Genomic DNA, 102,884 nt, shown 5'->3' with positions numbered 1-102,884 from the left:
AAAGTGCCTTCTCTTGTCAACATCTCAAATGCTTGATGCAGTGAATTACTTCTCAAGTACAATGACTTGTGATGGCAAGGAAACCTTGTACAAGGTTCTAGCTCTCTGCAAATTGCCTTTGACAATGATCTAGAACTCTTTTTTCCCTTATTCGCTTTTATCTTGGAGTTTTGATGTCACCACGTGTAAGAATGTTGTTCTTTTGTCACTGGGACTCCGGTTTGAGTCGAGAGTAAAAGACTTTTCCTTTCAGGGTTCTGTATCCAGTGACTTTCCAATGAATATCAGGATCTGTAATTTGGCAGTAAGTATAAGTGGACGGAGAATGTTTGCTTGGGAAAGGGAAGTGGCTTATGTATTGAGGGTGCCATCCTGGAGCCTCACAGTGCCAGGGATACGGGGGGGTGGGGGTGGGGGGGGGGAATGAAGTTAGATACTAAACCCAAATAATAAAGTATGATAAAGATGACAATGGTACAGTACTATGGGTGGCACAGTGGTTAGCACTCCTGCCTCAGCATCAGGGACCCAGGTTCGATTCCCAGCTTAGGTCACTATCTGGAGTCTGCATGTTCTCCCCGAGTCTGCATGTTCTCCCCACGTCTGCGTGGGTTTCCCCCGGGTGCTCCAGTTTCCTCCCACAGTCCGAAAGACGTGCTGGTTAGGTGCATTGGCCGTGCTAAATTCTTTCTCAGTGTACCCGAATAGGTGCCGGAGTGTGGCGACTAAGTGATTTTCACAGTAACTTCAATGCAGTGTTAATGTAAGCCTACTTGCGACGCTAATCAATAAACTTAAACCATACCAAGGTTGATAGATGCTGAATCTAGCTCATATTTTACTGTCCTGAGAATATCTAATGCAGATGGAAAGTGTGAAGAGCAAAGCTCACACAAAACTTGCAATGCAGTTAATGAGACAAAGATCAACTTCAATAAGGATCAGACTGCAGAATCCGGTTTAGCCACACTGCAAGGGATTCAACATTAGGGCAAAATACATTAGCAATTATTTTGCTGGTATATACTTGATGGGCCATTATGGCCTCCTGTGCCGTAATGGCTCTGAAACTCTATTCACCAGTAGCGCATGGACCTTTGAACTCCATGATGTGGAGATGCCGGCGTTGGACTGGGGTAAACACAGTAAGAAGTTTAACAACACCAGGTTAAAGTCCAATAGGTTTATTTGGTAGCAAAAGCCACACAAGCTTTCGGAGCTCCAAGCCCCTTCTTCAGGTGAGTGGGAATTCTGTTCACAAACAGAGCATATAAAGACACAGACTCAATTTACATGAATAATGATTGGAATGCAAATACTTACAACTAATCATTACATAATAATAATTAAATAATTAGTTGTAAGTATTCGCATTCCAACCATTATTCATGTAAATTGAGTCTGTGCCTTTATATGCCCTGTTTGTGAACAGAATTCCCACTCACCTGAAGAAGGGGCTTGGAGCTCCGAAAGCTTGTGTGGCTTTTACTACCAAATAAACCTGTTGGACTTTAACCTGGTGTTGTTAAACTTCTTACTTTGAACTCCAGCCAGTGGGAAAATCCTTTTTATTTCCTTTCCTACTTGCTGATCTATTGGAGGTTTCTACTGAGGTCAGGTACTCTCCCTGTCACCTTTTCAAGATACCCACATTGACATCCAAAGCTTGATGCACTTTTTGTTATTCATTCATGGGACATGGGCATCGCTGGCTGGCCAGCATTTATTGCCCATCCCTAGTTGCCCTTGAAACCGAGTGTCAAGCTAGGCCATTTCAGAGGGCAGTTGAGAGTCAACCACATTGCTGTGGCTCTGGGGTCACATGCACGCGAGACCAGGTAAGGACTGCAGATTTCCTTCCCTAAAGGACATTAGTGAAGCAGATGGGTTTTTCCGACAATCGACAATGGTTTCATGGTCATCAGTAGATTCTTAATTCCAGATTTTTTTTATTGAATTCAAATTTCACCATCAGCCGTGGTGGGATTCAAACCCGGGTCCCCAGAGCATTAGTTGAGTTTTTGGATTAAGAGTCAAGTGATAATACCACTAGGCCATTGCTGACACCAATTGTAGTGTGACCGTTACCACTTTGGATGAAATTGGGCCTTTCGCCACAAGCTGGGATTGTCCTGGGATCTTCCTGCTCTGCAAGGCTTGGCCATTCGTTTAAATCAGCTGAACTTATTGGTGACATTCGAGAAAAATTGAAACTCACATCTCTGAAATACTCCATGCGAGTGGTAAGAAAGGTGTCTTTTTTTAATATAAACTTAAGAACAAAAGGTCAAACTGAATGGAACAAAATAACATTTGAAGTAATAGCACAGGGAGAGAATAGGAGTATAGGAATATTTTTAATTTTAATGTAAGATTGTCTTTTGGATAAGATTTTGATGGGTATAGATAGAGTGAATGCAAGCAGACTTTTTCCGCTGAGGCTAGGGGAGAAAAAAACCAGAGGGCATGGGTTAAGGGTGAAAGGAGAAAAGTTTAAAGGGAATATTAGGGGGGGCTTCTTCACGCAGAGAGCGGTGGGAATGTGGAATGAGCTGCCGGATAAAGTGGTAAATGCGGGGTCACTTTTAACATTTAAGAAAAACTTGGACAGGTTCATGGATGAGAGGGGTGTGGAGGGATATGGTCCAAGTGCAGGTCAGTGGGACTAGGCATAAAATGGTTCGGCACAGACAAGAAGGGCCAAAAGGCCTGTTTCTGAGCTGTAATTTTCTATGGTTCTATGGAGGTCTTTGGGGATAATATGTGCAGTTAAAAAGCCATCTCTGATGTCTGAGCTTCACTGCTGTTGAAGTATTTCCGTATTTTCAGTGATTTACAGAACCAAAGTATCTGGCAAGTCTTAAGAGTTGGAAAACACGAGCGGAATATAATAGAAACAAGAGGACTGGGGTGGGCAAAGATTGATAGGGGGGTGGGGAGAAAAGTGAACTTAGATACTTATCCCAAATAATAAAGTATGATAAAGATGACAATTGTACAGTACTACAGTGGTTAGTACTGCTGCCTCAAGGCGCCAGGGACCCGGATTCAATTCCTGCCTCAGGTGACTCTGTGGAGTTTGCACATTCTCCCCGTGTCTGTGTGGGTTTCCTCCGGGTGCTCCAGTTTCCTCCAAAGATGTGCAGGTTAGGCGGATTGGTCATGATAAATTGACCCTTAGTGCCAGGGGGATTAGCCAGGGTAAATATGTGGGGTTACGGGGATTATGGTCGGTGCAGACTCGATGGGCCAAATGGCCTCCTTCTGCACTGCTGTAGGGATTATATGGTTAGCACTGCTGCCTCACAGCGCCAGGGATCTGGGTTCGATTCCCGGCTTGGGTCTGTGCGGAGTTTGCATGTTCTCCCCATGTCTTCGTAGGTTTCCTCCGAGTGCTCCGGTTTCGTCCCACAGTCCGAAAGATATGCTGGTTAGGCACATTGGCTAAATTCTCCCTCAGTGTTACCCGAACAGGCGTCAGAGTGTGGCGACTAGGGGATTTTCACAGTAACTTCATTGCAGTGTTAATGTAAGCCTACTTGTGATACTAGCAGATAAAGCTCTTAAACTTTTTAAAAACTTTTAACGATCACTGCCTCAATTAATCAATCGATCCTCAAGTTCAAATGTAGTTATTACTTTCTCTGCTTGAGCATTTAGTTAAGTCTCACACATGGAGTGGTTCCTTAATTTTTTTTAAATCAGTTTTTGAAGTTCTCGAGATTAACATATGTTGCGGGAGATGAACTGTTTTAAGTTTAAAGTTTATTTATTAGTGTCACAAGTAAGGCTCACATTAACTGCAATGAAGTTACTGTGAAATTCCCCTAGTCGCCACACTCCGGCGCCTGTTCGGCGGTTAATGCACCCTAACCAGCACGTCTTTCAGAATGTGGGAGGAAACCGGAGCACCCGGAGGAAACCCACGCAGGCACGGGGAGAACACGCAAACTCTGCACAGACAGCGACCCAAGCCAGGAATTGAACCCGGGTCCCTGGAGCTGTGAGGCAGCAGTGCTAACCACTGACTGTGCCACCGTGCCATAACTAAGAGTTAATTTCCGAAGTTTATAAATGATGATGGAGCGAATGTACGAGTGTAACAGAATATTGTTCATGTCTTTTAATGACGACTTTAATCTGTGCTGCTAAAGTGTGCTAAAGGGATGATTAGGCGATGCAAAGGAATGGTCACAATGTTGTAAATGTGTCTAAATAAATCCAATTAAAGAAACAAGAGTCCCTGTGGCAAGTGAGACGATGTGCTGCGGACAAGCTCTTTCCAGTAGGGGTCAGCAGGCACATAACCAGTCGGAGCTTTGGCTGCTTTCCTCCTTCCTTGGCTGGGGTGTGCTGCATCTGATGGTGCTGCGGTTATTATCTCCCAGCCCAGAGCAACTAATTCAGCACGAGCTAGGATTCAAACCTGGAACATTCTGGAATGGCTCAGCACGACGCCAAACAATTCCATCATGAACTATCACTGGGGGGGGGGGGGGGGGGGGGGCGGATTCCACCTTTATTTGTACTGCTCTCTGTTCTCGATTGTGTCATCAGTTTTCAGAGTGCGGATGCCATTTGTGAAGCATAAAGGGCATGGTTTAGACAGTGAGTTGGCCATTGTCTGCTGCATACTGTTGTGGAGCTCTGAAATTGGGCAGACAGTCACTCTCTCTGGGACACTCTGAGTTTTGAACAGCTGTCTCACAGAGGGTGCAAGGCGTAGACCCGGGAAAAGACGGCCCGGAGGAAGAGGGGAACTGCCCGCCCGCCCGCCTGTTTCTGGAACGGTACATAGGAACAAGTAGGGAGGGTTCAGAGAATTTGGAAACTGCACCGGGGCTGCAGCGAAGAAATTGCGTGGAGGACTAACCGTATCACTGTTAATGAAAAGGAAGGCTTGCATTTCGATAGCAGCCAGTTCGCAACTTCAGAGGCGGCACGCGGTGGTTCGCACTGCTGCCTCACAGCGTCAGGGACCCGGGTTCGATTGCTGGCTTGGGTCACTGATCTGCACGTTCTCCCCCGTGTCTGCATGGGTTTCCTCCGGGTGCTCCGGTTTCCTCCCACAGTAGAATCATAGATCATAGAAACCCTACAGTGCAGAAGGAGGCCATTCGGCCCATCGAGTCTGCACCGACCACAATCCCACCCAGGCCCTACCCCCACATATTTTACCCGCTAAGCCCTCTAACCTACGCATCTCAGGATTCTAAGGGGCAATTTTTAACCTGGCCAATCAACCTAACCCGCACATCTTTGGACTGTGGGAGGAAACCGGAGCACCCGGAGGAAACCCACGCAGACAATGTGCAAACTCCACACAGACAGTGACCCGAGCCGGGAATCGAACCCGGGACGCTGGAGCTGTGAAGCAGCAGTGCTAACCACTGCGCTACCGTGTCGCCCTGAAAGACGTCTGGTTGTGTGCATCAACCGTGCTAAATTCTCCCTCAGTGTACCCGAACAGGCGCCGGAGTGTGGCGACTAGGGGATTTTCACAGTAACTTCATTGCAGTGTTAATGTAAGCTGACTTGTGACACCAATAAATAAACTTAAGCTTAAAACTCAAGGATGTCCCCAAAACACTTGACAGCTATAATGAAGGTGCTACTAATGTCAAAAATGCTGCAGTCAATTTGTGCACAGCAAGATCCCACAAACAGCAACGTGATAATGATCCGATAATCTGTTTTAGAAGCTGGCTGAAGGAAAGACATAGGCCACCAGCTCTGTTTAAATAAAGATTTTACACCCACTTGGACGGGCAGATGCCTCGGTTTGGCATTCTGAAAGGCAACATCCCCGAGGTACAGGTGTTAGTCTAGCTGACATGCCGAAATTCCTGCAACAACCCACAACCTTCTGAATCCAAGGTGAGACCACCTGAGCCCAGCTGGAAGTAAATTGGAAGTAAATCTCTTAGAAAGCAATATAAGGGGACAGTAATCAGCAGTTCCATACAATCGTTGCTGGCACTCGGGTCTCACACTCTTATCGATTAACAAGTGTTCTTTTGGCAATGCCTGCAGAATCCCTGCGGCAAGGGTCAAGAGAAAAGGAATGAAAAACAACTATTTCAAACACCAATGCAAGTCAAAGAATCCCTCCAGTGCAGAGGGAGACCATTTGACCCATCGAGTGCACCGACTCCTACGGAACATCCCTCCCAGACCCTATCCCCATAACCCCATGCATTCACCCAGCTAATTCCCCCTAACCTACACATCTTGGGACACTAAGGGGCAATTGAATCTGCACAGACTCTCAGACAGAGAGTATCTTATCCAGTTCCTCTCCGCCACCCTATCCCTATAACCCCACACATTTACCATGGCTAATCTTCCTAACCTACACATCTTGGGACACTAAGGGGCAATTGAATCTGCACAGACTCCCAGACACAGAGTATCTTATCCAGTTCCTCTCCACCACCCTGGAAACTGCACCGGGGCTGCAGTAACCCCACACATTTACCATGGCTAATCTTCCTAACCTGCACATCTTGGGACACTAAGGGGCAATTTAGCATGGCCAATCCACCTAACCCGCACATCGTTGGACTGTGGGAGGAAACCAGAGCACTCGGAGGAAACCCACGCAGACACCGGGAGAACGTGCAAACTCCAAAATGTAGAAATATTTGAACTATTTAGTTTTTAAGCATTGATCGGTTGGGTTGATTTTATTTTAAGCATCCATTCAATTTTTTATCCCTTCAGTGATATCTGTGCTTCTCCAGTTCTGGTCTCTAAGGTGACCCCGATTTTATTTGCTCTGCCATCGATTGAAGCTCTATTAGCTGACTGGGCCCTAAGCTCTCAAATTTCTCCATAGCCCCTCTTAATGTCTTTCACGTGCATCTTAAAACCTCTGGCTTTTGGTCACCTGCCCTAATATCTCCTTTTGTGGGCCAATGTCAAATTGTTTGATTTACTTTGATTTACTGTTGTCACATGTATTAGTATACAGTGAAAAGTAATGTTTCTTGCACGCTGTAGAGACAGAGCATACCGTTCATAAAGAAGGAAAGGAGAGGGTGCAGAATGTAGTGTTGCAGTCATAGCTAGGGTGTAGAGAGAGATCAACTTAGTGCGAGGTAGGTCCATTCAAAAGTCTGACAGCAGCAGGGAAGAAGCTGTTCTTGAGTCGGTTGGTACGTGTCCTCAGACTTTTGTATCTTTTTCCCGACGGAAGAAGGTGGAAGAGAGAATGTTCGGGGTGCGTGGGGTCCTTGATTATGCCGGCTGCTTTTCCCGAGGCAGCGGGAAGTTTAGACAGAGTCAATGGATGGGAGGCTGGTTTGCGTGATGGACCGGGCTACGTTTACACAAACTACTATCTTTGTAGTTTCTTGCGGCCTTGGTCGGAGCAGGAGCCATACCAAGCTGTGATACAACTAGAAAGGATGCTTTCTATGGTGCATCTGTAAAAGTTGGTGAGAGTCATAGCGGACATGCCAAATTTCCCTTTTGTGTTTTGATACTTCTGAAATTGTGTTTGGTACTTGCTCATGTGCAATGTTTTGGGATGTTTTAGGTTTAAGATATTGTATGAATACAAGTTGCTGAGATGAACATCGTCCAATAAAATGGTTAGAAATAAGCAGATAAGCAGCAATCACAGACAACTTAGTTTTATTCACATAGATTAACAAACTTTAAAACCTGTGGCACCGACGTATCATCACAACTTAATGGTGGATAATAATTCAGCTGCAGTTCTTCAGATTGGCTATTCAAGATCTCAGTGACTCTCCTCCTGTCCTGTCACGCTTAATGATTTTAAAATTCCTGCTCTGACTCAGACTGAAGCTCCTGTAAATCTTTCTTTTTACACAAGACGGAATGAGTGTTTTTTTTAAAAAGTTCATTTTTGGGATGTGAGCGTCCTGGCCGGGACCAGCATTTATCACCACCCCTTCTTGAACAGCTGTAGTCCATGTGGCGCAGGTACATCCATGGTGCCTTTCTCTGTAGTGGTTTGATACAACTGAATGACTTGCTAAGCCATTTCTAGGATGAGATTTTATTCATTTGTGGGACATGGGTGTTGCTGGCTGGCCAGCATTTATTATGATGTGGAGATGCCGGCGTTGGACTGGGGTAAACACAGTAAGAAGTTTAACAACACCAGGTTAAAGTCCAACAGGTTTATTTGGTAGCAAAAGCCACACAAGCTTTCGAAGCTCTAAGCCCCTTCTTCAGGTGAGTCACCTGAAGAAGGGGCTTGCAGCTCCGAAAGCTTGTGTGGCTTTTGCTACCAAATAAACCTGTTGGACTTTAACCTGGTGTTGTTAAACTTCTTACAGCATTTATTGTCCATCCCTAGTTGCCTGAAGGCAGTTAGGAGTCAACCACGTTGCTGGCAGTGTGGCATGGTGGTTGGGACGGCTGCCGGCTAGGGTGGCACGGTGGGACAGTGGTTAGCACTGCTGCCTCACAGCGCCAGGGACCCGGGTTCAATTCTGGCCTCGGGTCACTGTCTGTGTGGAGTTTGCACATTCTCCCTGTGTCTGCGTGGGTTTCCTCCGGGTGCTCTGGTTTCCTCCCACAATCCAAAGATAAGTCTTTTTTAAGTTTAAGTCAGTTTATTTATTAGAGTCACAAGTAGGCTTACATTAAAACTGCAGTGAAGTTACTGTGAAAATCCCCTAGTCGCCACACTCTGGCGCCTGTTCAGGTACACAGAGGGTCAACTTAGCATGGCCAATGCACCTAACCAGCACGTCTTTCGGACTGTGGGAGGAAACCGGAGCACCCGGAGGAAACCCACACAGACACGGGGAGAACTGCAAACTCCGCACAGATACTGACCCAAGCCGGGAATCGTACCTGGGTCCCTGACGCTGTGAGGCTGCAGTGCTAACCACCGTGCCACCATGCCGGTTATGTCCGAGTTAGGTGGATTGGCCATGATAAATTGCCTTTAGTGTCAGGGTGCCGAGCAGGGTAAATACATGGGATTACGGGAATAGGGGCTGGATGGGATTGTTGTCAGTGCAGGCTCGATGGGTTGAATGGCCTCCTTCTGCACTGTAGGATTCTAATCTCTGATTACTCCGAATTCTATTTCTTATATTTTTAAGAGAAGTATATCAATCAGTCAGACAGACATCTCTCCACATTTAGTTTAGGCTTAAACTACTCAAATTGATACAACGCACCTGTTCATGTCACTAGGTCGAGGCAAATTGTACTGGCTTCAGGTTCCCCTCCCTGTCAGTGTGCTGATGTGACGTCGCGAATCAAGTCGCGTTTCCCAGTGGCAGACAGGTCGAGAGCAGGAAAATACTGATTTAAGGTGAATGTTGAAAGAACCAAAGATGAAATAGGGAAAGTATTTTTACACACAGTTCGGATAGGATCTGGAATGCCTGGGCGTGTGGGGGAGGCAGATTCAATCATGGCTTTCAAAAGGGCACTGGATAATTACCTGAAATATGTGCAGGACTACCCAGAGAAGCCAGAGGAGTGGGATTGGTTGAGCTGCTCTTGCAGAGAGCTGGAACAGACTTGCCAGGCCGAATGGCCTCCTCCATTTTACGATTCTATAAGCCCCAATTAACAGGTTTGTGTTGGGTCAGTTGATCTCAGCTAGTGCAGTGGGAGGACTCCACAATTAACTTAAATTACACGGTTGAAAACGTTGTGAGTGTTCTCTCAGTCTTGACTGCTGCACAGTGATTCCTAATACATGAGCAAGCATTGGGTCAGGAGGATTGAGCTCTCTGTGACGGACTCCACTGTCAAACAGCCGCCTGACACTCACTTTCTATGTTCAGAAATGAAGAACAGCGACTTGGGGGGTCACAGAGAGTGCAGTAAGGATCACACTGCAACACTTCCCGAAACACATGGTTACCAAAGGTTACCTTAAAGGTGGAATTATCACACACCCTGTCTCACTAGCACACGAAGTGGAAGTTATTAGGACAAATAGAATCATAGAATCCCTACAGTGCAGGAGGAGGCCATTTGGCCCATTGACCCTGCACTGACCACAATCCCACCCACGCCCTATCCCCACAACCCCGTGTATTTATCCCGTGAATCCCCTGGACACTAAAAGGGCCAATTTTAGCATGGCCAATCAACCTAACCCGCACATCTTTGGACTGTGGGAGGAAACTGGAGCACCCGGAGGAAACCCACGCAGACACGGGGAGAATGTGCAAACTCCAGACAGTCACCTAAAGCTGGAGTTGAACCCGGGTCCCTGGCGCTGTGAGGCAGCAGTGCTAATCATTGTGCCGCCACGCCATGGTGTGAGGTTATTTTTTTCTCCTAGGGTGTGGTGGCCTATTATTTATAGTTGCAGAATAACCCCGACTCTTACCCTGGCTGGGATTCTGCCTCTCCACTCCCACTGAATAAACTCTTGTATCACTGGAGTTAAATTAAACATTTCTCATCTCTGATTCATTCCTGGGTCATTGCTCCCGCTCCCCCGGGTGTATTGCTGACTAAACAGCATGACCAGGTGGAATGTGCAGCGAGGGAGGGAGTGGGCAGTGCATCACACTGTCTACGATCACTAACCATGCAAAGGACACTATGATGGGTGGGGATTACTCATGCGGGAGGCCAGTCCCACGGCAAAGCTTTGCCTGTGCTTCATCACCAAGCTGAAACCTCAAATATCTCCCACTCACTGAGGGCCTAGGGTTGTGTCCGCTCTCCTCCCTCTCCCACAGCACACCCCCCCCCCCCCCCCCCCCGCCCCCCCCACCCCCCACACACACATCCAATCACACCCACACTATATATGTCAGTTCTATCTGGGCTTATTCCCCTCCCCCACAAAGCACTGGCACAGATCCAAGTGTTGCTGACTGCTAGGAGTCACAGTCATTAGCCTGGTGCCTGTCTCTCCCTTTGTGTCCCAACAAGGATCGAATAAGCCAGTTTCTTCAACCCGTGACAATCCAAGACTGCAAACTGGGCACGTTATAGATTCCGCCTCAAGACACCGTCCACTGGGCACGATAACTACATTTTTTAAAAAAAACTTTCTCTCCCGTCCTTTTGCTGAGGTGGCACCTCCACTGAGGGGGGGGGCTTCCAGATCCCCCTCCCACAGGAGCACTCACCACAGTCTGAATCATAGAATTTTGGGGAAGTGAAGAATGCCCATTGTGCCTCTGCTCGCTCTTTGAAAGAGCTGTTCAGTTAATCCCACCCTCCCGCTTCTTCTCAATAGTCATGCTTTTCTTTCCCTCTTCAAATATTTATCTTATCCAATATTTATCTTATCCCCTTTTTAATGTTACTCCACATCTGTTGCCTCCACCCTTTCAGGCACAGCGTCCCAGATTATAACTCATTGCCTAAAATGTTTCTTTCTCATATAGATTTGACTTATTATTGTCATATGTATTAACATACAGTGAAAAGTATTGTTTCTTGCGCGCTCCACAGACAAAGCATACCGTTCATAGAGTACATAGGGGAGAAGAAAAGGAGAGGGTGCAGAATGTAGTGTTACAGTCATAGCTAGGGTGTAGAGAAAGATCAACTTAATATATGATACGTCCATTCAACAGTCTGATGGCAGCGGGGAAGAAGCTGGTTTTGAGTCGGTTGGTACGTGATCTTAGACTTTTTCCCGACGGAAGAAGGTGGAAGACAGAATATCTGGGGTGCATGGGGTCCTTGATTATGCTGGCTGCTGTTCCAAGGCTATGGGAAGTGTGGAGGGAGTCAATGGACGAGAGGCTGATTTGCGTAATGGACTGGACTACGTTCACTGGACTAGTTTCTTGCGGTCTTGGTCAGAGCAGGAGCCATACCCAAGCTGTGATACATCCAGAAAGGATGCTTTCTATGGTGCATCTGTAAAAATTGGTGAGGGTCGTAGTGGACATGCCAAATGTCCTTAGCTTCCTGAGAAAGTAGAGGCGTTGGTGGGCTTTCTTAACTATCGCGTCAGTGTGGAGGCACCAGGTTGTTGATGATCTGGACACCTAGAAACTTGAAAATCTTGACCATTTTCACTCCATCCCCGTTGAGGTAGACAGGGGATGTCCTCCACTACGCTTCCTGAAGTCAATGACATAACTTCTGGTTTTTGCCAATTAAGTTAAATAACCTACTCTTAGGTCACTAGAATCCAATCAAAACTCCTCGGGGTTTTCAATAGAGACACGGTGGCACAGTGGTTAGCACTGCTGCCTCACAGCACGAGGACCTGGGTTCGATTCCAGCCTCGGGGTGACTGTCTGTGTGAAAGTTTACACATTCTCCCCATGTCTGCATGGGGTTCCCTCCGGGTGCTCCGGTTTCCTCCCACGGTCCCAAGATGTGCGGGTTAGGTTGTTTGGCCATGCTAAATTGGCCCTAGTTTCGGAGGGATTAGCAGGGTAATTATGTGGGGTTATGGAGAGAGGGTGGGATTGTTGCCGGTGCAGGTTCGATGGGCCGAATGGCCTCCTTCTGTACTGTAGGGATTCTATGATTCTAATCGCCCAATCTAACCCTGTCTGAGCTAAGGAGAATAACCCGTTTCCTCGAGCATCTCCATGTAATGGAGTCTTTTGTCCTTGCTACCATTCTAGTAAATCACTTCTGCATCCTCTATGAGGCATTATCAGTGCGATATAACAGTTTAATCAGCATTATTTTCTACATGTTCACGGGATGTGGGCATCGCTGGCTGGGCCAGCATTTATTATCCATCCCTAATTTCCCTTGAGCTAAATGGCTTGCTAGGACATTTCAGAGGGCAGTTAAGAGTCAACCACATTGCTGTGGATCCGGAGTTAGATGTAGGCCAGACCAGGTAAAGAGGGCAGATTTCATTCCCTAAAAGATATTAGTGAACCAGATCAGTCTTTCCCACAATGGTTTCATGGTCATCATTAGACTTTTGATTCCAGATTTTTTTTATTGAATTCAAATTTCAACATTTGAATTCTGATTCGAACCCAGTTCCCCAGAGCGTCACCCTGGGTCTCTGGATTACTAGTCCTGTGACAACACCACTATGCCATCACCTCCCCCTAACTGGAGGCCGGTTAGCTCAGTATCACAGAATCCCTACAGTGCAGATGGAGGCCATTTGGCCCATCAGGGTCTGCACCGACTCCCTGAAGGAGCATCCTACCTAGAACCTATCCCGGTAACCCCACGTATTTACCCCACTAATCCCCGTAACCTACACATCTTGAGAAACTAAGGGGCAACTTACATGGCCAATCCTCCTCACCTGCAATCCTTTGGAGTGTGGGAGGAAACCAGAACACCCGGAGAAAACCCACGCAGACACGGGGAGAACGTGCAAACTCCACCCAAGGCTGGAATCGAACCCAGGTCCCTGGCGCTGTGAGGCAGCAGTGCTAACCACTGTGCCACCGAATAATGGTGACAGCAGAGGGTTTGATTCCCTGCTCTGGCTGTGGTAAATCTATGGCCTGCCTCCTTGATGGACTATCAATTATGATACGAAGACTCCAGTGAGTGAGTGAAATTAACAGGCTTTTATTCACAAAGAACAGGAGCACACCCTTGTAGCTGACCTGGCCTAGACTGAGGCGAGGAGGAGGAACCATCACCTTTATACCTCACTCTGGTGGAAAGGGAGGAGTCTCAGGTGGAAAGGGAGGAGTCTCGGGCCAGGTGCAGCATGGGTGTGTCCAGGCATACACATGTAGTTACAGTGGTTCACCACACTCCTCACCTTGGCCTATTAATAAAATCTACATAAACTGTGACTTGACCAAAAGAGCAAGAACCAACATTTAACAAAGGTTCAGCATGCAGCCTTAGGTTTTGTACTGTTTGGGATTGGGGAATGGTCGCTGGCTATTTTTGCATGTGACCAACATTGCAGTCAAACTCTGAACCTATTCTTGCTTAACAACTACAGACACACAGCCCCCAGTAAGGGGTTGAGAGTTTTATGTAATTCCCTTTTACACTCCCTCGTGTAGGGATGCTGACAGGAGCAGTGGTTACCTTTCGAGGGAACAGGCTGGTCGCCCATGCGAAGGTTCAGTTTGGAGCCCTTATATCTTAAAGACAATGACTCTGCAAACAACCAACTTAATCTCATGTCAATTCTGCACAGGCCATACCAAAAAGGAAAAGATTACTGGTGTCACGTTCGTGTGATGTGAATTTATTTGAAATGACCTCTTTAACATAAAATGGAGGATGGATACTCCGTTTTTGAAACAAAATGGAGTTGAGAGGTCAGGTGACCCTATTTTTCTGTCAATATACATGGAACTGCACAGGGCCCTTAAGAGGGCATTAAAATGCAACCAACCTTTCCTTTAGATCAATGGCTGCCATTATCCAAATAGCTACAGAAACATATTCTCAATAGACATGCAGATGTCTTGGCTTTGAAATGGAATTCCAAAAGAATGGGTGTGAAATGAATGCTATTCTATGATGAAAATTAAGTTTATTTGTTAGTGTTGCAAGTAGGCTTGGTTAGTAAGTTTGCAGATGACACCAAGATTGGTGGCATAGTGGACAATAAAGAAGGTTATCTAGAATTGCAACGGGATCTTGATCAATTGGGTCAGTAGGCCGATGAATGGCAGATGGAGTTTAATTTAGATAAATGTGAGGTGATGCATTTTGGTAGATTGAACCAGGGCAGGACTTATTCAGTTAATGGTAGGGCGTTGGGGAGAGTTATAGAACAAAGAGATCTAGGAGTACAGGTTCATAGCTCCTTAAAAGTGGAGTCACAGGTGGACAGGGTGGTGAAGAAGGCATTCGGCATGCTTGGTTTCACTGGTCAGAACAGTGAATATAAGAGTTGGGACGTCTTGTTGAAGTCATTGATAAGGCCACACTTGGAGTACTGTGTACAGTTCTGGTCACCCTATTATAGAAAGGATATTATTGAACTAGAGAGAATGCAGAAAAGATTTACTAGGATACTACCGGGACTTGATGGTTTGAGTTATAAGGAGAGGCTGGGTAGACTGAGATTTTTTTCACTGGAGCGTAGGAGGCTTAGGGTCTATAAAATAATGAGGGGCATAGATAAGGTAGAGAGTCAACATCTTTTCCCAAAGGTAGGGGAGTCTAAAATTAGCCGGCATAGGTTTAAGGTGAGAGCGGAGAGATACAAAAGGGTCCAGAGGGGCAGTTCTTTCATTTAGACGGTGGTGAATGTCTGGAACGAGCTGCCAGAGGTAGTAGTAGAAGCGGGTACAAATTTTTCTTTTAAAAAGCATTTAGACAGTTATATGGGTGAGATGGGTATAGAGGGATATGGGCCAGATGCGGGCAATTGGGTCCAGTTTAGTGGTAAAAACTGGGCGACATGGACAAGTTAGGCCGAAGAGCCTGTTTCCATGCTGTAAACCTCTATGACTTAACATTAACTTTGCAATGAAGTTACTGTGAAAATCCCCTAGTCGCCACACTCCGGTGCCTGTTCGGGTTACACTGAGGAAGAATTTAGCCTGGCCAATGCACCTAACCAGCACGTCTTTCGGACTGTGGGAGGAAACCGGAGCACCCGGAGGAAACCCACGCAGACACGGGGAGAACGTGCAAACTCCACACAGACAGAGGTTTCAAGACCTCATCTCAACAATTCAAGTGCCACAGTGATTGTTTGGAATTCTAAGTCCTAAGTGCATGCTACCTCGTTTGCAATCATTTTGTTTTGTGTGTCTGTGTGAGTGGATGATGTTTTGAATACGTTTCGGTCATTGAACAAAGGACATTTATCCTTCTTTTTGAAAAAACTCTATGAGAATACGGTCGGAATCCATGGGAATTGGAGTAGGCGAGGGGCGGACCATGGAAAGGTCCCTCAGGCGGGATTTTACGGTTTTGGGATGAGCAAGGCTGTAAAATCCCACCCTACAATGTCATTTGTCTGTTCTTGAGAGTTACAGCACTCAGGGGGTTAAAATACTTTTATTTTAAAGCTTTGGACAGTCGAGAGGTAGAAAGAAGGGAGAAACATCACACTATCTGTCTCCTGTCCATAATACTGGGCGATGGGGAAACTGTAGGGGAATGGAGTTCATTGGTAAACTCTTTCAAAGAGCTGACATGTACAAGATGGACACTGAGAGTGTGCCAGATGGGCACTGCCAGATGGGCACTGCCAGATGGGTGCTGCCAGATGGGTGCTGCCAGATGGGCGCTGCCAGATGGGTGCTGCCAGATGGGTGCTGCCAGATGTGCACTGCCCAGCCATGTCCCCAACCACACCAGAAGCCTCTGGTGTGGCTATCGCGCCCGACCTCCGCTTGTGTGGAGACCAGTAGTGATTCTCGCCAGTCTCATGCCCAAAGGTTGGGAGAATCCGGCGTCAAACGGGCTGTGCATATTTAAATATCACTTTAAATATGTTAATCAGCCTTGTGCCCTTACTGGGCGTGATCTGGTTTGCACTATTAGAAAGTGACCGCGATGATTGCAAACCGTTTGGCACCGGGCGTGAAACTGATTTTTAGGCCCACACATTATTTACCGGGATCAGCGCGGCGAGGTCGGAAAATTGCCCCCATCACCTGAATGAAGTGTCCACATCCAGCACACATTCCTAATGTGTATTATAACAGGTAACTGTTGGGTGCGGCTCATATAATACAGATGGCAATCGAATTTCAGAATTGATGTAACCAGAATAAGGAAAACTTTACATAGCACCTTACACAACCTTATGGTCAATAAAGCGCTTTTTGAAGTGTCGTCTCTTTTCATAGCATTTCTACAGTACAGAAGGAGGCCATTCGGCCCATTGAGTCTACACCGACCACAATTCCACCCAGGCCCCATTCCCGCAACCACACACACTTACCCTGCCAATCCCCCCTGACACTATGGTCAATTTAGCATGACCAATCAACCTAACACGCACATCTTTGGACTGGGGGGAGGAAACCGGAGCACCCGGAGGAAACCCACGCAGACATTGGGAGAAAGTGCAAACTCCACACAGTCACCCAAGGCTGGAATTGAACCTGGGTCCCTGGCGCTGTGAGGCAGCAGCGCTAACCACCGTGCCACCGTGTCTCAAACACAGCAGCCAATTTGTACACAGCAAGCTCCGACATACAGCAACGTGACAATAACTAGATATCCATTTCAGTAATCTTAACGCCCCTTGCTCTTTTTCTAATTGGCGCCAAGGGATCTTTTACGTCTGACTTGAGAGAGCCAGCGGGGCTTTGGTTTTCACATTTCATCTGAAATTACAGCACCCCTGACAGTGCAGCACTTCCTCAATAGGGCACAGGGTGTTGGGGTGGCATCTGAGCTCAGCCCCTGCAGTGGGATTCCAAGCCAACAACATTTTGACTCAAAAGAGGTGAGTGTTCCCATTGAACCACCAGTATCAGGGTGCTCTGCTCTTGAGGAGTAAATACCCTTCACAATCAAAGTGCCGGTGATGAGGGGATGGTGGAGAGTGATCCCATGCAGCACCATGAACAAAAACTACAAAAAACACTTGAAAGGTAAGAGAGAGACAACATTGTGGGATTCCAAGTCTCCTGCACAGCAGCCAGTCAAGATGTGCTCTCTCAGCTCCTAGACTTGACTTCCATTCTTGGTTCACACTCGAGAGTGCTTCCTTGGAATGATCAAGCGTCAGATCAAGACCAGGATGCAATGCCTCACATTGTCAGCTTGGATCTTGTTTCTCGCCCTTGAATTGGATTCAATTGGAATTTGAATTTGGTTTTCGGAGCAAGCAAGGAATGGATTGTCCAGTTCACTCTGAGCATTGGCTTTAAGAATGGAGTGTACAGCTCTGCGACACAGAGGGAGACCGACCACACAGCAGTGGTGGACAACCTGCAGCCTGGAGGGGGGGAACCCACATGTGACCCATCTGGGTTCTGAGTGTGGCTCACTAGACATTTTGTTGACTGTTGCCCACTCACAGGGTTGACACATTCTGCCGATTTCTGTCCGTGTCTTTTCTTTCCTCCCCGGTCTGACTGAAGCGATACGCGCGTAAAGCAAGGGCAAATGAAGTGAGGTGTGTGCTGATTGCTCACAACATTGACTGTGAGAGTCGCGCCGCGCTCTCTCTGTGTCCAAAGTGCAAATATTTATTTTGTTTTTATTGTTTGAAGTTGATAGTGTTGTTAATATATAAATGATTAAGCATTTTCTACAACTCGTTATTAAGTGTTCGGTGTGTATTAAATATATTTAATCTTATTCATGGGGGTCATGGTTAGTGAACAAGCCTGATCAGGCGGCACGGTGGCACAGTGGTTAGAACCCAGGGACCCTGGGTTCGATTCCCGGCTCGGGTCACTGTCTGTGTGGAGTTTGCACATTCTCCTCGTGTCTGCGTGGGTTTCCTCCGGGTGCTCTGGTTTCCACTCACAGTCCAAAGATGTGCGGGTTAGGTTGATTGGCCATGCCCCTTAGTGTCAGGTCACGGAGGGGGGGGTTGGCGGGGGGGGGTTTTGCTAGCTAGGATAAATGCACGGGGTTATGGGGATAGGGCCTGGGTGGGATTGTGGTCGGTGCAGACTCGGTGGGCCAAATGGCCTCCTTCTGCACTGTGGGGATTCTATGATTTCAATCTTGTGACCCACTGAGATGAAGGAGGGCCACTCACTAGCCTAGGCTCCCCATCACTGCCAGTAGAGTGACACCATCTCAGTTCCTAATAGATTAATCGTGACCCGGTATTGACAAAGAGTCCGGGGGATGGACTGTTCCTTCCTGTTGATCGAAAAGTTGGGGGGGGAGAGAAATTTTGGGAGAGACAAAAAAAAAATACATGAAGTAGAACAACCAACGAATCAAAAATTACAAACTGGGTGTGTTTGATAAAATCATCGTGTTGGGAAATATCTGTTTCCAATTAGTTCAAAACGAAAGCTGCAACTTGCGTACTTTATTTTCTGATACAGGCGCTGTCAATTCTCCCTTACTTCCAAATGACTGCCACTGTTTGTCTCACTTTGTTTCAGACGGTGCATTCATCTGAACAGGATTTGATACCGATTTAAAAAATATATAAGTCCTTATAAATCTTGCTTCCTTGTGCTTTTTCTCCCCCTACTTTCCTCCTTTGCACTATTGCTTGCTCTATGATTCTCTGCGCTGCTCACCTCCCCCTCCCCCCTCCCTGCAGTGAATTCAAACACTGCTATTGATTCATGATGTCTACCAAGCACACTGACACACACAGACACACACACACATAGACACACATTCATTGCTGCTCTTGTCTCCGAGGCTGTAATGGAAACTTACAGATCTGTCTGTGTATGACCTGGCTGTGTGTGTTTGTGTGTGTTTTTCTCTCTCCCTCCTTCACTCTCAGCCTCCCTGGCTCAGACATGCTCACATTGTCTGTGGCCTGATTGTCTCTCTTTCTCTCCCTCCCTCTCTCTCTCTGGGTCTGTACTCATTCTGTTCCTCCCCCACCCAGCCTGAGGGAAACGCGTCACTATCTCTCAGACTCTATGCAAAACCATTCAGGGGGTGGGGAAAAAGCCTCTTAAGGAGGTCCATGAAACTTGAAGGCACCGTATTCAACGCAATCCAATCCCTTTATAAACTTGAGATTGCCACAACATTTTTCAAGACCATTATAAAATATCTGAAACGTTTCCTTTACTGTGCTGAATTATCTCAAGAGTGTTACTTAATGCACGTAAAAAAAACCTAAATATTATTATTGCTTTTTGTGTGATGTCTAATTTGGAATATTTGTAATGTTCTTGCAGATATTTTATGAATAAAGTATAATTTTGGGGAAAAAAATAGATTGCCACAACATTTTAGAGCAACCCAAGTTACTCCAGACATAATAAATCAATTGCGTGCATATTTATTCACAGATTTCCACAAGGATTTTAAAAGCAAGATCCCCAGGATTGTACTGAGACAAGTTGAAGGCCATTTCTTCACAGTCACATCCCAGTTTGTTTTTTTTAAAAACAGCAAACATGCTGGTCATACAACTGCACGCCACTTAACGTCTAAAATAAAGTTTCTGCAATAGTATTGCAAAAGCAAAATACTGCAGATAAAGTTTATTTATTAGTCACAAGTAAGGCTTACATTAACACCGCAATGAAGTTACTGTGAAATTCCCCTAGTCGCCACAATCCGGCGCCTGTTCGGGTCAGTGCACCAAACCAGCACGTCTTTCCTACTGTGGGAGGAAAACGGAATACCTGGAGGAAACCCACGCAGACATGGGGGAGAACGTGCAGACTCCGCATAGAGAGTGACCCAAGCTGGGAATCGAACCCAGGTCCCTGGGTGCTGTGAGGCAGCAGTGCTAACCACCGTATGCTGGATGCTGGAAATCTGGAAAGAAAGGGGAAAAAAGTGCTGAAAATACTCAAGATCACAGGCCTGAAACGTTAACTCTCGTTTCTCTCTCCACAGACGCTGCCCAACCTACTAAGTACCTCCAGCATTTTGTGTTTTTATTAAAGTTTACATTTGTTGCATGCAAACCATTAAAACTGCTGCAACCCTACAAAGATAAATGCAGTAAGAGAACAAATGATCCCTGTCCGTGGGTCTTGATCGTATTTTTAAATCTCACACACTCCCAAGCACAGGTTACTGCTCAGACTAGGGTCGCCAACCCTCCAGGATTAGCCTGGAGCCTCCAGGAATTAAAGACCAATCCCCGGGGCACTGCTGTGTGTGTGACCCTGGAGACAAATCACTGGGACATTGTAAAATATTGTTATTTCCTTTGAATTAAAGGGCTGCACGGTGGTTAGCACTGCTGCCTCACAGTGCCAGCGACCCCCGGGTTCGATTCCGGCCTTGGGTGACTGTCTGTGCAGAGTCTGCACATTTTCTCTGTGCGTTTCCCTCCGGTTTCCACCCACAGTCCAAAGATGTGCGGGTTAGGTGGATTGGCTCTGGTAAATATGTGGGGTGACGGGGATAGAGCAGGGGAGAGGGCCTGGGTAAGATGTTCTGACAGAGAGTCGGAGCAGGCTCGATGGGCCGAATGGCTTCCTTCCGCACTGTAGGGAATTCTACGTTATTAATCTTCACCAGATTTAAAGTATTGACAATTGAAAAAAATAAGTTGTTTGGTTGACAATCAAGCATCATCCAATTGAGTGATGAATCTTTTTGCTTTGCAATTGGCGTAGGGAGGCCGTACATCACAAGGGTGGCTGTGTTAGCCGACTAATGGCTGGAGTGTGCGGGCAAGTCACGTGATGAAACCTCCAGGAATATATTTAATCACAGTTAGCAACCCTTGAGGACTTGTTCAGTTTATTTTACATCTAGGGACAGAACCCACATGCAGATGCCACTGTCTGGTTTATCACTGGGAGCAACAGAAGTGGTCACCGGTTAACACACTAACTCGCATCAAATCCCATTCACCCATCACCCCTTTGCTTGCTGCCCTAAACTGGCTCCTGATTAAGAAACACCTCAATTTTAAAATTATCCCAGCTTCCAAATGGCCTGGTGTCTCTCTATCTCTGCAATCTCCTCCTGCCCCTCAACCTCCAAGATAACCGCGTCCCTCAAATTCCAGCCTCTTGAGCATCTACGATTTTAATCGCTCCGCTGTTGGTTGATGTGACTGGACCATAAGTTCTGGAATACGCTCTGAAAACCTTCTGCCTCTCTACCTCATTTTCCTCCTTTAAGATGCTCCTTAAAACCCATCTGTCCAAATATCTCCTCATGTGTCTCAGTCAAATTTTGATTTTTAATGCTTTGTGGATGTTTTACTGCATTAAAGGTGCTACATAAATGCAAGGTGATTTTGTTGCCTGTTGTCATTTTAAACGAGTGCCACCCACTCTTAAAGAAAAAAGCATTGGAAATTTGCACTAAGAATATCAGGTGGTGAGAATTCCAAAACAAAATAAAATGTGCAACTCAAGCTGGATCGATGAACTCTTGACCCGAGCATCAACACAACCAAAATTTATTTTATTATTCATTCGTGGGACATGAGCATCACTCGCTGGCCAACATTTACTGCCCATCCCTAATTGCCTGTGGAGGGCAGTTGAGAGTCAACCACATTGCTGTGGGTCTGGAGTCACATGTAGGCCAGACCAGGTAAGGACAGTAGATTTCCTTCCCTAAAGGGACATTAGTGAACCAGATGGGTTTTTCCTTAATTCCAGATATTTTTTATTAATTTCAAATTCCACCTTCTGCCGTGGTGGGATACGAACCCGGGTCCCCAGAACATTGGCGGAGTTTCCAGATTAATAGTCTGGTGATAATACCATTCAGCCATCACCTCCCCATAAATCAGTACCAGGTGGAGACTGAAAACTGCTTGGTGAATGCCACAAAGGGTAAAATCTTCAATTCCCCCCCCAAGGCTAAAATCTCTAATTCCCCCTTGGGGTAAAATCTCTAATTCCCCCTTGGGGTAAAATCTCCAATTCCCCCAAGGGTAAAATCTTCAATTCCCCCCAAGGGTAAAATCTCCAATTCCCCCCAAAGGGTAAAATCTCTAATTCCCCCTTGGGGTAAAATCTCCAATTCCCTCCCCCTTGGGGTAAAATCTCCAATTACCCCCAAAGGGTAAAACCTCCAATTATCCCCAAAGGGTAAAATCTCCAATTCCCTCCCCCTTGGGGTAAAATCTCCAATCCCCCAAAGAGTAAAATCTCCAATTCCCCCCAAGGGTAAAATCTCCAATTCCCCCCAAAGGGTAAAATCTCCAATTCCCCCCAAAGGGCAAAATCTCCACTTCCCCAAAAGGGTAAAATCTTCGATCCTCCAAAGGGTAAAATCTCCAATCCCCCCAAGGGTAAAATCTCCAATTCCCCCAAAGGGTAAAATCTCCAATCCTCCCAAGGGTAAAATCTCCAATTCCCCCCAAAGGGTAAAATCTCCAATTCCCCCAAAGGGTAAAATCTCCAATTCCCCAAAAGGGTAAAATCTTCGATCCCCCAAAGGGTAAAATCTCCAATTCCCCAAAAGGGTAAAATTTCCAATCCCCCCAAAGGGCAAAAATCTCCGATCCCCCAAAGGGTAAAATCTCCAATTCCCCAAAAGGGTAAAATCTTCGATCCCCCAAAGGGTAAAATCTCCAATTCCCCAAAAGGGTAAAATTTCCAATCCCCCCAAAGGGCAAAAATCTCCGATCCCCCAAAGGGTAAAATCTCCAATTCCCCAAAAGGGTAAAATCTCCAATTCCCCAAAAGGGTAAAATCTCCAATTCCCCCAAAGGGGTAAAATCTCCAATCCCCCCCCAAAGGGGTAAAATCTCCAATTCCCCCCCAGGGGGTAAAATCAATCCCCCCCAAGGGGCAAAATCAATTCCCCCCAAGGGGTAAAATCTCCAATCCCCCCCTAAAGGGGTAAAATTTCCAATCCCCCCCAAGGGGTAAAATCTCCAATCCCACCCCCAACAAAAGTCTCCCCAGCTCTTGGGGCCTGCAGGGTGTGTGAAAGTGTTGCCATTTCAGACAGCTGGGTGAAATTGTAACAAATAAAAAGTAACCAGGGGGGAAAAGGAAAGAGATACTTTGTAGCAGCAGCAACACCTCTCTCTGCTCCTTCAGTTCTGGGGAGGTGGGTGTTTAGGGATGGTTCATGGTTATTGTTTGGGGGGGGTGGGAGGTTTTTCTGGATTGTTTTTTTCCCCGGGGTGGGGTGATTTTTTTTCTGGTTGTTGCATGGACCACCTTAAACAGCTGCAGTGTGAGCCAGCTCCCCACCCTCAGAGGGAGCCAGCACCAGGGTGGGGAAAGCGCTTTGCAGACATTCACTCTGCACTGTCGCCATTGCTGGCAGCCGCTGCTCTGTGTGTGTGTGTGTGACAGAGAGAGGGGGTGGGGGCATTTTTCTGTGAGGGGGGTGGGGATTTTTTTCTGTGGGGGGGTGGGGGATTTTTTTTGTGAGGGGTGGTGGGGGGGGGAGACACTTGCATCAAGAGTTTTTTTTTGAAAAAGGGGGGTTGATTTGTTCTTTCTTCAAATCAACGCCCCCACCCCCCCCAAACTCTCCCCCACCCCCACACCCCAGACTCTCCCTCCCACCCTCTTTCCTCTCACTCTTGAAGCTAACAGTCGGAACAAGCTCCCCGTCCGTCCATCCACCGCCTCTAACCCAGGTAAGCAGCTCTCTCTCTCTCTCACTTGATCTTTCCTTTCCCTCTCCTTTAATCTCCACTAACACATTCCCTAGGCCAGAAACAAAAATGTAGGGGGAGGAGGGGGGATCTGATCCCAGATCCTTCCACCCATTTCTCCCTCTCCCTCTCTCTCTGTGTCTGTCTGTCTCTCTCTTTCTTCTCTTCCCTAGCAAGAGGGCAAGGCGTGCTCACAATTTAAAGCAGCAACGTCTCCTCTCCCACTCCCATTCAATGTAGTGGGGCCCACCTGAAGTTGCTGCCCTCCATCATTTGTTTCTCTGTGTGTTTCTTGGCACTGATTTGACAACAACTTGTGGGGGTGGGAGGTCTGCCCCAAAGGACTGGTATTATTATTTCCCCGTTGTTACTGGTGTTCCATTTTAACGTATACAAGTCAAATTCAGATCAGTGTTCTTATTTCCCCGTTTTACCGGTGTTTCGTTTTAGTATACAAGTCCAGTCCGGACCAGTATTCTTATTTCCCCGTTTACTGGTTTTTATTTCAGTACACAAGTCCCGTTCGGATCAGTATTCTTATTTTCCCATTCCCCGTTTTACTGTTTTTTTTTCCTTTTGGCAAAGGGAGACGGGACTGATTTTACCCCCTCCTCCCTCCACCACTGTTATCTCCAGTGCAGTGCAGAGGGACTGCCCGCACTGTTGGAGGTGCTGTCTCTTGGAGGAAATGTTTAACCGAGGCCTCACCTGTCTGCCTGCTAGGGTGGATGTAAAAGATCCCATGGAACGATTCTGAAGAATGGCAGTCGTCCATATTGCCCCTTTTTTCAGATAAAGCTCGGCACAACATCATGGGCCGAAGGGCCTGTTCTGTGCTGTACTGTTCTATGTTCGTCCCTCGATGCCCAGGCTAATATTTATCCCTCAACCAATATCACAAAAATAGATCATCTGGTCACTATTGCACTGTTGCTCGTGGGAGCTTGCTGTGAGCAAATTGGCTGTTGCATTTCCTACATTAGGATGATGACTACATTTCAAATGTGCTTCAATGGCTGTTAAATGTTTATTGATTTGATTTGATGTATTATTGTCACATGTATTAACATACATTGAAAAGTACTGTTTCTTGCGCGCTCTACAGACAAAGCATACCATTCATAGAGAAGGAAAGGAGAGAGTGCAGAATGTAGCGTTACAGTCATAGCTAGGATGTAGAGAATGATCAACTTAGTGCGAGGTAGGTCCATTCAAAAGTCTGATGGCAGCAGGGAAGAAGCTGTTCTTGAGTCGGTTGGTACGCGACCTCAGACCTTTATCTTTTTCCCGACGGAAGAAGGTGGAAGAGAGAATGTCCGGGGTGCGTGGGGTCCTTAATTATGCTGGCTGCTTTTCTGAGGCAGCGGGAAGTGTAGACAGAGTCAATGGATGGGAGGCTGGTTTGCCTGATGAACTGGGCTTCATTCATGATCCTCTGTAGTTTCTTGAGGTCTTGGGCAGAGCAGGAGCCATACCAAGTGTGATACAACCAGAAAGAATGCTTTCTCTGACGCATTTGTAAAAGTTGGTGAGAGTCGTAGCTGACATGCCAAATTCCCTTTTGCGATGTCCAGTGATAGTGAAGGGTGCTATATAAATGCAAATCTGCCCTTTCTGGCACAAGTAATCCTGGCTAGTGGGAGATAATGTGTATTAAAGTTTAAAAGTAAAGTTTATTTATTAGTCACAAGTAGGCTTTCATTAACATTGCAATGAAGTTACTGTGAAAATCCCCTATTCACCACGCTCCGGCGCCTGTTCGGATAGAGTCAGTCCCCCTGACACTAAGGGGCAATTTAGCATGGCCAATCCACCCTAACCAGCACGTCTTTCGGACTGTGGGAGGAAACCGGAGCACCCGGAGGAAACCCACGCAGGGAAGGGGAGAACGTGCAGACTCCGCACAGCCGGGAATCGAACCTGGATCCCTGGCGCTGCGAGGCTGCACTGTGCTGCCCGTGTAAAACGAGTGGGTTCCAGTTTCCTCATTTTGGGAAATGCGAGCGCTTTCGTTGTGCACGTGACAGATATTGGGAAAGAGTGATTTAGCAAAACAACGTTGCTGATGCCATCATGCTTTCTTTTCTTTCAACTCATTGGATGGGGATCACATCTGCAAAGCCGCATCACTAGTTGATCGAAATGGTGATGCTGGGGCCCTCTTGAAATGATTTACAATTGAGGAGCTAATTCAGAGGATGTGAAGAGTTAACTGTGTCGCGTGGAGTATTGTGCGACATTTATCTGTCATGATAGGATAGATATATGGATACAGAGACCATTTGACCAATGGTCAAAACATTCAAGCACATCATTCCCTTCGCCTGCTTCTGTCTTGTTGTCACTATTAATGGGCGGCACGGTGGCACAGTGGTTAGCACTGCTGCCACACAACGCCAGGGACCCGGGTTCGATTCCTGGCTTGGGTCACCTGTCTGTGCGGAGTCTGCACATTCTCCCCATGTCTGCGTGGGTTTCCTCCGGGTGCTCCAGTTTCCTCCCACAGTCCGAAAGATGTGTGGGTTAGGTTGATTGGCCATGCTAAATTGCCCCTTAGTCTCAGGAGGTTAGTAGGGTAAATAAGTAGGGCTATAGGGATAGGGCCTGGGTGGGATTGTGTTTGATGCAGACTCGATGGGCTGAATAGCCTCCTCCTGCACTGTAGGGATTCGATGATTCTAAGCGGCTTTGTCCTGGATGGTGTTGAGCATCTTGAGTGTTATTGGAGCTGTGCTCATCCAGGCGACTGGTGAGTATTCCTGATTTAGACCTTGGAGATGGTGGACAGGCTTTGAAGAGACACGTTACGTACTGCAGAATATCCAGCCTTTGACCTGCTCTTGGGGCTGCGGTATTTATATAGCTGGTCTAGTTAAGTGTCTGGTCAGTGGTAACCCTGGTATGCTGATGATGGGTTTCAGTGATGGTTGGACGTCAAGGGGAATTGGTTAGATTCTCTCTTGTTGGGCATGGTCATTGCCTGGCTCTTGGTGTGACCTAGGCATTACTTGCTGCTGCAGTAGTAGAGGTGCCACAACTGGCCTTAGTGGCATTGGCTTAGGGAGTGGAGGAACGAGCCACTCCTGGCCACTACCCGATGAGCCATGTTCGGGTAGGCTTCAGGAAAGGCTGGCTAGATGGTGAGGTGTTGCTGAGGTCCAGTTGCCCTGCTCATGGTCATTGTCAAGGCCTGCATTTGAAAAATTGTCACTGGGAGAGAAGCCAGACCCAGTAGAGCCGCACCCCAGCTTAACTTGTACTGTGTATTCCTCCCAATTACAATGAAATGAACCCACCTTGGCGCACACTAACCCGGGTATCACCAAAATAATGTTACTATCGGAGTCACGGAATTGAATCTTGATTGGAATACCTGTCATCGTGTCTCCCTCTTTTTAAAAGAAAAAGCAGCTCCACGTCTTTCGAAATGTTTGCAATTCAGCTCACCGTTCGATTCCAATTCTCCCAGCTTGTCAATTTTCTTCCCTCTCATTCAAGCAGCCATTGTTGATCTGTCAGTCTCGAGGGTGAATCGTTGGTGGGGAGGTTTAACCAGGGCAGGAATCGCAGTTAGGCCCAGCCTGACCTTGTGGGGTGGGAGATTACATCTTTGGCCCTATGTCTCATCTAGGCAGTGGGCTACAGTCCAAACCCTTCTACCAAACTGCACTGAGGGGCTGGAAGTTGTGTAAAATCCCTTGAGTTGGACGCATCAGAAAATGTTTGACATGTAATGTAAACGTACGTTGCAAAAATAACCTGTAATTGTAAGTGTAATGAGGCACCTTGTGTATTGAAAGAAACTGAACCGTATTACACCTTATGTAATGTCAAATTTGAACTGTTTTGTAATGTACCAAATATGATGTATAAAGTACATTTTCTTTGGGGGGGGGGACGGGGAGGGGAGGGGGAGGTTACTTGGGTATTGGAGAGCTCTTACAATGGTAGAATCCCACTGTACAGAAAGAGACCATTCAGCCCATCGAGTCCGCACCGACCATAATCCCAACCAGGTCCCATCCCCATAACCCCATGCATTTACCCCAGCTGGTCCCCCTGACACTAAAGGGGCAATTTAGCACGGCCAATCCACCTAACCCGCACATCTTTGGAGTGTGGGAGGAAACTGGAGCACCCGGAGGAAACCCACGCAGATATTGGGAGAATGCACAGACGGTGACCCAAGCCGGGAATCGAACCCGGGTCACTGGCGCTGTGGGGCAACGCATCATCCAAACGGCTCTTAAATCTAACTTGAATTTTCCTCCATGTCGGAACCCCTGCTCGCACCGTGTACTAGAATCACTGTTTTTGAAATAGTTTGCATATTAAGTGATGCATGACTTGTAAATTTGTGGTTAATGTGCAGGCTCCCAATTAGTTGGTCCACGTGATTTCCTGGGCAGTTCTTGATCACCTCAGGAGGTTAGAGAGAAATCTTCTAGATAATTTTTTTCTGCCGGTTTTGTTTTGCCCCCCCCCCCCCCCCCCCCCCCAAGAGATTTCATGGCTGTGGGAGGGGGAAGCGTTGTGGGGTGACGTGGAAGTTGAAAAATTAAAGTATTCGTCATAATGCCAGGGGTGTCAGGCAGGCCTCGTAGACCAGCCCACCCATTTCGAATGCACGTACTGTATTTCTAACAATCCGAGACTAAAGTTTACAGCTGATGTAAGCTCGTGAAGTCACTGTGTTGTGTGGGAACAGAGCCAAGGATTTATTTGATTGTGGTGGGAGTGAGAACTCAAAGCTTAAAGAGGCAGAGAGGCCTGTCGGAAAAGGCTTCGACGTGGATTGCCACAGCTGCCTTCTCCACTTTACTTTTGAGCCTTTCCTTTTCTTGCTGCGCTCATGTCGGAACCGATGCAATCAAATAATTTCCACCAGTTTAAAATAAATCTAAATTTCAGTAAAACGTCAGTCAGTCAGATCTGAGGGAAGGAAAAATGAGCGTGAAATAGAACTCAGTGGCACCAGTACCCAATCCCTCGCTATAAAGAAAAGGGAGATTGCGTTGTAGCACATTTTTCTTTTGAGTAGAGGTCCTGCAGGGAACATTGGCCCAAACAAATGCAACCACCTCTTTTCACAGCACCGTGTTTTATGACAGGCTTATATCACTTTCTAGAAGGCTGGTGCCTAATTGTGGTTTCCACCCGATAACGAGGTCTTGCAAACCTGTTGCTGCGTTCCTGATTGATCTTTCTGATATAACTCCCCTGAACTGAGAGAAGGGGCAATGTAAATGCTCTCTCCCACTCTGTCCACGCAGCTCAGCAGCAACAGTAACCTTGCGCGACATCTGTACTTTAGACAAAAAGGAACATTTAATCAAAAACATTTCCATTGCCGATTTGAGCAGGGGGGTTGAGGGAGAAGGGAGGTTCGAGTTGGACACTTTCAGTCTCAAGAGGAGAAAGGGATTTTGTTAGCCCAGTGGGCTGGATAGCTGGTTTGTGATGCGGAGTGACACCAACAGCACGGGTTCAGTCCCCGTACCGGTTAAGGGACGGCATGGTGGCACAGTGGTTAGCACTGCTGCCTCACAGCGCCAGGGACCCGGGTTTGATTCCCAACTCGGGTCACTGTGTGTGTGAAGTTTACACGTTCTCCCTGTGTCTGCGTGGATTTCGTCCGGGTGCTCCGGTTCCCTCCCATAGTCCAGAGATGTGCGGGTTAGGTTGATTGGCCAGGATAAATTGGCCCTTGTGTCAGGGGATTAGCAGGGTAAATATGCGGAGTTATGGGAATAGGGCCTGGGTGGGATTGTGGTCGGCGCAGACTCGATGGGCCAAATGGCCTCCTTCTGCATGTAGGGATTCTTTGATTCTTAACTTGCATCAAAGTCTGTTCTGCTATCACCCTTGCACTCATTAACTGACATTGGCTCCTGGTAATGCGGCATCTTAATTTAAAAATTCCCCTCTGTGTTTTCTAACCCCTCCAGGGCCTCACCTCTCCCTATCTCTGTAACCTCCCCCTACCCTACAATCCTCCAAGATATCAGAACACCTCTGTTCTTTATGGACAGCACCATACAATACAGTGGTTAGACTCACAGTGCCAGGGACCCGTGTTCAATTCCGACCTCAGGTGACTATCTGCGTGGAGTCTGCACGTTCTCTTCGTGTCTGCGTGGGTTTTGTCCGGGTGCTCCGGTTTCCTCCCACAGTCCAAAGATGTGCAGGTTAGATGGATTGTCCATGCTAAATTGACCCTTAGTGTCCCAAGATGCGTAGGTTAGGGAAATTAGTGAGATAAATATGTGGAGTTACAGGGATAGGGCCTGGATAAGATGCTCTGTGGGAGAGTCAGTGCAGACTTGCTGGGCTGAATGGCCTCCTTCTGCACTGTAGGGATTCTATTCTATGACCTCTCATGTGCATCTCCAATTTTAATTGCTCTACTATTAGTGGCTGTGCTTTTAGTTGATTTAGACTCTTATGCTCTGGAATTTCCTCCGTAAACCTTTATGCCTCTCTGCTTCACTTTCCTCTTTTATTCACACCTTAAAACTCTTTGACCAGATTTTTGGTCACCTGATCTTTATGGGCAGCATTTTCCAACTCGGAAGCGGGAGTCGGGAAAATTCCTGGCTCGGCCTGCCTACCTCAGGAGAAAGAGTTGGCAAGGGCAGGATTTTCATCCTGGGTCTGGGCAGGGCGAAGCAAGCTGGAGTGGGCCCAGCCAATCTGGGAGAAAGTTTGGAGGAAGCCACATCGGATGCCGGGTGCGGAGGCGGACTGTTCAAAAGGCTCGGCTTGGTGCTGTGGGACTTCATCCGAATTATAATAAAAACAGAAAGGCCTTCGCCCCTCATACCCACATAATTCCCAAAACCCATCCTGCCACCTCATGCCCTTTATCCAACTCCTATGTCAACTCAATGTGTTTCAACAGGCCAATGGATTAATGGACTCTCAATCAAGCCTCATTATGTATTCTTGGCTGAGATTCCTGGGCTGGCATTTTATGGCCCCGTTCGCCCTGAAACCGGAAAATCCCACCCGAGGTCAACGGACCTTTCCATGGTCCGACCCTTGCCCGCTCCGATTCCTGTGGCAGATGGAACTGTAAAACCCCCCCCCCCCCGCCCAAAGATATCAATTAGTTTACTTAAACACCTGAGCCCCAGGGAAAACATTGGCCTGGATTTTATGGCTCCTCCCACCTGGTCCCACCAAAGCAAATAACAATTTAAATGGCCTACCATATCTGTTGGGTGGACACATGCCATGGTGGGACTGTAAAATCCTGGCCATTGCTTAATTAACAGCTCTGGCGCTCTGATCTGTGACTTCAAATTCACAATGTTTATTTACATATGGAGTGGCATCAGGTGCTTGCAGTATCCGTCATGAAAACTTTAAAGGATCTGGATGATTGTCACTTTAATTGGCCTGTAGCAAAATGAGTTTTTTGTTAAGAAAATGGAAAGTTATTAATGAATGGTGTTTTTATAAACCTTATTTACACATTCTACTGTCATTATAGGGTTCATTGGTTCAATACAGTAGATGCATTGCTTGGCATGGGAGGCACGGGGGCCGTAGGGGTTGTTTTGGCCATATCTTGACATGAGGGGAATGAGATGGGGATTGTTCGGAGGGAATAGCGAGACATGGGGTGGGGGGGGCATGAGGAGGACTTTTGAACTTATCTTTCAAAAGATTATGGTTCACCACTCTTTAAAAAGCTGGATAAACAGTGCGGAGGGCGAGAAAATGCCTATCCCCATAATGCAGCACCCAGGTCAGGAGTGTGAGGTGGGGGGCGCTCGACCCAAACCAGCCTGCACCCTTGAAAGGCACTCATGAAAATGGGAAATCTTGGGAATGGGTTGGAGAATCCCAAAATCGGAACCCGTCCGCGATTTTTAAAAGAACTCACAAGTCATCTCAACTCAGCAAAAATCTAGCTTAACATCTCATGTGGCTAATGTGGGGAGTTGGTGGCGTTGTTGCTGGACTAGTAATCTAGAGACCCAGGGTAATTAATGCTCTGAGAACCCGGGTACGAATCCCACCGTGGCAGATGGTGAAATTTGAATTCAATAAAAATCTGGAATTGAAAGTCTAATGATCATAGAAATCATAGAAACCCTACAGTACAGAAAGAGGCCATTCGGCCCGCTGAGTCTGCACCGACCACAATCCCACGCAGGCCCTACCCCCATATCCCTACATGATTGTGAAACCATTGTCAATTGTCGTAAAAACCCATCTGTTTCACTAATGCTCTTTACGGGAAAGGAAATCTGCCATCCCTATCTGGTCTGACCTACATGTGACTCCAGATCCACAGCAATGTTGTTGACTTTTAAAATGTCCTCTGAAATTGCCTAGCAAGCCACTCAGTTGAAGGACAAATAGGGAGGGGCAGTAAATGCTGACCCAGCCAGTGATGCCCACTCACATCACATGAATGAATAAAACTTCCCTTTTAGGGAAAGAAGTCTGCCATCCTTGCCTGGTCTGACCTACATGTGACTCCAGACTCACAGCAATGTGGTTGACTCTTAAATGCCCTAAGGGATGGGCAATAAATGCCGGCCCAGCCGTCGACACCCACATCCCATGAATGAATAAATTTTTTAAAGTGTCCTATTTTTGTTGATAATGTTCCTGTGACCACCTTGGGGTATATAGAAATTTAAGTTATTGTGTGTTGTTGACATGTATTACTCTATGGAGACTTGAGAGTACCTGGTGCCATGGGGCGGCACAGTGGTTAGCACTGCTGCCTTACAGTGTCAGTGACCTGGGTTCAATTCCAGCCTCGGGTCATTGTCTGTGTGTGGAGTTTGCACATTCTCCCCGTGTCTGCGTGGGTTTCCTCCGGGTGCTCCGGTTTCCTCCCACACTCCAAAGATGTGTGCGGGTTAGGTTGATTGGCCATGCTAGATGACCCTAGTGTCAAGGGGATTAGCAGGGTAAATACGTGGGGTTATGGGAATAGGGGCTGGGTGGGATTGTAGTTGGTGTAGGCTTGATAGGCTGAATGGCCTCCTTCTGCACTGTAGGATTCTATTCTATGAAATGTCCCCTAGCTCGAGCAGAGGTGAGAAAGATGAAGATGAATCCATCCTTTCTCTTCCTCAGTGGGCGAGTGGTCGCAGGCCCAGGAACGAATCGAATTAGCCTACTTTAAAACATCAACGGACATGCAATGTTCACGTCCTCCTATTAGCACCAAACAAAACGTTCCCTCGTACTCGCAGTCACTGCTGCAGGACCACTTACATCAGTCAATTCTTGTGAGCTATGTGAGGAATTTAAATTGCGGGCCAGTTTACATCGGAGTGTCCCTCTCACAGCACGGCATAGTGGGAGATTACTGTTGCTGCTTTTAGTGAGCTGAATACTTAACGTTCCCCTGAAGCTCTGCCTCTGATTTTCATTGTGAGAGTGGGCTTGCCTTTGTCTGTGGCACTGCCCATAATGGATGGCACTGTGCGGACTCCTGCTTGAATAATGGTTACTGCAGAGAGACCCTTGAGGGTGACTGGTACTACTGGCCACAGAGGCTTATTATATTTGAGAACATATATGACCGTACAATTTTCCCCCTGAACAGCCAGCTTATTTTCCATCTCCATCTACCTCACCCCCTCCCAATCAATTTTATTCCCTCTTCATTCCCCTCCCCTCCTCTGAGCTTGTGTCCAACAGAATCTGAGTTTAAAAAAAAATTCATTCATGTGATGTGGGTGGGCATCACTGGCTGGGTCAGCATTTACTGCCCCTCCCTATTTGTCCTTCAACTGAGTGGCTTGCGAGGCAATTTCAGAGGACATTTTAAAAGTCAACCACATTGCTGTGGCTCTGGAGTCACATGTAGGCCAGACCAGGTAAGGGCGGCAGATTTCCTTCCCTAAAGCGACATTAGTGAACCAGATGGGTTTTTCCGACAATCGACAATGGTTTCATGGTTATCAGTAGATTCTTAATTCCAGGTAATTTTTATTGAACTCAAATTCCACCATCTGCCGCGGCGGGATTCGAACCCAGGTCCCCAGAACACTAGCTGAGTTTCTGGATTAATAGTCCAGCCATAATACCACTAGGCCATCACCTTAACTCTTCTGTAAAGGTCGCTGGGACATTTCATTGCGTTAAAGGTGCTGTGTAGAAATAAGTCATTTCTGAGGGAGCTACTGTGAAAATCCCCTAGTCGCCACCCTCGGTGCCTGTGTTCGGGTACACCGAGGGAGAATTTAGCATGGCCAATACACCTAACCAGCGCGTCTTTCGGACTGTGGGAGGGAACCGGAGCACCCGGAGGAAACCCACGCAGACACGGGGAGAACGTGCAGACTCCGCACAGACCAGTGAACCAAGCCGGGAATTGCACCCGGGTTCCCTGGCGCTGTGAGGCAGCAGCGCTAACCAGTGTGCCACCGTGCCGGTTATGTGCGGGTTAGGTGGATTGGCCATGGTAAATTGCCCCTTCGTGTTAGGGGGATTAGCAAGGTAAATGTGTGGGGTTGCGGGAATAAGGGCTTGGGTGGGATTGTTGTCAGTGCGGGCGCGATGGGCTGAATGGCCTCCTTCTGCACTGTAGGGATCCTACGATTTCGGAGAAACCACCGACCGTCCCGCTACCAACAGCTAACAGAAACATGTAAATTTGTTTTCAGTCCACAGGGGAAATAAGCCTTTCAGTTTATCACCAGTATATTTGTGCATTGGCACCTCGGGGGAATAGGCCAAGGCTTTGTGGCTGTGATGTTTCTGTACAGAAGTTTCCGGTCTCAGTCAGGTTATCAGTATGAGGTGTTAAAGGGAGGAACTGACCTAAAAAAAAAACAACGGTTCAAAAACGCTTCAGAAGTAACTCATTTGCTGCGATTGGTGCATTGGGACAATCTAAGGGAATGCGAGATGCCGTATCTCGAGCAAATCCCGCTTTTTCACTCCCCCTTAAATGACTTTCTCCTTTCTCTAAGACCACAATCTGGGCTATAATTAGAACATATGGTTGACAGTGTGCATTTTGAAAGGAAAAAAATGGTTGCCTGGGCTTATTTTTGGCAAGTTCTGAACTAATTTGGTCATCGCAGTAGAGTTCGAAACTGCGCGGAGCTGCTGACCAACACATTCCTCCGCTTGAAAGCAAAATACCGGGGATGCTGGAATCCTGAAATAAAACAGCAAACGCTGGATAAACTCAGCAGGTCTGGCAGCATCTGTGGGGAGAGAACCGCAGTTAAATGTTTTGAGTCCTTCTTCAGAACTGAAGAAGGGTTCTCGGGACTCGAAATGTTGGCTGTGTTTCTCTCTCCATGGTTTCCTTCGTGTATTAGTTCTGTAGCTGGGACAGTCGGGAAATGTGGCACAAAGGCACAATTCCTAATAGGATAGAATCATAGGGTGGGATTTTACAGCCTTGCTCGACCCCGAGACCGGAAAATCCCGCCTGAGGTCAATGGGCCTTCTTCCCATTGTCCGCCCCTCGCCCGCTCCGATTCGCGTGGTGGGCGGGGCGGTTGGAATTCCGGCGATAAGAGTCCCTGCAGTGCGGAAGGAGGCCATTCGGCTCGTCGAGTCTGCACTGACTCCCCGACAGAGCATCCCACCCATTCCCTATCCCCGTACCCCACGTATTTACCCTGCTAATCCTCCTAAGCTACACATCTTGGGACACCTAAGGGACAATTTAGCATGGCCAATCCCCCTAACCCACACATCTTGGGACACCTAAGGGACAATTTACCATGGCCAATCCACCTAATCTGCACATCTTTAGACATCTTTGGACCAAGATTAAGAAGAGATTTGTATCTGTCACTTTTTAAATACCTGGTCAACACTTTCTTCTTGTTCATGACTTACTCTAATGAAGTGTGACCATATCAAGTGTCAGTTGTGACTCAGTTGGTATCACTGTTGGCTCAGAGTCACAAGATTCCAGATCCAAGGCCCACTCCAGGACTTGAGCACCAAAAATCAAGCCTGATGCTCCTGTACAGTACCACGGGAGTGCTGCACTCCAGGAGGTGCTTTCTTTCTGATGTGATATCCAATTAAAGGCTGCTTGGGTGGATGTAAAAGATCCCATGGCACTGTTACAAAGCAGAACAGTGAAGTTACCCCTAGTGTCCTGGCCAATGTTTATCCCTCGATCAGCGTCCCAAACAAACCAGATTACATGTCATTAAATGGGGATTGTGGGTTTTAAAGTTAATTTATTTGTGTCGCAAGTAGGCTTACATTAACACCGCAATGAAGTTACTGTGAAAATCCCCTAGTCGCCACACTCTGACGCCTGTTCGGGTTCACTGAGGGAGAATTTGGCACGGCCAATGCACCTAACCAGCACATCTTTCGGACTGTGGGAGGAAACCGGAGCACCCGGGGGCGGTGGGTGGGGGGGGACCCACGCAGACACGGGGAGAACGTGCAGACGCCTCACAGACAGTGACCCGAGCCGGGAATCGAACCCGGGTCCCTGGCGCCGTGAGGCATCAGTGCTAACCACTGTGCCACCGTGTAAAAGACATTGGAAGTGTCCAATCAGCTAGGATCATATTGAATGACAGAGCAGGCGCAATTAACTGAATGGCCTATTCCTGTCCCAATGTTCCTGTTATTATCATGTGGCCGTTTGTGTGAGTTTGTTGGGTGTAAATAGCTGCTGAGTTTCCAACATAAAGGGCAGTGGCTGTATTTTAGAATTGGGTGTAAAGTGCTTTGTGAAGTCCAGTGGCTGTGAGAAACACAATATAAATATATTATTTTTATTTTCCGTTGAAAATCTCTTAAAGGAGTGTGGGAGCTGTCATTTTAAAATGCAGTTTCTTATAGTCTGTGGGAAAATGCTTACATGACAAAGAAAATCCTGACAACTTTTATTTTATCAGTTTCCCCCACTCTGCAGTACAGTTTGTAAACCCTGTCACAAGCTTAAACGGGGAAGTCGTAATGGACAAGTTTTGATTTAACTACTTTGCACAGAAAGTGGAGACGAGACACAGTAGATCCACCCGGAGGCAATGGGATCAGATAGTGCCAGTAAACGGCACGGGAGACCGGGGTAACTATGTGCTTGAACGGGTGACTGAGAATGGGGCCACTGTCTGTGCCGAGTCTGCACTTTCTCCCCATGTCTGCGTGGGTTTCCTCCGGGTGCTCCAGTCTCCTCCCACAGTCTGAAAGACAGTGCTGGTTAGGGTGCATTGGGATGTTGGGGATAGGAGTGGATGTGACGTTTTTCCCGCGTTGGTTCTGGTTAAATTAGACTGCGATGGTCTCTTCCTCTCTTGTACATTGCGTTGCTGCTTGCTGTTCGAAACAAAGGAAGGTGTCACCCTGGTTCGTTCAGAAGGCCAGGACACCCCAAAAAGTTTAGCACTACTTGTAAAAGCGTATTCACCATTGTAGTATCGGCAGATTGAGCAGCCAGTTTGTGCACAGCAAGATCCCACAATCAGCAGTGGGACGACTGGATATTATGTTCGAATTAAGTTTATTTATTATTGTCACAAGTAGGCTTACATTAACACTCTAATGAAGTTACTGTGAAAATCCCCTAGTCGCCACACTCCAGCACCTGTTCGGGTACACTGAGGGAGAACTTAGCATAGCCAATGTACCTAAACCAGCATGTCTTTCAGACTGTGGGAGGAAACCGGAGCACCCGGAGGAAACCCATGCAGACACGGGGAGAACGTGCAGAATTCGCACAGACAGTGACCCAAGCTGGGAATCGAACCCAGATCCCTGGCGCCGTGAGACTGCAGTGCTACCCACTGCGCCACTGTGACAACCCAGATTCCATTAGTTGAGGGTTGGGCTTTGCCTAGGACATCTGGAAAAGCCCATGGAGTCTTGTACACCCTCCGGAGAGAGCAGGCGAGGCTTTGGTTCAACATCTCTTTGGCAAAATGGTACCTCCTACAGTGCAGCACTCTTCGGAGGGATGACTAAGTTTATGTGCTGCAGTCTCCTGAGTGGGATCTGAATGCATGATCTTCTGCCTCAGAGGCGAGAGAGCTACCAGTGATCGGAAGGTTGGGCAGAAGGCTAAATCATTTTCTCCCTGTGACTCTCACCACCTTCCGTCGGGAAAAAGATACAAAAGTCTGAGATCACATACCAACCGACTCAAGAAAAGCTTCTTCCCTGCTGCCATCAGACTTTTGAATGGACCTACCTTATATTAATTTGATCTTTCTCTACACCCTAGCCATGACTAGCTAACACTAGATTCTGCACCCTCCTCTTTCCTTCTCCCCTACGTACTCTATGAATGGTATGCTTTCTCTGTACAGCGCGCAAGAAATAATACTTTTCATTGTATCCCAATACATGTGACAAAAATAAATCAAATCAAATCAGATATCTGCGCTCTTCCATTTCTGGCCACTTGAGCCTCCCTGATTTTAATCGCTCCTCTATTGGTGACCCTGCCTTAAGCTGCCTGGGCCCTAAGCTCTGGATTTCCCCTCCTATACATCTGTGCCTTTCCAACCCTCTCTCCTCTCTTACCACACTTCTGAAAAGCTATCTCTTTGAACAGCTTTCAGTCATCTGCTCTCATATCCCCTTTGCTTTTATTCCTTTATGAGATGTGGGAGTTGTTGGTTAGGCTAGAGTTTATTGCCCAGCCCTTATGTGCCTCAGTGTATAGTTTTGTTTTATAAGGCGGCATATTGGTTAGCATTGCTGCCTCACAGCGCCAGGGACCCGGGTTCGATTCCTGGTTTGGGTCACTGTCTGTGTGGAGTTTGCACATTCTCCCCGTGTCTGCGTGGGTTTCCTCCAGGTGCTCTGGCTTCCTCCCACAGTCCAAAGATGTGCAGGTTAGGTTGATTGGCCCCATGTGAAATTGCCCCTTAGTGTCAGAGAGATTAGCAGGGTGGGGTTAGCCGGGGATGGCGGGACTGATGTATGAGGAGAGATTGACGAGGTTAGGATAGTTTTCGCTGGAGTTCAGACGAATGAGGGGGGATCTCATAGAGATTTATAAAATTCTAACAGGACTAGACAGGGTAGATGCTGAGAGGATATTCCCGATGGTGGGGGAGTCCAGAACCAGGGGTCACAGTCTGAGGATTCGGGGTAGACCATTTAGGACGGAGGTGAGGAGACATTAGGCTATTGAGTTGGACAATCAGCCATGATCGTGATGAATGACGGAGCAGGCTCGAAGGGCCAAATGGCCTCCTCCTGCTCCTATCTTCTATGTTTCTTTGTTGTCGTTGTGGGCTTGATGGGCCGAATGGCCTTCTTCTGCATTGTAGGGATTCTATGATTCTAAGGGTGCTGTGAGGAACCTTGTGACACTTCATGATGTTAAAAGTGCTATATAAACACAAGCTCCAAGTGAGAGTTCAAAGTGATTTTTGATTTGGTTCCCAATAGATTGGGGGCCAGCGCACAGAATCACTGCCACAAAACTGCTGTGAAGAGAAATCATCGCAAGCCTGGCCTGGCCTTGAACCCGAGGCTCTAGAAGCAAAAGATTTGAGGATCTGAAAATCCGTTCCTTTTGTGTTTTTCAGGGACTGGTTTCGACATAGAGGAAGAGGGCCATGACAACCTCGCAGCCCTCCACCCTGGGGGAGCTCCAGCTCTATCGAGTCCTGCAGCGGGCAAACCTTCTGGTGTATTACGATGCTTTCATCCAGCAAGGGGGGGATGATGTCCAGCAGCTCTGCGATGCTGCGGAGGAGGAATTCCTGGAGATCATGGCCCTGGTGGGCATGTCCAGTAAGCCGCTCCATGTCCGACGCCTTCAGAAGGCCTTGCAGGAATGGATCACCAACCCCACTGCCTTCAACCAGCCCCTCACCAAACTCCCGGCGAGCAGCATTCCCATTGCCAAAATCTCGGAACTGAACACCACAGCGAGTAGCCCCAACTCTGTCTCCTCCTCTGCCCAAGAGCAGCAGGCGCGGCTGGCGCAGAGCCTGGCCGCCGGGCAGGAGATCGCCAACAACCACGCCTCGTCGCGGCTGACCGAGACCTCGTCGCAGACGGAAACGTTGGCCAGTGGGCACCCCCTGCCCAGCATCTCCAACGTGATGACCATAACCAAGGAGGAGCCCCACTCGCCGCCCAAAGACGGCCCCTCCCTGCCGCTGACCCCCGACGTGGTGCAGATCATCGGAGCGTGTGCCGAGCGCCTCATCCAGACGGTGCCCAGGATGGACCCCAAGGAGTTGGAGTGCGTCTTCATCAGCAACAAGAAAATGGCCAAAACCCTGGGACACATCTTCGAGATGAGTGAGCAGGAGCCACAACGCGAGGAGGAGATTCGCAAGTTCAGCGCCATATACGGGAGGTTCGACTCCAAACGAAAAGATGGAAAAAATCTAACTTTGCACGAGGTACAGTAACTGTTTTGTCATAAAATCGAATCATAGAAAGGTTACAGCACAGATGTCTATTGTCTCTGTGCTAGCTCTCTGTAAAAGCAACTCAGCTTGTCCCACTCTCCCACCATTTCCGCTTAAATCTTTCCTTTAGATAATTATCCAATTCCCTTTCGAAAGCCCCGATTATATCTTGCCTCTGCTATAGTTTTTCCCTGTGTTAAATTCTCCCTCAGTGTACCCGAACAGGCGGCGACTAGGGGATTTTCACAGTAACTTCATTGCAGTGTTAATGTAAGCCTACTTGTGTCTCACTATGACGTTCAGGCCTCTCATGATTTTGAACACTTCTATCACATCTGGGGCAGCACGATGGCACAGTGGTTAGCACTGCTGCCTCACAGCGCCAGGGACCCGGGTTCGATTCCCGACTTGGGTCAGTGTCTGTGTGGAGTTTGCACGTTCTCCCCGTGTCTGCATGGGTTTCCTTCGGGTGCTCCGGTTTCCTCCCACAGTCCAAAGATGTGTGGGTTAGGTGGACTGGCCATGCTAAATTGACCCTCGTATCAGGGGATTAGCAGGATGGATATGTGGGGTTACGGGAATAGGGCCTGAGTGGGATTGTGGTTGGTGCAGACTCGATGGACGGATGGCCTCTTTCTGCACTGTAGGGATTCAATGAAACATCTCCCCTCATCCTTCTCTTCTCCAAGGAGAACAGCCCCAACTTCTCCAATCTATCCACGTAACTGAAGTTCCTCGTCTCTTGAACCTTTCTCAAGAATCTTTTCTGAACCCTCTCTAATGTCTTCACATCATTCCTAAAGTCTGGCGCCCAGTATTGGGCACATTATATGACTATATTTGTTCTCCTTTGGCTGAGAAATTATGCTTTGCATGTGAATGGAGGTAGCAGTGGTACCGTGCAAACTGTAGCCAGTAGATTTGGTTACATGCCTGGCTAATTAAATGTAAATGTAAGCACTTTCCTCCACAGTGTCAATACGCTACATTGCATAGTCACATAAATGCATTCTGGGTGTTTCCTGGTTCAATCGACTCTCCTATAAAGTGTTTAAACACCAGGCATCAACAACACTGCAGCATCTCTCTCCGTATTGAGTTCTATTCAGTCAGATGTAACCCTGTTCCATAATAGCAGCCCTTTATACCATGGAAGAATCATGGAATCTCTACAGTGCAGAAGGAGGCCATTCAGTCCATCGAGTCTGCATTGACTTTCCAACAGAGCATCTTACCTCCCCCCCCCCCCCCCGGGCCCTATCCCGATACTAAGTAGCAATTTGACATGGCTAATACCCCTAATCTTAATATCTTGGGACATTAAAGGGCAATTTAGAATGGCCAATCCACCTAACCTGCACATTCTCCTAGGATTCTTTGGGAGGCAAGGGATGAGATTGCAGAGCCTTTGGCTTTGATCTTTGGGTCCTCGCTGTCCACGGGGATAGTGCCAGAGGACTGGAGAATGGCGAATGTTGTTCCTCTGTTTAAGAAAGGGAATAGAAATGACCCTGGTAATTATAGACCGGTTAGTCTTACTTCGGTGGTTGGTAAATTGATGGAAAAGGTCCTTAGGGATGGGATTTACGACCATTTAGAAAGATGCGGATTAATCCGGGATAGTCAGCACGGATTCGTGAAGGGCAAGTCGTGCCTCACAAATTTGATAGAATTTTTTGAGGAGGTAACTAAGTGTGTTGATGAAGGTAGGGCAGTTGATGTCACATACATGGATTTTAGTAAGGCGTTTGATAAGGTCCCCCATGGTCGACTTATGATGAAAGTGAGGAGGTGTGGGATAGAGGGAAAGTTGGCCGATTGGATAGGTAAGTGGCTGTCTGATCGAAGACAGAGGGTGGTGGTGGATGGAAAATTTTCGGATTGGAGGCAGGTTGCTAGCGGAGTGCCGCAGGGATCAGTGCTTGGTCCTCTGCTCTTTGTGATTTTTATTAATGACTTAGAGGAGGGGGCTGAAGGATGGATCAGTAAATTTGCTGATGACACCAAGATTGGTGGAGTAGTGGATGAGGTGGAGGGCTGTTGTAGGCTGCAAAGAGACATAGATAGGATGCAAAGCTGGACTGAAAAATGGCAAATGGAGTTTAACCCTGATAAATGTGAGGTGATTCATTTTGGTAGGACTAATTTAAATGTGGATTACAGGGTCAAAGGTAGGGTTCTGAAGACTGTGGAGGAACAGAGAGATCTTGGGGTCCATATCCACAGATCTCTAACGGTTGCCACTCAAGTGGATAGAGCTGTGAAGAAGGCCTATAGTGTGTTAGCTTTTATTAACAGGGGGTTGGAGTTTAAGAGCCGTGGGGTTATGCTGTAACTGTACAGGACCTTGGTGAGACCACATTTGGAATATTGTGTGCAGTTCTGGTCACCTCACTATAAGAAGGATGTGGAAGCACTGGAAAGAGTGCAGAGGAGATTTACCAGGATGCTGCTTGGTTTGGAGGGTAGGTCTTATGAGGAAAGGTAGAGGGAGCTAGGGCTGTTCTCTCTGGAGCGGAGGAGGCTGAGGGGAGACTTAGTAGAGGTTTATAAAATGATGAAGGGGATAGATAGAGTGAACGTTCAAAGACTATTTCCTCGGGTGGATGGAGCTATTACAAGGGGGCATAACTATAGGGTTCGTGGTGGGAGATACAGGAAGGATATCAGAGGTAGGTTCTTTACGCAGAGAGTGGTTGGGTTGTGGAATGGACTGCCTACAGTGATAGTGGAGTCAGACACTTTAGGAACATTTAAGCGGTTATTGGATAGGCACATGGAGCACACCAGGATGATAGGGAGTGGGATAGCTTGATCTTGATTTCAGATAAAGCTTGGCACAACATCGTGGGCCGAAGGGCCTGTTCTGTGCTGTACTGTTCTATATTTGGAGTGTGGGAGGAAACCGGAGCACCCGGAGGAAACCCATGCAGACACTGGGAGAATATGCAGATTCTGCACAGTCACTCGAGACCGGAATTGCACCCTGGTCCCAGATGCAGCAGTGCTAACCACTGTGCCACCATGCCCCCCCGACTACTGAAGTAGTTTCTTTGGTCTGCCGATGCCTTTACATTGGTTTGTCCTGTTTTAAGGAATCCAATGCCGTTCGGAAGCACAGTTCTTGGGACAATTGGAGTTGAATTCCGGCTCAGTGTGGAAGTGGTGGGCTCGTGCAGTTTGCACGTTCTGCGAACTTGAGTCAGCAGCAGCAAGCCACCTGTCGTTATCCCCAGCAAGATAACTTTATCTTATCCTCACCCTGGTTAGCCTCATCCTGTCCCTAATCCCCACCAGCCCTACAACCCTCCGATATCGCAACTCTCCTCCAGTGCTGGCCTCTTGTACATCTTCAATATCGGTCGCCTCTCTATTGATGGCTGTACCTTCAGCTATCTAGGCCCTAAGCTCTGGAATTTGCTGTCTTAACCCCTCTCCCACTTTTAAGATGCTCCTTAAAACCACTTCCCCTAAAATCACCGTATGGGACTCGGTGCCACATTTTAATCAGTAACACTTCTGTGAGAGCACTAAGATCGGAATTCTCTGGCCACGCTGGTCTAAAAGCTGGAAATTACTGCCCGACTGTCAATGGGCCTTCACATTGTCCACAACCCGCCAGCTGCAGTGGCGGGCAGGGTGGGAGAATTCCGGCCCAGGGTTTGCTCTATAGGAATCCAAGTTGTTGAGTTTTCTCTCATTGCTGTACAATTTACAAAGAAGATTGTTCACTGCCTTTGTTAGTAGTTCATAGAATCATCGAATCCCTACAGTGCAGAACGAGACCATTCGATCCACCGAGCCTGCACCAACAACAATCCCACCCAGATCCTGTCACCATAACCCCACATATTAACCCTGCTAGTCCCCCTGACACTTAAGGGCCAATTTAGCATGGCCAATCCACCTAAACTGCACATCTTTGGAGTGTGGGAGGAAACCGGAGCACCTGGAGGAAACCCACGCAGACACGGGGAGAATGTGCAAACTCCACACAGTCACCCAAGGCTGGGATGGAACCTGGGTCCCTAGCTCTGTGAGGCAGCAGTGCTAGCCATTGTGCCGCCGTGCCTCCCAAATTTAGTTGGTTATTCTGGCAACCCTGGTACAACAGTCTCACTGTGTTCAGCCAGTCCAACATTCAGTTCTGATAGTGATATGATCAACAGCTTTTCAACATTCACTTGTCTGGTTTGCCATGCAAATTATAGCATAGAGTCATCGAGGTTTACAGCATGGACATGCCGCCCTTTTTTTAACCACTAAGCTAGTCCCAATTGCCCGCATTTGGCCCATATCCCTCTATACTAATCTTACCCATGTAACTATTTTAATGCTTTTTAAAAGAAAAAATTGTACCCGCCTCTACTACTACCTCTGGCAGCTTGTTCCAGACACTCACCACCCTGTGTGCGAAAAAGATGCCTCTCTGGATCCTTTTGTATCTCTCCCACTCACCTTAAACCTATGCCCTCTAGTTTTAGACTCCCCTACCTTTTGGAAAAGATGTTGACTACCTAGCTGATCTGTGCCTCTCGTTATTTTATAGACCTCTATAAGGTCACCCCTCAGCCTCCTACGCTCCAGCGAAAAAGTCCCAGTCTATCCAGCCTCTCCTTATAACTCAAACCATCAAAGAACAAAGAACAATACAGCACAGGAACAGGCCCTTCGGCCCTCCAAGCCTGCGCCGCTCATGTGCCCACTTGACCATTCTTTTGTATCCCTCTATTCCCAGTCTGTTCATGTGGTTATCTAGATAAGTCTTAAACGATCCCAGCGTGTCCGCCTCAATCACCTTGCTTGGCAGTGCATTCCAGGCCCCCACCACCCTCTGTGTAAAATACGTCCCCCTGACATCGGTGTTGAACCTTGCCCCCCTCACCTTGAACCCGTGACCCCTTGTGTTCGTCACCTCCGACCTGGGAAAAAGCTTCCCACTGTTCACTCTATCTATGCCCTTCATAATTTTATACACCTCTATTACGTCACCCCTCATCCTCCGTCTTTCCAGGGAGAACAACCCCAGTTTACCTAATCTCTCCTCATAGCTAAGACCCTCCATACCAGGCAACATCCTGGTAAACCTTCTCTGTACTCTCTCCAAAGCCTCCACGTCTTTCTGGTAGTGTGGCGACCAGAACTGGATGCAGTATTCCAAATGTGGCCTAACCATCGATCTATACAGCCGCAACATCATATGCCAACTTTTATATTCTATGCCCCGTCCAATAAAGGCAAGCATGCCATATGCCTTCTTCACCACCCTCTCCACCTGTGCTGCCACCTTTAAGGATCTGTGGACTTGTACACCCAGGTCCCTCTGTGTGTCTATACTCCTGATGGTTCTGCCATTTATTGTATAGCACCCCCTTACATTAGATCTACCGAAATGCATCACTTCGCATTTATCTGGATTAAATTCCATCTGCCATTTCTCCGCCCAATGTTCTAGCCTATCTATATCCTGCTGTATTCTCTGACAATGTTCATCACTATCCGCAACTCCAGCAATCTTCGTGTTGTCCGCAAACTTACTGATCACACCCAGCTACATCTTCCTCCAAATCATTTATATATATCACAAACAGCAGAGGTCCCAGTACAGAGCCCTGTGGAACACCACTAGTAAGAAGTCTCACAACACCAGGTTAAAGTCCAACAAGTTTATTTGGTAGCAAATACCATAAGCTTTCAGAGCACAGCTCCTTCGTCAGATGGAGTGGATATCTGTTCTCAAACAGTGCAAACAGACACAGAAATCAAATTACAGAATACTGATTAGAATGCAAATCTCTACAGCCAGCCAGGTCTTAAATGTACAGACAATGTGGGTGGAGGGAGCATTCAACACAGGTTAAAGAGATGTGTATTGTCTCCAGACAGAACAGCTGGTGAAATTCTGCAAGTCTAGGAGGCAAGCTGTGGGGGTTACTGATAATGTGACATAAATCCAACATCCCGGTTTAGGCCGTCCTCACGACACACGACAGCGCAGAGTCGCTGAGCAGAAACTGATAGCCAAGTTCCGCACACATGAGGACGGCCTAAACCGGGATGTTGGATTTATGTCACATTATCAGTAACCCCCACAGCTTGCCTCCTGGACTTGCAGAATTTCACTAGCTGTTCTGTCTGGAGACAATACACATCTCTTTAACCTGTGTCGAATGCTCCCTCCACCCACATTGTCTGTACATTTAAGACCTGGCTGGCTGTAGAGATTTGCATTCTAATCAGTATTCTGTAATTTGATTTCTGTGTCTGTCTGCACTGTTTGAGAACAGATATCCACTCCATCTGACGAAGGAGCTGTGCTCCGAAAGCTTATGGTATTTGCTACCAAATAAACCTGTTGGACTTTAACCTGGTGTTGTGAGACTTCTTACTGTGCTTACCCCAGTCCAACGCAGGCATCTCCACATCATGAATACCACTAGTCACAGACCTCCAACCGGAAAAAGACCCATCCACTCCTACCCTCTGTCTTCTATGGCTAAGTCAGTTCTCCACCCATCTAGCTAGCTCACCTTTTATCCCGTGAGATTTAACCTTTTGCACCAGCCTGCCAGCAGGGACCTTGTCAAACGCTTTACTAAAATCCATATAGACTACATCCAAGGCCCTTCCTTTGTCAATCGTTTTTGTCACCTCCTCAAAAAACTCAACCAAATTTGTGAGGCATGATCTCCCTCGTACAAAACCATGCTGTCTATCGCTAATGAGATTATTCAGTTCTAAATGCGCATATACCCTATCTCTAAGAATCTTCTCCAACAACTTCCGTACCACGGACGTCAAGCTCACCGGCCTATAATTTCCTGGGTTATCCTTGCTACCCTTCTTAAATAACGGGACCACATTTGCTATCCTCCAATCCTCTGGGACCTCACCTGTGTCCAGTGAAGAGACAAAGGTTTCTGTTAGAGGCCCAGCAATTGCATCTCTCGCCTCCCTGAGGAGTCTAGGATAGATGCCATCCGGCCCTGGGGATTTGTCTGTCTTAATGTTTCCTAAAAAACCTAACACTTCCTCCCTTGTAATTGAGATTTTTTCTAACGGGTCAACGCATCTCTCTGAGACACTCCCAGTCAACATGTCCCTCTCCTTTGTGAATACTGATGCAAAGATCAAGTCCCGGTAGCATCCTCGTAGATCTTTTCTGCACTCTTTCTAGTTTAATAATATCTTTTTTATAATAGGGGGACCAGAACTGTACACAGTATTCCAAGTGTGGCCTTACCAATGTCTTGTACAACTTCACCAAGATGTTCCAACTCCTGTATTCAATGTTCTGACCAATGAAACCAAGCATGCTGAATGCCTTCTTGTCAACCTGTGACTCCACTTTCAAGGAGCTATGAACCTTACCCCTAGATCTCTTTGTTCTATAACCCTCCCCAATGTCCGGCCATTAACTGAGTAAGTCCTGCCCTGGTTCGATCTACCAGAATGTATCACCTCGCATCTACCATTCATTGGCCCACTGGCCCAATTGATCAAGATCCTGTTGCAATCCTAGATAACCTTCTTCACTTCCCACTATGCCACCAATCTTGGTGTCATCTGCAAACTTACTAACTCAATTCTCCTCAATTCTCATCCAAATCATTAAAATAAATGACACATAACAGTGATAGAGGTTCAGTCCGTAATCTGTCCTGTTGGAACTGATCTGAGCTGGCAAGGTACGGTTTTTTACAACTGGCCTCCACTGCCCTTGGCTCAGGAGGAATCAGCCAGTGTTCCAAACCTTGATGACAATCCAGCGAGGAGAAGATCAGAACAGACTGCGAGGGCCCTACAGTCGAATAGTTGATAACCAGTCACTGACTGGGCACCGGCATAAAGAATGTTCTTTCTATATGTTCATTCATGGCCTGTGGACATCGCATTTATTGCCTATCACTAATTGCCCTTGAGAAGATGGTGGTGAGCCGCCTTCTTGGAACTGCTGCAGTTCCTGTGGTATAAGTACACCCATGGCGCTGTTAGGGAGGGAATTTCAGGATTTTGATCCAGCGACAGTGAAGGGATGGTGTTATAGTTCCCACGGCAGGATGGCGAGTGAGAGGGTGACGTTCCCTTGTGTCTGCTGACTCCGTCCTTCAGTGTGGTAGGGGTTGTGGGTTTGGGAGGTGCCGTTGAAGGAAATGACTAAGGCTGCCCATGTAAATGCCATCCTATAAGTTTAAAAGCTTATATATTAGTGTCACAAGTATGCTTACATTGACACTGCAATGAAGTTACTGTAAAAATCCCCTACTCCCTTCCAAAATAATTTGGAGCATGTGAGTGTTTTAGGACATTTCTTTAGGACTTCAGTGCTTGGTACATGTGAAAAGTTATTTGTTTTATTCATCCGTGGGACATGGGCGTCGCTGGCTGGTCAGCATTTATTGCCCATCCCTAGTTCCCCTTGGAGGGCAGTTGAGAGTCAACCACATTGCTGTGGCTCTGGAGTCACACGTAGGCCAGACCGGGTAAGGACGGCAGATTTCCTTCCCTAAAGGACATCAGTGAACCAGATGGGTTTTTCTGACGATGGTTTCATGGTCATCGGTAGATTCTTAATTCCAGATATTTTTATATTGAATTCAGATTCCACCATCTGCTGTAGTGGGATTTGAACCTGGGTCCCTAGAACATTTAGCTGAATTTCTGGATTAATGGTCCAGCGAAAATGCCACTTGGCCATTGCTTCTTTTCTTTCTCTTGGGCTGGCTTACTGGTGAGCTGCTGCCTCTCATAGTTCCAACTAGAAGCTAAAGAGGAAAATGTGAGCGTTTCCAAACCATTGCAGCCTGTGTCCTAATTCCCACCAGGTTCTGCTCACCTATCACCCCGGAGCTCATTGACCTCCAGTGACCCCTATCCGGCTACACTTCAATTTGAAAATCCTTTGTCTTTTCAAATCCTCTCATGGCCTCTCCCCACCCAATCTCTAATTTCCTCCAGCCCCAAAACCCTCTGAGATATCCACCCTCCGCCATCTCTGACCTCTTGGACATCCCCCTGCTTGGCTTCTTTCCAGCCATTGGTGGCTATGCCTTCAGCTTCCAGAGCCCTAAGCAGTGGAACTCCCTCCCTAAACCTCCCCTCCTCTCTCTCTCTCCTGCTGTAAATCACGCCTCAAAACCTACCTCTTAGATTGAGCTTTCGGTGTGACTTGCAGACGGATTTTCCGGCCACACTCGCCCCAAGACCAGGAAATCCTGCCCGAAGCCAACGAACCTTTGCATGGCCCTGTCCTCCCCTGTACAATTCCCGTGGCGGGCGGGACGGGAAACTTCTGCCCAAGATGTCAGATTTTGTCCAATCGCAGATTTGACTATGGTGAAAGCCCTACATTAGAATCGTAGAGTTCCTACAGTGCAGAAGGAGGACATTCGGCCCATCGAGCTTGCACCAACAACAATCTATCCCTGCAACTCCCGTATTTACCCTACTGACACTAAGGGGCAATTTAGCGCGGCCAATCCACTTAACCCGCACATCTTTGGACTGTGGGAGGAAACCGGAGCACCCGGAGGAAACCCACGCGTGCAAGTTGTTGTTGTTGAAAGGGGGAGAAAATTGAAAGACGAGGCCGGTTACGTTTTGTGTGTCTCTGTGCTACGTATAAGGGCACTGTGCGTCCGTCCGAGACCCCGCCAGCTATTCCAACTCCCGTACTTCTTCCCACCTCCCTCCAGCCCTGACCATCGCGGTGCTCCAACCCCCTTGTCCCCTTCACTGGAAAATGTCAGCCTGTCTCCAGTGGGACGCTGGACCTGCCTTTGAGTCCAGGCTCCGTTGCTGCATGGCTTTCTTCATGACTGCCGAACATACTTTCCGCGCCGCCATCACTGAAAATGTTCTCAATCACTTGAATTTAGCGACAGGATTAGCAATGCTGTGTTATAACATTAATCCTGGAATAACATGAACACCAGGACTTTAACCTGGTGATGTGAGACTTCTTACTGTTATAACATTAATCCAGAATTATTGCATTTAAAACAAAAAAAAATCACACTTTCTGCTGTTCGTGTAATTGTTAGCGAGAGAGAATTGGGACGTTCCAAAGGAAATTATTCTTTTTAAGTGTAGTCATTTTTGGAATGTAGGGAACGTGGCAACCAATTTTCCCGCAGCAAGCTCTCACAAACGGCAGTGAGATAAATGACCAGATCGCCTGGAGATCCCAGCACCTCTTGTATTTTACTTTCCATCATTCATTCAATTTGTAAAAGCATGTTACATAGCAGTTCCAATTGGGCATCACGTGAAATGCGATACTGATTTTCTTTCAACACAGTACAAGAGGTGCCTCTCTATATTCACAATCGCATTTATAATGTATATCGATTTTGATTTGATTTATTATTGTCACGTACTGGGATACAGTGAAAAGTATTGTTTCTCGCGCGCTATACAGACAAAGCATACCGTTCATAGAATACATAGGGGAGAAGGAGAGGAGAGGGTGCAGAATGTAGTGTCACAGTCGTAGCTAGGGTGTAGAGTAGGATCAGCTTAATATATGATAGGTCCATTCAAAAGTCTGATGGCAGCTGGGAAGAAGCTGTTCTTCAGTCGGTTGGTACGTGATCTCAGACTTTTGTATCTTTTTCCCGACGGAAGAAGGTGGAAGAGAGGATGTCCGGGGTGCGTAGGGTCCTTGATTATGCTGGCTAGTTTTCCGAGGCAGAGGGAAGTGTGGACAGAGTCAGTGGATGGGAGGTGTTTGCGTGATGGATTGGGCTACATTCACAAGCCTTAGTAGTTTCTAATTGATGTCAAACATACCCTGGTGCAAGTAGCCTAGGGGGTAATACACGGGTTCCAGACCCTCAGAGTCCTATGGCAGGAGGGCCTTAAGACCTTTCATGGCCATGGAGCCTTTGCGATAGTTGCCTGGGACACTAGAGGAGAATGAATGGCGAGGTGCCTGGATCTGTCACCTTCACTAAACTCAGTGCAAGACATTTCAAGAGTGTTGTGACATCTGGAGCCAGTGTGTGTTGCACTTGCCACAATCAACCTTAAACCTGCAACCGTTTAAAGGGAGTTGTGAGGTAGCGGCAGGAATTTATTCCACTTCAAAGGAATGTTTTTAAAGTAAAGACTTGCTTCAGCGTCACCAGCCCTCAGTTAACCTCAGTGGGCATGTCCCCTAGCACAGTGCCACGTCTAGCAGGAAACCCAAAACTTTGCTCTCTTTCGGCTTCTGAGCTTCTTGCGAGGAAGAATAAGCGAGGACGGCGCGCAGCTTATATCCTCCAGGCTGTTGCCTGATCTTCAGCGCGCGTTCGGCCATTTTGAAACCCCAGACATAGAGTGGAAAAATAGACCCAGGAAAATGAGTCAGAGCATCGTGGAAAATGTCCACACAGTCCGCAATCCTGGCTATGCTGAGAAACATGCTCAACATGTGCCTATTTTCAATTCATATTCACTTCGGAGAACTAAGTTACTTCCTTCTCTTTTTAAAGCCTTTTGCTGCCCTCCTCCCTCCAAACAAATAATGGGCCTCCCCAGCCACACTGCCCCCACTCCCCCCAAAACCTTTCAAGGCATCAATTTTGTATTTTCACCCAAATGGCTATTTAGAATCATAGAGGTTTACAGTATGGAAACAGGCCCTTCGGCCCAACTTGTCCATGCTGCCCTTTTTTAAAAATCGCTAAGCTAGTCCCAATTGCCCACATTTGGCCCATATCCCTCCACACCCATCTTAACTGTCTAAATGCTTTTTAAAAGACAAAATTGTACCCGCCTCTACTCCTGCCTCTGGCAGCTCGTTCCAGGCACTCACCACCCTCTGTGTGAAAAAAAATTCTTGTGTGGTGTGTGAGTTTAGACAGCGAATGTTTGAAGGCTATTTGACCAGGGAAGCCATCACAGACTGGGCAGAGCCATTTGTCGCCCGGGGTCATCAGGGGTCACTGGGAGGTGATCAGAAGCCTGAAATCTGCCGTGATCTTCCTTCCCCTTCTCTAACCCGAAGGTACGGAGTGAGGCCGATTGAGAGTAACCGGTAGTTGCTGTGCCCGTGACGAAGAGGGCGGCACAGTTGGTCGGCACTGCTGCCCCACAGGGCCAGGGACCCGGGTTCGGTTCCGACCTCGGGTCACTGTCTGTGTGGAGTCTGCACGTTCTCCCCCCGTGTCTGCGTGGGTTTCCTCCCGGGTGCTCCGGTTTCCTCCCGCAGTCCGAAAAATGTGTGGGTTAGGTTGATTGACCGTGTTAAATTGCCCCTTAGTGTCAGGGGGAACTAGCTTGGGTAAATGCATGGGGTTATGGGGATAGGGCCTGGGTGAGATTGTGGGGTGGGGGTTGGAGGCAGGAGGAGGGAGGGAGGGTGGGTTGGGGGGGTGGAGGCAGGAGGAGGGAGTTAGGGTTTGGGGCTGGAGGCAGGAGGAGGGAGGGAGGGTGGGGGGGTGGAGGCAGGAGGAGGGAGGGAGGGTGGGGGGGTGGAGGCAGGAGGAGGGAGGGAGGGTGGGGGGGTGGAGGCAGGAGGAGGGAAGGTGGGGGAGCTGGAGGCAGGAGGAGGGAGGGAGGGAGGGTGGGGGGGTGGAGGCAGGAGGAGGGAAGGTGGGGGGGGCTGGAGGCAGGAGGAGGGAGGGAGGGTGGGGGGGTGGAGGCAGGAGGAGGGAAAGTTGGGGGGTGGAGGAGGGAGGGAGGGTGTGGGGGGTGAAGGCAGGAGGAGGGTGGGGGTGGTGGTGGCAGGAGGAGGGAGGGAGGGTGGGGGGGGGGGGTGGAGGCAGGAGGAGGGTGGGAGTGCGGGGGGTGATATGGTGAGAGTGTAAAATTCCTCCGCTGTGTGCTTGTTCCTTGGTTAACGGAACCAGATTTTAGATCGAAAACAACCGGTTTCATGGAATGTTTTATCAAAACCAGTCATTGCAAAAGCAGGCGCCCTCTGCGCGAGCGTTCCTCATGAAATTTGTGAAGTCAAAAGCGGTTTTGATGGCGAAGTTTCTCCGTTTGGTGTGTTGAATTTATGTAAGTCAACAGGCACGTCCAATTATCCTGCTTGCTGACTCATTAAAAGGAGCTGGTGACGGGGTGACATTAAAATCCCGTTGCTGCCACCTTTCACCAGAAGCTGTGAGACCTGTTGTGTTCTCAGGTGGTGTGTAGACCTCAGAGGCAGGGCAGAGACAGCAGCTGAAATGCACCGGGATTCAGTCGCTGGACTGAGTGACTTCATTCATTCAGAATGAAATACAGCCAGCTGACGTTTGAAGATTAATCAGCTGCAAGTGGGAATTAGAAAGAACTTGTTGAGGCGGGGGGTGGTTTGGTGGTCTTTGGGGGTGGGTAGTGGGAGGTTTGGGTTGTTGGAGAGAGGCCCGAAGGGAGGGGTAAGGGCGGCACGGTGGCACAGTGGTTAGCGCTGCTGCCTTGCAAAGAGACCTGGGGGTCCTTGTGCATGAGTCGCAAAAACTCAGTCTGCAAGTACAACAGGTGACCAAGAAGGCAAATGGGATAGAATCATAGAATCTACAGCACAGAGACAGGCTCTTCAGCCCAAAATGGTCCATGCCGACCAAAATGCCCATCGAAGCTAACCCCACTTGCCTGCACTTTGCCCATATCCCTCTAAATCTTTCGTATCCATGTATCTGTCCAAATACCTTTTAAATGTTGTCAATGCCCCTGCCTCAACCACTTCATCCGGCAGCTCATTCCACACACGTACCACCCTCTGTGTGAAAAAAGTTGCTCCTCAGGTTCCCTTTAATTCCTTCCCCTCTTAACAAACCTATGCCCTCGAGTTCTCGATTCCTCAAATCTGGGAAAAGGACTGAGTGCATTCACCCTATCCATACCTCTCATGATCTTATGCACCTCTACAAGATAGCCCCTCAGTCTCCTACGCTCCAAAGAAAAGAGTCCTAGCCTGTCCAATCTCTCCCTATAACTCAGTCCCTTGAGTCGTGGCAACATCCTGGTAAATCTCTTATGCATTCTCTCCAGTTTAATAATTTAATAACATCCTATCATCGTTTCATTTCTCCACCTTTTTTTAAAATCCCACTTTCTGTATTTCCCCCCCCCCCCACTACGGCCTACCACCCCCTCATTCCACTAGGGCCAGCTGTTACATGTCTGAGGTTGTCCTTTGCTCTGCCATTTACACATTCTGATCTCTCAATGTGCCGCTATCAGCACCCTTCTTAACCATGGTCACCACCATTTGCATTCCCTTTGTCTTTGGTCTGTGACATCTTTCTCGATCCCTCCACTCCTCACCCTCACAGTGTGAATATCATCCTATTTTCTATTGTCTTCGGCTCTGACTCAAAACGTTGGCTCTATTCTCTCCCCACTGAGACCTGCTGAGACTTTCCAGCATTTTGTTTCAGATTCCAGCACCCGCTGCAATTTGCTTTATTTATAACGATGTATGTTGTACTAGTTTGGTTTTCTTCTCATCATGACCTTTTTAATAAAATTAAATTACCAAGAACTTGCATTAACATAGTGCCATTCCCAGCCAGTATAGTGTTTCAGTACCTTTGACATGTTTTCACTATTGTAGGGAAATCTCGAGGTTTTCATGTTGAAGGATCACGGTTCTGATCAGGCCAGTTACCTCAAGTTGCAGTATCCATGATGCGTGAATCTTTTCTTGACTAAGATAAAGTTGTGAGGCAAATTTTCTTTGAAGAAAATTACTTGATGTTGGCATTTATCGCGAGGGGGATAGAATATAAAAGCAGAGATGTCTTGCTGCATCTGTACAGGGCATTGGTGAGGCCGCAGCTGGAATACTGTGTGCAGTTTTGGTCCCCTTACTTGCGAAAGGATATATTGGCCTTGGAGGGAGTGCAGAGAAGGTTCACCAGGTTGATACCAGAGATGAGGGGTGTAGATTATGAGGAGAGATTGAGCAGATTAGGTTTGTACTCATTGGAGTTTAGAAGGCTGAGGGGTGATCTTATAGAGGCATATAAGATAATGAAGGGGCTGGATAGGGTAGAAGTGGAGAGATTCTTTCCACTTAGAAAGGAAACCAGAACTAGAGGGCACAGCCTCAAAATAAAGGGGGGTCAGTTTAGGACAGAGTTGAGGAGGAACTTCTTCTCTCAGACGGTGGTGAATCTCTGGAATTCTCTGCCCACTGAAGTGGTGGAGGCTACCTCGTTGAATATGTTTAAGTCACGGATAGATGGATTTTTGATCGGTAGGGGAATTAAGGGTTATGGGGAGCAGGTGGGTAAGTGGAACTGATCCACTTCAGATCAGCCATGATCTTATTGAATGGCGGGGCAGGCTCGAGGGGCTAGATGGCCTACTCCTGCTCCAATTTCTTATGTTCTTATGTTCTCACAGCGCCAGAGATCCGGGTTCAATTCCCGGCTTGGGTCACTGTCTGTGTGGAGTCTGCACACTCTCCCCGTGTCTGCGTGGGTTTCCTCCGGGTGCTCCGGTTTCCTCCCGCATTCTGAAAGACGTGCTGGTTCGGCCCGAACAGGCGCCAGACTGTGGCGACGAGGGGAATTTCACAGTGACTTCATTGCAGTGTTAATGTAAGCCTTACTTGTGGCTAATAAATAAACTTTACTTTTACTTTTTTACTTTTAAGCCCAGCAGTTACCGGACCTTAAGTGGTTAAAGTTAAAAGGTTGAAGTAAAAAGGGGGCTTTTGATGGAAGTACTCACCCCCCCTTCCCACCCCAGGACTAAATCCAATTACTTTTGGGTTTGTCCCCATACCTGAGAACTCCTTCTGCCTGCCGACAAATGAAGCTGGGCGGAAAATGGCTCCTAAGTGGTCAGTAATTGGCCACTTAATGGCCTCAATTGGGGCAAGGACAGGTGGCTTGACCATTGCCTGATTTTGATTTGATTTGATTTATTATTGTCACATGTATTGGTATACAGTGAAAAGTATTGTTTCTTGCGTGCTATACAGATAGAGCATACCGTTCATAGAGAAGGAAAGGAGAGAGTGCAGAATGTAGTGTTACAGTCATAGCTAGGGTGTAGAGAAACACCAGTTTAATATAATATAGGTCCATTCAAAACTCTGATGGCAGCAGGGAAGAAGCTGTTCTTGAATCTGTTGGTCCGTGGCCTCAGACGTTCGTACCTTTTTCCCGAACGGAACAAGGTGGAAGAGAGAATGTCCAGGCGCGTGGGGTCCTTGATTATGCCGGCTGCTTTTCCGAGGCAGCGGGAAGTGTTGACAGAGTCAATGGATGGGGGGATGCCCAATGTAAAATCACCGAGAGTTCGGGGGGGGTGGAAACTGAGTGGGAAGCCCATCTGAGGAATTTTACTCCAGTGCGGTATTAAGGGAGTGCTGCACTATTGCAGGGGATATGAAAAATGCCTTTGGCACTATTTCGAAGAAGAACATGCTAGTTACCCCCATGTCTTGATCAATATTTATCCTTCAATCAACATCATGACAAAAATAAAGATTCCCTGGTCACTGCCACTTGCTGTTTATGGGATCTTGTTGTGATCAGATTGGTTTCTCATATTGCTGTTATGGTGAGCGGGAGGGTAAGTGGAGCTGAGTCCATGAAAAGATCAGCCAACATCTTATTGAATGGCGCAGCAGGCTCGAGGGGCCAGATGGCCTACTCCTGCTCCTGGTTCTTATGTTCAACGGTGACTTGATTTCAGAATTACCTCATTGACCGTAAAGTGATTTGAGGCGCCAGACGGTCAAGAAAGGTGCTATATAAATGCAAGTCATTCTTTCTCGCTGCTGTAATGTGGGAAATGCGACGCACAGCAAGCTCCCACAAACAGGAATGTGCCAATGACCCAGATAATCTGTCATTTTGTGCTGTTGATTGAGGGATCGATATTGGCCAGGGCACCGGAGATAACGCCTTGCTTTTTTTTTTCAAAATCATCTTTTTACGTCCGACAGAGTTTAACTTCTCATCCAAAAGACGCACCTCCAAGGCTTCATTTCGACCAGGCCTCATTGCGGCCTTCATCTAAAGAACAAATCTGATCATGGGACAATGGGTCAACTGGATGGTGTCAGATTCTTTGAATGATCAGTTTGAGACAATGACCATTGTCACGTGGCGCAGGTCCATCAGTTTAAAAAAAAAACAGGTTGAGAAAATATATGTTCTCCGTTTCTCTGCGTTGGAGAGGAAACCTCCTTGCTGCAAGGTTTAAATGAATTCCTATTTAATTAGGGGAGGCATTATAGGGGCCAGTTTTTTTTTGGTGTACTGGTATCAAGTTACTAGAGGAAAAATAACACTGAAGCCAACATACTTTCGTGTGCAGAGTTAGTAATTATGTCACTAGATAACTGCTATGTTAATAGTTATGTCACCAACAGCCACAACAACCTGCATTTAGATTGCTGTTTGTTGTTTTTACTCTCACACCTAGCGATGCAGAAGGCAGACTTTCATCTGTTCCCACAGCGAGGTTGCTAGCCTATCACCAGGGACTTATAGCTTGAGGAGGCATCACTTCATATCAAACGTGGCTGACCAGGAGTCTCTCCCACTCTCACCGCAGCCATTGGCGTGCTTGAAGGATTTTTCAGGTTGATACTCAACCCGTTTGGCCGCGACCTTCCTTGGCCGTCAAGTCCTGCGGGTGGGACTCAAACCCAGACCTTCTGGCTCTGAGGCAGGGACGCTACCCACCGCGCCACAAGACCTCCTATTCAGATAGTGCCTTCAGCCCAATAAAAAAGGCATTTCCTCACGAGGTTTCTTGAGCAAAATTTGACACTGAGCCGCATTAGGCGGTCCGAGGGCAGGTGGCCCAACAGCTCGGCCAGAGGTAGATTTTTAGGGGTGTCTTGAAAGAGCAAAGGGAGGTAAGAGACAAAGGGCGGGGACCTTCTGGCCGTTTATACTGGTCGGATTCTTAAAACCCTGCCGACGACGCATCTGCGGTGGTGAGGGGGTGCATTCAATGGGAAGCCCAGTTAACAGTGGCAGGACCAGAGGATCTCACCACTGACATGTCACCAGGACGGGGGGTACAGTATAAGGAGGGAATTCCAGAGCTTAGGGCCTTGGCAACTGAAGGCATGTCCACCAGGGTGGTGGAGTGATTAAAGTGAAGGATATTTGAGAGGTCAGAGTTAGATCAGGGGAGATATCTGTCAGGTGGTATAACGTCCAGTTCTTCGCCCTCTGTTATACAGTTCAAAATATTCCCCTCCAGATACACTCCAGCTTTGGAAGGACAACAATCTCCAATTGTTTCCCTGGCAATTCTGCACCCGAGCTCAAGTGAATGTAGGGTGATCATTTTAAACACTTGCCTGTTGAAGGAGATCATATTAAACTTTATTTATTAGTCTCACAAGTAAGTTTACGTTAACACTGCGGTGAAGTTACAGGGAAAATCCCCCTATACCCCGTAAAGGTCTCTAAATGGTTTAAGTTCAGCTTTATTAAAATCCAAAGTGACGGCACTGCATTTATCTTCCTGCTGCGGACTTGTTTTATTGGTTTGCGTCGTGTGTTTTCTCTGCTTGCTGGATGGTCCCAAGGAGCTTATCTGTCATTTAAGCGTGTGCTGGGGCGGGCTATCAGAGGGTCTCTGATGATGTATAGGAAGAAAATAAACCGTAGGCCGACAGAGCAGCCTCAGTATCCGAGTCAGCGAGTTTCAGTAAGGACGCGAGACATAGTGCCAGCTAACATTCCGGGCCATCAACATCAGAGGGAGAGGGAGGATGTGCGAGGGGCGGACTTTGTGTGGTTTCCCCTGGGATATAACCAGTGCAAGTATCTGTTCTTCTCTGATTGTATGTGTGTACGTATGTGTATGCACATGTGCGTGCGTGTGTGCATGTGCGTGTGTGTGCGTGTGTGTGCATGAGTGTGTGTGTGCATGAGTGTGTGTGTGTGCATGAGTGTGTGTGTGTGCATGAGTGTGTGTGTGCATGAGTGTGTGTGTGTGCATGAGTGTGTGTGTGTGCATGAGTGTGTGTGTGTGCATGCACGTGTGTGTGCATGCACGTGTGTGTGCATGCGCGTGTGTGTGCATGCGCGTGTGTGTGCATGTGCGTATGTGCGTGTGTGTCTGTGTGTGGGCTAAGTTTCAGTGTGTCTCTGTTTTCCTACGTGACTGAGGGTAAGTTCCTCATTGACTGTACGGGGGCACAGTTTCAGTGTAAGTGGCTAGATTCCTCACCGACTCTGTGTGGGAGTTTGGTTTCAGTGCCTCTGTCTGTCTCTCTCTCTACTCTCAGTCTGCACCTTTTCACTAAAACTGCTAATAGATAAGGTTGGCCACTGGGCTCATTTTAATCCACAACCCCTCCCATCCCATGAATAGCTCCACCTCGTTAATTCTTTAATAATTCCAGGATTTTCATCTGAACCCACCGTGCAGGACAGGACATCTCGAGTGTTGAGCATCGTATGATAAAGAACATCCCCGTGTCAGATCCTAAAGTTACCTCTTGCATGAACTTGAACTCGCGTCTCATTCTTCTGTTCGTACTGTTTAATATAAAGTATTATTTTGGGTTTACCTATTCCATACCATTTACTACCTATAAGTTCACCTTGCACCTCCTGCCCGTGCTGAGACACCCACATGTAACTTTACTTCTCATAACATCCGTAGAATCCCCACAGTGCAGAAGGAGGCCGTTTGGCCCATCGAGTCTGTACCAACCACAATCCCACCCAGGCCCTATCCCCACAACCCCATGCATTTAACCTTGCTAGTCCCCCTGACACTAAGGGGCAATTTAGCATGGCTAATCCACCTAACTTGCACATCTTTGGACTGTGGGAGGAAACCGGAGCACCCGGAGGAAACCCACGCAGGCACGGGGAGAACGTGCAGACTCCGGACAGACAGTCACCCAAGCCGGGAATCGAACCCGGGTCCCTGGCGTTGTGAGGCAGCAGTGCTAACCACTGTGCCACTGTGTCTCCCCCCGAACTCGGACTCCTGACAGTGAAGTCTGGATCCATGCCACTTTCCTTATTAATCGTGTTCTCCCTTCACTCCGAACCAGTTTTGAATATCAGTTCCGCTGAGTCTTTATGAAGCTATTTTTAGTGTTTTTCTCACCGCCTGAGTATCTGTTCCTCAGAGTCAGCAGGAAGCTGTTTGACGATTTACATTGGCATGTCTGGCAACGCCTTGATTTCAAAATTCTCATTCCTGTTTTCAGATGCCCTCTCTCCGCCCTGATTCTGCAATCTCCTCCAGCCCAACAACCCTCCAGGATCTCTGCCCCACGCCTGTTCTGGCCTGTTGTGCAATCCTGATTTTAATCATTGCGCCGTTGGTGGCCATGCCTTCAGCTGCCTTCTTATCTCCTCATGTGGTTTGATATCACAGTTTCTCTGATGCTTCTCTGAGGTGCATTGGAACATTTTATCATGATTAGGGGAGGCGATGGCCTAGTGGTATTATCGCTAGACTATTAATCTAGAAACTCAGCTAACGTTCTGGGGGCTTTGAATCCCGCCGTGGCAGATGGTGGAATTTGAATTCAATAAAAAATATCTGGAATTAAGAATCTACTGATGGCCATGAAACCGATTGTCGGAAAAACCCATCTGGTTCACTAATGTTCTTTAGGGGAGGAAATCTGCCGTCCTTACCTGGTCTGGCCTACATGTGACTCCAGAGCCACAGCAATGTGGTTGACGCTCAAGTGCCTGCGGGCAACTTGGGATGGGCAATAATTAGTGGCCAACCAGCAATGCCCATGTCCCATGAATGAATAAAAATAAGATGCGCTCTATGAATGCAAGGTGTTGTTGGTGGTGGTTTCAGTGTATCCTTTCAAGATGGTTCCCCACAACAGGGTCTATCTTTTGATGTTACATGTAGTTGCCACCCGATTGTGTTCTGGGCGTGCAGTGATGTTTGAGTTCAGTGGTTACTGTTGTTGAAGGGCTGTGGTATTGAGTGAAGGCAGTGCACTGGTGATTCAATGAATTGTCCCACATGTGTTGAGCTTAAGTAGCCACCTCTTTCGACTTTGTGAAGCGTTTGAAACATAGGAGCAGGAGGAGGCCATTTCGAGCCTTCTCCGCCATTCATTACGGTCATGGCAGATCATCCAACTCAATAGCCTAATCCTGTTTTTCCCTGTTGGTGGCACAGTGGTTAGCACTGCTGCCTCACAGCGCCAGGGACCCGGGTTCGATCCCCGATTTGGGTCACCGTCTGTTTGCACGCTCTCCCCGTGTCTGCGTGGGTTTCCTCCGGGTGCTCTGGTTTCCTCCCACAATCTGAAAGACGTGCTGGTTAGGTGCATTGACCCAAACAGGTGCCGGAGTGTGGCGACTAGGAGAGTTTCACAGTAACTTCATTGCAGTGTTAATGTTAGCCTTACTTGTGACTAATAAATAAACATTACTTTACTTTAACCTTTGATCCCATTTGCCCCAAGTGCTGTATCCAGCCGCCTCTTGAATACATTCAATGTTTTGGCATCAACTACTTCCTGTGGTAATGAATTCCACAGGCTCACCACTCGTTGAGTGAAGAAATGTCTCCTCATCTCCGTCCTAAATGGTCTACCCCGAATCCTCAGTCAGTGACCCCTGGTTCTTGACTCCCCCACCATCGGGAACATCCTTCCTGCATCTACCCTGTCTAGTCCTGTTAGAATTTTATAAGTCTCTATGAGATCCCCCCCCCCCTCATTCGCCTGAACTCCAGCGAAAACAATCCTAACCTAATCAATCTCTCCTCATATATCAGTCCCGCCATCCCCGGAACATCTGCTCATCGCGGCTGTTGGGAGACAGGGATGCAGTGGGAATGTCACTGGGCGAGTAGTCCAGGGGCCCAGGCCAACACTGCGGGGTGTGGGTTCAAATCCCAGCACTGTGGCTGGTGGAGGTTAGATTCAACCAATAAATCTGGAATATAAACTAACACTGATTGTTATAGAAACCCATCTGGTTCATTCATGGCTTTTACCCGGTCTGGCCTACATGTGACTCCAGCAATGTGATTGAATCTGAAATGTTCTAATAAGCTGCGGCACGGTAGCACAGTGGTTAGCACTGCTGCTTCACAGCTCCAGGGACCTGGGTTCGATTCCCGGCTTGGGTCACTGTCTGTGTGGAGTTTGCACATTCTCCTCGTGTCTGCGTGGGTTTCCTCCGGGTGCTCCGGTTTCCTCCCACAGTCCAAAGATGTGCGGGTTAGGTTGATTAGCCATGATAAAATTGCCCCTTAGTGTCCTGAGATGCGTAGGTTAGAGGGATTAGTGGATAAAATATGTAGGGATATGGGGGTAGGGCCTGGGTGGGATTGTGGTCGGTGCAGACTCGATGGGCCGAATGACCTCTTTCTGCACTGTAGGGATCTATGATCTCAGACTTTTTTTATCTTTTTCCCGCCAGAAGAAGGTGGAAGAGAGAATGTCCGGGGTGCGTGGGGTCCTTAATTATACTGGCTGCTTTGCTGAGGCAGCAGGAAGTGTAGACAGTGTCAATGGATGGGAGGCTGGTTTGCGTGAAGGACTGGGCTATGTTCTTTGTAGTTCCTTGTGGTCTTGGGCAGAGCAGGAGCCATACCAAGTTATGATACAATCAGAAAGAATGCTTTTTATGGTGCATCTGCAAACATTGCAAAAGAGGGTAGCAGTGGAAGGGTGTGTTTCTGAATGGAGGGCCGTGACAAGTGGTGTTCCTCAGGGATCAGTGCTGGGACCTTTGCTGTTTGTAATATATCTAAATGATTAGGAGGGAAATGTAACTGGTTTGATTAGTAAGTTTGCGGACAACACAAAGATTGGTGGATTTGCAGATAGCGATGAGGACCATCAGAGGGTACAGCAGGATATAGATCAGTTGGAGACTTGGGCGGAGAGATGGCAGATGGAGTTTAATCCGGACAAATGTGAGGTAATGCATTTTGGAAGGTCTAATACAGATAGGAAATATACAGTAAATGGCAGAACCCTTAAGAGTATTGATAGGCAAAGGGATCTGGGTGTACAGGTACACAGGTCACTGAAAGTGGCAATGCAGGTGGAGGAGGTAGTCAAGAAGGCATACGGCATGCTTGCCTTCATCGGCCGGGGCATTGAGTTTAAAAATTGGCAAGTCATGTTGCAGCATTATAGAACCTTAGTTAGGCCGCACTTGGAATATAGTGTTCAATTCTGGTCGCCACACTACCAGAAGGATATGGAGGCTTTGGAGAGGGTACAGAAACGATTTACCAGGATGTTGCCTGGTATGGAGGGCATTAGCTATGAGGTGAGGTTGGAGAAACTTGGTTTGTTCTCACTGGAGCAACGGAGGTTGAGGGGAGACCTGATCGAAGTCTACAAGATTATGAGAGGCATGGACAGAGTGGATAGTCAGAAGCTTTTTCCCAGGGTGGAAGAGTCAATTACTAGGGGGCATAGGTTTAAGGTGCGAGGGGCAAGGTTTAAAGGAGATGTACGAGGCAGATTTTTTACACAGAGTAGTGGGTGGCTGGAACTCGTTGCCGGGGGAGGTAGTGAAAGCGGATACGGTAGTGACTTTTAAGGGGCGTCTTGACAAGTACATGAATAGGATGGGAATAGAGAGATATGGTCCCCGGAAGGGTAGGGGGTTTTAGTTAAGTCGGGCAGCATGGTCAGTGCAGGCTTGGAGGGCCGAAGGGCCTGTTCCTGTGCTGTAATTTTCTTTGTTCTATGTTGGTGAGAGTCGTGGCTGACATGCCAAATTTCCTTGGCCTCCTGAGAAAGTAGAGGCGTTGATGGGGCTTTCTTAACTATAGCATCGGCCTGGAGGAACCAGGACAGGTTGTTGGTGATCTGGACACCTAGAAACTTGAAGCTTTCAACCATTTCCACTTCATCCCCGTTGATGTAGACAGGAGCATGTCCTCCACTCCGCTTCTTGAAGTCGATGACTATCTCCTTTGTTTCACTGACATTTAGGGGGAGATTATTGTTGTCGCACCACTTCACCGGGGGGGGGGCTTTCAGGGTGAGCCCCCCCCCCATTCCCACCCGAGAAAGGGAAAAGGATTTTTTTGTCACTTTCCCACCCTACCCACATTCACTCCTGCCAGCCTAAAAGTTGAGGCTGGGTGGGAAAAGGCCATTAAGTGGCCACCTAATGGCGGGGCAGGGGTAAGATGCTCTTTCGGAGAATCGGTGCAGACTCAATGGGCCGAATGGCCTCTTTCTGTACTGTATGGATTCTAATCGAGTTGTTACCCTGTTCAGTTTGACAGCTAATGCTCTGTTAACATAGCAGAGGAAATCCTACAAACCCATTGTTCTGCAAACTTGTTTGACAATCCCTTGCTTTACGTCCAGGCCGGTCCACTTCCAGTCCCGTTCCCCTGGAATTTGTTTACAGTTAATTCCCCCCCCCCGAAGCCATCCCCTTTCTCTCACAGTTTTTCACTCTTTCTGTTCCTTTGTCTCTGTGCCCCTTGTTCCTTCTTGAGTTAAATGGTTTTGAATAAAGGCGGCAATCCATGAGTGCTGAAACCAAGCTTCATAACTTCAAAGGAACAGAAAAAAAATGGATTGTTTTTAAACCACAGGATTCAGCATTCCCAGAGAGGAGGGGAGAGTGTGCGGGAGAGGGGGGAGAGTGTGCGGGAGAGGGGGGAGAGTGTGCGGGAGAGGGGGGAGAGTGTGCGGGAGAGGGGGGAGAGTGTGCGGGAGAGGGGGGAGAGTGTGCGGGAGAGGGGGGAGAGTGTGCGGGAGAGGGCGGAGAGTGTGCGGGAGAGGGCGGAGAGTGTGCGGGAGAGGGGGGAGAGTGTGCGGGAGAGGGGGGAGAGTGTGCGGGAGAGGGGGGAGAGTGTGCGGGAGAGGGGGGAGAGTGTGCGGGAGAGGGGGAGAGTGTGCGGGAGAGGGGGGAGAGTGTGCGGGAGAGGGGGGAGAGTGTGCGGGAGAGGGGGGAGAGTGTGCGGGAGAGGGGGGAGAGTGTGCGGGAGAGGGGGGAGAGTGTGCGGGAGAGGGGGGAGAGTGTGCGGGAGAGGGGGGAGAGTGTGCGGGAGAGGGGGGAGAGTGTGCGGGAGAGGGGGGAGAGTGTGCGGGAGAGGGGGGAGAGTGTGCGGGAGAGGGGGGAGAGTGTGCGGGAGAGGGGGGAGAGTGTGCGGGAGAGGGGGGAGAGTGTGCGGGAGAGGGGGGAGAGTGTGCGGGAGAGGGGGGAGAGTGTGCGGGAGAGGGGGGAGAGTGTGCGGGAGAGGGGGGAGAGTGTGCGGGAGAGGGGGGAGAGTGTGCGGGAGAGGGGGGAGAGTGTGCGGGAGAGGGGGGAGAGTGTGCGGGAGAGGGGGGAGAGTGTGCGGGAGAGGGGGGAGAGTGTGCGGGAGAGGGGGGAGAGTGTGCGGGAGAGGGGGGAGAGTGTGCGGGAGAGGGGGGAGAGTGTGCGGGAGAGGGGGGAGAGTGTGCGGGAGAGGGGGGAGAGTGTGCGGGAGAGGGGGGAGAGTGTGCGGGAGAGGGGGGAGAGTGTGCGGGAGAGGGGAGAGAGTGTGCGGGAGAGGGGGGAGAGTGTGCGGGAGAGGGGGGAGAGTGTGCGGGAGAGGGGGGAGAGTGTGCGGGAGAGGGGGGAGAGTGTGCGGGAGAGGGGGGAGAGTGTGCGGGAGAGGGGGGAGAGTGTGCGGGAGAGGGGGGAGAGTGTGCGGGAGAGGGGGGAGAGTGTGCGGGAGAGGGGGGAGAGTGTGCGGGAGAGGGGGGAGAGTGTGCGGGAGAGGGGGGAGAGTGTGCGGGAGAGGGGGGAGAGTGTGCGGGAGAGGGGGGAGAGTGTGCGGGAGAGGGGGGAGAGTGTGCGGGAGAGGGCGGGGGAGAGTGTGCGGGAGAGGGCGGGGGAGAGTGTGCGGGAGAGGGCGGGGGAGAGTGTGCGGGAGAGGGCGCGGGAGAGGGGGGAGAGCGCGCGGGAGAGGGGGGAGAGCGCGCGGGAGAGGGGGAGAGCGCGCGGGAGAGGGGGGAGAGCGCGCGGGAGAGGGGGGAGAGCGCGCGGGAGAGGGGGGAGAGCGCGCGGGAGAGGGGGGAGAGCGCGCGGGAGAGGGGGGAGAGCGCGCGGGAGAGGGGGGAGAGCGCGCGGGAGAGGGGGGAGAGCGCGCGGTAGAGGGGGGAGAGCGCGCGGGAGAGGGGGGAGAGCGCGCGGGAGAGGGGGGAGAGCGCGCGGGAGAGGGGGGAGAGCGCGCGGGAGAGGGGGGAGAGCGCGCGGGAGAGGGGGGAGAGCGCGCGGGAGAGGGGGAGAGCGCGCGGGAGAGGGGGGAGAGCGCGCGGGAGAGGGGGGAGAGCGCGCGGGAGAGGGGGAGTGTGAGAGAGGGAGGGAGGGAGCAGCTTGGGAAACTATGTGCATGTGGATTGTGGTTGGTGTGGGCTTGCTGGATCACCCCTATTAGTCACAGCTGGACAGAAACCCTGTGTACTGACAAAGGAGAGTGAGAATGGTGTTACATAAAGCCGCATGACTCCACAATTTAGACTTTAAGAACATGGATTAACGTAATGAGCTGCCAAAAACAAGCGAGCAATCCCCCTCCCCCGGCTCAGCAAAAAAACACCCTGCTTTTTGTCCTCAGTACTAGAGTTTCAGGTTATACTTACAACTTGTATCAAATGGCAGGTTTCAGAATTGGAACGTAAGCAAAATGCTGGTAATCGTAAATTAAAAAAAAAACACATAAAAGTGCTGGAAAACCTCAGCGGGTCCGTCGTCATCTGTGGAGAGGGGAGCAGGGTTAACGTGTCGAATCGGGGCGGCACGGGGACGCAGTGGGTTAGCACTGCTGCCTCACAGCGCCAGGGACCCGGGTTCGATTCCCGGCCTCGGGTCACTGTCTGTGCGGAGTTCGCACGTTCTCCCCGTGTCTGCGTGGGTTTCCTCCGGGTGCTCCGGTTTCCTCCCACAGTCCGAAGCTGCGCGGGTTGGGTGGATTGGCCACGCGGAAATGACCCTAGTTTCGGGGGATTAGCAGGGTAAATATGTGGGGTTATGGGGATAGGATGAGATTGTTGTCGGTGCAGGCTCGATGGGCCGAAGGGCCTCGTCCTACACTGTAGTGACTCTATTCTATAACCCCATGCATTTACCATGGCTAATCAACATGACTTACACATCTTTGGACGCCAAAGGGCAATTTAGCATGGACTGTGGGAGGAAACCGGAGCACCCGGAGGAAACCCACGCAGACACGAGGAGAATGTGCAAACTCCACACAGACAGTGACCCGAGGCTGGAATTGAACTTGGGTCCCTGGCGCTGTGAGGCAGCAGTGCCTGCCACTGTGACTAAATATTTATTTCTGCCTCTGATTTGTAGCCTATTATGTTACAGGTGTGCATGAAAGATTGTTAGTTTGTGACATTTAACTGCACAAATTGTGATCGTTTTGGGCTGAATCCCAGCCCTCCCAAAAAGTAGCAGAACAGAGTCATGTGAGATCGTAAGGTACAGCACAGAAGGAGACCATTCAGCCTGGTCACACTTATCACTGACTCTCATTGTGAGTGACTTTTTATTCTTTCAGGGGATGTGGACTTTGCTGGCCAAGCCAGCAATGTTTTGCCCGTCCCTAATTGCCCTTGGCTTGCCCGGCCAGTTCAGAGGGCACTTAAAAGCCAACCACATCGCTGTGGGGCTGGAGTCACATGAGGGCCAGACCGGCTCGGGACAGGCAGATGAGTTTTTAACAACAATTTTCATGGTCGCCGGTAAACTTTTAATTCCAGACTTTTATTGAATTCAATTCCCACCATCTGCTGTGGTGGGATTCGAACCCGGGACCCTGGGTTACTTAGTCCACTGGCAATACCACTGTGGCGTCCCCTTCACTCATCCAGTCCCACTTTTCCCCTCTCGTTCCCGATGACCCTGCAGTTTTTTCCCCCCCTTTGAGAGAATTGTCCAGTTCACTTTTCAAAGCCACGATTGAATCTGCTTCCACCGCACTTCAGGGCAGTGCGTGCCAGATCCGAACCCCTCGCTGCATTTTTCCTCGTGTCGCCACTACTTCTTTTTCCCGTCGCCTTGAACCGGTGTCCTCTGATTCTCGGTCCTTCCGTCAACGGGAGCAGTGTGACTGGACGGCACAGTGGGTTAGCACTGCTGCCTCACAGCGCCAGGGACCTGGGTTCGATTCCCGGCTTGGGTCACTGTGTGGAGTCTGCACGTTCTCCCCGTGTCTGCGTGGGTTTCCTCCGGGTGCTCCGGTTTCCTCCCACACTCCAAAGATGTGCGGGTTAGGCTGATTGGCCATGCTAAATTACCCCTTAGTGTCAGAGGGATTAGCAGGGTAAATGTGTGGGGTTACGGGAATAGGGCCTGGGTGGGATTGTGGTCGGTGCAGAGTCGATGGGCTGAATGGTCTCCTTCTGCACTGTAGGGATTCTATAATTCTCCCTCTTTTTAACTTTTTCAAACATCAAACCCCTGTCGGGATGAGACAGGGAAGCGGGCAATGAACCTGCTGCAGGAGACAGGGTAGGTATTTAGATATTTCAATGAAGCTCAGTTTTAATTTACCTTGCCGATTCTACCATCTGAGTTTCCCAGGGCTGGGGGAAGCGAGGCGAGGGACAGCTTCGGGGAAAAGATAGGTGCCTTTCCAGCACTGCTTGTGGACCAGGAGGAACATCAATGCTTCCCCCACAACCAACCGTCGCCCATCAATCCCATAATGATCCTCATCTTAACATCCCAGAGGTTTCTGATTTCAACATACTGATTTTAAAATTCTAACCCTTGTTCTCAAATCCCTCCATGGCTCGTGCTCTTCCCTATTTTTATAATCTTAGAACATAGAAAAACTACAGCACAAACAGGCCCTTCGGCCCCACAAGTTGTGCCAAACACGTCCCTACCTTCTAGACCTACCTATAACCCTCCATCCTATTAAGCTCCATGTACTCATCCAGGAGTCTCTTAAAAGACCCGATTGAGTTTGCCTCCACCACCACTGACAGCAGCCGATTCCACTCGCCCACCACCCTCTTCTCCTGCACCACAACCCTCCGAGACATCTGGCCCCTTGTGTTCTCCCTGAATTTAATCATTCCACTGGCTTTTTGCCAAGGCACCAAACTCTGGAATACCCTCTCGACATCTCCACCTCATTTTCCTCATTTAAAACACTCCAAACAGAGCTCTGACCAAGCTTTCAGTCATCTGACCTATGAGTCTGGGTGTCACACTTCATTTTATTTATTTTTATTCATTTGTGGGACATGGGCATTTATTGTCCATCCCTAGTTGCCCTTGGAGGGCAGTTGAGAGTCAACCACATTGCTGTGGCTCTGGAGTCACATGTAGGCCAGACCAGGTAAGGCAGATTTCCTTCCCTAAAGGACATTAGTGAACCGGATGGGTTTTTCCGACAATGTTTCATGGTCATCAGTAGATTCTTAATTCCAGATATTTTTTATTGAATTCAAATCCCACCATCTGCCGTGGCGGGGTTCGAACCTGGGTCCTCAGAACATTTTGAGGTCTGATGAAGGGTCATCCAGACTCCAAATGTTGGCTTTATTCTCTCTCCACCGATGCTGTCAGACCTGCTGAGCTTTTCCAGCACTTTTGTTGATGTGCCCAGAACATTTGCTGAGTTTCTGTATTAATAGTCTCGCAGTAACACCACTAGGCCATCGCCTCCTCATAATGTTCCTATGAAGCAGCTTGGGGTGTTTTATTATGTTAAAGGTGCTATATAAATGTTAGTTGCTGTTGGGTCAGGGTCTGTCTTGCGTTGCCAGCAGCAACTGACAGCTCCCAAAACTGCTCCCACTGCCTGAACCATCAAGAACAAAGAACAATACAGCCCAGGAACAGGCCCTTCGGCCCTCCAAGCCCGCGCCGCTCCCTGGTCCAAACTAGACCATTCTTTTGTATCCCTCCATTCCCACTCCGTTCATGTGGCTATCTAGATAAGTCTTAAACGTTCCCAGTGTGTCCACCTCCACCACCTTGCCTGGCAGCGCATTCCAGGCCCCCACCACCCTCTGTGTAAAATATGTCCGTCTGATATCTGTGTTAAACCTCCCCCCCTTCACCTTGAACCTATGACCCCTCGTGAACGTCACCACCGACCTGGGGAAAAGCTTCCCACCGTTCACCCTATCTATGCCTTTCATAATTTTATACACCTCTATTAAGTCTCCCCTCATCCTCCGTCTTTCCAGGGAGAACAACCCCAGTTTACCCAATCTCTCCTCATAACTGAGCCGCTCCATACCAGGCAACATCCTGGTAAACCTCCTCTGTACTCTCTCCAAAGCCTCCACGTCCTTCTGGTAGTGTGGCGACCAGAACTGGACGCAGTATTCCAAATGCGGCCGAACCAACGTTCTATACATCTGCAACATCAGACCCAACTTTTATACTCTATGCCCCGTCCTATAAAGGCAAGCATACCATATGCCTTCTTCACCACCTTCTCCACCTGTGACGTCACCTTCAAGGATCTGTGGACTTGCACACCCAGGTCCCTCTGCGTATCTACACCCTTTATGGTTCTGCCATTTATCGTATAGCTCCTCCCTACATTATTTCTACCAAAATGCATCACTTCGCATTTATCAGGATTGAACTCCATCTGCCATTTCTTTGCCCAAATTTCCAGCCTATCTATATCCTTCTGTAGCTTCTGACAATGCTCCTCACTCTCTGCAAGTGTGAGGAGTTATAACTCCTCATATAACTATCAGTTATGAGTTCCGGGCAAGGAAAAGACAGGCACACGCTGTGGAATCCAAACTCAGCGGCATGTGGGAAACCCCGACTTCTGGGTTCCCTGACCAAGGCCCCCCTTCTCCACCCCAAATAATTACACTGACACATACTGCCCCTCTAAAGATTGCTGCAGCCTTTTCCCCAGAGCCTAAAGCATTGAGATGATAATCAAGCAGTCACTTGTCCCCATCATAAAATCCCTGCAGTGCAGAAGGAGGCCGTTCGGCCCATTGAGTCTGCACCGACCACAATCCCACCCAAGGCCCATTGCTGTAACCTCTCATATATACCCTGGTAGTCCCCCCGACACTAAGTTTAATTTAGCATGGCCAATCAACCTAACCCGCAAATCTTTGGACTGTGGGAGGAAACCGGAGCACCCGGAGGAAACCCACGCAGACACGGGGAGAACGTGCAAACTCCGCACAGGCAGTGACCCGAGGCCGGAATTGAACCCGGGTCCCTGGCGCTGTGAGGCAGCAGTGCTAACCACCGTGCTGCCTGTACAGCACCCGGAACTTGAATGTTGCTGAAGAGGATGCCATGTAACTGAAAATTTGGTAACAAATCCTTTCAGCGACCTTCAGTAATCAAGCTTTTAGGTCACAGACTCTCGGGGGGAAATCCCCTAAAAAAACCCACACAAAACGAAGAATGATAGTGTTATTGATCCTCGGGGGGGTTGGTGGCTGGCGGTGAGAGAGAGAGAGAAACTTGCTAACTCTCATTCCCAGGCTCAGACATGGAAGATCATGGTGAGGTATTGGAGGATCCCAGTGCCAATGTACTCAGAGGGCTCGGCCTGGCCTGTGTGCGAGGGCGTAGAATGGGTGAGGGCAGGCCAGCATTTTGTTTCAGAGCTCTCCCCAGTTGATGGGTGAGGGGCGGCACGGTAGCACAGTGGTTAGCACTGCTGCTTCACAGCTCCAGGAGACCTGGGTTCGATTCCCGGCTCGGGTCACTGTCTGTGTGTGGAGTTTGCACATTCTCCTCGCGTCTGCGTGGGTTTCCTCCGGGTGCTCCGGTTTCCTCCCACAGTCCAAAGGTGTGCGGGTTAGGTCGATTGGCCATGCTAAAAAAATTGCCCCTTAGTGTCCTGAGATGCGTAGGTTAGAGGGATTAGCGGGTAAATGTGTAGGGATATGGGGGGGTAGGGCCTGGGTGGGATTGTGGTCGGGGCAGACTCGATGGGCCGAATGGCCTCTTTCTGCACTGTAGGATTCTATGATTCCCATTGAGGGTAGTGGCTGTAGACGTCGCAATCGGCCGCTTTTACAACCTGCACACGGAGGGTGGGGATATTCCAGCCCTTCAAGTTGGCGGGATCTACCGGTTCTGCTGACGGTGAACCCCCCCCACATACACACACACACACACCCCCACACCCTCCACCTTGGCGGGATCCCCAGTGGCGGTACAGGCGAACCACGCGAACCGTGTGACCTGGAGATCCCACCGACGGCCAATGGCGAACCATCTCCGGCACCAGAAAACATGGCACGGTGAGGACGGTAAGTGCCCATCTACAGTCTCACCTACAGTCCCAGTGTCTTCCGTGGAAAGTGATTGGGGAATGCAGCAGATGCTTTTAGTGCATCCCTCTCGGTGAGAAGCACCCACTCCGTGCTTTCCCGCGTTGGCATTGGGCTGGATTGAGATTCCTGGGGAGGGGGGGCGGGGGGAGGGGGATCACGTGTGAATGTGCCATTGCGTGGTCGTACCTTTGCAGTCTTCCAAACCCGAGTGGTGAGTCAAGGCTTAACCGTTGCGTTTGTATTTTTCTATTTGTTTTGCCCAGCAGGTCATGGTGAACGAAGCAGCCGCCCAGCTCTGTCTGATCGACACCACCCTCCTCGCCCGGCGGGACGAGCTTTTCCCACTCGCCCGACAAGTGGTCCGAGACTCCGGGTACAAATACAGTCACAGGTATTCCAGGTAGGGAAGGTGGTTTAACCCAGTCAGGGCCCACCCCCTCCCAGTCGCAAAGCACAGAACCTGACGCCACCAGGGCTAACTATTGAACGCGTGCAGCTTGTGGTCAACCCTGCAAGGACTGGACACCTCAATACTGTACCAGAATCTGTGTTTGTGGCAACATCTCACACTACCCACCAGGGATTCCATTACCAACTGGGCCACAGAGAGAAACATTCTCTTGTAAAGATGCAAAGATTCAAGAAACAAAGCAAAATTAAAATGAATATAACGCAATGTGAGCAAAACAAAAATATAGAATCTATATTATATCGAGCATTTATATGCAAAGTTACAATGTAAATAGATTGGCATGATATTTTCTTTAATGGACACTCGGGATGTGAGTATCTCTGGCGACGGTATTTATTGCCTATTCCCTAATCGCCCTTGAGAAGATGGTGGTGAGCCGTCTTCTTGAACCACTGCAGACCAATGCATTGATGAAGGTACTGTCAACGGGGGAATGTCAAGAGAGAAAACGCTGGAAAATCTCAGCAGGTCTGGCAGCATCTGCAAGGAGAGAAAAGAGCTGACGTTTCGAGTCCAGGTGGCCCTTTGTCAAAGCTCCAGCATCCGCAGTAATTTGCTTTTATCCAGGGGGAAATGTCCAAGATTTTGAGCCAACGACCATGAAGAAACAGTAGGCAATCGGCGTTGCAGTTGGGATGAGTCATACGCGTGAGGAAAATCCCAGCCTCCAGCCCTGGTCAGCGTTGCAATGGCAGAAGTGGACACTGTCGTAGTCATTCTGGCCCAGAAGGAGCCCATTTGGCCCATTGGGTCCACGCCGCTGTTTTCCTGGGCTAAGGAAAGATAAATGAAGATTCCCACTCCTGCTTGATTTCAGATGTCATGTCCCCTCTTTCGACACAAAAGAGACAGGTTTTCTGACTACGCACTCCCAGTGTCGAGCTTCATCCCTGAGGAATAATCTCTGGAGCGTCGCTCTCATACTCTGCCTACTCCGTGACAGTCAGTCCATTAAAATGGACAAGAGTAAAATTGTGGACTTCCCACGTGCAATTTTCCATTTGGACCAACGGTCAGGTAACTGGAAACTTGTTCCTTAACTCTCTGTGCTTACATGATGCACAGTCACTTGGACGAGGGGCTGAATGGTCACTCCCACCCACGAAAGCTTGTTCGGTCCCATAATGCTCACTCGGCCCAGGACTGGAAAGGAGAGCAACAAATTGATTGTTCGAAACAAAATGGAGTCAGTTGGCTCTGTTTTGAAATTGTTGCTCTCGCTTCATTAGAATTCTTTCATTTTGAATCATCCAATCTCTACAGTGCAGAAGGAGGCCATTCAGCCCATCGAGTCAGCACCGACCACAATCCCACCTGTAACCCTACGTTTTTACCCTGCTAGTCCCCCTGACACTAAGGGACAAATTTAGCATGGCCAATCAACCGAACCCGCACATCTTTGGACTGTGGGAGGAAACCGGAGCACCCGGAGGAAACCCACGCAGACACGGGGAGAACGTGCAAACTCCACACAGACGGTGACCCAAGACTGGAATTGAACCCGTGTCCCTGGTGCTGTGAGGCAACAGCGCTAACCACTGTGCCACCCCCAAATGCTCATTAAATTAAGAACTGATATTAGCCTGATCTTGTTAAAGCCTCAAGGGTATCGCTTTGTATTGGGCAGCTGCTTACTTCTCCAGCCCCTTCTCCAGCCCCTTCTCCAGCCCCTTCTCCAGCCTTAACTGCCCGACTCATATTGCTGAGCGTTTCTGCAGCGGCTGGTTCATGAGGATTTACTACAGTTCCAATATCTGTGCCAACAAGTGAGCAAAGTCGGTGCCCTGTACAAGCCGGCAGTGGTGAAACTGCCTCTTGGTGTTGGGTATTGGCAGTGCCGTTACTCACCACACCGGTAGCTCTGGCGTTTTGGTTGCCATGTTGTGCCGTGTTAATTGGTGTTTAGATGGGAGAACTGAGGCAGCTCTGCCAGGTTACTGTGGTGTGAATGAAAGGCATCGGTTTTAGCCACACCAGTTGTGGCCGATGACAGCAAAAGCTTAAAAATAAAATTGCATTTATGCCCAAAGATGTGCGGGTCAGGTGGATTGGCCATGCTAAATTGCCCCTTTGTGTCAGGGTGACTAGCTAAGGTAAATGCATGGAGTTATGGGGAAAGGGCCTGGGTGGGATTGTGGTCAGTGCAGGCTCGATGGGCCGAATGGCCTCCTTCTGCACGGTAGGGATTCTACAATTCTATGTAGCTCCTTTTAACATCCTCAGGACTTCGCAGCCAGTGACTTACTTCTGAAGTGTCGTCACTCTTGTTACGCAGTCAATCGTCCCGACTAATGCGCGCACAGCAAGACCCCACAGATCCGTTTTGCATTTGCATGGTCAGAGGCCATGGCCCTGGTTTATCAGCACGTTGGAATGCCCTGCTGATGTCACTGCCTTTCCTCGTCCGTGAGGAATGGGGAGGTCCGTGAGGTGGTAAATAGCAGATATCAGTAGCACGACAGCCAGCGACAGAGATGGGGAGAATAAGACCAAAGTGAATGGTTTCACTTTCCAGGTGTCTGACCTCTTGTGTTGGTCTTGGCACAGTGGCAGTATACTTCCGAGTAAGAAGCTGTGCTCAATCGGAGATCGGTGCAAATAATCTAGGCCGACAGTACTGGGAGAGCGCTACACTGTCAGAGATGCTTCTTTACAATAAGATGCTAAACTGAGGTCCCAGTCTGCCTTCAAAGGCAGATACTTGAAGAAAGGCAGGTGTGAAATCCTAGTCTCCTGACTTATCATAGAATCCTACAGTGCAGAAGGAGGCCATTCAGCCCATCAAGTCTGCACCGACCACAATCCCACCCAGGCCCTATCTCCATAACCCCATGCATTTACCCTAGCTAGTCCCCCTGCACGAAAGGGCAATTTAGCACAGCCAATCCACCTAACCCGCACATTTTTGGACAGTGGGAGGAAACCGGAGCACCCGGAGGAAACCCACGCAGACACAAGGAGAACGTGCAAACTCCACACAGACGGTGACCCAAGCCGGGAATTGAACCCGGATCCCTGGCACTGTGAGGCAACAGTGCTAACCACTGTGCCACCATGCCACCCCAAATCTCTCCCTGACTTGACATCATTAATAAACAGATTATCTGATCATCATCCCCTTGCTTTTTGTGAGAGCTTGCAGTGCGCAAATTGGATGCTGTGCTTCTTAAATTACAACACTGACTGTGAGGTATTGTCACTGGACTAGTTATCCAGAGACCCAGGGTGGTGCTCTGGGGACCAGGGTTCAAATCCTACCATGGCAGGTGGTGGAATTTGAATTCTGTAAAAATCTGGAATTAAAAAGTCTAATGATGACCATGAAACCATTGTTGATTATCATTAAAAACCCATCTGGTTCACCAAGGAACTCTGCTGTCCTACATGTGACTCCAGACCCTACAGCAATGTTGTTGACTGTTAAATGACTCCTACTCTCAGTTGTATCAAACTGCTAAAACAAAGTCACCCAGCATCGACCAAGGCACAAGACAACGGCAAACTTGGCCCTGTCGGCCTTGCAAAGTCCTCCTTACTAAAATCTGGGGACTTGTGCCAAAATTGGGAGAGCTAGAAATCATAGAATAGAAATAGAAATCATAGAAATCATAGAAATCCTCCAGTGCAGAAGGAGGCCATTCGGCCCATCGAGTCTGCACCGACCACAATCCCACCCACGCCCTACCCCCACATATTTACCCGCTAATTCCTCGAACCTACGCATCCCAGGACTCTAAGGGACGATTTTTAACCTGGCCAATCAACCTAACCCGCACATCTTTGGACTGTGGGAGGAAACCGGAGCACCCGGAGGAAACCCACGCAGACACGAGAAGAATGTGCAAACTCCACACAGACAGTGACCCGAGCCGGGAATCGAACCCGGGACCCTGGCGCTGTGAAGCAGCAGTGTCTGACAGAACAGCCCGGCACAGTCACACACATGGAATCAAACGTTTGGAGTCCCTGGCCTCGATTCCAGCCCCCATGGGGTATCAGGCAGGGAAACCTCCTGCTGATTACCACACAGCCATCCGCATCCCTCCCGCCAGCTGATTAATTGGGGGAAGCACTAAGGATGGGAAGGGTGTAAAACTTCAATGTCCATCACCAAGAGTGGCTCGGTAGCGCCACCACTGACCAGGCTGGCGGAGTGCTAAAGGACACAGCTGCTAGACTGGGTATGTGGCAGGTGGTGAGGGAACCAACAAGTGGGAAAAACATACTTGCCTTGAATCCAGATGCATATGTCCATGACAGTATTGGTAGGAGTGACCACCATACAGCCCTTCTGGAGCTGGAGTCCTTTCTTCACATTATGGACGCACTCCATTGTGTTGTGTGGCACCTCCACCGTGCTAAATGGGTTAAATTTTGAGCAGATCTAGTGTCTTAAGACAGGCCAACCATGAGGTGCTGTGGGCCATCAGCAGCAGCAGAATTGAACTCAACCACAATTGGTAACCTCATGGCCCGGCATATCCTCCACTCCACCATTACCATCAAGCCAGGGGATCAACCCTGGTTCAATGGAGAGTGCAGGAGGACGTGCCAGGAGCAACACCAGGCATACCTAAAACTGAGGTGTCAACCTGGTGAAGCTGGAAGACAGGGCTACTTGCATGCCAAACAGCAAGTAATAGACAGAGCTAAACAATTTCACAACCAACAGATCAGATCTAAGCTCTGCAGTCCTGCCACATCCAGCTATGAATGGTGGTGGACAATTAGACAGCTGGAGGAGGAGCCTCCTTAAATATCCCCATCCTCAGTGAGGGAGGAGCCCCCACCACATCAGTGCATAAGATATGGTTGAAGCATTTGCAACAATCTTCATCCAGAAGTGACGAGTGGGTGATCCATCTTGGCCTCCTCTGGAGGTTCCCACCGTGGGTGGCACAGTGGTTAGCACTGATGCCTCACAGCGCGAGGGACCCAGGTTCGAATCCCGGATTGGGTCACCGTGTGGAGTTTGCACATTCTCCCCGTGTCTGCGTGGGTTTTCTCCGGGTGCTCTTGTTTTCTCCCACAGTCCAAAGATGTGCTGGTACGGTTGATTGGCCAAGCTAAATTGGCCCTTAGTGTCAGGGGACTAGATTAGGTAAATGCATGGGGTTATGGGGATAGGGCCTGGGTGGGATTGCGGTCGGTGCAGACTTGATGGGCCGAATAGCCTCCTTCTGAACTGTAGGATTCTATGATTCTTTATTCTAAAATACTAAGGGCCCTGACAATATTCCAGCAATAGTATTGACGACTTGTGCTCCGGTCATGGTCATAGCTAAGCTATTTCATTACAGATTCCCAGCAATATGGAGAAGTGCACAGATATGTTCTGTACACAAGAAGCAGGAAAAATCCAACTCGGCCAATTACTGTCCCATCAGACTACCCTGGACCGTCAGTAAAGTGTTGGAAAAGTTAATCAACAATGCGATTAAGACGCACTTCCTTAGTAATAACTTGCTCATTGACGCTCAGTTTGGATTCTGCCAGGGTCACTCAGCTCCTGACCTCATTACACCCTTGGTTCAAACATGGACAAAACAGCTGAACTCTGAGGTGAAGCGAGAGTGATTGCCCTCGATTATCGAGGCAGCATTTGACTGAATGTGGCATCAAGGAACGCTAGAAAAAGGGAAGCTAAAGGGAATCGAGGGGAAAACTCTCCGTTGGTTGATGTCATACTTGGCACAAAGGAAGATGGTCGTGATAGTTGGAGGACAATCTTCTCAGTTTCAGACTAACCCATTTATACCTTCCTGCAACCTACATTTATCAAAACCCTGGAACTCCCCCCCTAACGGCACTGTGGGTGTATCTACACCACATGGACTGCAGCGGATGAAGAAGGCAGCTCACCACCACTTTCTCAAGGGCAACTAGGGATGGGCAATGAATGCCGGTCTAGCCAGTGCCGCCAACACCCCGTGCATGAATTTTTAAAAAAGATGCTGTCTTGCCAGCTGAATATTTGCAGAATTTTCTGTTTTTATTTCACATTCTTTGTTTCTCCTTTCTTTGCTGTAATGTTTTATCCAAGGATCGGTGGCTCTGACAATGCAGCTCTGCCTTGGTACTGCATTGAATGGCCAGCCCGGAACATATGCTCAAGTCTTTGAGTAGCAAAGGGGTATGGAGCCACAACATTCGGACTCAGAGGCGGCAGTGCTAAGCCAAGCTCGTGCCTGCCAATGAAGGGACTTCCCATTCCTGGCAAATGTCAAATATAAAGAGGGTGCAGGCTCGGTGAAACCACTTTCTAGCAGTTATTTTATCTCCAAATCTTAGCTTCCTAGAAATAATTAGTAGCTATCAGGAAATTAATAATGTTATCTGAATATGTGACGAGATGGATTCAAGGATTGTCAACACCCTCCCTGGCTAGGCCTGGAATCTCCAGGCTTTGAAGGTCAAATCCCAGGGAGCAACTCAGGATAAAAATCCAAAGAGCTTTAAACAAAATTTGTCTTCTTTTTATTTTCTTGGAACTGCTCTGCCTGTCCGTTTTAAAAATGGTGGGGTTTAGGAAAACATGGCCGTTTGCCTTACATTCAAGCCTCATCCAGTTGGACACTGAAGAGGCATTTTGCTTTACAATTGGCTGGGAGCGCAGTGTACTGCGAGGTCGGACGTGTTGCCGACCAGTGTCAGGAGGGTTGGGACCCGGGGATTTGGAGGAGGGAGGAGATCCGGAGGAGAAACCTCCCAGAATACATTTAAACAGTGTTGGCAATCCTAGTGTATCCTGAACAAGAAGGTTTTGAAATACTTGCTTGGTAGCACAGAACTTGAATATCGCTGAAAAGAGAGACACGTTGCCAAAGCTGTTCATTTTGTACTCCTCAGGAACAACAGCGGAATGCCAAATCTCAAAGAAGCGCACTTGTGATTGTTTGAAATTTGGTATTCTTGTGTTTGTCCTGATGAGTGCAAGATGAGAAGCTTCAGCAGCATTGGCTTTCCTTTCAACAATAAATGTTAGATTGTTTCCAAAAGTGGTTAGGATTATCTCTAATGTGTTTTTTTAGATCAAAGTTTGCAGATACACCAATACCTAAAAGGCCGAGACTGGATCCCAATGGGCAGTACCTGCGAGATGAAGTCCACACTCGCACTGTGCAAGCAGAATTAATGAAACTAAAAAGACAGGTGAGTTTCACTTGCTGTTTAATTTCCAGTGTTGTCCCGGCGTCAACATAGGATCATCCATCCCCAAGCCACTGCCCAGCGATCCCTGCTGGAAAGGTCCGACTCTTTTTGAAGTCAACCAATTCAACCGAATTAAAACAAGCTGAGGGCCATAATGAAAGGGGCAGCCCCATAAATGGATCCTGCCCTAAATAAAAATCATAAATGAAACTTAAAACATTAAACTAAAAGGTGGATTAAGAGGGTTGATAACGCCTCCCCCAGTCCCCCGCGGTGCCCAGGGGGCACGGAAGGTCTCGATGGTGCCCGTGGGCACCTCTCCAGGGACACCCGGCTGTGAATATAGCCCCGTAGAGGGGCAGACAGTCGGGTCAGATGAGCTGCCCGGACCTGTTAACGACCAGTTTGTCCAGGCCCAGCAGCAGGATTTTAAAGTTTATTCACTTATTAGTCACAAGGAAGGCTTACATTAAGACTGAAGTTACTGTGAAATGCCCCTAGTCGCCACACTACGGCGCCTGTTCGGGTCAATGCACCCTAACCAGCACGGCTTTCAGACTGTGGGAGGAAACCGGAGCGCCCGGAGGAAACCCACGCAGACATGGGGGAGAACGTGCAAACTCCACACAGACAGTGACCCAAGCAGGGAATCGAACCCAGGTCCTTGGCGCTGTGAGGCAGCAGTGCTAACCACCGTGCCGCCCCTGGTCCCAGGTCTCTCTCTCTTCCTCCCCTCCCCCCTCACCCCCCTCCCTCCCCACCCCACCAGGCCTGGAAATGTCCAAGAGGATCCTGAATGAGCAGGAGTAGGCCACTCGGCCCTTCGAGCCTGTTCTGTCATGGCTGATCTAATTTTAGCTCGATTTCACATTCCTGCCTGTCCCCGAAAACATTTCAACCCCTTGCTCACCAAAAATCTCTCCATTTTTGCCTTAAAGATATTCAAAGATTCCATTTCAACCGCCTTTTGGGGACGAGAATTCCAAAGTCTCAGAACCCTGTGAGAGAAAATATTTTTTCTTCATCTCTGTTTTAAACGGGTGACCCCTTATTTTTAAACACTGGCCCCTAGTTCTAGATTCTCCCACAAGAGTTTAAGTTTATTTATTAGTGTCACAAGTAGACTTACATTAACACTGCAATGAAGTTACTGTGAAAATCCCCTAGTCGCTACACTCTGGTGCCTGTTCGGGTACACTGAGGGAGAATTTATCCTGGCCAATGCACCCTAACCAGCACGTCTTTGGACTGTGGGAGGAAACTGGAGCACCCGGAGGAAACCCACGCTGACACGGGGAGAATGTGCAAACTCCGCACAGACAGTGACCCAAGCCGGGAATCGAACCCGGGTCCCTGACGCTGTGAGGCAGCAGTGCAAACCACTGGGAAACATCCTCTCCACATCCACCCTGTCAAGTCCCCTCCAGGATCTTCTGGTCGGGATTTTACGGCCTCGCTCGAGCGAGACTGGAAATTCCCGCCTGAGGGCAACGGAGATTTCCATTGTTGGGACTCTCGCCCGCTCCGATTCTCTGGCGGGCAAGGTGGTGGAGTTCCGGCCTCTATGTTTCAATTAAGTCACCTCTTGCTCTTCTAAACTCCACTGGATACAAGCCAAGACTGCCCAACCTTTCCTCATAAGACAACCCACCAGGTGTTAGCCTGGTGAACCTTCTGTGAACTGCTCCCAAAGCATTTGCATCTTTGTTGTGGGGAGAGAGAGTCAGGCTTCAATTCTGGTTCTTTGTTGTGCCTGTAGCCGGCTGGCATTTGTTTCATGAACATAGTAAAATGGACTATTATTTAAATGGTGAAAAATTACAACATGCTACTGTGCAGAGGGACCTGGGGGTCCTTGTGCATGAATCACAAAAACTCAGTTTGCAGGTGCAGCAGGTGATCAAGAAGGCAAATGGAATGTTGGCCTTTATCGCGAAGGGGATGGAGTATAAAAGCAGGGAGGTCTTGCTGCAATTGTACAAGGTACTGGTGAGGCCGCAACTAGAGTACTGTGTATAATTTTGGTCCCCTTATTTGCGGAAGGATATATTGGCCTTGGAGGGAGTACAGAGGAGGTTCACCAGGTTGATACCGGAGATGAGGGGGTTAGCTTATGAGGAGAGATTGAGTAGATTGGGCCTGTACTCGTTGGAGTTTAGAAGGCTGAGGGGAGATCTTATAGAGACATATAAGATAATGAAGGGGCTAGACAGAGTAGAAGCAGAGAGATTCTTTCCACTTAGAAAGGAAACAAGAACTAGAGGACACAGCCTCAAAATAAGGGGGAGTCAGTTTAGAACAGAGTTGAGGAGGAACTTCTTCTCTCAGAGGGTAGTGAATCTCTGGAATTCTCTGCCCATTGAAGCAGTGGAGGCTACCTCGTTAAATATGTTTAAGTCACAGGTAGATAGATTTCTGATCAATAAGGGAATTAAGGGTTATGGGGAGCGGGCGGGTAAGTGGAACTAAACCACTATCAGATCAGCCATGATCTTATTGAATGGCGGGGCAGGCTCAAGGGGCTAGATGGCCTACTCCTGCTCCTATTTCTTATGTTCTTATGCTGTGCCCAACATACATTTCACCCGCTGTTGTTCCTCTTGGGGACACTGATGAATATCTGTGGAAGTTTTTTTTTGGTGATATGTTCATCATCGATCGCTTTCTTAACCCACATAGGGGGAAGCGATGGCCTAGTGGTATAATTGCTAGATTATTCATCTAGAAACTCAGCTAATGTTCTGGGGACCTGGGTTCAAATCCCGCCACGGCAGATGGTGGAATTTGAATTCAATTGAAAAAAAATCTGGAATTAAGAATCTACTGATGACCATGAAACCATTGTCGATTGTCGGGAAAACCCCATCTGGTTCACCAATGTGCTTTAGGGAAGGAAATCTGCCGTCCTTACCTGGTCTGGCCTACATGTGACTCCAGAGCCACAGCAATGTGGTTGTCTCACAACTGCCCTCCAAGGGCAACGAAGGATGGGCAATAAATGCTGGCCAGCCAGCGACACCCATGTCCCACAAATAAATAAAATAAAAACCACAGCTGCCATCACTCTGACAGAGGTTGTCTTGTATGCTGCCAAGCACTAAGGAGAGTTCATGTGTTTTTATCTCTTTTTCTTACAGGAGCGACTGCTGGAGATTCAGGCCATACTGGCAGGGATTTACCAGAAACAGGAAACCCTAAAATCCAAGATTATCCAGGAGGAGCTTAGCCACAATGTGGCTGAAGTCCATGAACTTCAGGTGAGCTTTTATCCTGTAAAGCTGCAGTGAAAATCCTTCTGATTTGTCACAGAATCCTTTGGCGACCATTGGTAGCTCAGAGGTTTATGTACTCTCCCCCAGTGCTTAATAGACTAGTCTGTTGTTAGATGCAATTCCACAATTGGGCAGCGTTTGCCAAACAATCCCGAGTGCGCTGATGGCCACACTAACAACCAGTTTAAGATAATCAACCGAGCTTGTAATGTGGCTCATTTGCACTTGCTAGGAGTGACATACATTTCCATTCATTCATTCTGTGCAAACAAAAGGAATATGCTCAAGCCTCCCCCCCCCCCCCCCCCCTCTTTGAAATACCTGGAAGCTTGAGGAGCCTACAATACCCCATTGCTTTCTTTAAGGCAACAAAATCAGAGCCTACTTGCCAACCAGTCAGCATTCTTTTCTGCTGGATAAATTGTTGTGATCGTCTGAAATTTGGCATTCTTACATTTGTCCTGATGAGTGCAAAATGAAAAACTTCCGCATCATGTCTCTCTTGTCATCAGATATAGAAGTGTGTAAAGGTTGGCTCCACTGGCTTCCTGGGGAGGCCGTGCCAGCGACAAACTGCTCAGTCTGATGATGACGCTGATGCCGCTGCCCACCGCTCCGTGATTCCAGCTCATCCCGATGTTTATTTGCTCTTGTCTTCTGCCTGGTTATTTGTGCCTCACACTATCTCTATCTCTTTCTCTTTGCTTTCCCGTGGAACCCCACAGCTAGAACTGGAGAAGGTCACCACAGAGCAGCTTTCCCTGATGCAGGAGCAGAACGACCTCATCAAGAAACAGAAGCGAAGCGATAAATATTTCTCGGCGAAAGCCCGCAGCCTCTCGCTGCTCGGGATGCATCCTGTGGAAGAGGAGGATGGCGGGATGTCGGACGGAAGCGGCGACGGTAAGTTAGCCATCTTCATTGCCCGACGCCGCTCTTTAAGCCCTTCGCACGCTGTAGCAGAATGCTTCTGACAAAGTCGCCTTTTAGCTCAGGGCATCTTGGTGGAGGGAGCGCTAGAGCGGCAGAAAGCTCTCCCACACTCAGACAGAAAACAGATGTGTAGCCTGAAGTGTTTCACAGTCACAGCTGCTGTGGAGGCCACTCGGAAAGGAACACGCTTCCACTCATGTAAAACCTTTCAAAGTAAGTGGAGAACATTTGGGGTGGAGTCAGTGTTGTAAAGAAGGGAAACTCGACTGCCAAACTGTGCAAACGCAAACGCCCAAGAAGGGGTAGGTTATTTAGCCCCTCCAACCTACTCCGCCATTCGATAAGATCATGGCTGATCCGATTGTGGCCTCAACTCCATTTTCCTGCCAGCTCTCCACAACCCTTGACTCCCTCGTCAATGAACAAAATCAATGACTCAGCCTTGAATAGGTTCAGTGACCTAGCCTCCACTGGTTTCTGGGGGAGAGAATTCCACAGTCTACCGACTCTTTCACCTCCTCTCCCTAAATGGGAGAGCCCTAATTTCTAAACAGTGTCCTCTGGTTCTCGATTCCTCCCACAAGGGGGAACACCCTGTCATGTCCCCTCAGGATCTGATATGTTTCAATAAGATCATCTCTCATTCTTCTAGTCTCCAGCGGGTACAGGCCCAACCTGCTCGACCCTTCCTCATACACTAACCCCTTCGTCCCAGGAATCAGTCACGTGAACATTCTCCGAACTGCTTCTTATGCTATTATATTGTTTCTCAAGTAAGGAGGCAGGGTGGCACAGTGGTTAGCACTGCTGCCTCACAACGCCAGGGATCCGGGTTCAATTCCGGCCTCGGGTGACTGTCTGTGCGGAGTTTGCGCATTCTCCCCCCCCGTGTCTGCGTGGGTTTCTTCCGGGTGCTCCGGTTTCCTCCCACAGACCAAAGAGTTAGGTGGATTGGCCAAGCTAAATTGCTCCTCAGTGTCAGGGGGATTAGCAGGGTAAATACGTGGGGTTATGGGGATAGGGCCTGGGTGGGATTGTTGTCAGTGCAGGCTCGATGGGCCGAATGGCCTCCTTCTGCACTGTAGGGATTCTATGAAAACTGTACACAGTACTCCAGATGTGGTCTCACCTATGCCCTGTAGCAATACTTCCGTGTTGTCCAAGTTAAAACTTGCCAACCGAAAATAATCTATTTATGCTTACTCTCTGCTTCCTGTTAGCTAACCAATCCTCTATCCATGCTAATATGTAATCTCCTACACCATGAGCTATTGTGTAACAACCTTTGATGTGACAACGCATTGAAAGCCTTTTGCAAGCTCAAGTACAGTACATCTACAGGTTCCCCTTTATCCAGCTTGTCTGTTACTTCCTCATAAAACTCTAATACGTTAGTTGAGCACGATTTCCATTTCACAAAACCATTTGACTTTGCCTAATTTTATAAGAACTTTCTAAATGTGCTGCCATTACCTCCTTAATATTGGATTCTAGTTATTTTCCCGATGACAGATGTTAGACTGACCGGCCTATAGTTTCCCACTTTCTGCCTCCCTCCTTTCCTGAATAGAAGAGTCACATTTCAATCCGCTGGGAGCTTCCAGAATCTCAGGATCTTGGAAGATTACCACCAATGCATCCACTATCTCTGCAACCACTGGTTTAAAAATCCTGGGGTGAAAGCCACCAGGTCCTGGGAACTTATCAGCCTTTCATTCTAATAGTTTCCCCAGTACCTTTTTCCTCGTAATTGCAATTGTTTTTAAGTTCCTCCCTCCATTTTACCTTCTTGTTTGTCCATAGATCTCTGAAGGTGGAAAGGCAGGTTAATAGGCTGGTGAAAAAGGTACATGGCACACTCGCCTTTATCAATCGGGGTATAGATCACAGAAGCAGAGAGGTCATGATGGAGTTGTATAAAACTTTGGTGAGCTGGAGTACCGTGTGCAGTTCTGGTCGCCGCATTATAGGAAGGACGTGAATGCACTGGAGGGAGTGCAGAGCGGATTCACCACGATGCTGCCTGGGATGGAACATTTAATTTGTAAAGAGAGGTTGGATAGGCTTGGGTTGTTTTCTCTGGAGCAGAGATGACTGAGGGGTGACCCCCTGATTGAGGTGTTCAAGACTATGAGGGGCATGGACAGGGTGGATAGCGAGCAGCTGTTCCCCTTAGTTGAAGGGTCAGTTACAAAGGGACACAAACTAAAAGTGAGGGGTGGGTGGTTTAGGGGGGATCTGAGGAAGAACTTTTTTACACAGGAGGTGGTGAGGGTCTGGAATGCGCTGCCTGGGAGGGTGACGGAGGCGGGATGCCTCACATCCTTTAAAAAGTACCTGGATGAGTACTTGGCACGTCATGACGTTCAGAGCTATGGGCCAAGTGCTGGCAAGTGGGATGAGGTGGGGAGGTCAGGGCCTTTCATGCATCGGTGCAGACTCGATGGGCCGAAGGGCCTCTTCTGCACTGTAGGATTCTGTGATTCCTGACTTTCAACTATTCTTAGGAAGATTCCACAGACAACAATCAGTTTCATGATCAGATCAGCTGCTTTTCACAATGCGGGTTGAAGGGCAAACGTTGCGGGGAAACGGGGAGAACCTCCCTGCTCTCCTTTGAGAAATGCCATAAAATGATTTACATTCACATGAGAAGGCCCAGCATGGTATCGGTTTAGTGTCTGGACTGAATGGCAGCAGCTCCGACAGTGCAGCCCTCCCTCAGTACCACTCGAGATTATGGGTGGGATTTTCCCCTCTTTCCCCCACTGGCGGGATCTTCTGGTCCCCCCACTGGCGGGATCTTCTGGTCCCGCCAAAGGCAACCCCTTGCGACGGGTTCCCCGATGGCGGGATGGGCGAGCCACCCACAATGCTGTCGACATCAGTGGGACCGATAGTGGAGCAGATGGCCGAGTGATATTATTGCCAGACCATTAATCCAGAAACTCAGCTAATGTTCTGGGGACCTGGGTTCGAATCCCGCCACGGCAGATGACAGAATTTGAATTCAATAAAAAAAATCTGGAATTAAGAATCTACCGACGACCATGAAGCCCATTGTCGATTGTCGGAGAAACCTGGTTCGCTTATGGCCTTTAGGGAAGGAAATCTGCCGTCCTTACCTGGTCTGGCCTACATGTGACTCCAGAGCCACAGCAATGTGGTTGACCGTCAGCAGCCCTCCAAGGGTAACTAGGGATGGGCAATAAATGCTGGGCCCAGCCAGCGACGCCCAGGTCCCAGGAATGAATAAATAAAAAAGATCCCATTGGCAGCCAGTGGTGAGCCGCCTCTGCTGTGGGGAAAACATGGGGGTGGGGTGAAAACCCTCTCCCTATGTGTTTGAGTCTCTGGTGTGGGACTTGAAGTTAACAGCACAGGAGCCAGCCATTTCCTGGAACAAAGGTAAAATCTGAGGCAGCACTACACACCGCTCATGTTTCTCTCTGGAGCGAGCCATGTACTGCCCTGGAAACTAAACGCCGATCGGAACCTCATGGCTCATGTGACTTGTAATGGAGAGGAAAATAGAGCATTTTTATGCAAGGAAATGCGTTTTCTTTTTGCTCTGTTCAGATCACAAAGTACTGCTTTTGTCTCCGTTTGAGTGGGAGCCGAAGACCGGGTGAGCTCAATCACTCTGTTTGAGAGAAGGGGCCACCTGAACCCCATGTCTTAGGACGGTGGGGTGGGAAGCATGAAGCTCTTGAAGACTGCATGCATGTCGCAACTGTTAGGAGTCACCTGGCACTCTGCCACCTGGTGGTGAGGAGGACTTGCATCCTCTCAAATTCTATTAACAAAGTCTCAGTCCCAGGGTCTCTCAGCACCTCGCTAGTTGCTCCCCTGCACTGCCTCCTTCGCAAGCTGGGATGGTCTGGGGGTCATGAATGTAGCATCAGTGCCCATCCTCCTCATCCTCCTCCTCCTCCTCTCTCCCGCCCCCTCGACTTGTCTTCTCATGATTGACAGGAGGTGTACAACAATAACTTGCATATATATGGCACCTTTACAACGTAATGAAACATTCCAAAGTGCTTCACATGAGTGTTATCAAATGAAACGTGCTTCTTTGGCATGATGCTGCTGGATTTTTTATTCTTTCACAGAAGTTCTTTCTCAATCAACTGGGGGAGCATTGGTGTGGGATCTAATAGCTCATCTCTCGGAAGGGACAGCAACTTTAGACAAAGAGTCATATTCAGAGAGTTTCACAGCTCAGAAAGAGGCCCTTCAGCCCATCGTGTTTGCACCAACCATCAACCACCTATCTACTCCAATCCAATTTTCCAGCATTTGATCCAGCGACATGGATAGGTGGCATGGTGGCACAGTGGTTAGCACTGCTGCCTCAGAGTGGAGTTCGCACGTTCTCCCCGTGTCTGCATGGGTTTCCTCCGGATGCTCCGGTTTCCGCCCACAGTCCAAAGATGTGCGGGTTAGGTTGTTTGGCCATGCTAAATTGCCCCTTAGTGCCAGGAGGACTAGCTAGGGTAGGTGCATAAGGTTATGGGGATGGGGCTGGTTGGGATTGTGGTCAGTGCAGACTTGATGGGCCGAATGGCCTCCTTCTGCACTGTAGGATTCTAACTCATGTCTCAGAAGGGACAGTAACTTTAGTCAAAGATTTATAGTCAGAGAGCTTTACAGCACAGAAAGAACCCATTGGGTTCAATTCCAGCCCTGGATGACTGTCTGTGTGGAGTTTGCACGTTCTTCCCATGTCTACGTGGGTTTCCTCTCAATCTCGAAAGATGTGCAGGGTTAAGGTGGAGTGACCATGCTAAATTGCCCCTTAGTGTCCAAAGACGTGTAGGTTAGATGGAATAGTCATGGTTAATGCATGGAGTTATGGGGATAGGGCAGAGGGGAGGGGAGGGCCTGGGTGAGATGCTTTTTCGGAGAGTTGGGGCAGACTCGATGGGTTGAATAGCCTCCTTCTGCACTGTAGGGATTCTATGGTCTGTAGCCTTTTAGGTTTCTGCCCCTTGTTTGTTATGCAGCTTTTAAGCAGCACGGGTTTGAATGTTTGGTGATGGTTGGATTAGACAGAGATGTCTCCTGTAATCCAGTGAGCCATCGATGGCAAATTTGAGGTGGGAGAATATTTTGCGGGTGTGGCTCACCATCTCTGCGGCTTCAGGGTAGAAAAATGGCACGAGGTCGGCCTGCAGTTTCCCAACAGGCACCTCCCTCTGGCTGGGAATCTGTGCTGGGAGCACGCACTCACTCCTCAAGTTTACCACACGGGTGTTAAGAGCTTGAGTAAGACTCAGGAATGCCTGTGACTGCTGGAGCCGCACCCCTTTAGGGAAGTCGATGGGTATCGGACGAGGGGGGAGAAAATTGATTGGGAGTTTGCAATGAACAATGTTTGGGCTTTTCCCGCTGCACACTCGACAATCGAGGGACGTGGACCAAGGACAGGCAAAAGGGATTGGTTCAATTGGTGTCATGTTTGGCACAACATTGTGGGCCGAAGGGCCTGGTCCTGTGCTGTACTGTTCTCTGTAACCCTCGGCTTTCCATATTCAATTGTGAAATGGTGAGTTTAGCACCCTGACCCATATCACTCCCACTGTAATCCTCCGTGCCTTCTGATTCTCACCTTCCTTGGACAATTAAAAATTTTAAAAAGGAGCAGACAACTTATCAATCCTTTCTCCAGCCGCTCCTCCTGACTGGGCAGTATTTAATGGAGGCACTGGGGGGGGGGGGGGGGGGGGGGTCTTGAGAGCTGCCTCCCCCCGCCATCTCTTTTAAGCACAGCTCACCGTGCTAAGTGTCGCTCAGGCACTAAGGTGGCCAGTGATGGGGCCTATCCTGGGATCAAGGACGTGTGGGGGGGGGTGGGGGGGCTGTGGGTGTGAGGGGTGGGGGGGCTGTGGGTGAGGGGGCTGTGGGTGCGGTTGTGGGTGGGGTGGCTGTGGGTGGGGGTGGGGTGGGGGGGCTTTGGGGGGGTGGGGGGCTGTGGGTGGGGGTGGGGTGGGGGATGGGGGGGGATGTCGGGGGGGGGGGGGGGAGACACCCCCCTGCTGAGAGCTGCCGGCCACTCAGAGGTTGGCAGCGGTGCTGAATGGCTTTGCCCAGCACAGATCCCAAACCAGAGGGAGTGCCTATTGGGCGACCCGTACGCAGTCACTGGAAGCAACTGGTCAGGGCACCCACTTAAGTGCCAGGATTGTCAACAGACGTCCGGTCACAGGTGGGTGAAGATGGGAGGCGGGGGCTGCGGGTTGGGAGGGTGGGGGAGGGGGGTGGGTGGTTGGCAGGAAGGGCAAGAGGGTGGCTCTCAGCTGCGCACCCCCTCACCCACCCCGCCTGCTGCTGGATTAATTGCCCATTTCAAGGCCTCAATCAGAGAGACAGAGCAGAGAGACCTTCCCATCACGAACTAAATTGGGGTGGAGGGGGGAAGACAGTAGGGTCTCCCCTGCCACCCTCCTACTTGTTTAACTGCCCCCCACCCCCCACACTGCCCTGTTGTGGGGGAAAGGGCATTACATTCTGGCCACTGTGTGCCCTGCCCCATCTAGTGGCCCCATTGAGAACTGACAAAACTCATCCTCTCGGTGACCGACTTGGTCAAAGCCTTTAAGATCCTGAGAGGTCTTCACAGGGCAAATGTGGAGCTTCCTCTTGTGGGAGAGTCCAGAACTACAGGTCAGTTGAGTTATAGAGTCAAACTCATTAACTTAAATCTGCATCCTCTGCTTACCCACGGGACTCGCAGGATATTGGACCTAGAGACCGGGTTACCTTTGCCTCTGAGAGAATTGCTTGCTTTCTCACAGAGAAAGAGGCGGGGAGACAACGTAGCAGTGAATGCTGGTCCTGGCTACTCATAACTGCAGTCAGACAGGCCAAGAAATGGCATCAAAAGGAAAGTGTTGCAGGCACATGAGCTCGCAAACATCTGTTAAATAAAAATATTGTCTTAATTGTCCAGCGATGGCCTTGAGCTTGTGGTAGGTAAATATTTCCCCACGAGGGCTGGTTAGATTAGACGGCTGGTGTGTGTGCGGCTCAGAATAACAGCAGCAGCGTGGGTTTGATTCACATTCTGGCTGAGGTGGACTTGGGATCTGCCACCTCGTTCTGGCCTGAGGGGGGAAGGCAGTGTCAAACCATCACTGACATAGGGCGGCAGGATGGCACAGTGGTTAGCACTGCTGTCTCACAGCACCAGGGACCCGGGTTCGAATCCAGCCTCGGGTGACTGTGTGGAGAGTTTGCACATTCTCCCCGTGTCTGCACGGTTTTCCTCCGGGTGCTCCGGTTTCCTCCCGCACTCCAGTGATGTGCAGGTTAGGTGGACTGGCCATGCTAACTAATCCTTAGTGTCAGGCAGGGGACATATGTGGCGTTACGAGAATCGGGCCTGGGTGGGATTGTTGTCGGTGCAGGCTTGATGGGCCGAACGGCCTCCTTCCGTACAGTGTGGTTTCTATGAGTATGGGGCAGCACGGTGGCACAGTGGTTAGCAGTGCTGCCCTCACAGCTCCAGGGAGCTGGGTTCGATTCCCGGCTTGGGTCACTATCTGTGTGGAGTTTGCACGTTCTCCCCGTGTGGAGAGAGTACAGAGGAGGTTTACCAGGATGTTGCCTGGTATGGAGGGGCTTAGTTATGAGGAGAGATTGGGTAAACTGGGGTTGTTCTCCCTGGAAAGGCGGAGGATGAGGGGAGACTTAATAGAGGTGTATAAAATTATGAAAGGCATAGATAGGGTGAATGGTGGGAAGCTTTTCCCCAGGTCGGTGGTGACGTTCACGAGGGGCCATAGGTTCAAGGTGAAGGGGGGGAGGTTTAACACAGATATCAGAAGGACATATTTTACACAGAGGGTGGTGGGGGCCTGGAATGCGCTGCCGGGCAAGGTGGTGGAGGCGGACACACTGGGAACGTTTAAGACTTATCTAGATAGCCATATGAACGGAGTGGGAATGGAGGGATACAAAAGAATGGTCTAGCTTGGACCAGGGAGCGGCACGCGTTTGGAGGGCCGAAGGGCCTGTTCCTGTGCTGTATTGTTCTTTGTTCTTTGTCTGCAGGGTTTCCTCCGGGTGCTCCAGTTTCCTCCCACACTCCAGTGATGTGCAGGTTAGGTGCATTCGCCGTGCTTAATAACCCTTAGTATCAGGCAGGGGATATATGTGGCGTTACGGGGATAGGGCCTGGGTGGGATTGTTGTCGGTGCAGGCTTGATGGGCCGAACGGCCTCCTTCTGTACAGTATGGTTTCTATGATTATGGGGCAGCACGGTGGCACATTGGTTAGCAGTGCTGCCTCACAGCTCCAGGGAGCTGGGTTCGATTCCCGGCTTGGGTCACTGTCTGTGTGGAGTTCGCACGTTCTCCCCGTGTCTGCGTGGGTTTCCTCCGAGTGCTCTGGTTTCCTCCCACAGTGCAAAGATGTGCAGGTTAGGTGGAGTGGCCATGCTAAAATTGCCCCTTAGTGTCCCGGGATGAGTAGGCTAGTGGGGTTAGCGAGGTAAATATGTGGGGTTACGGGGATAGGGTCTGGGTGGGATTGTAATCAGTGCAGGCTCGATGGGCCGAATGGCCTCCTTCTGCACTGTAGATCCTGAGGGGTCTTCGCAGGGCAAACGTGGAGCTTCCTCTTGATCCTACTCTATGAATCTACTGTGTGATCAGCGGACAAGGCTACCCTTGGGCAGATCACACATGAGATGACAGATGTGTGTGTGCTTGTCAACAACCCTCCAGTTCCCTTATTCATTAGTGTTTCTAGTGAGGGGAAAATTAGGGTCAGATGAGCAGTGTAGAAAGACCACATGCTTTTCCGCTTTGCAATCAAACATTAACGCATAAAACTGCAGCTGTCATTTTTCTAAAGTTGTCCTTTTGATCCAGATGCGTCGGAGGACATGACTTCAAACTCCAGTCTGGCGCCATCCCCCTGCCCCTCAGACATTCCCAGCACGTTCAGGCCGTGCCAGAGCAAAACTAAACAGATGATCCAGCTGGCACTGATTGACGAGGGGCTACGAGTGGCACAGCAGCACGCCTCACCTAGTACCGAGGAGGGGGAGAGGATCAGCCCCAGAATCAAACAGGAAGCCTTTTCCGGTAAATAAAGTTTTGATACGCCACAGAGATCCGCTGCTGACTGCATGTCTGTGTGCTTTGCTCGCTCCGAGGTGTGATGTGCTGTAATGCGGGGCCAGAAGTGTTGGGCGACTTCTCATCTGTTTTGTATATCACAGTTATCTCTCTCTCTCTCTTCTCCTCCTCCTCATCCTATTCCCGAGGGTGCTGGGCTCTGCGGGGACATGGGTTCCGGTCGCCAGCTGCCTCCCAGTATCTCGCTCCAGCAGATGAGAATCCAGCAGGAAGTGTTGGTTCTTCCGGCCAAGCCCACTCCTGTTTCCCTCCCATTATTTATCCCAGTAAGAAGTCTCACCACACCCCAGGTTAAAGTCCAACAGGTTCATTTGGAATCACGAGCTTTCGGAGCAGCGCTCCCTGGAGCAGCGCTCCGAAAGCTCGTGATTCCAAATGAACCTGTTGGACTTTAACCTGGGGTGTGGTGAGACTTCTTACTGTGCTCAACACAGTCCAACGCCGGCATCTCCACCTCATTATTTATTCCTGTGCTGATTCCAGCAGGAATCACTGGATTCACCGAGGATTCTGGCTGCACCCCTCCCTCCAGCACCCGATCGACCTGCCACCCTGATACAATCAGTGACCCTTTGCCACCACTCCCCAGCACCCTACCCCAACATGATCGAATCTGGAACCAAATGAAATCGAAGACTGTCTCTATACCAGACAGTGCCTTTTACCTAAACAGGGGAGACAACCCCCCCCCACCATCCCTCCAGGAAAATGAGTTAATCGTCTTGTGATGGGTGAGTCGTCTCCAGGCCGGGCGTGTGTGTTGTAATAGGTGGCACCCGGTGATGGGTAAAGTCCTGATCTGTTGGCCCAGCATTACAGGGGAGCTGAGATGGATCATTGAATATATTCAAGGCTGGGTTCCGACAGATTTCTGAGAGATACGGGAGTCAACAATCATCGGGGGCGGGAGGAGGGCAGATGGCAAAGTAGAGATGAGACCGCAGCCGGATCAGCCATGATCCTATTGAATGGCGGAGCAGGCTCGGAGGGCCGAAAGGCCAGCTCTTAATTCCTATGTGACCAAATCATCTTCAGGGAAAATGGGAATGAAGGCCCATCCTGTGCAGAGGGATAGGAGGAATAATGTTGACCGGTACAATACAACAACATTGCAAATCTCAACCAGAGGTCCTAAAGTGTTCTTTTTAACACTAAACTTTCAACTGTGATGATCACAAGTTTGAGTCTAAATGCTATCTGTGACTTCAGTTTCCTTTGCTACTTTTGGGTTAGTTTGATTAAACCGATAATGGAGAAATCCTGTGTACATCTCAAAAAGCCAGCGGTCAGACCTGTTGATAATGTTCTTACAGCTTGGTGTCAAGACGCTCTCCGGCCAACCTAGTTAGATGACAGTGAGAGGAGAGTGACTGCCCTTGATATCACGGCCGAACTTGACCAAGTGTAATATCAAGCAGCCCCAGCAGAACTGGGAGTCAATGGGAAACAGCGGGGGAAACTCTCCGCTGGCTGGAGTCGTACCTAGCACAAAGGAAGGTGATTGCGGTTGTTGGCGGCCAATCATCTCAGTTCCAGGACACCATTACAGGAGTTCTTCACGGGATTGTCTTAGGTCCGACCATCTTCAGCTGCTTCATCACTGACCTTCCTTCCATCTTAAGGCCAGAAGTGGGGATGTTCGCAGATGACTGCATAATGTTCAGCACCATTTAGAATTCCACAGATACTGAAGCATCCCGTGTCCAAATGCAGCAAGACCTGGATAATATACAGCCTTGGGTTGACAAGTGGCAAGTAACATTTGTGCTACATCAGTACCAGGCAATGACCATCTACAACAAGAGAGAATCTCACCATTGCCCTTTGACATATAGGCAGGCACGATGACACAATGGTTAGCACTGCTGCCTCACAGCGCCAAGGATCTAGATTCCATTGACATTCAATGGCATTACCATGAATGAATCCCTCATCAACATCCTGGGGGTTGCCATTGACTGGAAACTCAACTGGATTAGCCATATAAATACTGCGGCTACAAGAGCAGGTCAGAGACTAGGAATCCTGTGGAGAGTAACTCGCTTCCTGACTCCCCAAAGCCTGCCCACAATCTACAAGGGACAAGTCAGGTGTGTGATTGAATACAACAGTCCAAGAAAGCAGCTCACCACCACCTTCTCAAGGGCAATAACAGAATGGGCAATGAATGCTGGCCTGGCCACCCAGTCCACATCCAGTGAATGAATAAAAAAATGATCTGTGCCTTTGGCAAGGGCAGAATTGGGGATTGGGGGGAGTGGGGGCGGCGGGAGGGTGGTTAAATACCCATTTCTATTCAGCCTCCTACGTTCCTGCATTCTTGCATCTCAGTGACCTCCTTCCCTGAGAATGTTGCACCTAATGACCATTTCCACCTACGCTGGGCAATACCAGCTTCTCTACAAGTCATGTCTGGATGCTGTGGAAAGTTACTGTTGACCAGTAGTTTTCTACATTGGATTGGGAAATCTGCCCCGGTCAGCTGTGACTGGGATCAGGAGTTTTGTTGGTGTGAATCAGGACTCCGGTGAGCTTCCTCATCCTGCAAAATTATCACTTTATCCCTTTCACTGAGAAGCCTAGTCGATGGATTGATGGGGAAATACTGGGATTTGAAGGGCTTTAGCTAATGAGGATGAGAAACTGACTCCCTCCTTTGATACTAACCAACAACTAAAGTTTGTTCTAAATGATCCTGTGTGGGTGTAAAATACAAACTCGTCCCCTCTAACAAAACCAAACCAAAACATTTTCTCAGTCAGTTAAAATCACTATTTTACGGAGGTAAGTTCCAAACACTGGACACTCATTGAAACCTTTCCCCTGTCCAAGCAATCCCCACCCTCAACACTGTTGGCCCCATCTCACTGATCTTCCTTCATCTCAATGGCAGTAAATCTTTTAACCGAGTAAATGTTGGCGTTGCTGTATCAACGTGAGGGCACAGTGGTTAACGTTGCTGCCTCACAATGCCAGGGGCCCGGGTTCAATTCCGGCCTTGGGTAACTGTGTGGAGTCTGCACGTTCTCCCTTTGTCTGCGTGGGTTTCCTCCGGGTGCTCTGGTTTCCTCCCACAGTCCAAAAATGTGTGGGTTAGGTGGATTGGACACGTGGGGGTTACAGGGATAGGGTAGGGGGAGAGGGCCGGGTTAAGATGCCCTTCAGAGAGATGGTGCAGGCGCAATGGGCCGAATGGCCTCCTGCACTGTTGGGATTCTATGATTCTAGGATCTCCATTAAGCAGACCTTCAAGGGGAGACAGTGGTGTAGAGGGAATGTCGTTGGACTGGTAATTCTGAGACTAATGCTCTGGGGATTTAGTTTTAAAAATCTGAAATATAAGGCTAGGCTCAGTAATAGCGATCATGAAACTATCATCGATTGTTGTTTGAAAACAAAACCTATCTGGTTCACTGATGTCTTTCAGAGAAGGAAGTGTGCTATCCCTACCTGGTCTCGCCTACAGCAATGTGATTGACGGCAAGGTGGCACAGTGATTAATACTGCTGCCTCACAGCGCCAGGGACCCGGGTTCGATTCCCGGCTTGGGTCACTGTCTGTGTTGAGTAGAGTAGAGTTCCTCCTAGTCCAAAGATGTGCGGGTGAGGTGGATTGGCCATGCTAAATTGCCCGTTTAGTGTCAGGGAGTCTAACTAGGGTAAATGCATAAGGTTATGGGGATAGGGCCTGGGTGGGATTGTGGTCGGTGCAGACTCGATGGGCCGAATGGCCTCCTTCTGCACTGTAGGATTCTAATACTCTTAACTGCCCTCTGCAATGGCCAGGCAAGCCACCCCATTCAAGGGCAATTAGGGATGGGCAATAAATGCTGGTCTAGCCAGTGATGTCCACATCCTGTAAAAGAATAAAGGGTAAAAAAAGACAGCCTTGACGTGAATCTGTCAGTAGCAGACATGACCCTTTGGCCGAGGTCGCAAATTCAAGCCCCGTTTAACTAAAAGCTGCACAATGGCTTTAAGTGTGTATTTTTTTTCGAACCTATTGTCAATTTGTAAATCCCTGTTGTTTCCCCTTTCCTCTGAAAATTTCATTGTCGCAGGGGATGGGAATTTATTGGGGAATAAATAAGAGAATTAAAACTAAAAGTCAGACAGGAGGGTAAGTATGGTGGCACAGTGATTAGCACTGCTGCCTGACAGCTCCGGCGACCTGGGTTCGATTCCCGGGCTTGGGTCACTGTCTGTGCGGAGTCTGCACGTTCTCCCCGTGTCTACATGGGTTTTCCTCCGGATGCTCCGGTTTCCTCCCACAGTCTGAAAGACGTGCTGGTTAGGTGCATTGGCCGTGCTAAATTTTCCCTCAGTGTTCCCGGACAAGCGCCAGAGTGTGGCGACTAGGGGATTTTTCACAGTAACTCATTGCAGTGTTAATGTAAACCGACATGTGACACTAATAAATAAACTCTACAAGTAGGAACAAAATCAATCGCCTTGGGAAATTTGCAAGTTTTGCACAGTGTGTGAACTATTTCTGGAGGAGAAACAGATAAGAGGGACATTTCAGCACCTCCTGTTTTTGTTTCAGCTTTGCAACAGTCTCAGTTTATTAACTGATTACACTCTGACGTGGAACCGCTTGCATTCAGAATGGTGCAGGAAGGAACAATGCTTTAACCCTGAGCACAGAGTACTTGCTTTCGTAGTTGGGAATCAGGACTCCAGTTCACCTGGTTTTTGCATTTCTAAAGCTCCTGGTTTTATTTCGGAAGTCGGTCCCTATGGGATAGAAGCTGTCCTCCCCCAACGCCACCCGCAAACGCTTTCTTTATATTTTTAAATACGTCGGCTCATTACATTCCTACTCGTTGTATTGTCATAATTGTCATACTCCCATTCTGATATGGCATTTGCAAAACCTACAATGTTACAACAACAATTTGCACTTCCATAGCAACCTGAACACAGTGAAAAATTGCAGGGTGCTTTTGCAAGGTGTGGGGGAGGAGGCGAGGGGTGGTGGGGGTGGCAGTGGCCAAAGGCATTAATGAAAGTTTTGTGAAGCCTTTTGGAGAGGGCAGAGATGTTGAAATGTGGAAAGGTTCAGGAAGCAGATTCCACAGTGCAAGGACAAAAGTCTCTGGGCGGGATTTTCCGGACTGTCCCGCTGGCGGCATCTCCGGGCGACACGGTGGCACAGTGGTTAGCACTGCTGCCTCACAGCGCCAGGGACCCGGGTTCGATTCCCGGCTTGAGTCACTGTCTGTGTGGAGTTCGCACGTTCTCCCCGTGTCTGCGTGGGTTTCCTCCAGGTGCTCCGGTTTCCTCCCACAGTCCAAAGATATGCGGGTTAGGTTGATTGGCCATGCTGAGTTGCCCCTTAGTGTCAGGGGGATTAGCGGGGCAAATATGTGGGGTTAAGGGGGTAGAGCCTGGGTAGGATTGTGATCGGTACAGACTCAGTGGGCCGAATGGCCTCCTTCTGCACTGTAGGGATTCTATGATTTCCCCGGTGGCGGATGGGCAAGCCATACAAGAAGGGCGTACACATCGGTGAGACTGGGCAACCCCGCCAGCAGCCAATGGGGAGCTACCTCCGCTGCTGGAAAACATGGCGTGGGGTGGCTGGAAAATCTCACCCTCTGTCACCAATATAATCATGGGCGGCACGGTAGCACAGTGGTTAGCACTGCTGCTTCACAGCTCCAGGGTCCCGGGTTCGATTCCCAGCTCGGGTCACTGTCTGTGTGGAGTTTGCACATTCTCCTCGTGTCTGCGTGGGTTTCCTCCGGGTGCTCCGGTTTCCTCCCACAGTCCAAAGATGTGCGGGTTAGGTTGATTGGCCAGGTTAAAAAAAAAATTGCCCCTTAGAGTCCTGGGATGCGTAAGTTAGAGGGATTAGCGGGTAAAATATGTGGGGATAGGGCCTGGGTGGGATTGTGGTCGGTGCAGACTCGATGGGCCGAATGGCCTCCCTCTGCACTGTAGGGTTTCTATGATTTCTATGATAAGCAACATACCAGAGGCTAGTGCTGCAGTGTGAAGTGAGGAATAAGACTGTGGTTATAAACGTAGACTGATAATTTACAGCACATCATTAATGCAGGCAGGGAGGGAATGTTGGCCGGGGAGATTGAGGGATGTGAATATTCTGAGATTTTGCTTTTGTGGGTGGGAGAATCTTTATGCCAGGATTTGTGAGTCTATGATATGGAAGGTTTTACGCGGCCAGTGGGAGAAATGCACGTCACGATCCAAATAAACTTCTCCTTTTTACAGCAAGAACAGAAAAATACTGGAAAATCTCAGCAGGTCTTACAGCACCTGTGGAGAGAGAATAGAGCCAACGTTTCGAGTCTGGATGACCCTTCGTCAGAGCTCGAAGCGTCTGAGCTCAAAACCTCAGAGCTTTGACGAAGGGTCGTCCAGACTCGAAAGTTTGGGCTCCATTCTCTCTCCACAGATTCTGTCAGACCTGCTGAGATTCCCCGGCATTTTTCTGTGTTTGTTTTAGATTCCAGCATCCGCAGTGTTTTGCCTTCTCCTTCTATATCCCTTATGATATTTCTTGCTCTCTTGTTGCAGAGGATGAAGAGAATTACAAGGAGGATTCTGATGTTACAAACCGCAACTCATGAACTTCCACTTAGTGACTAGACATTTTTAAAAGCGTAATGGATTAGGTTCCTTTTTTAATTCATTCAGGTACAAAAGTATTTATTCGTTTTTTTTCTAATTAATAAAACATGACTTTTTTTTACTTGTGTAACTTTGATGAATTACTTTTTGGAGTATTTCAGTTGTTTCTGTATATACTGACGTTTGCTAAACCAGCAACTGGACAGTTAGTGGGCCGTTACTTTTTTTTTTACTTCACAGATTCAGGAATTAGAATATTGTTTTTGCTTTATGTTTTTTTTTAGTTTTTGTCACTGTAAGTGAATGTCATTCTGTGATTGTCTGGTTCCAGACAGCAATAACACAATAAATATTTACAGCTTTGTGAAACTTGCCGTTTAAAGTGCGTCTTGTTATCATTCTCCGTACTCTTTTCTTGGTGCCACCCTCTCCGACCTTATCCGTCGAGCTGGTGGGCACTCGTGCATTTTCTGACCGAGTTTTGGCCTTTCCCTTCCTGCAGCAATAGCTCAAAGGTCATGTGCGCCAGTTCGTCCAGGTCACAGTATCACGTGTGTGAACCTTGGCAATTACGGACATCTCCAATCCAGTCTGCATCCCAAACAGATGTACTTTTGGACAGCATATAGAGGTGGCACGGTGGCACAGTGGGTGGCACGGTGGCACAGTGGTTAGCACTGCTGCCTCACAGCACTAGGACCCGGGTTCAATTCCTGGCTTGGGTCACTCTCTGTGCGGAGTCAGCACGTTCTCCCCGTGTCTGCGTGGGTTTCCTCCCACAGTCCAAAAGACGTGCTGGTTAGGTGAATTGGCCATGCTAAATTCTTCCTCAGTGTTACCCGAACAGGCGCTGGAGTGTGGCAACTAGGGGATTTTCACAGTAACATCATTGCAGTGTTAATGTAAGCCTACTTGTGACTAATAAATAAACTTTATATCAGATCGTGAATCCTGGATCAGTCCTTCTTTTAAATTCAAGGGAACACCAGCAGGGGCAAATTGTACTGTCCCATCCGCCACGGGAATCGGAGTGGGCGAGGAGCAGACCATGGAAAGGTCTGTTGACCTCAAGCGGGAGTTTACGGTTTCGGGATGAATGCGGCTGTAAAATCCCGCCCCAGCCTCTTTGAGCTGACTTAAACCAGGAGACGAGTGTCTATTCCGCCCAGCACTATGTTCTAACTCCGCCTGAAGCATAACTACTCTAATTAGAGACTTGATTTTGAGAGAGGCAGTGGTGTAGTGGTATTGTCACTGGACTAGTAATCCAGCGACCCAGGGCAATGTTCTGGGGACTCGGGTTCGAATCCCACCACAGCAGATGGTGGAATTTGAATTCACTAAAAATATCGAGTTAATAGTCTTAACGATGACCATGAAACTATCGTAAAAAAAAAACCTATTTGGTTCACTAATGCCCTTTAGGGAAGGAAATCTGCTGTCCCTACCTGGTCTGGCCTACATGTGACTCCAATGTGATTGGCTCTCAAATGCCCTCTAAAATGGCCTAACAAGACACTCAGTTCAAGGGCAATTATGGATGGGCAACAAATGCTAACAGCAAGTGATGCCCACATCCCATGAATGAATAATTAAAAAGAATTTAACTCTGGATAACTGGTGGGTTTGTATCAGGTGGGTAAGGATCTGCATTCTGACTCCATCCCATTGGTTTGAACAAGGGCAGGAAGGGGGCAAGTGGATAACCACCCCACTCTCCGAAGATGAGTTGGCAATTTAAATACTAGGGACGGGGTTTTTGTGCTGCACTCTCCTCAAGGCCGGAAAATCCCGCCCGAGGTCAACGCACCTTTGCATGGTCCGTGCCCTGTCCGCTACGATTCCCGTGGCGGGCTGGACGGGAAAATTCTGCCCTTTAGGAGTCTGCGTGCCTCAGATTTACCCATCATTTCAAATTTAACTGGCCGGCCAGGCTCCAAAGTGTTGAGGAAACCTGCCAGCTAAGGGGAAGTGTGGACTGTTACATCCAGGAGTTAAATGGTTTTCTACTGAAAAGCTGGATCCAATCTACCTGTCCCGCCAACCCACCATGATTGGTCACTCCCCCCAATGCCCCTGATATTTTTTACCCACCATACCACCATCAGCCTCGGATACCACAGGCCACCAATCGACGCCGCTCCTCCATCTCCCAATTTAGACCCTCTCCCTTTGCCCACCGGGATTAGGGATTGGGCGCCCATGGGATTGGACTCCTGCCCCTCCCCTCCCCCCCCAAGCCCCCCTTGCCCACAGAGTCAGGGCTTGCAGTTAATGGCTTGGAGTCCACTTCTTTAATGGAATACTCCAGATAGAGGCTCTGAAATCAGTTTAACCTTGAGGACTTACCTAAAGAAGAACAATAATTGTTCCAGTTTTATTCCCTCCCTTTCTGAGTGTATGCACACCTACCTTTTCTAGAGTGTTCCCCGTTCCAGTGAGAACTCCATAGTGTGTGAGAGAAAACCCAACCGTCTGTCTTTCTTATGTGCGACTGGCTTTTCCCCTCCACTGAGTGGAGCATCGAAGTGGTAGGTCTCCCATCGTGAGCTGAGACAATGAGTGTTGGCAGAACAGGAAATTCAGGAGAAACTTCCTTACCCCAGGAAGGGATGAGATAGTGGAACTCACCACCATGTGGGGTGAATAACAAAGCTGCATTTGGAGGGAAGCCGGTGTACGCGGAGGAAAGAAATAGCATCATAGAAACCCTACAGTGCAGAAGCAGGCCATTCAGCCCATCAAGACTTCACTCACTCTCTGACAGA

General features: G+C 48.8%; 1 protein-coding gene across 4 annotated transcripts; it reads left to right on the top strand.

Annotated features, from left to right (window-relative positions):
* Positions 1–23,640: 23,640 nt before the first annotated feature.
* LOC144500716 (NGFI-A-binding protein 1-like) lies at positions 23,641–100,498 on the top strand. Of its 4 annotated transcripts, none has more exons than XM_078224067.1 (8): positions 23,641–24,031; positions 39,556–40,383; positions 72,811–72,935; positions 80,048–80,168; positions 83,306–83,425; positions 84,166–84,343; positions 93,251–93,466; positions 100,063–100,498. In XM_078224067.1, the coding sequence occupies exons 2-8, from the start codon at positions 39,586–39,588 to the stop codon at positions 100,113–100,115; spliced, it is 1,611 nt and encodes a 536-aa protein (XP_078080193.1). In that variant the 5' UTR covers positions 23,641–24,031; positions 39,556–39,585; the 3' UTR covers positions 100,116–100,498. The 4 variants fall into 4 exon arrangements, with proteins under 4 accessions (XP_078080193.1, XP_078080190.1, XP_078080191.1 ...); XM_078224064.1 differs by having other exon boundaries at positions 23,847–24,031; positions 72,808–72,944; XM_078224065.1 differs by having other exon boundaries at positions 23,849–24,031; positions 72,811–72,944.
* The last annotated feature ends 2,386 nt before the right edge of the window (positions 100,499–102,884 follow it).

This window comes from Mustelus asterias, chromosome 11, assembly GCF_964213995.1.
Source record: "Mustelus asterias chromosome 11, sMusAst1.hap1.1, whole genome shotgun sequence".
Lineage (NCBI taxonomy): Eukaryota > Metazoa > Chordata > Chondrichthyes > Carcharhiniformes > Triakidae > Mustelus > Mustelus asterias.
This window is presented reverse-complemented; position numbering and strand designations above follow the sequence as displayed.

Bases quoted from the DNA above. Each gene is read 5' to 3' on its own strand.
- LOC144500716 (XM_078224064.1), top strand. From the start codon at position 39,586: ATGACAACCTCGCAGCCCTCCACCCTGGGGGAGCTCCAGCTCTATCGA. The intron at 80,169-83,305 runs GTGAGTTTCACT...TTTTTCTTACAG, and splicing joins TAATGAAACTAAAAAGACAG to GAGCGACTGCTGGAGATTCA. The intron at 93,467-100,062 runs GTAAATAAAGTT...CTCTTGTTGCAG, and splicing joins CAAACAGGAAGCCTTTTCCG to AGGATGAAGAGAATTACAAG.